The sequence below is a fragment of the Gadus morhua genome, chromosome 12 (genome assembly GCF_902167405.1).
Source record: "Gadus morhua chromosome 12, gadMor3.0, whole genome shotgun sequence".
Classification (NCBI taxonomy): Eukaryota; Metazoa; Chordata; class Actinopteri; order Gadiformes; family Gadidae; genus Gadus; species Gadus morhua.
The window spans coordinates 17,715,335-17,854,296 of record NC_044059.1 but is presented as its reverse complement, the minus strand read 5'-3'; the positions used below and the strand labels follow the sequence as shown (position 1 = coordinate 17,854,296).

Here is a 138,962-nt window from a genome sequence, read left to right as displayed (position 1 = left end):
TCGAACTATGTTAGTAGAAACAATTTATAATTCATAACATAATTCTGAAATATAGGACAAATTGTCTATCAACATTTTTTGGTCAATGACCATTGAAGGTCATTGAAAAGTGTGTATAAGAACATAACAATATGTTATTTTCATCTCCAAATCAAGAACCTGGGTTCTAACCCCTCCAAAATGTTACACTCAAATACAACACTATCCTTTTCACCCCCATGGTTATTGGTATAGATGTTGATGTTGATTATTGATTGATAACCCCAATCGTTGCTACAGGATGGGGCCACCTCTCTATTCCTGGCAGCCCAAGAGGATCATGTGACCGTGGTACGTCAGCTCCTGTCGTCCGGAGCCAAAGTCAACAACCCAAGGGAGGTATGTTCCTAGTTCAACCATACTGCAGTGTAAGTAGCCTACTACATTGGTCCGCGTACATCTCTACCACCTGCACTCCTATACCTTATTCCTGGCCATATTTGGAAATGGGAAACAATGAAAACCAATTGAAAAGCATTCTAAATGTTACCTGAGTGGGAAAATTGAATGCAGAAATAAAATATTGCTTTGAGTCATTGTTTCCAAAGAAAATATAAGGTTTTCCCCACCCTACTAACCAAGAAGGCCACAAGGTGAAAATACTCTACTGGCCCATCACATAAACTATTTCCTATGTTTAATACTGACGTTTCAGATTTTTCATCTGATGTTTTATTTTCATTTTAAGTTCCATATGATATAAGGTGGATCAGGTACAACAGAAGGGTTTCAAAGATCAGGTCTTACTGAGCAGCGCAATAAGAAAAAGATAATGTGACGTCCCCTCTTCTTACCGTTTCCTGGCAGGATGGAACCGGCCCCCTGTGGATGGCAGCCCAGATGGGACACAGCGAGGTGGTGAAGGTCCTGCTGTTGCGCGGTGCAGATCGGGACGCTGACAGAAAGGTACGTCGCTCTCCGGAAGTTGTCTGTTATTCTGAGTTGTTCCCGACAGCAGACCAACTTGCTGCATTGATTTATTTTTAGTGTTTTTGTCAGGAGGCCAAAGTAACACTCCACTTGTTGAGCCCAGCAAGACGATTAGGTTGTCAATATCATCCTATTGTCATATGAGACGAGATCACTTCTGGCACTTTGGTTCATGATATTGTTGCTGAAGCTGAATCCTACAAGATCAATTATGAGACTATTGTGAGAATAATGCCAGGGTTGGCAGAGAAACACATTTGATGGTTAGATACGGTGAAGTAACGGCTACATTTCTGCAGGAGAAAACTAAAAAAATATTAACACAATTTTGTACTTTTTACTTTTTAAGGATGGGTCAACTGCATTATTCAAAGCTGCCTATAAAGGACATAACGATGTTATTCAGGAACTTCTCAAGTTTTCTCCTTCACTTGGTCTTCTCAAGGTAAAAATAAATTACTATTTTTTTACATTAGGTAGATTATATTGTTTTGTGTTTTTAGCCTCAAAACGTATTATATTTTTAAGGAGAGGCCTTTATCTAGATATCTTCTGCTTACAGAATGGTTCGACAGTCCTTCATGCAGCTGTGATTGGTGGAAATCATAAGACCGTCCGGATTCTGCTTGAGGCCAATGCAGACCCCATGCTGCCCAATAAGGTGAGCAGATCAAAGTAGAGGTAATCAATAACTGATCCATAGACACATTATTCCATCTTATTATTATTATTGATTAGTTCATTAATAATAAAATAGGGCTGCAAAAAACGATGCATAGCCAAAATCAGTAACGACAATATAGTGAATGTTTGATCTAATAATAAAATGATCAGTTTATTAAAATGTTCTTTATATTTCTACTTCCCTTCACAGAACAATGAGCTGCCTGCAGATCTTACAAAGAGTGATCGCATCCTTAATACTTTACATCCAAAAACTGTCAGTGGGGAAATTTTATGACGATCTTTGACAACTGTGAATAACCCTTAGAGTCAAGAACCATGTGCAAAAAACATCTACGTATGAAAACAAAGAGGTGCTTTTAATCAAGACATCTAAAGCTGATATAATGGAGACTGATAAGCCTATTAATATGCACCGAAAGTATTTATTTTCGATTTTTGAAGTTGCTTCTCTCTATATGTTGTACTGTTTTTTGTGCTATAGGTGATGAAGCATTAAGACATATTTAGCAGATTTTTATTTGCCCTTTGTAATGAATGCAATAAAGTGTACATTTGTTAAGAGGGTCATTGACATTACCATTGATTATTTCAAGGTGAAGTAGTGACACATCCAGGACAACGCCCAGACATGAGCACGCCCACTGTTGACAATGGATAGACGACGGACAAAATAACAATGTCACGTGTGATTCACGGAAGTTCAGATCAATGCTAATGCGGAAGAGAAAACAACTTATCGGCTTTGTTTTTTTTTATGCCGTCTGCTGTCTAACCAAACTGTCAGAAAGGACCGACAGTGGTACAAATAATAATACGTAGGTGATTTAAAATAATAAACGTCAAGTTAAACTAGTTACCTACATTTTGAACGACGCGGTAACACCCATGGCTGGCTCATCGCTGCAGGTGAGTGAAAACTTAGATGAGTATAGAAGTCAACTTTAGGTTACGTAAGACGAGGGCCACCACCAAACGAACTATTTAATTAATATAAATGGTGATATATGAGAACCAGTCATGGTACTTTGATGATCATGAAACCAATGTTTTATTATTCGGCCATTTTAACACACGTCAATAGTACAATAAACAGAACTTTGGGGTTGTTGATTTTGTCATATCTTTCTTCTCCATTTATTTGCAGAAAGCTATAGATCTTGCATCCAAGGCATCAGAGGAGGACAAAGCCAAAAACTATGAGGAAGCCCTTCGATTGTATGAGCATTCAGTGCAATACTTCCTCCATGTTGTCAAGTGTGAGTAACTAATTTATAATCCGATATAATTGAAGTCTGAATACCGTAACGTCATGTTTATTACCTGTGGAAATGCATCATTATTATATTTTGGTTTTATTTTGTCTTCTCAATTTAGACGATGCGCACGGTGACAAAGCAAAGATTAGCATCAGGAACAAGTGTAAGGAGTATCTTGACCGAGCTGAGCAGCTGAAGGAATACCTTAGTAAGAAAGAGAAGGCTCCCCCATCCAAGCCAGTCAAAGAGTCCCAGTCTGATGACAAAGGGTGAGAGAGCCAAAAGGATTGCTTAATCCATAGCAGGAGCAATAGCCGCTAATGACTATTTATTTAATGATGCAAACGCAACCATTTTCTCAGTGACATTCATAATTTAGATGTATTTTTAACTTGTTGGCTGTAAATAAAAAATTAAGAAGAAACCATCCTAGAAGTTTTTTTTGTTCTCTTAGGAGCGAGAGTGATGGTGGGGGTGACGATCAGGAGAAGAAAAAGTTCCAGAATCAGCTGTCAGGTGACCATTCAACTAAATTAATTAACATATCTAATCTCACATGTGAAATAGTGCAGTCATGCTGTCTTTCATCATTTGGACTAAAAGCATGAAGTACCACTACGTGTGTTTTGAGGCTGTCCTAATCTTCCAGGTGCCATCGTCATGGAGAAGCCGAACATCAAGTGGGATGATGTTGCAGGGCTCGAGGGTGCCAAGGAAGCTCTGAAGGAAGCTGTCATACTGCCCATTAAATTTCCCCATCTCTTCACAGGTACGAAAAAGTAACACAACTGTTACAATACTGAATTAATGTGTAGTGAATTTGATATAGTGGCTATATGCTTCAATATTGATATTTGAAAAATCTTAACTTGCAAACTATGTTTTTTTGTTATCGATTGTAACTTTCAAATACAAAAATGGTACTCTGCACTGAAACCATACAAACAACTTTAATTTTCTTAGGTTATGACCGTATTCGCTGGCTTCCTTTTTTATTTTAATTTCTTGATCTTCTGTCCAGGAAAGAGAACTCCCTGGAGAGGGATCCTATTGTTTGGGCCTCCAGGTACGGGTAAGTCTTACCTAGCCAAGGCTGTGGCCACTGAGGCCAACAACTCCACCTTCTTCTCCATCTCCTCCTCCGACCTGGTGTCAAAGTGGCTGGGAGAGAGTGAAAAGTGAGGGCCAAATTGCCAAACACACAATAAATACAAAACCACAAAAAAAGAACACTAAACTACTCTTTTTTTTGTCTGAAATTCTGTCCTCGTTCTTCCCATTAGGTTGGTGAAGAATCTGTTTTCCTTGGCAAGAGAACACAAGCCATCCATCATTTTCATCGACGAGATCGACTCTCTGTGTGGCTCGAGGAGTGAGAACGAGAGTGAGGCGGCGCGCCGGATCAAGACTGAGTTCCTGGTGCAGATGCAGGGTTAGTAGGAAGGAGCTCTCAGGTGCATGTCAACGTCTGACCTCAAAGTTTGATCTAGTGCGAAACATCGAAACGCTGTTCTCTATGATTGCAGGTGTTGGAAATGATAATGATGGAGTCCTGGTTCTGGGAGCCACTAATATACCGTGGACACTTGACTCTGCCATAAGGAGAAGGTAGGGTCATTACATAATTCAATTCTCATGCTACCTTAAAAAACATATTTTATCCTTAAGGCGAAAAAAAGTAACTCTGAGTGTGTGTTCCAGGTCCAGTGTGATTTAATGTGGGTCATTTGAATTGCGGCATGATTGTAGGTTTGAGAAGCGTATTTACATCCCTCTGCCTGAGGAGCACGCCCGTACCTTCATGTTCAAGCTGCATCTGGGCGCCACCCCAACCAACCTGACTGAAGCAGACTTCGTGCAGCTGGGCCAAAAGACGCAAGGCTACTCCGGGGCCGACGTCAGCATCATCGTCCGGGATGCCCTCATGCAGCCCGTCCGCAAGGTTCAGATGGCAACTCACTTCAAAAAGGTACATTTGCCTTTGAGCCAAAGAATAGCCAACCAGTAGCCTGGGTATACCCATGCTGCCTTGTGCGCAATTTCATTTTGCGCTGCTAGGCAGCCTGGATTCCATGTATCCGATTTTCGCCTGAGATAGGGAACCAATCACAGAACGGGGAGGGATGGCAGGACGATGACGTATAGCGACACACCCATAGTCTTCTTCCTCCTCAAATTTCTGTCGCTCTACATACCTCATCTGGTATAATTTATACGATTGGCTGTGAGCTACGTACAGACTCATATGATAGACATTCGTAGCACCGAAAAAACGGCTCTGGACAATCGTAAACCACGCCTCAAATACGAGAAAATTATTGTTTTTTTTTAACAATCATGCCTTGGTAGCATGCATTTGTTACCGTTATCTCTCAAACTTCTTTCCCACACTCAGGTGCGAGGGTCCTCCTGGAACAACCCAGACACAGTCGTTGAAGATCTTCTGACCCCATGCTCCCCTGGTGATCGTGACGCTATTACCATGACCTGGATGGAAGTTCCTGGAGAGAAACTTCTGGAGCCCGTAGTTTGCATGGTATGAATTGATGCTGCTCTTTGTCTGATTGTCTTGGTTTGATTTGATGGAGATGAAGGGTACGTTGACCAGGAAATGTCAAGTCTCCTTGTCATGTTTATGTTCTCAATAATAATCTCAAATATGTTCTCTATGACTGTTCTCTGATTTTCCCATAACATTAGAACGCATTTTAATTGTTTGTGTGCTTTCCGACGGGTCATATTGTGCATAGGATGACATGCTTCGGTCACTGGCCAGCACCAAACCAACAGTGAACGACCAGGATTTGGAGAAGCTGACCAAGTTTACAGAAGACTTTGGTCAAGAAGGCTAACAACGCTCACACTGGACTCTCGCCAAATCTTTCCTCTGAATATATATTTTTTGTATATCCACTAGAGCTGTCTATCCTCCATGTTTGTGATGCAATTATGTAACTCATCACCATTAGTAACTTTACTTTAATTTACTTTTACATGGGATTCAACCATGTTTTTTTTTTTACTAATGAAGAATGTTTTAATGCCTTTAGATAAACACTCAATTTTGCCTTTGCTTACAAGCATTTAACTCTTCTTCAGTGGCTGGAGAATTATATTGCACAGGGGTGGGGAATACATCAAATCCATGTTTTTACTCTTGTTCAGTTCAGCTTGGGACACATTCATGTTTTTCAGTAATGAAAGGAACATTTGCAGACATGATAGCTTTATAAACTGCGATATATATATATATATATATATATATATATATATATATATATATATATATATATATATATATATATAATGTGTGTGTGTATGTTTGGTGAATATACAAATTGGAATGTTTTAATGTTCTCCCAATTATACCGTTATTAACTGGGCTAAGTGGTGAAAAATTAAATTGCACTCATTAGTTAAAAATATGTTGACTGATTTAGGCATACAATCAAATTAAATAATTCGATTTTTTGTTCTCTCAAACACTCAGGGTTATTTACTATCTTTGTTATATATGTGTATTTTGGGGATTTCTTAATCTATGCATTATTAAGGGTTTGAGTTTTCACTGTTTATATTTATTTAAAAAGGAATGAGTTGCATTGTTACATCTTTCCCTACTTTTTGGATTTTAATGGGAGCGTTTCATCATGAATACAAATAAAGTGACTGTGGGAAACAGTTTTAATATTATTATTATGAATATATTTAATAGTTAAAATACACTTCCTTGCTAAATGAAGGTAAATGCAGGTGATTAAAAGTAGAAAGATGTATGGATATCAATTAAAGGAATGGATGAAAGACCAATTATTAGTTATGTGAACTAAAGCACTAAAGAATTGCAATAGACAGGCCTACTCCTATTGGCTGATGATGCAAAAAGATGCTGCATTGAAAAGTTTGTGCTTGACACAATTTAACAATAGGTGTGGATATAGGCAGTTCATATAGAGAACAGGTATGGCAATCGTTTTACCAAGCCACTTGGGAGTGCAGGAGTATTGAGGCTAAGTGAAGAGTAGCAAAAGTGTAACTATTACCTGATATATTTGCACATACAATTTCTACCAAAACAAATACATTATGTCATACGTCTGAAAATCAGTAAAGAGTGAATCACCAGTGGCCAGCAGAAAATACATGAAGAAATATGGCATGCAGTTAAAGTAGTCCAGAAGAGTGAATTCCCTTTTCACACAGTGAAGTCTAAATTAAATGGTTTGACTTCACAATGATGACATCAGATGATACGATCATGAACTGATGCCTCAAGATGAACATAATTAATAATTCATGCCATTTTCTTATTTTTGCCTCCAGACATATAATACATGTAAAAATAAATCAAAGCTGTATAAATCGGTTTGGTATGCAACAGAAAAACATCAAGTTACTCAAATAAACAGTAACTTTTAAATGGCTTCAACCAATAAACATGGTAAAGAGAACCTGAAACGTAATTTAACCTGAAATGACGTCTTTCCTCAACATTTTTCCTATTCTATGAATCTTTAGAATACATTCAATTTCATTTTAAATAAAGGGACCGAGGATCTGCCACAACAATTATGTTGTTTTTTTAAAGTGCTAATAGTGTTATATGAGAATATATATAAGAAGCCTTTGGTAAAGACACATAAAGGTTATTTCACTGGCACATAACAATCATGCCTAACATTTGAGACTTCAAAGTAGTTTTGAATCTCTATGGGGGAGGAAGCTACGATATCAGAATACATATGCTATTACTGTAGTTTGTGCAAGCAAGCAATGGAAGACACTAGAAGACGGAGAACAGAGAGCCGATTGCCAATCCGGTCGCAGCACCGGCAAGCATGCCCAATGCCACATCGCCGGTGTCGTCGCGCTGGCGCTCCTGAACGATGACATGGTTCACCGCCTGGTGAGATGGGTAGACTCCTGCTGCACACACACACACACACACACACACACACACACACACACACACACACACACACACACACACACACACACACACACACACACACACACACACACACACACACACACACACAGGGGGTTCTGGTTATGGGCCTACGGTTATTTTTTGTCATAACCCGCATTATGATACCACAGCCGTCGAAGCCGTCCGAGCGCCGCCGGCAGTCCAGCAGCTCCGGCGGTGTACTCCTGGAGCTGATCTGCCGCCGAAGCTTTCCGGCTGCTCCGGCGGGTGTACTCCGGGAGCTGAACTGCCGCCGAAGCTGACAGGTCCGGCGGGAGGAGCTCGGCGGCAATCCGGCAGCTCCGGCGCGGGGAGCTCGGCGACAGTCCGGCAGCTCAGCTCCCGGAGTAGAATCCATTTCTCCTCCATGTCGCGGTTCATGGACTTCAGAGAGTCAAGGCCAAAGTTCCTTTCCCCCAATTCTTCTCAACCATGGCTGAGAATCCTGAGATATGCCCCCCTACGAGTCTTTACTTGTTGTGGAAGATCCGTCAGACACAGTCTTTATTATTCATAATATCATCCGAGGCGCACATAACTTTTGGCAGTGATATTAGATATAATATTATATAAATACCCATATGTAATATAATTATTATTATGATTATATATTATATTATATTATATTATATTATATAGATAGATATGGAGTGGCGAAGTCACGCCCCTTCCGGTAGAGCTCATGGGACCTATGAGATCGAAAAATATGAATGGGTGTCAATGGAGAGAAAATAATTATTTTCTGGTCCCAGTCTTTATATGCCCTGGATTACACATATGTTGTTTGTGGATTTAAATGATAATTATTGTGCAATTGTTCGGTCAAAGGCTGTAGAGAAAATACAATGAGAAAGACTACACGTCTCGCATGTGACGTCACGCTCCCTGCGACTGGCGTTGACAAGACCGACTATCTCCCCATCGGCATATGTGAAACTCTCCACATGCCCGAACTTATAATGGTTTTCACCTCTTTCAATGCTTTTATCCTCCCCTTAGAAAAAGGCGGTGAAGTGGAGCAGAGAGATGCCATGTCTGTCCCGGAGTCCCAAGTGCGGGTGGTGACGTATGTCACTCACGTCAAGAGCAGCAAAGAGCTGTAGTTCACCAAGCGGCCTCACACAAAACCTAACATTATCAAACTTCTTTGTGAATTTTTTTAGTTTTCTTTGCATGAAAAATTATCATTTAAATCCTCAAACAACGTGTGTGTAATCCAGGGCATATAAAGACTGGGACCAGAAAATAATTACTTTCTCTCCATTGAAACCCATTCATATTTTTCAATATCATAGTTCCCATGGGCTCTAAAGGAAGAGGCGTGACTTTGCCACTCTATCCCTTCTCCTTCATGCTGTGGTTCAGTTTGACAGCTCATTGGTCAATGGGCAGAAGCTCATTTGCATTAAAGCTACAGACACCAGAAACAGCGCATGCTGAAGTGACTGAAACAGAGGGAATAGCGGTTGGCGAGATTTTTTTTCCTAAAAGCTATATCCAGCAAACAGCTTCAAAAACTTGATTTCTGGAACTCAAACACTATGTTTACTTGTTGGGAAAACGTCATAATATGTGTCCTTTAAAGTGCGTATTGGAAGTTAGATACTGCAGTGAAGTGAAAAATTTGAATACACGATTTTTTAGTTTTAATAAATATAATAAATCTACACTACAAGTGGCATCTTGAGCCGTTTTTGTGATACAATTTTACTTCCGCATCTCAAACGCTCGTTTTCGAGCGTGACGTAGGAATTGGTAGACGGACGTTCTGATCATCATAGACTACATAGGCAACATAACAACAATGGATAACAGTTTCGGACCACTTCCGTACAATTTTGAGCCAGCTAGCCGTAAGGGAGAACAGCAACCACCTAATAGGGGGAGACACCATGGCAATAGGAGGGAGATAGAGTTGTGGTGTCAGGAGAATTATGGTGAACCAGGAGCGGCTGAACATCAACACGGCCACGGAGGAAGAGCTCATGACCCTGCCTGGGCTTCAAGGAGGTGGAGGACCTAGCGCTGGTGAGTGGGATAGGCGCCACCAAACTTGAGATTATTAAAGTGGAGATCTGCGTGTCGAGTAGGACCAGTTCGTCGCAGCACTCCCCGTCCTCCCTGCGGAGAGACCCGAAGCATATGTCCTCCTGCAGCGGCATGAACATCAACACCGCCACCCCGCCGCAGCTCATGAGCATCCGTGGCATCACGGAGAAAATCGCCCGGAACATTGTCGCCTATCGGACCCAACACGGTCCGTTCACGAGCATCGAGGACCTGGTTCGGGTCGATTACATAAACTGCTCCCTACTGGACAAGATCCGATTCCAGGTGTTTGTGGAGCGCTCAAGAACTCCGTCCACCAATACCAACGGCGGGCTGACCTACACGGGTCGGTCCCATCCGAGCCCAACCTCGTTCAGCCTCCGGAGCGACGACCTCGCCCTCCCGCCGGGAGGACCCACGCAGATGGTTTGCACAGCACTAGCTTGCGATCAATCACAAGATCCCATGATGGTTGTGTTGAGAGAGGGAGACGTTCTACACGGACACGCCCACTCGTCTGCAGGCTGTCGGAGGAAGCCCAGATCCGTGCTGGCGGTGTGAGGCAGCTGGGTTATTACAGGTTATCAGCTCAGACTGGGTCCACTCATGACAATGCAAAACAAACACACGCAGAGGCAGCAGAGGAGCCGCGCAAATGAACGTGTATTTGGTGACAGAGGCGGAAAAAAATGTCCTTTCTCTTCACCTGTACAAAATGCCCCCAGGCTCGAAAGCCTGCTCCATCCTTTCTCCGATCGGGGAAACTGTGAAATCGGAGATGGTCGGACAGGAGGTCGGAGTTGGAACAACCCCCACAGATACAAAACCTCATCTCGTCGATTAGAAAAACCCAAAAACAACAGGGGGGGGAAATACAAGGCCGCTCACCGCGGTAACTACTCACAACTACGCATAGAGCTGAGGCAGCAACAGCGACCGCGTCTACCAATTCCTACGTAATATGACGCGTTTGACATATCACATAAAAAAACAACGGTTTTTGAAGCCTTGCTGAAAATAGTCACTTTAAAACTGGATTTTTTGCCGATATACTTTTTTAAAGTGATAAAATCCTGCATTTTAATTTCAAAGGGCAATTTTCAGAGAATGTTATGTATAAATATTTTTAAAAACATTAACCTCCAATACGCACTTTAAGGAAACGGCAAGAAAATATTATTTTATTTTCTTGCATAAACTTTTTTAAGTGAAGATAAAAGAAACAGCCGCTCCCCTGGATAATGATACAACTAACCCTAACCACCATTATTCCAAAAACACTCCCAATAACCATTTTACCTTAATAAAGTTAGTGAGCGGTGATATGAAGTGTATACGAGTGTATGAAGAAACCCAAGGGGTATGTCCTTGTTACTAGTAGGGGTATGTCTGTCCTTGGTACTGGTAGGGGTACGACTGATCCTGGTACTGGTAGTAGGGGTATTACTGATCCTGGTACTGGTAGGGGTATGACTGACCTTAGTACTGGTAGGGGTATGACTGATCCTGGTACTGGTAGGGGTATGACTGATCCTGGTACTGGTAGGGGAATGACTGATCCTGGTACTGGTAGGGGTATGACTGATCCTGGTACTGGTAGGGGTATGACTGATCCTGGTACTGGTAGGGGTATGACTGATCCTGGTACTGGTAGGGGTATGACTGATCCTGGTACTGGTAGGGGTATGACAGATCCTGATACTGGTAGGGGTATGACTGATCCTGGTACTGGTAGGGGTATGACTGATCCTGGTACTGGTAGGGGTATGACTGATCCTGGTACTGGTAGGGGTATGACTGATCCTGGTACTGGTAGGGGTATGACTGATCCTGGTACTGGTAGGGGTATGACTGATCCTGGTACTGGTGGGGTACTGGTAGGGGTATGACTGACCTTGGTACTGGTAGGGGTATGACTGACCTTGGTACTGGTAGGGGTATGACTGATCCTGGTACTGGTAGGGGTATGCCACAGCATAGGGCTGCCCGTCAGCAGAGTACACAATCTGGGTAGCCTGTGGCGGAGGTGTAACATACTCTTCATATGGATTATAAGTCTGGGGAGGGAAAAAAACGAATAAAGAATCTAAATGATAACGTAAATGCACGTAAGACAGTTTCATATCCTCTCCCTTAACGCACTCTATTTACCTGAGGAGGGACAGCAAATTCTGAATAGGGAGGAGGAGCAGAGGCAATGGCCTCCTGAGCAAAGGCCATCTGGGGAGGTGCAAGCACCTACAACAAGAAAATAAACAAAAACACGATGCTATTAAACTCTTAATCAACCCTGTATAAGGGACAGGGGCACCACTAGTATATTTTGACATTTATGTCAAAATATGGAGACCTTGGAGTAGTTCATTCCACCTGTATCCAACTGTACCTGTTACCAACAATGATTACATACTAAGTTACTTATATCGATAACGTTAGGTTTTTTTCAGCTGAAATTTTAATATTCTTCAGTGGCGCTAAGTTTGAGCATATTGTTTTTCATATCTGGCAGAGAGTTGGCCGACTGTTGATTATAATGCTGCATTTTTAGTTCTATACCGATTTTGAAAACGATTGCATGCATCATATGTGTACAGTGTACCGCCAGACCTGTACACCTCTTGCAGGTGAAGACCATCTTTTGGGAAGGGTAGCACTCCGAACAATTCAAGAAAACTCACCGCATTAACTCTAGCATCTTGAAGAGCCATGGTCCATGCTCTAGAGAAGGGGAGAACACGGAAATGGTGCAACATATTCCTAAAAGGGTTTATCTTGATTGTCATAGAGGGTGACTCATAAAGTGACAAAGCAGGGTCAATTAATCAATGAAAATAGTGATATACTATGTAAAGAATGATGTTGCTAAAGAGATTCGTCTTACAGAGCATCGTCTGAGCTATCTGCACAGAGGCTGATGACCCGTCCATCTCGACAAACTATCTGGAGCAAGGAATCACAGCCTTTTCCTTCTGGAGGGTTCAGATCTATAGGCGGCACACACAAACACAGGAAAAACTCCAATGAAAGTGAGTCATCTAAGCAGTCCAAACTGACCACAACAACACAGGTTCAGTTGACATGTACCTTTACAAGCTTTTGAACCACGAATGTTAATGCAGTCGACCCTCATGTGGAGATCATCCTCCATGTCACGCCGTTCTTGGTCATCGTAGAACACGAGTCGTCCATCGGCCCACAAGTCAAACCAATTCCTTTTCCATCGACGCAATATGGTGCCTAGGGTAAGCAAGCCGTTTTCAGAAAATGTCCATTATCTACCATTGACACTAGATTAGACTAGAGACTAGACTATTTTAACATCATGCACTCAAATATCGAAAGTCAACATGTGATTTACATCAGGTTTAATATTAAACCAATTGGACTAGCACTACTTACTCTGACGATGGAGCCTACCACTTTTAACGATCGACATCCTGGAAGTAGAAACTCCAAAGGACCTAAAGGGAAAATAATACATACGATTGTTAACATAGTTGTTTATATTGTTGTAATTACGAAAACAACAATGACTTTATTATAAACTGTAGGCCGACCCATTTCGTTTAGCCTAACTAACGCTATCTACGTCGAAGACATCGGGAGGTCCTTCGTATGCATCATTGGAAATCAAAGTAGCATTCCAGCATTTCTGTATAAGCTAAGAAAACAGCCCACAATTGCATTAAGCGCTCTAGTTTGACGTACTTTCATAAAGTCCTAGGCGGACACAAAACGGGAAAGGATCGCGTGTTTGTTTTGAACGACGGGACCTCAGCTGATCCCGGTTTACGTCACCACTATGTCACGTGACAACGATGGGAAGGGAGCTCGACTTCTACGAGAGCCAGTAAATAATCGACATCAACATCAATTATCACTTTCCTCTCCTGGACCACACTCTGTATTCAAATTCGTGGTAAAAAATGAAAACATCAGTTTTAACAAATGACGTACATGCGCATTTTAAAACGGCGCTATCCGTGCTAGTGGAGCTACGCACTGCGTATTATTAGTGACCCTTCTCCTTCTGGCCCAAATGCTTTCCGCTCTAGAGAGGGTTGTTCACACATCGCCACTCACCAGCTCAAACTAAAAGAGACGTAATCGAATTTTAAACTAAAGGAAGGATCTTCCGGGCGGTCAACCCCGGGGTGCAAAACGCGCGCACCGCTTCTCCCCCCGCCGCCAACCTGCCTGCTCTGCAGCCCGTCGTATCAGCGAAGTGCTGCTCTGAAATGGCGACGGCAATATACTTGGAACATTACCTTGACAGTGAGTATGTCTAAATAATCCCCAATCATCAAAGTCATAACATTTAGACGCCTCGTATAACTGACCGCGTTTTAACTCCACTTGTAAAGCTTTGGTAGGAAGGCTAGCGCCGAGCGCCATGCTACTGTGACTAGCTCCTGTAGTTCCCTCATTAGCTCAGCGTAACATCAATGTTTCAGAATGGCGCGTAAAGCAAAGCTCTCTCCCCACTTTGAGAGGTCTTCATGACAAACACACCGCACCACACGCAAGGGTCAGAGGCCTCAAAGGTGGTCGTGGTCGAGCAACAGTACTTTAGCAGTGCTGTTGTTTTGTATGTTGCTTACTTGAACAAGTTAGGTTTTTCAATGTATTCTGGATCCTAAAGACTAGAATTCCGTAGGTTTCACTGTTTGTATGTTTTTACGATTGTCTTTTCTTTTTGGCAGTGGGCAACAACATGCAACCTTAAGATCATGACTTCTTGGTAGCTGCCTTTAACTTTGGGCTTAGTCTGCTGGTCCACTGTTTACTCATGTTTATTGCATCGTTATCTTCCAGCAACGTGTGTTCTGATATTAACCGCACATGTCGGTGTTTTTTTTAAACCTTTGGAAAAAGCTATTCTTCATGGTTCATCCGTTCATTGGGGTAATACTATACTGCTGTTTTCCAATCTGAAGACTATAATGTCTATTGCAATAAATAAGTAATTACATGCATTGCACTATCAGGGATACGTAACATTACTCCACATAAAGTAGGCCTATCGAGAACAGTGTTGATAGCTGCTGCTTTTAGATTCAGATTCATAGTGTTCCCAGAGTACGTTATTTATTAATTTGTTTGTCAAATTTTCTCGGCTCAAGGTGGAATATGAATGGAGAATATAAATAAGTCTGGGTGTTAATATCTGCAGCTTGGAAAGCTGCTGAACATTGAGTGACATTGACATGGTTTAAACTTGAATGCCCAACTAGGTATTGAGAACTTGCCATGTGAACTTCAGAGAAACTTTACTTTGATGCGGGACCTGGATAACAGGACTGAAGGTAAACGTTTCACCGATAACATTGTAACACTGACTGTAATTACAATCTTATTTGTGCAAATCAACGTTTTGGCTCCGGATCATGATTGTTGTTTTGGCCTTTGTTATAACGGTTGTATTAAGAGACAAATTAACAGCCTTGATAGTTGTGTCTTGTGTCTGGATATTTAGTGTTTTAAATTTTGAAATTTGCACTGTAGAGAAAAAAGGAGAGATTGACAAGTTGGCTGAGGAATACATAGCCAATGTGGTGAACTTGGCTTCAGTGCAGAGAGTGGAACATCTGCAGAAGATCCAGAATGCATACAGCAAGTGCAAAGAGTTTAGTGATGACAAAGTCCAGCTTGCTATGCAGACCTACGAGATGGTCAGTACAATATACAATACATTATGTACACAGTTCTATAAACTAGAATTTTTCAATGGGTTTTACCAATGTTGTTGCGTGACTTCATGAACACGGTAGTGGAAATCACTTTTTTTGGTTTGTTTAATTGATTCAAGGTGGACAAACACATCCGCAGACTTGATGCAGATCTGGCACGGTTCGAGAACGAGCTGAAGGGAAAGCTGGAAGTAAGCGGCTATGAGAGTCCAGAGGCAAGGGGATTGAAAAGTAAGCTTGGAACTTTTAAAACTGTTAACATATCCAGGCAGGGCCAACACAACTGTACTGCTTGATTTATATGTGTCTCTTCCCGCACTCAGAGGCCGACTCCAGGGGGCTAAGAGAGAAGCGTGTGTCCAGGGGAAGAGGGAGGAAGAGCTCTGATGAAGATTCTCCAAGGAAGAAGAAGATAAAAAATAAGTAAGAACTTAAGGAAAAAACTGCTTGACTATACCATCGAACATAATTTATTCACACATGCCTTACATTGTATCCGTTATATCATAGTACATAGTATTCAACTATATTTATCATATAGGTTGTTAACCTGTTGTGTTGTAAGTGCTCTTCCATGTCTGTTCAGATCTACTATCTGTACTAGGGCTCACTTGTATTATGTGAACTCCCTTTTAGAAGCCTCTCTCTTCCTTTACTTTTCTTCTTTCAGCCCTGATTTGAGTGATGGTCTTCTGCCAATGCAGCCATCGGATGTTCTAGACATGCCAGTGGATCCCAATGAGCCAACCTATTGCCTGTGTCATCAAGTGTCGTATGGCGAGATGATCGGCTGTGATAACCCAGATGTAGGTTTCTCATGATTATCTATTGAAATGATCTGAAATGGTGCATTAAGCAAGGTATAGTAATAAAGTCTCCTTATGTTTTATTTGCAGTGTCCAATAGAATGGTTTCACTTTGCTTGTGTTGATCTTGCAACCAAGCCCAAAGGAAAATGGTAAGAACTTTTTGCACAGCGTTTGATTCATGTGGTATTAATATCATGTGATGTTTTAACATCAAAAGGGATTTGTATTAATGGGTTTTTGTGCCTAATTGTTTTTTGTTTTTTTCTTCCTGAAACCTTTAGGTTTTGTCCTAGATGCACACAAGATAGGAAGAAAAAGTGAGATTTCAGATAGGGTACTTTTATAATATTGATGTATATTGAGGATAGATTTAGAAAAAACGTTATATATATATATATATATATATATATATATATATATATATATATATATATATATATATATATCCTTTCCTCATTAAAAAGTTTTTAGTTAAAGCCCAGTCCGGAATTGGGGTATAATTGTGTGTCCGTTTGCTCATTTTCCACAAATGTTTTTTTTTTTTTGTTGTTTTTGGATTAATGAATAAAGCTTTTTCATTTCAGATGTACAATAGATGAAAGGTAAACTTAAATTTCAAATGTCTTTAGAATGTTTTTGATGATTAGATAATTGCTGTTTTATTATGTTTGCCATTAAGTGCCGCCCACCCCTAAATGATCAACTTCAATCCCGGATTGTTGCTTTGACATACTTGAAGTATAAATCTTATTTTTTAAATAAAGGCCTGCTGAAAATATACGTATGACTTGAAACTCAGTATTCTGAACAACAATTCTGGTTGTACTAGGAAAGACCTTATGTCTGAATTTCAAATACCTACCTCTGGGGCATGCATATTACTGCATAACTGACTGATTCAATGTAGTGTAGTGTGTATTATATATTATTTTTCAATTTAAACCAAACAAGAAAAGTAAACCAATCTTTCCTCTATCCAGAATGCTTTGCTGTACAACAACTATGATAAGAAAATCACTTGTGACATTCTTGGATGTATTGTGATATATTAAATTAGTCGGTCAGTGTCTTGCAAACTATAGGAGGTATGAATGCACTTTGAATTGAACTTCCCCATACAGAGGTTTGAAATGCAGGCATGGTTTTAGAATTCATCCCATAACTTTGTACATCACATCCAAATCTACAAGATATTTCTCTTCGTATCCGTTTGTATCATGGGGAAGAAGCATTTTTGGTTTGAGAGGAATTATTTCCAAAGAGATTTATTGTGTTAGCTAGGTTTTGGTCACTAAAATGATAATGAATAGCTTGTCTGTATTCCTACTGTGAGTATCCATTATTTATGTGTCCCCCTGATATGTAAGGAGCCAAAGCATTTTGTATTTTTCTTATACTTCAGTATTTTATATCAAATAAATATTGAATTGCTTATATATGGTCTCATTTGTTACAGGGACAATGTCCGTAATTTAATCATCTGTAAATGCTTCTCAGTCAAAGTACAGTCATCAGCCTTTTCAGGCCAAAACCCTATTTGGGTGATCGGTTTCAAAATCCATCATCCGACTCTGCATCCCAACTGCACTTTTCCTGATCGCTTTGGGAAAATTCCACTTCTATATCATAAACAAAATCAGGATCATCCTTGAGTCTTCGGTTTTGCTCAAATAGTTGATCCATTTGCCCTTTCTTGCGGGCCAGGTCATCGTCATTTAATTTATTAAGATCTTCTTCAGGGTCCACCTGGAATGAGGCAAGGCTGTGCTGCAAACTGTGGCCCTGCATGTGATCTCGTAGTACTGTGTGAAGCCTCTTCAACTGACTCAATGGAACACCTCCCAAGTATTCTTTGTGCCGAAAATGGTTCTTCAGTCTTTCAGCAGCCAAGCAACAGTCTAGGAAGAAACGTCACGTTTAAATGTACTCAATACTTACACTGAGAAAGATTTGATTGGTAATACATTTATTGTCCTAATAATAGATTATTACATCCTTCCGTTTCTAGAATACACATTTGAATGACTTGCCTATCATTAACCATTTAAAGTCCCACCTACTACTTGATTAAATAAATCGAAATTGTGTCATGGCGTCTAATGGCATATTTATTGTTTTACAAATGATAATAGAAGGTGCATGGAATGACCTACCTGAGTATTTAGAGAAGTTCCGCACAGGTATTATTCTTTTGCGCACTTGGTTTGTGTCTTTTTGTTTGTACAGTAAAATAATTGCGGGGGGACTGAACTGAACGCCGCATCGTTTCGCCTCATAGGACATCTTCACAGCTTAACTTTAGTGGCGATGTAATCTTGTTTCCTTGGCTGCCTACTGTTTACCAGTAAGTAATTATTCATAGAAAGTCACACACATTTATGTAATTTTGTTAAGGACGGAACGGAAGTCTAATCTATAATGTAAACATGCATTCGGACCTAAGAGCAAAAGAAACGAAGAGCAAGGTTGAGGGGTATCAACCGAGAAACATTACATCCTAGAAAAGAATGGGCTGAGGGCTAAGGCTGGCCCCGATCACGGCAATACTTTTGAACTACAAGTGGTTCGTGATGATGGTAACATAATTTATTATAACTCGATCAATATGTTTGCTTTTGTACTCAGTTCAACGTGTGCGCTTTTTATTAAAAAATTAAGATAATTTTGGCCCTTATTTTAATCTGGCATCTATACAGAGCCCAACATACAGAAAAGGGTCCTTCATGTTTGTTGATTTCCGTAAACAATTCAAGGAGGATGCCGGACCAGTCTTTTACCAATGGAACGGATCAGGATTGACACAGATTTAGATAGATATCTCCTATTTCACTTTTTGGTTTCCAATGATCATTTTACTCGTCTTTACTTTTAATTATTTATTGACATCTTATTGCTATACACAACAAGGCATGTTATATATTTTTTCTTAAAACCCACCGAAGTATACATGTTGGAAATTATCTTAAATAATTGAAGTTCTAGCAGGGTTATTTTCAAACGTATTCGTTCGAATTCAAAGGTTTCCCCGGGCCGACAAATATCTGATCGTATGTTTGTTTCAGCATGTGATGGGCAGGTTCGTAATGCTTCGTTCAGAGAAGAGGCCGAAGAGTGGGTTATATAATGTATTCATTATAACTAGGGTATCCCGACAAACTATTGAGTTCGAAATGAATATACATATTTCCTATAAATATATATAACATGTATTTAATTCTTAAAACGAGATCGGTTTTAAAAGCACGCGTCATTGTACAATACATTATATAATTTTGTACTTACAATCCCGGTCTACTTTTCAGATGACAAAGATCAAAATATTTGTGGCATTGGAAGGCAGTGGCTTGAGTCAATATTGGTGTCCACTGAGTGCAACGGAAACGGTTTCCATAGGTATGTCTCTCCCTAATGCGGATGAATCAAGCATATTAATTAAATATAATATTGTATTTGGCCTTTTGTGTTCAGGGAGATGGTCACCACTGTCAAGTTCAGCCCTGATGTTCCGAATGTTCTCAACGTTCTGTTGGTTCACAAACTACCGAGAGGAATCTATGTTGATCCATACCAGCTTGCAACACTGAATGACAGTGACAGTCATCTGCAGGTTACAAGCTTTATTATATTTTAACAAACTTCATGAAGATAGTACCATGTAATTCAATATAAACAACAATTATAACTAACACGTAATCCACTTAAGTGTAATTAAAAATGTTTTCTATGTTCTAATATATGTAATGTAGCCAACTAATTTGCAATTGTTTAGATACTACTAGATTCACCCATCAACCTAGAAGCTCCTGCTCACAGAACTGGAGGATTTTCTGCCCTTTTGTATGCCACTCTTGTTGGACAACGTTCAAAATTACTGAAGAAAAGCATCCCCATACATTGCCGCTACCATGAGCCCTCATTTGGCGATCAAAAGGCTGTGATTGTTAACATAGGATCTCCAGACCTGCTGCTCAGAAGTGAAACATGTAAGTGATGAATAACATCATACTCATATGTAGATCTATGCATCATATGTCGAACCAAGGATCTCGAGTGCAGGTTCGAACCGATCTTAAATGTTGAATTTTCCCTGTTGAGTAAGGTTGTTGATATCTTCAAATTTAGGAATGAATGTATAGCAGAAAAACATGTTTAAGACTCAACATATCATGGAGGATTTCGTTCCAGGCGATGCATGAATATATGCATACGATTGACTAATAACTCTTCTTTACTCTCATGGCATGAAAGCAAAATATAGGATACAAAAATATTCAGGGCAATTTCAGTTCGTATGCCTTCAATCTTAACAATTGAGTTCCTTTTAATAAAAAATATTTGACCTCAGTCACATCGTTTCTAACCCTGCTTTGGGTAGGTTTACCAATTCACACCAATGGAATAGTGTTTCATTGGCTTTTCTTTTATAACATTGTTTCAACATTATTTGTTTAGACATTATATGCATTTCATGTTCCACATTCAATTATGTCTCTTTCTCTTTAAGGTAATGATGGCAGCAATTTCAAATCTTATTCTATTGTTGATGCCCCCTGCACAGCTACTAATTCGAGCATATGTTCATGGGTTCAAATCCGTCTTAACAAGGTATCTTTATTCATATTTTGAAAAATTATATTGCATTTTAGATGGAAAAAGTATATATTCTCTGTAGTATTTTAATGACACCTTTTTTTTATAGGAGCAAAGCCATGTGAGCTTGCAGATACCTGTTGGCGATGGATCACTGGTGATACATGTTATCTGTGGCACTCTTCTAGTTACTTTCATTTGCTGTTCGGCGCTTTCTCTAAAGATCTGGAAACACAGAGTTTTAACATAATATTAAAAAAGAGATAATACTTCACCTTCTGTAGATTAAATAAAGACACATTGAAACACATAAATTGTTAATTTTTTTGTTTCGTAATTTCTCCAAACCATTTTTCCATCCAATTATTTGCAATAGGCCTACACTACCAACAATCCTTTAGGCATTTATTCAACATTGAGGTATTTGATTCTTAAGTTTCAAGATGCATAGATTTTTTTCCTTTGCCAAATGGAAAATAATATAACAGTATAATAGTGTAGTATAATAGCAATACAGTGATGTACAGTGAATACAGTGGTCCGTTAGATCAATCATTGGTGGGTCATGCTGGGTCTTCAGAGCCGGTCCGTTTGATCAGTCTGTTGTGGGTTATGCTGGGCTGGGCAGGGCTTGGTCTGCAATTCCGTTTCCCCTTCGCCAAAGCCCAATAATCCTAGGGCCGAAAATACTGAAAAAAGTTGCATTGTAAATAGTAGGAAACACATTTTCTGTGGGTAATTTATTCGCCCCGCTGTCCGCCATCCCCCAAAGTACGCATCGGATATTATGAAGTCCTTCCAGTTTAAATCGAAGAATTAAGAGGTGTAGCGGAGTTTGTAATCAAGTTGAAACTCTGGTGAATTATGTGTTTACGTCTTTTGGTTTGTCATGCTTTAGCTTTATCCTATCATTCTGTGTTTTGGGCAAAATATATTTTGGGGGATTATTCGGAAGGTCATGTATACACTTGATTTGACTAACAGTAAAATATGTTTGTTGTTTGACGAGTTGACTCAGGCCAGCCCGTTAGTTACCAAGCTAATATCGTAGCCTACCATGCTAACATTAGCCTGTAGCACACTTGTTGGCCAAGTACCGATTGCTTACTGGTAACCTAGAAAGTTGGCCGTTGGTTTGAGCGTTCACCGTGTATTACAGTTGATAATGAAGAGTTTAACACGCCTACAAGCGTCTCTGCTCCTAATTTATCAGCCAGAATAAAATACTACATTCAACGGTATACTTAATTATTCTTGACTTAGGTTCTTTCACGGGTGCATGACAACAGAGGACACTTATTACCTTATAAAGCCACTTAGTAAGTTACTTATTGAGGTTATCTAATTTGTATTCTACGTGAAAGTTAAACAAGTCTTACGTCACCCTTTCATTAGTCTAAACATTTGTCGCCGTCGCAAATATAAAATTGTCCCTTTGAACTCTACATTGTTGGAGCAGCTTAGTAGTATCAATACATCTGTTATCGTTGGTAACGCTATTGTAATTTGATGTCCTATTTCTCCTGGAGTTCCCTATATTGACTTTGTTTGACTCGTATCATTTTGTGTAAAACTTTCCGACCTGCACAGCTACCTTTTTCCACACCACCGATGTGATTGACGTCTTGCCTGGTGCTTGGTTGTCATCCTTCTACTACCCCTACCATGTGTGACAACGGTGACCCCGAAGACAAGCCCCCAGCACCTCCAGTCCGAATGAGCAGCACCATTTTCAGCACAGGCTCCAGCAAAGACTCTCTCTCAGGCAATCACAGCGGCAATCACAGCTCCAAACCCCTCCCCTCTGTTCCCGAGGAGAAGAAACCTCGCAACAAGATAATCTCAATCTTTTCAGGTGCTGAGAAAGGTGAGACGTGCAAAGAAGACATGGCCTTCATGTACCAGCATTCCCCTTAGAACAAAGGCCAAACATTTGTTTGAAACTTTCCATGACTTTTACTGCTTCAACAAAATTAGTAAATGCAGAAATGGTAAATTTTCAGGTGGTAGGAAAAAAGATAGAGATAAAGAGCGACCAGAGATCTCTCCGCCTTCAGACTTTGAGCACACCATCCATGTTGGTTTTGATGCCGTCACTGGGGAGTTCACTGTGAGTTTACGCTCTGCTCTACCTCTGTTGGCAATGTTTGTTTGCCGATTTATTGCCATTGTTTGATCCGAAAACCCAACTGATTTGAACCACCCTGTTGTCCTCTACCTAGGGTATGCCAGAGCAATGGGCCCGGCTGCTTCAGACTTCAAACATCACCAAGTCAGAGCAGAAGAAGAACCCACAGGCCGTCCTCGACGTTCTGGTTTTCTTCGACTCGACAGGCAACTGTCGGCAGAAGTATCTCAGCTTCTCATCTTCAGGTGAAATGGTGTCTGAATAAGGACAACTTCTATTCTTCCTGTGGTCAGTTGGTTACCAGTCCAGTGGTTGTTGTCAGCATAGCGTTTGTAGCACAACATACATGGCAAAGACCAAAGAAGAGTGGATGACATGAATAAATGTTGATCTTCCTTTCCTCTCTCCTTAGAAAAAGATGCATTCACCCCAGGGCCTCAATCTGTAAGTTCTATAATTCTATTCACTTAATTATTTAATTTAAAATATTTTTTTTCTTTTATTTTTAAAAACGGACTGGTATTTGATCAAACCATTCCTCTAATTAAGCCAATGAAAAAAGGCTCGGAGCCTTCATCGGCCAACATCAAGAATATCGATGATGAAGACGACGATGAAGCTCCCCCTCCCATCGTTGCACCAAGACCAGAACACACAAAGAGTGTAAGCTAACGTCTTTAAGCAACCACATGAGCATGGTGTTACTATAGCTATACACTTCCATGGAGTTATTCTTTAAATTGAATGGTAGGTTATATGTGAATGTGCTTGGGCCTGACTTCAGAGTGTCTGTGTGTCCTGTAGATGTACACACGCTCTGTTATTGAACCAATTCCTGCTCCAGTCACCTGTCCAGACGGGGACTCTGCCTCAAAGGCTGTGGACAGACAGAGGGAAAAGGGCAAGATGTCGGACGAGGAGATCATGGACAAACTGAGTAAATCTTGCTGCCTTATTCCTGACATGTTACTCCCAAGACACCTTGCCAGCATTGTTGGTTAGTTTCCATGTAACATGTGTGTCTGATTGTGTAATTGCTTACAGGAAGCATAGTCAGCATTGGAGATCCCAAAAAGAAGTACACCAGATATGAGAAGATTGGACAGGGGTAAGTGTAGATGGCTCACTGGGTGGCCCTACTTTAATCCACATTATACTAACTAGAATGACAAGTGCAATTCATGTCCAATTTGCGCGTTTTGCTCATCTTCATACAACTAGGGTGTTGATTGGATTTTCTTTAAGCATCAAATCCTGACTGAGACAACAAACCAAGGTTTTAAGAATTGAACATGTGTGCATGGTACAGACATTTGCATACTACTCTTTATCATTTCCTATTGGTTGAAGCATATTATTTCTCATTAAATCTCTTTTTTTTACCCACAGGGCTTCAGGAACAGTATTCACTGCCATTGATGTTGCTACGGGACAAGAGGTAAAGGACACTTGACTTGTGTGACATATCATCATTTAATGGATAACATTATGGCAAGAAACCCAATCCTAAATATTATCCAGAAGATTGACTAATGCTATATTTCCAATTACTGGTATTGTTTGACAGGTTGCCATCAAGCAAATCAATCTCCAGAAGCAGCCCAAGAAGGAGTTAATCATCAATGAGATATTAGTTATGAAGGAGCTGAAGAACCCCAACATTGTCAACTTTTTAGACAGGTACAAATAAATAAATATATTATATCTCTGGATGGCTCCTTACCTTACCGCTCTGGTTGGCATTTGTTGTCCATAACCGTTGCATTGGTTAAGAAAATACATCAATTCCTAAGACTATATGTTTGTGAGTGCTTCTCAGTTTCCTGATGGGGGAGGAGTTGTTTGTGGTTATGGAGTATCTGGCTGGAGGCTCACTGACGGACGTGGTGACGGAGACCTGTATGGATGAGGCCCAGATCGCTGCCGTTTGCAGAGAGGTAAACGGGGAACACCCAGTACTAATAATGATCTATCTTGAAGCTGTTTGATGCTACTGTTAGTGTTCATCATCCTTAAGGCCTCACTCTCTTCATTCCATCCTAGTGTTTACAAGCGTTGGAGTTCTTACATGCAAACCAGGTCATCCACCGAGACATCAAAAGCGACAATGTGCTCTTGGGGATGGATGGCTCTGTCAAGCTCAGTAAGTCCTGCACTGCTAGCTAACGTGGGAGACACTGAAGATGTGTCTTGTTTGTTACCAATGGGGCCTCAAGAGTCAATGTTTTCCTCCCACAGCCGATTTCGGCTTCTGCGCTCAGATTACTCCTGAGCAGAGTAAGCGCAGCACCATGGTTGGCACGCCGTACTGGATGGCCCCAGAGGTGGTGACCCGGAAGGCCTATGGGCCCAAGGTGGACATCTGGTCCCTGGGTATCATGGCCATAGAGATGGTGGAAGGAGAGCCTCCCTACCTGAATGAAAACCCCCTGCGCGTAAGTCATTTACGCGCATTTAGTTTTCAATCCATGATGGGACAATATTTCTAACCACCGCTCTCCAATTATGTCATTCCTTCAGGCGCTCTACCTTATTGCTACCAACGGCACCCCTGAACTTCAGGACCCGGAGAAGCTCTCACCCGTCTTCAGAGACTTCCTTAACCGTTGCCTGGAAATGGATGTAGAGAAACGATGGGGAGGCACAGAGCTGCTCAAGGTAGAACCCCACCCACCCCTCGCTATCAGTTGTGATTTGATTGTAGAACTGACCTATAAAAAGTTGACTGTTACTTTTTATTTGCATCCCCTCCCCCTCTCTTGGGTCTCTTCCACCTTCTACCCCACCGAACAGCATCCCTTCCTGAAGATCGCCAAGCCTCTCTCCAGCCTCAACCCCCTCATCCTGGCTGCCAAGGAGGCCATGAAGGGCAATCGTTAGTCGGAGCAGAGCAAAAGCCTCCCCGCCTTCCAATGCTGTGTGCACGTCTGTGCCAACCGTTATCGGTGTGTTCTCTCTGTGCCAGACAATAGGCTGGAGTCTGGGGCAGCCGTCTGATTCAGCCCTGAAAAACCTCACTGTGAAGAAGACCAAAAAATACAAAAATGTCAAACAAACACCCAAGCGAATATCCTCCGCTGTCCGAATGAACTATGCTCCGCGCCCCAGCGTGCGAAGACAAGTCAACCAAGTGGTTAGTTACAGTGCCAGGCATAGTTATTTTGTAAAAGAAAAAAAGATGGCTAGTTCTGTTTAGTGTTTTGTTTATGTTGGTAATTAAAAAGGAATTACTGCCTTAAACAAATGCAAGTCGTTCCCTTAATGTATTGTTGTGTATGTCTGTTTCTCACCTGTATTTTTAATATTGTCCTTATTACTTTTTCCATCTCGTCAGTGTCTTCAGTTTATTTTGATACTTGAATTTCATATTTGATCCCCTTCATGGTATTTAATGGGCCCAGACCAGTTATTCCCCACATTAAACATTGTATTATATAGGAAATGCCTCTCTCCCATTACCTTCAATGCTATTTTGTTCAGTGATCATCTTGATCTTTATTTTGTGCCTTATCTGTACCCTCTTGATATTGGAGAGGTGCGCTTTAAAGGAAAATCAAATGTTACATCAACAGGGTCCTCATTTTCTTCTCTTTTTATTGTAAAAAAAGACAACTGTTACGCCACATTGAACTCGTTATGTAATTCTGGGGCAAGGGTAGTGTCCCACCAAAATTGTAACGGGGGCGAAAATTGTACCGCCTACGTTATTTACTAGCTAAATTCAATACAATACAATTATAAAGTAAAAACAAGTGTTATCTGAGTTATGTTATTTCGTCTTTGGCAACATGAGCGAGAATGTTTTTTGAAACCTGCCTGGCAACGGACAATCGCGTCGAACGATGACTTATGTTTCGAACGCGGATTACGTAGGCGGTACAATTTTCGCCCCCGGTACAATTTTGGTGTGACAGCAGCACACTGCCTCTTTTCCATTTGTATATTGTGTAACTTTCAAAGTAGTTGGGGAAACTGTGGCTATATCATGCTGGTTAGCAAATGTAGTAGTTATTGAATATTGACATATTTCTTTTTTTTAGGACAACTAACAACTTAGTGCGCTCAAATAAATGCTGCCATTGATGCCTTTTGTGACTTTGTTGTGAAGGTAATTCGATTTTTACTCTTCATGATTCCAGTTAAGATTTGGGTTCATAATGAAAAATGTATAGCTTTTTCACTACAGACGTTTTTTTAAGTCTTCAATTCTTCAGACCACGATGCACATATTTGTTGAATCCTTATTGGGATATTGGTGTATATGTATTTTAAGGTGTGTTGCCGATTCAAAATATTTTAGTTGGAGTGAACCGTATAACATTTTTAACATTCTTCCGTTTTAATCGACAAAAGACCTTACAGTTGAATGCTATGCATGTTATAGCCTGATGGGGGCGACGTTCAAACCTTTCTTGTTTAAAGAGCGTCGAGGAAGTAACTGACATTACCATACCCGGTGAAAAAATACAACGCATGCTGAATGATTCTGATCCTAAACAGGCAAAATTGTTTGGGTCAATGGCAGGAAACCTGAAAGACAAGGAGGCATACCAAAGACTGAACTATCTACATCAGGTGTGAAACTACTCAGGACGTTGTATTAGTAGTCATAAAACCCATGAAATGCTGTTGTCTAATGCCATACTTACCTTTCATAGGCTGCGTATTGTGTTCTGTCTCAAAACGCCAGCAATGTGGAATTGGCTCGTTTTTACAGCTTTACCCAAAGGACTATCGCAAAACGTCTAGTTTTGAGACAGTGAGCGCGCGCACACACACACACACACACACACACACACACACACACACACACACACACACACACACACACACACACACACACAAACTGCAATGAATAGGCCTATTGGGTGATGTTGATGTGATTAACTTAACTCAATTGCCACGTTCATTTATAATGACAATCAATATTGCAGGGACCCGTCAGTGAAGAGAACACTGTGTAAGAAGTGCTGCTCATTGCTTATCCCTGGTGTGACTGCTACATCAAGACAAAGAAGTATGTGTTTCCTTCATAATCCATAAATCCAAATAAATCTTAATCTACAATATAAATGATGCAGCATTCTAACTATACCACCAAAATAAAAGTTAATGAATGAATCATGTGTGCCGTTTTACCTTTTACTTTGTCTTTCCTAAGGAAATAATAAAGCAACTAGATTTACCGTGATAAGGTGCCTTAGCTGTGGACAAACCAAGACGTTTCTAAATAATCCAGAACATTGTTTGTGGGTTGACCGACCTGAAGCCCAGATGGAGAACCAGGTGCAGCCAGGTGATTGATTGTATCTCTTTCTCTACAACAATTACAGCCCCCTGGGAGTTGGGTGCTGCTGAGCTCTTGGAAAATTCCTCTCCGTTCAGAGTATTTCAAAATGACTGTTTTCAGTTGGTTGGATGTTCTTTACTATTGCATTGCAGATATGGATATACTCGATTTGCATAGGTTATCATTGCAATTGCTTTTAAACGCCTTTTGGCATACAATGACAAGTTGCTAACTTGAGTACAGTTTAATGCAAGGAAAAAAAACTTTATAAAATGAATTTGTCCATTTGACTCCCTATCCTATCCCTATCCACAGATCCTAAACAATCTGCCATACAACTGCCAAAGGTTGATGTGTCCAAGCAGTCCGAGCCCAACCAAGACCTTCCTTCTGAGGCTATAGCATGAAGAACCTTTTTTTTTATTGTACAGTTTGAGTTATGAAAATAAGTTTTATGCCGTTGAACAAGTATTTTAGTGATGTCACTCATATTTTGAGCTTTCCAATGTGTGTATGTTGTTGAAATAAAAGCATTATCATACCATTTCTTTACTTTGAACTAGATCTTTACTCATAGAAACAATACATTTTGTATTGTATCATTACATTTGCTGTTTTCAGACTTGGCCAATAAGAGGGCTTGATCTGAGATAAACAAAAACAATTTAAGTGTGTGTTTCATTTTCACTTTTTATTCATGAATAGATCAACTTGTCCAAGGAGCAAGACTCATTTGATATTTAATGGTTAAAAAAATAAAAGGCAAGCTTCATTCACTTTTTCTTTTTGTCTCCTTCACCTGATGTATTGCCCTTGGGCACTCTGAATCTTGTTTTCTGAGAGTATAATAAATTCTTGGAGAAGATTCTTGGAATGTGACCAATGTACAGAAAAAGAGCCATGCTCATGCCTGTAGAAAAAATAGAACATTGTCTTATGCTGACATTTCTCCATAGGTGACATGCCTAACAAGCTTAAAAACTGCATTTCAGTTTGGTTTGTGTGCATGAGGTTGTGTTGCGCTGTATTTTACCTGTGAGTGGTCCTAGCCAGTAGACTATTGCATATTCCGTCAAGGTGAACCCCGGGCAGTTGAAGGTTAGGCTATAGGCCAGCGAAGGGTTCATGTAGGCGGAGGTATAATCACTGGCTGAAAAAGGATATAGACGTGTTAGGCTACTATTCGATTAATCAATTTATCTGTTTTAGCTGTTTCCCAAAACACAAATTAAACACAAAAACAATTATATATACGTCAACTGCACGAGTCTGTGTTTTAATGAGCCAGTGGTATTTTTGATTACATTGATTTATATCCCTTGCTGCCCCAAAGATTTGATCCCAACAACCGAGCAATGTGATTGATTTTCCATAATATATGTCAGCTTCACAAAATTGTATCTCATTATTTAAGACAAAGCATGCACCTGTATGGGACAGGAAGGTCAGGAGTACTGCAACAAGTGGGATCCGTATCATAGCGGACCGGCGGCGCATGCTCAGGTGCACCAGGTGGAACACGAGCGCACACACACACTCGGTAAAGAACCCATGTAGCACAGACACCCGCAGCGACGTGCTGCACGAGCTCGCCATCAGGTTTTTGATCATGTGCATGTCCGTGAGCTCCAGGCCCCAGTAGTGCAGAGCCGCCAGCAGGGCCACGTGTGCTCCCAGGAACTGCCCCGCCACGGCAAGCAGGGTCGGAATGGGGGTCTCCTCCAGAGTCAGGAATCTCACAAGCGTCAGTGTGGGGTTGCCGGAGGCGTTACCGCACGCCACGCCATGGGTCAACAGCACCACGAACAGTATTGTGACACACACGTCAGGACCAAGACCCCCGGCCCACTGGCCCACCTCCACGATGGTCTGCACCTCCAGCAAGCATGCGGCCAGCACAAACGAGGCCGCCAACTCCAGCAGGAAGTCGAGACGCGGACGCCGCCTCAGAAGTACTCGGCTTGAGATACCGAAGGCCACAATGGCAATAAAGTAGCCAAGGGATGCATTGAGTCCAGACATGTTGAAGGGTAGATTGCTGCTCCTTGACACAATACCTAGGGTAGTGTGTGTGTGTGTGTCCATTTGCCACTGTTTGACAACGTGGCAAATGGAGAGATCACTGGCTTATCAGAGTAATGTCAGCTTTCGGCCCCCTCGTGACCACCTGCCAAAATACACACGGATCCTTTCAAGGTGAGGTCAGCATGGCCTCGCTTTGCATGGATGGGCCCTATAATGGGTGCACTGCAGGCTAGGCCTATGTCATCATAGTCGCCACCATTGATGTAGAATGCATTCTACATCAATGGCTGGCTCCTTGTCCTCTCCCCCCACACCATTTAAGGCATTCAGAGGTAACATCGATTCCTAGGTAACCCACTGTATTCACAGGTAACCTCAATCATAGTAAAACACTGCATTTGCAGGTAAAGCACTGTATTCACAGGTGACATACCTAATTCACATGTAACACACTGTATTCACCTATAACACACTTATTCACAGTTGACCCTACATTCAAGGGTAACAAAATGTATTCACAAGTAACACTCTACATTCAAAGTTGAAACACTTAATGCACAGGTAAGACACTACATTCACAGGTAAAGAACACCACATTAACAAGTTACAGACTGCATGCACTGGTAACACACTGTATTCACATGTAACACACTTAATTCAAAGGTAATCACATGTAATGGACCACATTCACAGGTTACACACTGTATTAAGATGTAACAGACTACATTAACAGGTAACACACTGTATTCACGTTTAACAGACTAGTGTTGCACAGTATGAGGAGGATACTGGAGAGGTATCATACCCTCACACAAAAAACGATACGATTCTCGATTTTTTTTAGTATCGATACTTTTATTAAAATAACGTTGTGTCTGTGCAGCGAGCCGCTCCAGTCATACTCCTTGCACGCAGAGGCTAGTCAGTGGGCGTGCCCCTCAGCTCGTCCTCATCCACAGCAGCAGCAGGCAGTTCACTGAGCGAGAGCCATGGACCTTTAAAAATAGGACAGCGGATTTAATAATGGCGCCCATTCATTCCTATGAAAACTGATCAATGGCCGTTTCTCAATTCCTAGCACGCGTACTACGGACTCGATGACTTGCAAGTACGTACTTGGCAAGTCCGTACTTCAAGCACAGACTTACGAGCACGCGAGTATGTACCTGCAATTGGAACAGCAGCGGACTCGATGACGTCACCACCTCTGCTCGTCCGTTAACTGTGCTACGGCCTCATTTAGGCATATACTACTGAACAATATAAACAAATGATATAAAACAAAATCCCAGCCTCTTTCATTTTCAAATAGTATGTAAATATTCTGAATGAATAAAAATTGAAAAGATATGCGTGTCCTGTCATGTGTATGAGCTATACACACACGACTTTATATATATTTATATATTATCTTATATTATTATTATAATTATATTACATAAATATATATACAAGTTAAGAGTAACTTAAGCTACAGTTGTGCGTCTTCTCCATATTGTCCGCCATCGTACTGCTGCGAGTGCGAAATGCATCCAGGGATTTATAGCGGTTGCAAGTACACACGAGCCACCTCCGATGCATGCTCGGTGAAACGGCGAGATCGAGCACGCATCAAGAACACTTCTGGGTTTTACGACAGTACTCGCTTGATGCGTGCTTCGAATTGGAACAGTGCTCGGGCAACGACTGATGACGTTTCACGAGTCCACGAGCACACGAGCACGCACAAGTACGCAAATTGAGAAACGGCCCATGCATCGCAGGTGGCTCGTGTGTGCCTGCAACCATAGACATCTAAAGGTGCGAACACACCAAGCGCGTACCTCGCGTACCATGTACGCGCGTAACGCAGCTAAAATGTTGATTGACCATTTTGTGTCAAAAATGGTCAGATACGTACGGAAGAGGATTAGGGCCACACATGTAAAAAAAAATTAAGTTCTGACTTTATTCTCAGAATTCTGAGAATAAAGTCAGAATTCTGACTTTAATCTCAGAATTCTGAGAATAAAGTCAGAATTCTGACATTAATCTCAGAATTCTGACATTAATCTCAGAATTCTGAGATAAAAAGTCAGAATTCTGACATTAATCTCAGAATTCCGAGAAAAAAGTCAGAATTCTGACTTTAATCTCAGAATTCTGACTTTTTTCTCAGAATTCTGAGATTAAAGTCAGAATTCTGACATTAATCTCAGAATTCTGAGAAAAAAGTCAGAATTCTGACATTAATCTCAGAATTCTGACTTTAATCTCAGAATTCTGAGAAAAAAGTCAGAATTCTGACTTTAAAGTCAGAACTACGGGTATCTGTAAGGACCAACCTCCGTGGGAGAGACACTTTGCTTTATGCAGTAGGAGGAAACCTATGGAAAGCCAAGAAGGCCACAATCCGGCCCTAGAATGGCGCGGTAAAAGTGCAAAACCGCACGGATTCCGTGCGGTTTGGCAAGAATTCGGTTACGGAATACGGTTTTGAATGACTAATAGCCGCGGCTATTAGTCATTCACTCCAGCTATTAGTTATTCACTCCGGCTATTAGTTATTCACTCTGGATATTAGGTATGCTGAACGAGCCCTCCCTCTTCTTTGCTTGACCACTAAGTTTGAAGGCTGTCTAACCAATCAGTGAAGAGAAATACCAGACTAAAGTAACGCATTGTCGAGACTAGAGCTGCAGTGCCTCCATGTTTCGCCGTAACATAAAGCTGTGTTGTCTTTACTAGTTTCACTACAATGTAATGACCACCACTAGCTAGTGGAAAATACATTTGTGTCTAGTACAGTGATATATTTGTATATGTTAGGCTATATATTGAGATGGCAGTGTGCGAAATACCCGTCAATATTCGGGGATGCCCTCATCCCCAGATAGTTCTCGATATGCCGTAGCCAGCTCGGCCATAACATTACAATATTTCATGGATGCAAGCAAGCCAAGACAATCAATCTATATCTATAGTCTACATGACAACACACACACACACACACACGCACACACGCACACACGTTAAACACACTGGTAAAGCAATAGGAGCCTGCATTGGCTAAAGTTGTTGGGATGCATGTTATTTTATAACAGGGAGGGGCAAAGTTGTGCATTACAATGCAAACACGACAATAATTGGCACCGTTCTTGCGCACTCAGAAGAACATGAACTGAATAAATGCCAGGTATATAGCATATCGGAGACGGGCACACAATCAGTGCATTTGCAAATGAGAGCCTGCAGTATGATCGATCTTGTGACATTATTTAACCATCCATCTACAGCTAATACGATCAGACAGATACCACGTATAAGCCCACAATAAGCCCAACATCACCACGGCAGGCGCGCTCTCTCTCTCGCACATTCACACAATCACTCCAACTTCTCCAACTCCAAGGCAAAGCTGTTTCACTAAAACCACAAACAACCACAACTAACCAGCCTACATATCCACAACAATGCACAACAATCAGTTCTATACATTGCGTCTATCTTCTGTTTGGCACACATGGCTAATTTGCATACTCGCACAGGACTGTCGGCTCCGCTTGTCAAAAAAATAGATTTGTGAATAAATGCTTTCAATTCTGAATACTGGACTTGGTGAGCTTAAATAGGCTACATTTAAGTGACCTTTAGTGAGATGGCCTAAAACGGAATACAAATGAATTATTCTAGGACATAGGCTTTCAGGATCAAATCAACTGTTCGGGATTCATTTTGTTTAGCCAGTGAAAGTGATCAGCTGTATTCCACACACTGTTAAAAATACTTCACTACAAGTAGGCTATAAGGTCACTTAATAGCCTATTTAAGCTAACCAAGTCCAGTATTCAGAATTCAAAGCAGGCTTTCCATAGGTTTCCTCCTACTGCATAAAGCAAAGTGTCTCTCCCACGGAGGTTGGTCCTTACAGATACCCGTAGTTCTGACTTTAAAGTCAGAATTCTGACTTTTTTCTCAGAATTCTGAGATTAAAATCAGAATTCTGAGATTAATGTCAGAATTCTGAGATTAATGTCAGAATTCTGATTTTATTCTCAGAATTCTGAGATTAAAGTCAGAATTCTGACTTTTTTCTCAGAATTCTGAGAATAAATTCAGAACTTAATTTTTTTTTACATGTGTGGCCCTAATCCTCTTCCGTAGATACGCGCGTAGATGAGACCGCCCAAAACTCCCCCCCCCCCCAGCCTGTGGCTGCGCTGGATTTAGGAGTCCGAGGAAGGAAACCCAAACGCCGCCGTGTTTGGGTGGATGATAGAGTTTAGATCGGGTTAGATTAAATAATCTCGGATATAAATAACAATAATCGGGTTAAATAACTTCACATGGTGTGTCTGGTGTGTTTCCAGCATTCGTAGTGTTGATCAGCAGAGAAATAGTCCGCCAAGACGTTGAGGTTGCTTAGCAATCAGAGACTCTGTCCATGCAAGTGAACGGAGCGTTCACTCTTCGTCATAACTATCAAACCAAACATCCTTCACATTCACCAAGCGAACATTATGAAAGTAAAATGCACATTTCTTGCTAGAAATGTTTCCATAAACGCATTTAATGGCGTAACTATGTTACTATTTCCACCCAGAATAAAGAAAAATGTCGGCCGTATGCTTCTGTGCAAGCGACACTACTCTCTGCCGGTGACGTCGGGACAAGCGCCACGCTGATTGGCTATTGCGGCTAAGTATCACGCGTATGAGCGTAAAAAGTTAAATTTTTTGAACTCCTCGCGTACGCGCGTATATGTACGCGCGTATATATACGCGCCTCATACGCCCCTAACGCGAGTAAAATGTTGCTTGGTACGCATGATACGCGTGTACGCACCTCATACGCGCGTAAACCAATGGTTCCCTATGGAAAAATTGCCGATTTTATACGCGTCTATACACGAGGTACGCGGTTGGTGTGTTCGCACCTTTATAGCATAGACGGAGCATTGGCTGCTGGGACGCGAGAAATACGGCCGTCATCTTATGGCAAGCCATCCCCGCCAGAAAACGGTATCATTTAGACGCGTATCACCTTCATTACGCCGTAAAAAACGCCGCAAAATGTAGAAAAACGCCGTATTTTACGCCGTCATGCGCAAAAAAGCGCCGCTTTTTACGCCGCAATTAAGCCTTTCAAGAGCGCGCGTAAAAAGCGCCGTTTTGAACATCAAACCGCGCGTAAAATACGGCGCTTTTGTGCACATCACAACGCGGTAAAATACGGCGTTTCTTTAGTATGCTAATAATCTCCGCCCTTCTTTTCTCTCAGCCAATGCATTTGAAGTGTTTGCGCCCAATCGCTGAAGAAGAGAAGCAGACCAAATCAGTTCAGCCAGCACAGATCTGCTTTGAGGAGTTCTTCTCTCATTTGTTGTTAGTTGTAGCGTCATATAGATATATATTAGTAAATCCAGTCACAACAGTGTGGTCACCGTGGCCGTGGCCCAATCGATAGAGACGCTTGCTCTGTAGGCAAGAGGTTGTTTTAAAAAATAAATAAAAATACATTCGCGTCCTCGGCAGCCAGTCAGTTTCGTTCTCAGTGGGTGCTGGTCTCCGCCAGGGCTGCGCCTTGTCACCAATCCTGTTTGTGATATACATGGACAGGATATCGAGGCGTATTCGTGGTGGGGAGGGGTTGCAGTTCGGTGGTCTGAGGATCTCGTCACTGCTTTTTGCAGAAGATGTGGTCCTCATTGGATCATCATCGGCCTGTGACCTTCAGCACTCACTGGATCGGCTGGCGGCCGAGTGTGAAGCGGCTGGGATGAGGATCAGCACCGCTAAATCTGAGGCCATGACTCTTAGCAGGAAACCGGTGGATTGCTTACTCCGTGTAGGAAATTAGTCCTTGCGTTCAAGTACCTCGGGGTCTTGTTCGCGAGTGAGGGTACTATGGAGCGTGAGATTGGCTGGAGAATCGGAGCAGCGGGGGCAGTATTGCGTTCGTTTTACCGCACCGTTGTTACGAAAAGAGCTGAGCCGCAAGGCAAAGCTCTCGATCTACCGGTCGATCTTCGTTCCTATCCTCACCTATGGTCATGAGGGTTGGGTGATGACCGAAAGGACGAGATCGTGGGTACAAGCGGCCGAGATGAGTTTTCTCAGAAGGGTGGCTGGCGTCTCCATTAGGGATAGGTTGAAAGGTCAGCCATCCGTGAGGAACTCGAATTAGAGCCGCTGCTCCTTTACTTGGAAAGGAGTCAGCTGAGGTGGTTCGGGTATCTGGTAAGGATGCCCACTGGGCGCCTTCCTTGGGAGGTGTTTCAGGCACGTCCAGTGGGAAGGGGGGGACCTCGGGGAAGACCCAGGACTAGGTGGAGAGATTATATCTATATATATAACACTGGCCTGGGAACGCCTCGGGATCCCCCCGTCAGAGCTGGTCAATGTGACTCGGGAAAGCGAAGTCTGGAGCCCCCTGCTTGAGCTGCTCCCCCCGCGACCCGACCCCGGATAAGCGGACGAAGATGAGATGAGATGAATAAAAATACATATAAAGACGTTTCAAACGTTCCATCGAGTCTCTCGCATTCTACAATGGCCAGCTGTATTGTTTCCCATGGGAGCCGGCGACTAGTCTGCGAGTGGACTATCTGAAACTATTTTGAATAGACCACGACAATTACATATTTTTTTGTATTACTAGTCTTGATCTCAATGAATAGAGAGTCTGAAAGACCATCATCGATAATCAAATCCTCACACACTCTAGTGTTTAGCTTGGACCTCACATAAAAACAAACCCCACCTCCAATTTTATCTGATCTATTTTTGTTGATGAGTCTGTATCCCTCAATGCTTAGAGATTCTATGTGTGATCTCTCATTCAGCCATGTCTCACTACAGCCCACCACATCAAATCCATGGTCAGTAATAGTCATGAGGGAAACTAAATCATTGTGATGTTTTTGCAGGCTTCTAGTGTTTAAATGGAGAAGAGAGAAGTTATTATTATTAAGGATGTGTTTCACCTGGTCGGGAGAGTAGCTTTTGCAGTTTAAACTATCCACATAGTCAACACAAGGATGGCTATCATCGCTATTTTTCAAGTATTCAAATCCCATAGACATACATCCAAACCACTGTATATAAAGGTTATGCTATATAAGGGCGTCTTTCTTAACACTCCGCAAGTAGTCCTGTAACTTATCAACCCCAGCGTGTCCGGTTGCTAAGCGACTTCAATGTCTTTGGCAGACTATTTCTCTGCTGATCAACACTATGATGGTAAATGTAAAAAGACGCCGTTAAGATATTATTTCGTTACGGCAAGGAGCCGTGTAATAAGCGGGATAATGTATAGAACGTCGCCGGTCCCTATCGAAAATAATACCCTTCAGGGCGGAGCAAGACACCTCCACTCTGCGTCGTGGTCCGGTTCGCCCTGACGGGCCTATTTTCCCGATAATGACCGGCGTTCTGTACAACATTATACCTTACATATATCATATAAGTCCAGACCAACATAACGGTTGTGCGCGAGAGACATACGGGCGTACGCTTACCACTTTTGTAAATGTATATACAGTACATTCGGATTGCATGATAGGAATAGATCTATTTCGATTAGAAATCTAATCGAAGTGTCCATGTAAACGCGGCTACTGTCTCTATGCCTCAAAAAAAGGTTGCCTAACAAGCTACACCACGTTCGTTTCATATTTTTTCTACACAAGCCGAGGAATGTCGGCAAGCGCAGCCTATCTTCCGGCAAGTCGACCTCTCGTTGTGTCTCACTCTCACTCATGGAACTATTAAAGGTCCCATTGCATTCTACTTTATGGATGCTTTAATATAGATATTAGTGGGCCCCTAACCAAGTATTTGAAGACGTTCTCGAAAATCAGCCAGTTAAAAAATGCGATGAAATATGCTGCATATTTATGCAATTTTATGAAATTGCGGGAACTTGCAAAAATTGCAGGGAATTTGCGGAAAAATGCAACTTTCCAATGACGTTCACGTCGCGTAATTACGTCACTTCATAACGTTCCCATGGCAACAGGGGGAAATGGCTGCTCTTTGTCACGGTCTCTCCCACCAGATCCTAGCTTCCGCTAGTTCACTCTGTGTTAGTCTTGTCTGTCCCTGTTTGTCTCTGTCTCAGTGTTTCATGTGCGGGGGCGTGGCCGCGCAGTTCCAGCTGTTCCAGGCACGCTGATCACCCGCACCCGACAGTCATTTCCAATCAGGACCCAGCATATATACCCCAGCCTTCCAAACATTCTTCGCCAGATCGTCAGTTCTACTTACCCGGTTGAGTATCCTCTTGATTCTTCGAGCTCTGTATTCCCGTTTACTCGTGTTCCAGTCTCCGTTCCTAATCCGTCTGTCCCCCTACCAGTCATCTCCACCACGTCCATTCTCCAACCCTGCTCTGCTGCCGGAGTTCCATCTGCACCGTGTCGTCGGGTGTGGTTGTCGGCTCGGCTGCCTGCTGACTCCTCCAACCCCGGTTCGGGCCTCCCGGCACGTGGACCGCCACCACCTGCACCACCTTTAACCATCCGTGTAGCAATAAACCAGTCAATTGCTATCGTCCTCGTCTGTGGTCATTTGTGCCGTGCGTTTGGGTCCACCCTGTCTTGAGCCGTAACACTCTTGTGTAAAGAAAACGCAACATTTTCAACTATCTGCTAAAATATATGTGACTTTTTTGCAACGAAAACGCAGGGATTATGAAATCATGCAAGCCCGCATATTTTGCGCGGAAATCTGCAATTTATGGGGCCCCTGCATGAATATGCAGACTTTGGCTGATTATGCGTTGAATTATGCGATCGCATAATCACGTTTTTCTGGAGGGACTGGTTTACAGTGGATGTATCGCAATGGCGAGGCGCACACAGCCTTTGGCCGTGTTTTGTAATATTCTAGATCTAGAACACTCCAGGTGCTCCAGCGGGAGTCCTGAAGCTCTATATCTAAATAATATCATATTATACATCGATATCTATATCATATAATTAGTGGTGGGCTGTTATCGGCGTTAACGCAAAACTTTTATCGGGGATAAAAAAAATATCGCCGTTAACACTTCCTTGTTCGGACCCATCACGTGACTGAACTAACCAATCAGAAGCTAGAATTTAGAGGTAAACGTGAGGGAATCAGAGCGGCAGATTCAACAGAATATACTGATTGTGTTAAATATGTAAACATGTAAATATGTAAGTAATAATTGCGTAACATAAATATGTAAATGATTAACTGACTAAAAATTGTAAGTACATTTCTAGCAAATAAACTCCAATATAAATTATATGAATGTAGCAGTAGACACTCAATGAAGTGCGCATAGCAGCCGGTAGGGGGAACGCTACATAAAGGTGGCAGGTCTCCCCGGTGCTCTCTCTCTGCGCTCAATTGCATGCATGACTTCCGGTCCGAAGTGTTGTCTCGCGGCAGGTAAGGTGGTACGTGTTTCAGTTCAAGCTTTTAATGAATGAATACACATCAAACGCGCACTGCCTTATGGGCTTCAGCATAACGTAACATAACACTAGAACGTAACGTAACGTAACACACTCAACATCCATAACATCTTCCTTCCTTTAGATCAGGGGTACTCAAGTAGAAATGATGAGGGGCCACAAACATTTTTTTCAGTGACTCAAGGGGCCGGTCGATATACGTGTGACTGAGGCCGATATATGCTCTGTTTTAGACGTAATGCGTAAGCACGTAAGATACATAACCCCCCCTTGCGCGGTAAAATATCCCCCCTTACGTGCTTAAGTGCGACGGCCAAAATTCCTGACTATGCGACTAAAACACTACGGCCCTACGCAGCTCGCAAAGACTGTGATTGGCCAGCTAACCACATCCTTTCAGGAGTCTCACATTTCCGGTTTTACAGCATAATAGCGCCATTTTTAAAAGGCTGTGACAGAAGCGAATGAAGAATTTTGAAGAAGGAGAAGAAGAAAACACAAGAACGAATTATGATAATTATAAATATAAACAAGCCAGCGATTTCCACTTCCACGCCCACAGATTCGTTCGTTGCTCCCCCTACTGTTCTGGCGGAGAATCCCCTTGCAACACGCGCAATCCTTAAGGAACCTTAAAGGAACCGTAAATCAAAACTTGTCTAAAACAAGTCCCTTGTGTAAATTACGTGCTTACGTCTCTGCGTCTAAAACGACCCTAAATCGGCCTTGACTGCTGCTGAGATGGACTGTCTGCCTCGAGTTTGGGAGGGCTGGAGCGGTCTGTGGGCTGGAGTGCTATCTGTTTATCGTTGCAACCCCCAGCCTCGTATTGAGATCGCGGCGCGCGGTTTCAAAATAAGAGCGCCCAGCACGATTTTTTTTTTTTTTTTTTTTTTTTTTTTAATAATTAAAAAAACTTTTCAAAACAGCTCGAGGGCCATTAATAGACACCCCGCGGGCCACAAAAGGCCCGCGGGCCGCTACTTGAGTATGACTGCTTTAGATCAATGTTCTTAGATTAGATTAACACTTCAAATTCTTCACTACTCAATAATCATTGCAGGCTGTAACAACATTGATATCAACAACTCTGTTATAGTTTCACAGTCGAACATGCATGGCATTGGACTCTTTCCACAATCATTCCCTTTTTTTTTTTTTTTTTTTTTTTAACAGACCAACAGTCTCTCGTGAGGTTTCTTCAAGTGTGTGTGTGTGTATATTGGGAAAGGGCAGCGATCCGCCTACACCCTAATCAAACCCATGTTCTAATGGCACTTGTCAGTGTATGTGTGCTTTGAACCTAAGTTCTCCTAAAGTCACCAGTTCAGTCTCTGAGGTGGGCGTGAGAGGCGGCCACAACGTGTGAAGACCTCCTGGCCCGGGGTGCAGCTGTGCTTCTCCGGTGTACTCAGGGGGTGAGGAGCCGGACTGCTTGTGGGGGGTGCGTCTTCCATCCCGTCTGGTTCGCCCTGGCTTGACCCATGCCCGGTCTCGGCTGAGGCTGACTTCTCAGTCATATGTCCCTGTTCAGGACTGTTCTGCTCCAGCCGTCCCATCGGCCGTACTTCAGCTGAGCGCTCTGCCACTCGAAGATCCACACGGTTGCGCCTGTAAAGTGTGCCGTTGACATCCACTACGAATGAGCGGGTAGCAACTTTCTGGATACATTGGCCCACCGGCCATCTTCCTGTGCGATCACCTGGCAGCGGTTTCATCCTGATCCGGTCTCCCACATTCAGCTCAGGGAGGTCCCTGGCGGATCTGTCGTAGGTTGATTTCACCACCCGCCGTTTCCACCGCAACTTCTCTGTCACTCCGATCACCACGTGTGGCTGCAGTAGGCTGTCTGCAACTGGCAGCGAGGTCTTGAGCCTTCGTGACATTAAGCGTTGGGCGGGGCTGCTGTCCAACCCCTCTGTGGGCGTGTTGCGCCAGTGGAGGATGGCCATCCATGCATCTGTGCCATCTAACTTTGCCCGCTTGCAAAGTGATTTTACAATTTTCACAGCCGCTTCGGCCTTGCCGTTTGACTTTGGGTGACGTGGGGAGGACGTGACATGGGAAAAACCCCAGCTTGTTGCAAACTTCCTGAATTGTTCACACGCAAACTGCGGACCGTTATCAGAGATCACTTTGTCAGGCTGCCCATAACGCGCAAACTGGGCTCTGCAGCGTGTGATAAGCGTGTTGGCTGATAGGTCTGGCAGCTGGTCGATTTCCCAGTAATCTGAGTAGTGGTCTACAAGGATGAGAAATTCCTTGCCTGCATAGGAGTAGATGTCCATGCTCACAGTTTGCCATGGACGTGTAGGTATCTCATGCGACATCATGGATTCCTTCTGCTGATTTCTTGCGTACTCATTGCATGCAGAGCAGTTGGCTACATAGTCCTTGATTTCAGCTCTCATGCCCGGCCAGAAGAGGGTATCCCTGGCCCGCCTATAACAGGCCTCGCCACCTATGTGGCTAGAGTGTATCCGCTTCAGTAGCTCTGCTCTCAGGGCCTTTGGGATAATAATGCACTGTCCCCTGTACAGCACACCATTTTGCACATTCAGCTCATCCCGGAATGGCCAGTAGTCCCGCACCGCCAGTGGAGTGTCCTCCTTGAAGTCAGGCCACCCGTCCAGAATCACCGTCTTCAGCTCTTGGAGTACATCATCTGTTTCTGTGTGTTGTGTTATTTGACGGAATCTGAAAGTAGTGACATTCAGGTGCTGGGCTTGGTCCAGCTGTGTGTACTCCGTCTGGGTGGCAAACACTGCATGTCGCACGTGTGGGGTGTCTGGCCCTTGGTGCGGCAGAGTAGCTCGACTTAAAGTGTCACTGACGTACATTTCTGGCCCAGGCTTGTACACAACATCTAGGTTGTAACACTGCAGCTGCATCAGCATTCCCTGGAGACGTTTCGGTGCACTTAGGAGTGGCTTCTTGAATATTGTGATCAATGGTTTGTGGTCTGTTTCAGCAGTGAGCGTTTCTCTGCCATATAAGTATTGGTGGAATCTTTGGCATGCGAAGACTATGCTCAAGCACTCTTTCTCTATTTGAGCATAGTTTTGCTCCGTTTGAGTCAGGGCTCTAGAGGCAAAAGCCACTGGCTGCCCCCCTTGCAGCAAGCAGCATCCCAGCCCATTCATGCTGGCATCACTCTGGACAGTGACAGGCTTTGTAACGTCATAGTATCTGAGAACGGGTGTATTTGAAACCAGTCGCTTTATTTCTTGCACTGCGTCCTCATGTTTGGCTAGCCAGTGCCATTCTGTGTCCTTGTCCAGGAGCCTGCGGAGTGGCTCACAGACCTCTGAGAGCTTTGGCAGGAATTTTGCAAGGTATGTCACGAAGCCGATGAAGCGTTGGACAGCTTTTGCATCCGTAGGGGTCGGCATCTCCAGCACAGCCCGCGTTTTCTCTGGGTCAATCTTCAGTCCTTCTGAAGACAGAATGTGTCCATGGAAGTGGACTGCTTGAAGTTTGAACTGAAGCTTGCGCTCGCTCAGTCTTAGCTTCACAGCTCTGCATCGCTCCATGAGGGCACGTAGGTTGGTGTCATGATCCCGTTCCGCGTCCACCTCTGTGTCGCCACTCCCAACCACCAGGATGTCATCAGCTATTGGTTCAATGCCAGCCAGGCCTGCTAGCAGTTCGTGTTGTTTGCGTTGGTAGATCTCCGGTGCTACAGAGACACCGAATGGGAGTTTGAGCCACCTCATGCGACCCCACGGTGTCCAGAAGGTCGTCAGGCGGCTGCTTTCATCATCAAGCTTGCACTGTAGAAAAGCATCGCGAGCATCCACCAGTGTGAAAATGCAAGCCTTGGGTAGCTTGTACAACACATCTTCCAGTGTTGGCATGTGATAGTGAGACCTCAGCAATGCTCGGTTAAGGGGTTTGGGGTCAATGCACAGTCGTATTTTTTCTGGTTTTGCGACAGTCACCATATTACTAATCCACGCCGTGGGCTCGCTCACTGGTGTGATGTTGCCTGCTCTGATGTGCCTATCTAATTCTTCCTTGACTTTCTCCCTCAACGCTACCGGAACATTTCGAGGTGCACATTGTACAGGGGGTATATTTGGGTCCAGCTCAAAGTGTATCTCACCTGGGACTGACTCGATTGGGCCATTGAAGATGTCAGTGTAGTTGCTTAGCAGCTGATCTTTAGTGAGGGGCGTGCACTGATCTGCCTCTATCTTATGCAGCTCCTCTGGAATTGTGAATGTCATTAGGCCTAGGCGCTCGCATGTGGCCCCAGAGAGGAGAGGCTCCTGCTGAGTTTCCACTACCTCAAAGACCAGGTCATGCTTTTTCCCTCTAATGACACATTCTGTGTGGAATCTCCCCTGTGACAGCATAGTTTCCCCAGAATATAGTTTTAGCTTAGTTGTGCTCTGTTGTAGCGCTGTCCTAGGTGACAACTTCTCTTTGATCTTTCTGCTCATCACGTTGCAAGTGGCACCTGTATCTAGCTGGCATGCTTGCTTTTTTTTGTTCAAACGCAGGTGCACGAACCATTTGAGCCCTTTAGATTTTATATTGCTGATGCATTCTGTGGCCAGGAACATGTCATCTGTATCTGTGTCCCCTTGCTCAACATCTTCAAGCGCATTTACTTTTTTTGTCTTGCTACTAGCCTGACATACTTTTGAAAAGTGGTTTGAGATGCCACACGATCGGCATGCCTTACCGTAGGCTGGGCACTGCTCTCTGCCCCGCTTGTGGCTGTTTCCACAGTATTTGCAAGCCTGCTGTATATCTCTTCCTCTCCTGTCTTGAGGTCCACGTCTCCCGTATTGCCTGTCTGCGGAGTTTACACTGTCCGTTTGCAATTGTGGGCTCTCCAAGGTTTTCATGCGTGTATCGGTTAGCTCTGCCAGGCGACATATACCGACTGCCGTTGCTAACATCAGATCACGTTCACGCAGCAAGCGCCTCCTGGTGTTTTCGCTTGCGACACCAAGCACGAGCTTGTCCCGAATCATCTCGTCCTTTAGCCCACGGTACTCACACGATGCAGCTCTCTCCCGTAGTCTCGTTATGAAACTGTCAATTGGCTCATCAGTCTCCTGCTTGCAGCATCCAAACTTATATCTCTCATAAATCACATTTTTTTCCGGCTTAAAATATTCTCCGAGAGCATCTAGGATGGCGGTTGGGTCTTTCTTTTGGTCGTCATCCAAAATCACATTGTGCATATAGATATGACGGCACTCGCTACCCATTAGCCGTCTTAGCGCGGCTGCCTGCACTTCTTCTGCCTTTTCATTAAGGCCCGTAGCTAACACAAAGTCCTCGATTTCCGCACGAAAAACTTCCCAGTTCTTCGCCAGATCCCCGGACATCTGCATGCCCTCTGGTGCCGGAATCATATTGCTCGAGTTCGCCATATTATTCTAGTTAACTTTGTCAACTATCCCACTTCTGACGCCATGTTTCAGTTCAAGCTTTTAATGAATGAATACACATCAAACGCGCACTGCCTTATGGGCTTCAGCATAACGTAACATAACACTAGAACGTAACGTAACGTAACACACTCAACATCCATAACAGTACGCTGCTGCTTTGTTTCCGAGATCCTATTGAGGTTGTTGTTGATTCTTGGGTGCATTTGCTTTGCTGCAGAGCGCTTGAGCTGCCGTGCCCCGCTATTAGCGTGCGCTATTCCCGTTGGCCTGCGTTGGTAAGTGTCCTCTTGGTCTGCACAATCTGATTAAATATTAGCGCTAACAATGGTTCGGTTGTAGGTACCGCATGTAGCTGTAGGCTCCTCCCCCTGTTATCGTCAGTGTGCCGCCAATCGAGTCAACAGGTATAGTGTGTTTTAATTCAGCATTGGGCCCATACGGTCATTTTAATAATAAACATTTTTACCAATTTTATACATTCTGTTTTTAGATGAGGGACGGCTACTGAGCAACCTGAACGGCTGAACCCTGCTGCTTTGTCTTGTATTTCGTCTGCGGTTTCAATTACAGCGCCGTCCGCTGTTGTGTTTACAGCTTTGTCTGCTGTCCTTGTTTATAGCGCTGTTTGTTGTCCGTTGCCTACAGCGTTGCAACAGATTTGGCGTTGTGTTACCACGGCCGGAAACCGTTACAGCCATTTTCACTGCCATAAGTGTGCCGCCTTGGCCATTGGGTTTGTTTTGCTTTGAATATAGTTTGTTTATTTGCTTTCTTTTCTGTTTTTGGGCAAAGGATATTTTGTTTGGATTGATTGTTTGCCCCGTTTTGGTTTCGCATTAGTTTTGTTTCATTGTGTTTGATTCTTGTCTGTTTTACTTTGCAGAGGTCTGTGGTGGTGGCGGTGTCCCTTTTCTTCCTGTGTGCTGTGCTTCCCTGGGATTTGTGTTTGTGTGTGTGATTATCACTTACCCGGGTGATTTATATTATTTGGACCCTTCCCTTCGCTAGTCCCCCCATTCACATCAGCCTCCGCCTTAACAGTTTATTGTGTGCTTATTCCATTGGATTAATTAAATAAAATATTTATTGTTAAAACTGTGAACCACGTCTCCTGCCATTAGAGTCAACTTACTTGCGTGTCTTAAATTAAACCTTTGGGTGAAAGTCCTAAGGTGGCGTTGTCTGCAACCTCCTGAACACGGGCTGTGCTTGGTGTGGTCCCTAACGTCACCTCGCCGCCGTGCTCCCCGCCCGCTTTTCGCCTCGCCCTGCCACATTAACTTATTCTACAACTTTCAAATATTTAACTTCTAAACCTCACATTATTATGGATTATTACACGGCGCTTCTCAATGATGTACACTGCTCCATTCACTTGCATGGGCATTCCTAACGTTCAGCTGTCAATTATTGGTGAATTATATTTGATAATTCACCGTTGCCAAGTATAATTGACCGCTGTCAAGGTAAACAAAAGGATTTTTTGCCGTTTGCCACTTTAATCTAGATTAATCTAGATTAATTCCAAAATTAATCTAGATTCAAAAAGATATCTGCCCACCACTACATATTATATATATTATCACGGCCAAAAGCTCTGCGCCTCCAGACGATATTATGAATCTCAAACGACTGCGTCAGGTTCTCCGTTGTCTGTGGTTTTTCCATGTCCACGTCAATCTGAAGTAGACTGAACCACGGCATGGAGGAGAAAGGGATTGTTTTTTTGAGGCCCTCTTCTCGCTGCCGAGGGACCACCGCCTCGGCAGCGGGCAATGGGCAGCGCTTAGGCACCACCGCTTCGTCACCCAAGTCCCTACGGCCCTGCATCGATTACCGAGGTCTGAACGACATCACACTAAAGAACCGTTACCCCCTTCCACTACTCTCCTCTGCCTTCAAGATGCTCCATGGGGCAACGGTGTTCTCCAAGCTCGACCTTAGGAGCGCTTACCATCTGAGTTGAAGACGGCCTTCAACACCCCTACAGGTCATTACGAGTACCTGGTGATGCCCTTCGGTTTGACCAACGCCCCGGGAGTCTTCCAAGCGCTCGTCAATGACCTTCTGCGGGACATGTTAAATACGTTTGTTTTCGTCTATCTGGACGACATCCTGATCTTCTCCTGCAACCTAGAGGAACACGTCACCCACGTCCGGTCGGTTCTCCGCCACCTCCTAGACAACTCCCTGTACGTCAAGGCGGAGAAGTGCGATTTCCATGCACCCTTTGTCTCCTTCCTGGGATACATTATAGCAAGGGACAACCCGCAGATGGATCCTGCCAAGGTCTCTGCTGCCACCTCCTGGGCCCCTCCGTAAACACGCAAGCAGCTGCAGCATTTCTTGGGGTTCGCCAACTTCTACCGGTGCTTCATCAGAGGCTTCAGCTCCAACACGTCCCCCCTCTCGGCCCTCACCTCGCCCAAGGTCCCCTTCCGTTGGTCTAACGAGGCATAAAACTCCCTCGAGACCCTCAAGACCCACTTCACCACCGCCCCCATCCTTCAGTTCCCCGAGCCCGACCAGCAGTTCATTGTTGAGGTGGACACATCCGGTGTGGGAGTATGGGCGATCCTCTCCCAGCGTTCTTCCACCGACCAGAAAATCCACCCCTGCGCCTTTTTCTCTCGCTGTCTAACCCCCTCGGAGAGGGAGCTTCTGGCGGTGAAGCTGACCTTGGAGGAGTGGAGGCACTGGCTAGAAGGAACCAAGGTTCCGTTTTTGGTCTGGACCGATCACCAGAACATAAAGTATATCCGGTCCGCCAAGAGGTTGAACTCCAGAAAGGCCAGCTGGTCACTGTTCTTCGACCGGTTCAACTTCACCTTGTCCTATCGACCCGGTTCTCGTAACCTAAAACCTGAGGCTCTCTCCCGACAGTTCCCCGAGTGTCCCGATGAGACGGTCAAGCCTTCCACCATCATCCGAGCTTCCTGCCTAGTCGCCTCGTCACCTGGGAGATAGAGGAGAGAGTACGAACCGCCACTGTGGACCAGCCAGCTCCGAGTTCCTGTCCCCCTGACCGCCTGTTTGTCCCGGCACACCTCTGTTCCGACGTGCTCAAGTGGGGCCATGCTTCCCGGCTCACCTGCCATCCTGGCATCCAGTGGACCCGGGACTTCCTGCGATGGCCCTTCTAGTGGCCGTCACTGGAAGAGGATGTCCGGGGCTTCGTCAAAGCCTGTCCTGTTTGTAACCAGAATAAGACCTCTCGCCGCCCACCTGCCGGCTTCCTGCACCCCTTGCCCATTCCCCATCGTCCCTGGTCGCTTATCTCTCTGAACTTTGTGACTGGCCTGCCTGCATCCAAGGGCCACACCGACGTCCTTACCCTCGTAGATCGATTTATTACGTTGGCCCATTTCATCCCCCTTACTAAACTCTCCTCAGCCAGGGAGACTGCAGAACTGCTCCTCCACCACGTCTTCCGCCTCCATGGGTGACCTACGGATGTCGTCTCTGACCGGGGGCCCCAATTCACCTCGGTCTTCTGGAGGGAATTCTGCAGCCTAGTCGGGGCTAACGCCAGCCTATCTTCCGGCTTCCACCCGCAGTCCAATGGACAGACCGAGAGGGTCAATCAATCACCCTCCGATGCCTGGTGAACCGCAATCCGGCTTCCTGGTCCGACCAACTGGTATGGGTAGAGTATGCGCATAACACCTGCTCATCCACCAGCCTCTCTCCCTTTCAGTGCGCCTACGGGTATCTGCCACCCCTATTCCCCAACATAGAGAAGGAGTCCTCCTGCCCCTCGGCTCTAGCCCTGATCCATCATTGTCGACGCACCTGGATCCTGGCGCGCACTGCTCTCTCCAAGTCTGCAGATTGCCACGCTGCTGCTGCAAACAAACACTGCATGCCGACCCCTGCCTATCAACTTGGCCAGAAGGTCTGGCTCTCCACCCGTGACCTACCCTTAAAGTGGGGAGTCCCAAGCTGGCCCCCAAGTTCATAGAACCATTTCCCATAACCCACACCATAAACCCAGAGGCGGTACGCCTTCAGCTTCCTCGTTCCATGAGGATCCACCCAACCTTCCATGTCTCCAGGGTCAAACCCGTCCAGGAAAGCCCTCTGGCTCCTTCCGTTCCGCCCCCCTCCGGTCCCATCCTGACCAACCTGCCCCGTCCTCTCGTCCGCCCGCTACGGTTCCATCTGCGGGTGGTTCTTCTGACCTCTCGAGGAGAAGGCAATCGGGTGTCGCGTCGACCTCGTCTACAGAGGACGCAACCTCCGATGCCTCGGAGGAATTCTAACCCTCCTCCGGGCCCCCTCCACCCTCCCTGTTCGATCTAGGACGTCTGGAGCCGTCCCTTGCCGGGGGGGATACTGTCATGGTCCACCCTGATCTCCCCTAATTAACCCAACTACCTTCACCTGTGATCCCTCTATATAAATCCTCTCTCTCCACTCAGTCTCTGCCAGATCATGTCTTGTACTCACAAAGCTTTCCCGCAACTCCTGAACTGTTCTACAACGCTGATCCTGCCTGTTTCCGACCCCTCGCCTGTCTGACCACCCACCTGTTGTCGAGTCCCTGCCGGCCTGTCTGCTTCCCTGTTTCCTGCTCCTTGCCTGCCTGTCTGCCCTCCCGTTGCCGACCACTCGCCTGTGTGACCACCCGCCTGTTGTCGAGTCCCTGCCGGCCTCTCTGCTTTCCTGTTTCCTGCCCCTCGCCTGCCTCACTGCCCTTCCGTTGCCAACCCCTCGCCTGCTGACCCACCGACGATTCCTTGCCCACCTGTGTCTTTACTGTTTGCTCTCTGCCTGCCCGATCCTGTACCGAATTGAATCCTTGAAACTGTCCTCAACTGTCGTCTGTCCATGCACTTTGGTTCTGCCTAACCCCCCGTTACAGCCGTTGTGGAAATACCAGAGACGAGAGTCCGACACTTTATGCGCCATAGCACCAACAGCAGAACGGTTATCCAAATAACAAAGAAGTGTACAACACTTGCATTACAGTCCTAGAGCTTTATAGCTAAATACTATCATATATATCTATATCATATAATACATATTATCACGGCTAAAAGCTGTGTGCGCCTGCGGACGATAATATGAATCACAAATGACTGCGTCTGGTCCGCCGACGTCTCTGGTTCCTCCACTTCCACTTCAATCTGAAGTAGACTGAACCGCACGCTACCCGCTGCCGGCTGCCAGGCGGTGGAGCTTCACGGCGCTGGCGGGCAGCCTGGCTACGGAGGGAGACAACCGCGGGCCACAATCGTTTTCTCCTCCATGTCGCAGTTCATGTACTTCAGGGAGACAAAGCCAAAGTTCCTTTCCCCCAATTCCTTCTAAACCCTGGCTGAGATAACCCCAACTATGGTCTCGTTGTGGAAATACCAGATACATCAAAGAACCGACGTGCTAAATGCGCCATAACACCAACAGCAGAACGGTTTTCCAAATAACAAAGAAATGTACAACACTTGCGTTACAGTGTGTGTAATCACACACACATACACACATGTGGTGCTCAATGGTGCAGGGCAACATCAAGGAGAGATTTGCTTCTGCATCATGGGAGCCAGCCATGCCCTAGTGCATGATGTGCCAGATGCAGAAATATTCTCGTTGTCTAGCATTGTTAGCATTGTAGCATCATAAGAAAGAGGTCTGTCTACACACCTCTCGGCGACTTTAAGTGATAAAAAGTCAACACAGTGCCTAAAAACCATCAACGTCATTCATGTTAGGTAAAAGGAAAAACCTCGGACACGAGAAGTTAAGGGAGGCGTGCACTGAGCCCTCTTGGATTCCGGGCCGAAACATTTGTTTCAACTCCTTTCAGCTGCCCACCCCTCCTTCTCCTGCAAAAAGTAAATGAATAAAACGGCTAATAAAACGCTTGAGGTGCCGTTTTGTAAAGAAAAAACTTACATTTTATTAGCACATGGTATAAAGATAATTAGGAGCCTTTGATTGATATCCAGAAATTGTTTGCGGAAGTATGCACTGTTCCTGGGGGCCTGCTCTCCCCAAGCCCCCAGGAGCATTGCACACTACCGCAATCCACCAGTGCTCAGCGGCTAAGCCTGGTATTGCAGCTGTTTAAACGGGCTGTGGTCGGCCCCTCGATTCAAGGGGCCCAGAAGTAGATATCGCCGTTGTTACATCGATTTCTGCGACCCATCCCAGGGGGCGCTGTTTCACATTTTCTGCAACATGCACTTGTGCATTATAACAAAAACATCAATAAAACATAAGATCTCCCCCCACCGGTTGGTCTTTCTTTTCTTGATACTAACATTGATTCTAAACAGCTTTACACAGTAGCCTATAATAGGAAATGCTCAAAGGTAAATCAGCGTAATTTAACACTGACTGTAGCTTTTTATGGGTAAAGAAGCAACGGTGAAGGACCGTAATAAACGCCCTATCCATTGTATGGGTCTGTAAAATGCTAATCAAATCAATCAAATGTATTTATTTAGCACTTTTAATAAAAAGGTAATTGGTTGGGGGGAGATCTTATGTTTTATGGATGTTTTTTCATACCTGTCTACGCTTCAAACTGTTGCATATTGCAGAAAATATGCAACAGCGCCCCCTGGGGTCACTCTTTTCGGTGGGTCGCAGAATAGGATCGTGTCTCTGCCAAAAATGGCTGGATAACAATTAAAGGCTTATAATTATCTTTATACCATGTGTTATGTTTGTTCCATATGTATGACAAACCGTGCATGTTTAGTTCCTAGCATAGACCGCTGAACCGGCCGGGCCAGGGGGGCCGTGGCCCGGGTAACTTTTTGAAATGATTATTAAAAAAATAAATGAATGTTGGCCTGCAAGTTTTTCAACTCAAAACCTGTCGACAAGATCAAACTTAAACACAACCCATGCTGTAATAATTTAATCAAGCGTATTTCTAAACCAATATTGTTCACGTCACACGTCATGCATGAATGTTGCAAAATGTAGACCTATAACTGCGCAGCCATAGGCGTCGAGTACGCCGGGGACGCGTCCCCACCAGTTTTCGTAAAGACTAATTTTGTCCCCACCAGAAAAAAAAAAAAAAAAAAATGAAAAAAAAAAATATATATATTGTTTTTTAAAAATGAATGTTTAAAGCGCTAGACAGATGCGAACCAATCCACAAAAAATCGATCTGCATACGGCACACAGCCGTCAACAATTTGCAACAATTATAACATTTGGATGAGTAGTTCTAGAATGGGGGAGGGGTGGGTGCAACGGTGGGCGGCTCCTTCTCTGTGTAATCTGAACCTGACTGCTTGCTGCGCACTTCCATGGACAATCTGCTGCGGTTGCAGCCTCATGCATTTGAGGAAAGGAGGTCCGGAGGAGGTAACGTAACGTAGGCCTATCTATATTTATTCATGATGATGACAATCTGTACAAACTCCTTTGTCGTAGTTTGACCGAGGGCAGCGAACGATTTATCTTGATAGTTTCTAAGTTCTATCATGGACGTTGAAGCTATAGCCAACATTAGCTTCACTAAGTTCTGATTGACTTAGTTCCTCTCCCTGATCAAATGTAAACAAATACAGAAGATTGATAACTTAATTGATTTAGCTCTGTCTTATTTATTTATTTTAAAATGCAGTGTTTTCTCCTTTTAGGAACTTGTTTCTGCCAACTCACCTCTTCATTGCCATCTACCAGTTCCTGCCTTTCATTAAGCTCTGATGTTCCTTATAAATAAATAAAAATGTGTTAACTCAATTGATTATGCCCTCTATTTTATGAGATGTATGTGGTGTGCAAACAAAAGTCTTGTAACCTTTATTGTAATGATTTGACCACTATGACGGTATGTTGGTTGTGGTATATGTTATCAATATTGTAATTGGTTTTTGACAAAATATTGGTTTGGAGTGTGCGGTTGCCTGGTACCATGGTTGTTACTTGGTACAAATAATATGGATGATTTACGACCATCTAGTGGGGAGTCTGAAAACTGCTAACGAAACGTCATTGAAGTGAAAATAAAATAAGTCATTCGTACTGTTGTAAATTCAAAATGAATTTAAATAGGAAAGCTAAACGTTGAAGCACATAGGGCAAAACACTCCAGTAGCACTAGGCATGCTAGCCAACAGTGTGTCGCGCTGATAGAGGCTAGCTAGCTAAAAAAAATCTCAACAATTACAATATATTTCTAGAATAAATATTAATTTAGCTGAGCTCATAAGACACTAGCACACTTACTGTGCATGTCAGCTTCAATTGCTTGGCTTTAAAAAAATCTCTGATGTCCTGTCCACTCCTTTTTGACATTTTTCTGTATAATTAGCAAAATTATAGGATCAGAGAATGTCGGGCTCTGGTTGTATCGCTATCTCGTCTTTTTTCAGTTGTGACTAGATGTCCCCTCTGCGGCACCGTAGTTGTGGATTATTTTCGTATGAGGCGCCAGCCTGACTTGGACAATGAATGAGATATTAATACCAATACTCTATGGCTGGTATGCAATGATGAGGCATCAGACAGTCAATTAATTTTAGCCTGAATACATAGGTAAAAAGCACCAGACCGCTAGTACCATGGATGGACAGTGTCAGAGCGAAAACCTGTTGAACTAAATGGATGTGGTTAGGCAGCAGGCACGCAGGCTACACCGCGGGATACATCTGCAGACCACTGGCACGTTAATAAAGTAAGATGCGATATTTAATGCTTAAGATTTGCTGGTACTTTGGCGTGATCTTTTGTGTTTTTTGCCCTCATGTGGTCAGCTGTTTTAACTTGAAATAGTACTACTAGCCATAGCCTCCAAGTAGCCTAACTTAAATTATCCAGTGTTAGCGTTCTTACGGTGTTGGGTATAGACTAGTGGAGATTACGATAGTGGAGTCGGTGGAGTCAGTCTCTTGTTGACTCAAAGTGACTTTTGGTAATTCGCTTTGCTTGAATTATGGAATGATTGTGTGTGTGTGGGGGGGTTTTGGTCAGAATGCCATGTAGATTCAGCTATAATTATTTTTAGCTTTTTCGATCTTGACATTTGTAGTGCTGTGTGTATACGTTTGCCCCTTCTGAACTTAAACACGTAGGTAATAAGCCCCTCTTTGTTTATTTTGGTATAGCTCATGTCACGTCAACATTGAGTGCATCATGGAGCAGAACATTGTGGGTCATCATGTCCAATGCTTTTTGAAAACGCTTTCTTCATAAAACGTGTCAGACATAATTTTTTTGTAAAAATCGTATTAATTAGTAAGCTAGACAGGTATCCCGTCTTCAGAACCTTTCATGACCTGCGCTAAAGAAAAATAAGGTGCATCCCCAGCACTTCTAAAAATGCATTCCAGATTGCGTCTCTGTCCCCACCACATTTCAAACCAAACTGACGCCAATGTGCGCAGCACTGAAAATCGCGCGAAAGAAGTAGAACTAGTGATTGTGGTAGACTGCAGAGATTGTTCGTGGCGTGGATTGGAATATCAAAATGAAAAGGCACAAAACCATTTTTGAATATTTCAAAGGAAAACAAATAAAAAGCGCAGCATCATCTGATGGGACAGCTGTACCCCAACCTTCAACTGGGGACCACCAACCAAGCAACAGAGAGGAATGTTCTTCAACTCCAACTACGCTAACCGAACCAAACCTAGCTGAGGCTAGCCATGGGAACTGCTCAAGTGAGTGCTGCAGGGATCTTACAACGCCTCATCAACCAAGCAATCCCGATGTGCTAAAAAGAACCAAGAGGGTGCAAGGGACAGGTTCTTCACAACGCACCCGATCCTTGCAATACCAGTGGTTCAAGGATTTTGCTTGGCTGACTCTATGTGAGACCAGAGGGAAACTGTTCTGCACGCAATGTCTCTGCTGTGCTAAGAAAAACCTAGCGGTGAGTAAGAAGTAAAGGCCGATATATGCTCTGTTTTAGACGTAACGCGTAAGCACGTAAGATACATAACCCCCCCTTGCGCGATAAAATATCCCCCCTTACGTGCTTAAGTGCGTCGGCCCAAATTCCTGACTATGTGACTAAAACACTACGGCCCTACGCAGCTCGCAAAGACTGTGATTGGCCAGCTAACCACATCCTTTCAGGAGTCTCACATTTCAGGTTTTACAGCATAATAGCGCCATTTTTAAAAGGCCGTGACAGAAGCGAATGAAGAATTTTGAAGAAGGAGAAGAAGAAAACACAAGAACGAATTAGGATAATTATAAACAGTACCGCGGGAAGTAGGGGTGCTGGGGGTGCTGCCGCAACCCCTGTCTGAGGCCCTGTCTTATCACAGAAAACGATTATTTCTAAAAACTCCGGCCAAAGTGGAGATTTCTGAAAACGCCGGTTATGTGTTGTGTCAACGGGGAGAAACGGGATTTTAGGTTCTGAAGCGTCACATTATGCACCAGGAAATGCTTAACGTCATGTGAGCGCCCGCTGTACCGTATTGGTCCGAATATAAACACAAACCCGACCTATGTTTGGAAAAAAGATTTGAAGACCAGATCTTGTTTTTATAAATAAATAAATTGTATTCATTGAAATAATATACGAAGATTAAAAAGCATAGAATAAAACACTGCATTGCCACTAAACAGTAGTGCAAATAGGCCGTACTGATGTGTACACAAAAGACTATTCCTGACACTCCTCTGCCCCGCTGTGTTCGCTCTGGCTGTGGTCGCTCCGCACTGTTTCGGCCCGTGGCAAAGCGGGTCATCGTCGCTGCTGTCCAAGGCATTTTGAGACGCAGCATTTATTTAATGCTCATATGACCTACTGCTGAAAAAAAGTTATATGAAAAAGTGTGAGGGGAGCGGTGGCGCGCTAAACTTGTTCTGTGAGCAGCTGGATGTGAACCATGGTGTGAACACAACGATCGATTTTCGACTGTGCGCGCATGCACTGGTGTAATTGAGCTGCGCTGCTATATATCTTTTTTTTATCAATGTAGAGTCCAGGCTGAGTTTTTTGTTCCAGCACCGTCTCTCTCTCTCTCTCTCTCTCTCTCTCTCTCTCTCTCTCTCTCTCTCTCTCTCTCTCTCTCTCTCTCTCTCTCTCTCTCTCTCTCTCTCTCTCTCTCTCTCTCTCTCTCTCTCTCTCTCTCTCTCTCTCTCTCTCTCTCTCTCTCTCTCTCTCTCTCTCTCTCTCTCTCTCTCTCTCTCTCTCTCTCTCTCTCTCTCTCTCTCTCTCTCTCTCTCTCTCTCTCTCTCTCTCTCTCTCTCTCTCTCTCTCTCTTTAGTACTGGTACAAGCAAGCAGTTTCAGTTGCGTTACCACCGACCACCGAGGTACCTTTCTTGTGCATTTTATTCTGCGCTGTTCTGTGCTGGCTGACGTGACTGATGGCATTGGCTATGGATAATGTCGGACCTAAAATGTTGGTGACCCCCTCTTGCGATTGTGGCCCCCCCTTGTTCAAACACGTTCCGCGGTATATGGTTCCTAGCCATGTTTTATTGCATTAGCAGTCCAACATCTGTACACGCTCAGCTCTCACTGGGCTATTTCCCTCTAACTGCCGCTAAGCCTCATGGGTAACGTAGTCCAATAAACCTTATTAACACATCTCCCTTCCTTTAGAAGTAAAGCATTTTCTTTCTAAACGAATGCATTAAAAATAAGTAACTGCATTACCACATAACAACAAATAAACAGCATTTGTTTAAGTAATACTTAAGATTAACCGTAAGCATCAAACTTTGCTTTCTCAGTGTAAGATATTGAAAACCAAACATGATTACAAACATTTACTTATTTATTTCCAATTTATTTTTATTTTTTTCATATATATTTCCCCCCCATAGTGCATAACTCCATAAGCAGGATTCTATCAGTCTCACAGGGGGTTTACCATCCTGCTGGGTCTGTGTTTCACTGCTGGTGAACTGGGTACGGTTTGACCAGAGTCAGTAGTATTCAGGGAACTCGGACAGTCTCTGTTGCCCGAAGTGTTGTTTGTCTCTTCTGGTGGCTGTGTGACAGTCTCGGAGCAGTTAGTTTGTAGACGGATGTCCACACGATTTCTCCTCAGGGCTGATCCACGATCATCTGTCTGGATTAAGTAAGGACGAGGTCCAACCTCCTGTTGTACAACCCGGCTTCAGGTAAGGCAGCTGTTTTGCACTTTTGTCATGCCTTTTCTTCTGCTTCACTTTCTCCTCCTCTTTGGCCTGCTTTACTTTCACTGCTCCCTTTGGTTTTAGCAGGTTCTCATGCATGGGCAGATTAGTGCGAATGCAACGTCCCATCAACATCTGGGCTGGTGACGGGCCATTTTGCAGTGGCGCGCTCCTGTAGATCAACAAACTTTTGTGAAAGTCCTCATTTCCGTCATGTGCTTTCTTCATTATTCCTTAGATGATCTTAACTGAACTCTCTGCAAGTCCATTTGACCTTGGGTAGTTTGGGCTTGACGTGAGGTGATTAAAACTCCCCTCTTAAGCGAATGCTTCAAATTCGCAGCTTGAAAACTGTGGTCCATTATCTGAAAACAGTTCATTTTGGACTCTGAAATTTGGACTTTGGAAAACTGTCTTCAGAAAAGCAATTACGGCTCTGCTGGTTGTGGACTGTAATGTTGCAACTTCTTGATAGTTAGAAAAGTAGTCCGTACCCACAATATGATTTTTTCCATTGCAATCGAACAAGTCAACTCCAACCTTGTAGTAAGGGTACTTCGGCACTTGGTGTGGCATCAGCGGCTCTGCCTGCTGTTTGGGTCTGTATCTGAGACATACTTCACAAGAAGCCGTATTATGGCCGATGTCTGTGTTCATGCAGCAAACCTGTACTTGCCTGGTGTGTAGGTCATAGTCACGTCGTATTTTTGCAGCCGTATCATCATGCGCTGTATCCTCGACATAGGACAGTCATTGAGTGGCTTTGACATGATTGACACCAGTGGCTTATGGTCTGATTCCAATTCAAAAGCTTGACCATATACATACTGATGGAATCTCTCACATCCGTAGGTGCTGGCTAGTAGCTCCTTCTCGATCTGTGCATATCTAGTTTCAGCTGTCAACGCTTTGGACGCATAGGCGACAGGTTGCCAGTCTTTGTCATGCAACTGTAGCAATACTGCCCCTAGTCCGTACTATGACGCGTCAGCTGTAATCCGTGTGCTCTTCTCCGGGTCATAGAACTTGAGCACAGGCTCGTTGGTGAGTATTCTCTTCAAGTTTTTAAAGCAGTCTTCCTGTTCATATGACCATGTCCATTCATTTTTTTCCTCCAGGAGATGCCTGAGTGGCGCTGACTTTGTTGACAGCTGAGGTATGAACTTTGCAAGGTAAGTTACCATACCTAGAAACCTCCTGACGGAATATTTTGCTTTTCACAGTGAGTTTGTCATACTCATTCACAGATATGAGGTTGACTGAGGCACCCGTGTCCAGTTTGAATGGAATGATAGTCTTGTTAACAGTCAATGGCACTATCCATTCTTCTTCATCTTTAACTTCCTTTATATGGACCGCATCCACAAAGAACTCCTTAGGTTCCTCTTCTACTGCATGTACCTTATTTTTCTTAAAGGCGTCCGCTTTGCAGTATTTTGAGAAGTGGTTCTTTTTCCCGCAGTTATGACACTCTTTGCCATATGCTGAATCTCTGCTTATACCTTTTCCAGTTATCAGCCAGATTTCCTGTTAGCGGCATAGGTGTTGGTGGACTTAGGCTACGTTTACATGATGACCGTCTGAACACAAGACGCAAAAGTGGCGTTGCGTCTTACATTTTTATTCCGCGTTTAGACAAGCGTTTTCGGGAGGAAATGGTGACGCAAAAGTGTGTGGAATTCGATTGGGTATGCATGTCAGACGGCTAGATGGTGCTGTGATACACTATTATACAACACCACCATGTCTGAGCGCATGCGTAGAATCTTCCTTCTGTTATCTGCGCCGGGAAAACCAAAACATAATTACAGATCCTTCTCTGTTCAGTAATAATATCTGTACATTTCGTGTAAAGACTCCTATAAATTTATGAGAGCTGCCAGAGCAGCATGACGGTCCGACGCATGGAAATAATCCAACATGTTTGTTTATTTCCCTGCACTGGGGAATGTATGTGACGTAAACGCGTATGCGACTATGCAGATCTGAGCAAAGTTTTGCGTCTTGGCAGTGTAGATGGAAACACTACGGCGGAGCGTTTTCAAGATTTCCACTCTGAAGGGTGGTTTCAGATTTTTGCGTTTCTAAGCCCAAAAACCGCCGTCGCCGTCTAAACGAAAGGCACTTCCGATAAAATATTTTGTCGTTTTTACCCGCAAGCGTCCTCGTGTAAACGAGGCCTTAGCTTATCCAGGTTTCCTCTCTCCCGTTGCCTTGACGAGCCGACACCTGTTGCTAGCGTTAGGCTCTTCTGCTAATCCTTGCAGCGTGCAGAACTCTCCACTTCGGCAAAAATAAAAATCCTCATCTGACACCATGTTATGTTTGTTCCATATATATGACAAACCGGGCACAGCAGCATGTTTAGTTCCTAGTAGAGATGTCCGATATTATCGGCCCACCGATATTATCGGCCCGATATTAGCATAAAAATGTAATATCTGTCAATATCGGTATCGGATTTTTTTTGCCTTAAAGGGACTCTCACCTTTGTTGCATTTGAGAATTACAGCACATTCAAATCATCCCGCCTTCCTCCAATGCCCCACCCCCTAAGTGTTATTTTTTAGAGTACAAAACTAAGCGTTATTTTTTAGAGTACTGTAACGACCTCGCCGGTGACATAATGATGTCGAGTCATTAGTAGTTGAAGGTAGTTTTAATTAACCAAAACCAGGTCACTGAAACCCGTAACATTGTAACCAACGGCAGAAAACCGACACAAAACAAACCCCGGTTACCCCGGCAACCCCCAACACGGTCTCACTCGCGTGCAGGCCCCCACCCTCCTGTTCTTCCAAGGCCCTCCCCCAGCTGACCTAATGATTAGCCCCCACGCTGATTGACAAGAAGAACATTACAATGCATGCACATAGAACAACTGGCATAGCGGACAACGAAATATAATGTAACACATAACACACAAACTATTTAACTGTCCCAGGGTCGCTACAGTACAAAAGTTCTAGACTCCCATGGGTTATGTTTAGACTCCCATCGGTTATGTTTAGACTCCCAGGGGTCATAATATCTACCAGGGGTCTAGTAAACAAGAAATTTAGCAGGTGGCTCACTGTAATTTTATGGGCTTCGTGTGATACCGTTTTGAGGCCCCATGTTGAAGGACAGTGGTCCCACTGAGTATAAGAAAGGTGTATGAGCATTACAAACAGAGTAGCGGGACAACGTAGCGTCTGAGGCCGAAATGGGTCCCCTAATCGGGCTGAATGGTGCGGTTGGGTGCCAACGGTCTGGAGGTCTTCCTGTAGCTCCAGAGTAGCGGGACAACGTCGCGTCTGAGTCCGAAATGGGTCCCGTAATCGGACTGAGTGGTGCGGTTGGGTGCCAACGGTCTGGAGGTCTTCCTGTAGCTCCAGAGTAGCGGGACAACGTCGCGTCTGAGTCCGAAATGGGTCCCGTAATCGGGCTGAGTGGTGCGGTTGGGTGCCAACGGTCTGGAGGTCTTCCTGTAGCTCCAGAGTAGCGGGACAACGTCGCGTCTGAGTCCGAAATGGGTCCCGTAATCGGACTGAGTGGTGCGGTTGGGTGCCAACGGTCTGGAGGTCTTCCCGGAGCTCCAGAGTAGCGGGACAACTTCGCGTCTGAGTCCGAAACGGGTCCCCTAATCGGACTAAGTGGTGCGGTTGGTTGCCAACGGTCTGGAGGTCCTGAGAATCATCCAGGGGAGCGGGACCACTTGGCTTCTGAGGCCGAATCGGGTCCCCTTGTCGGACTGAATGGTGCAGTTGGTGGCCAACAGTCTGGAGGTCTTCCTGAGGCTCCAGAGGAGGGTAACTCTGTGAGTCTGAGTCCGAGATGAGTCCCCTAATCGGACTGAATGGTGCAGTTTCAGTACACCGTGGACCACTTTGGTCTGCCATCGTCAGTCGCTACGGTCGCTACTCGCTACTGTCTGCCGTGGAATCAAAACAAACCCTCTAGTTGAGGACGCGCCTTGATGACGCGGGCCCGAATGCGCCACAAGAAGCACACGGAAAACCTTATATATCCATGCAGCAAACAGACAGGTCTGTCGGCCAATAAGGTCATTCGGTCCGAAGAATTTTATTGGTTGAAGTTTTCACTAAATATTATGAGAGTAAAATAATTGTTTGTTTTTACTCCTGGTGGGTCTGTCTTGCATATTAGAGTGTTATTACCTTATTAATACCAATTTAACCTTATCCAAAAAAAGTGTAAAAATGCAACAAAGGTAAGAGTCCCTTTAAAACCGATTTTTTTTTTATTTTTTATTTTTTTATTTTTTTTATTTATAGCTCAAATAAATGTTTTCAAAATTGTGCAGTACAGTGCACATTGTAATTGACTCATATTTGTGCATTTATTCAATTAAGGTTATTGAGTTTTAGTTAAAGAAACATACTGCTATGTTGCACATAGTTGTTCAGGTACAATGTTTTATCATTTGTGAAGTCAAGTTTGCCCTATTTGTTGTGGGCATTGTCAAGATTATCTCAGGGAGAGTGTAATCCAAACTGTTGTCTGAGACCATTAAAAAAATAAAAATGGCACTTTTCCCTTAAATTAAGTTGAAGTATTTTTCTTATTTTGCACAGACAATGTTAACATTTGGAAAGCCTTGTTGCATTCAAGAATGCATCAAGTGGGGCATCACAATAACATTAAGCATGTTGTGTTAATTCCACAACAGGAGATATGTAATGTTACCTAAATTAGGTTTGAGGAAAAATAACCCAAATATCGACATCGGTATCGGCTGATATCGGAATCGAAAATTTAGAGTTGGACAATATCGCATATCCGATATCGGCAAAAAAGCCAATATCGGACATCCCTAGTTCCTACTAGCCATGTTTTATTGCATTAGCAGTCCAACAACTGTACACGCTCATAGCTCTCACGTAGGCTATTTCCCTCTAACTGGCGCTAAGCATCATGGGTAACGTAGTCCAATAAACCTTATCAACACACCATGTACTAATAAAATACAAATTTTCTCTTTTAAAAACGCCCCCTCAAGCGTTCTATTAGCCGTTTTCTTTATTTATTTTTTGCAGGAGAAGCAGGGGTGGGCAGCTGAAAGGAGTCTAAGTGAAACAAATGTTGTTTCGGCCCGGCATCCAAGAGGGCTCAGTGCCCTCCGTTAACTTCTCGTGTCCGAGGTTTTCCTTTTACCACCTAGTCGCCGAGGGATGTGCAGACAGACCCCTCGCTTATGATGCTACAATGTTAACGATGCTACACAACGAGAATATTTCTGCATCCGGCACGTTATGCACTAGGGCCGTTTCTCAATTCGCGTACTTGTGCGTGCTCGTGTGCTCATGGACTCGTGAAACGTCATCAGTCGTTGCCCGAGCACTGTTCCAATTCGAAGCATGCATCAAGCGAGTACTGTCGTAAAACCCGGAAGTGTTCTTGATGCGTGCTCGATCTTGCCGTTTCACCGAGCATGCATCGGAGGTGGCTCGTGTGTACTTGCAACCGCCCGCGTCTTGTCAACGCCAGTAGCGGTAGCATTCGATCTATCATCCGTCTATCATATATGTGTCGTTTCTCAATTCCTAGCATGCGTACTACGGACTCGATGACTTGCAAGTACGGACTTGGCAAGTCCGTACTTCAAGCACAGACTTGCGAGCACGCGAGTACGTACCTGCAATTGGAACAGCAGCGGACTCGATGACGTAACCACCTCTGCTCGTCCGTTAACTGTGCTACGGCCTCATTTAGGCATATTCTACTGAACAATATAAACAAATGATGTAAAACAAAATCCTAGCCTCTTTCATTTTCAAATAGTATGTAAATATTCTGAATGAATAAAAATTGAAAAGATATGCGTGTCCTGTCATGTGTATAAGCTATACACACACGACTTTCTATATATATATTTATATATTATCTTATATTATTATTATTATTATATAAATATATATATAAGTTAAGAGTAACTTCAGCTACAGTTGTGCGTCTTCTCCATATTGTCCGCCATCGTACTGCTGCGAGTGCGAAATGCATCCTGGGATTTATAGCGGTTGCAAGCATAGACATCATATATGATAGACGGAGCATCGAATGCTACCGCCTACTGGCGCTGACGAGATGCGGGGCTGCCATCTTGGAGTGGTCATCCGCTCCACTCAGTGTAATCCGTTTGGCTGGAGCAATGAACTGTCAGCGCATTTAATTAATCATACCTCACTGAATACCACTGATTTTCATGCGTTTTTTTGTCATACGTGTAGCTATGATAAAGGCCACATGGTTTGGTGTGTTTTATTATTCAATACCAATTATACCAATAGTACGGTAATGTTAAATCTTACTTGTGAAAAGTAATCCCCCCGATTCCTATTGTGGATGGTCCGCCGATTTGAGCAGGAATACGCTGAACAACAGCCCGGCATCCTGTTTCTGCTGCTGTTGCTGCTCCCGGTTGACCACTCCAAGATGGTATGGCAAGCCATCCCCGCCAGAAAACGGCATAATTTAGACGCGTATCACCTTCATTACGCCGTAAAAAACGCCGTAAGATGTAGAAAAACGCCGTAAAATACGCCGTCATGCGCAAAAAAACGCCGCTTTTTACGCCGCAATTGAGCCTTTCAAGAGCGCGCGTAAAAAGCGCAGTTTTGAACATCAAACCGCGCGTAAAATACGTCGCTTTTGTGCACATCACAACGCCGTAAAATACGGCGTTTCTCTAGTATGCTAATAATCTCCGCCCTTCTTTTCTCTCAGCCAATGCATTTGAAGTGTTTGCGCCCAATCGCTGAACAAGACAAGCAGACCAAATCAGTTCAACACAGATCTCCTCTCATTTGGCGTTAGTTGTAGCGTCATATTAGTAAATTAGTAAATTAGTAAAAGTATATTAGTAAATGCAGTTTCAACGTTGTGATAACCGTGGTGCAATCGATAGAGACGCTTGCTATGTAGGAAAGAGGTTGTCGGATCGAATCCATTTATTGTCAGATTTGTGCTTTTGTCAGATGGTCACGCTTTTATGATCGCAATGCTTTTTAGACCGCAAGCCAGACCTCCTGTGTTATAAGTTCCAAATTCAGTGCCTTTTTAGTCAGCCAGCCAGATCATCTAGGTGTCTTGTTACACGCTTTATAAGTTAATTATATTTAAATTATTACAGCCATGGAGCCTTTATTTTCGCGGAGTTATCGTAACATCCTCTCTTGTTCAATCGATATAAATACAGTGGAAAGGAGTGAGAGGGAGCCATAGAGAGAGACACTGATGAACTGGGAGCCATGCTCTAACAACATTCAGAGGCTTGTAAACAGTCTGAGTCTGACACGGTGCTTAAATGGGCTCTGGAGACGCAGGAATGTTGTTGGATTCAACTATTTGTGCATGGTGGAAGCAAAAAAATATCTCCCCATCAAGGCCAACAGCAGAGTAGCCTACGAAAAGAATAGACTGATATGAATACTTCAAATATTAAAACCCGATTGATTAGGCCTATGCCGACATAATATCAGTCCTAATCCTGAACGCACCGTGCTTACATTTTTCACGGCATTTTCCCCCAGACAGACAGACACTTTATTTACCCCAAACTAACTTTCATAATCCAGCAGGTTACACAATACAAATAACTCTTACACAAATACAGACAGCCTATACAGTAGGCTAATACTGTTAGGGTTGCGGGTGCAGGCAGGCAAGTAGGACCCAGACGCAGACAGTTTCGGGAAAACGGCACTTTATTTATGCCTAAAGGCTAAGGCAAGGAACCAGGGAACTCAGGTGACAACAGGGAACACGCAGGACGAACAACCACAATGATAGCACAAGGAACAAAGGAAAGACAAGGGCTTAAGTAACAAACACAACGAGGAACAGCTGAGACACATTAGGGGAGGGAACAGTAATCAACACAGGAGGGAAACACAGGGAAACACACCAAAACACGACAGACCATGACAGACCCCCCCTTAAGGGTCGACTCCCAGGCGACCCACGACAAGCAAAAAAACGAAGAAAGTCAAACCCAAAAAGGGTGGGTGGAGGGGCGCCAGGAGGGGGGAATAAAAAAAAAAAAAATGGACTGGGGCAGAGCGGAGGGACGTCAGGCCAGAAAACTGCCCCAGGGCATGGCAGGGAGCCTCAGGCGGACGGCCTGGGGGGCAAGCAGAGGCAGAGTGAAGGCGGAACCCTTCAGGAGGCCGGCGGCAAGGACGATGAGGGCTCAGTCCCTCAGGAGGCCTGCAGCGGCAAGGAGACCCCTCTGAAGGCCAGCAGTGGCGAAGGCGTAAACCTTCAGGAGGCCGGCGAAGGCGAGGTAGAGGGCAGGTCCCCTCAGGAGGAAGGCGAGGTGGAGGGCGGGTCCCCTCTGGAGGAAGGAGAGGTAGAGGGCGGATCCCCTCTAGTGGAAGACCAGGTAGAGGGTGGGTCCCCTCTGGTGGAAGGCCAGGAAGAGGGCGGGTCCCCTCTGGTGGAAGGCCAGGAAGAGGGCGGGTCCCCTCAGGAGGAAGGCGAGATGGAGGGCGGGTCCCCTCTGGAGGAAGGAGAGGTAGAGGGCGGGTCCCCTCTGGTGGAAGGCCAGGTAGAGGGCGGGTCCCCTCTGTAGGAAGGCCAGGTAGAGGGCGGACCCCCTCTGTAGGAAGGACAGGTAGAGGGCTGGTCCCCTCTGGAGGTAGGCGAGGTAGAGGGCGGACCCCCTCTGGAAGGCGGGACCCCTCAGGAAGGCCAGGAAGAGGGCGGGTCCCCTCAGGAGGAAGGCGAGGTGGAGGGCGGATCCCCTCTAGTGGAAGACCAGGTAGAGGGTGGGTCCCCTCTGGTGGAAGGTCAGGAAGAGCGCGGGTCCCCTCTGGAGGAAGGCCAGGTAGAGGGCGGGCCCCTCCGGCAGGAGCAGAGGCCGTTCCCTTCTGGAAGGAGCGGAGTGGGCTCAGGAACCGGACAGGGCTCGGGGACCGGAGTCAGTGCGGGTGCTGGAGTGCCAGGAGGAACCGGGTGGTACCCCAAACTCACCACCCCCACTCTGATTGTCCGCAAGGGAGGAGGCTGGTAGCTAGGGACCGGGGGCAGAGGCTGGTAGCGGGGGGCTAACAAAATGGCCGATTCAGATTTTAACTTGTTTAGGCTGAAACTAGAAGAACTCTTGTTTAATTTAAATAGCAACAAAAATACATGCATAATACTTGGAGATTTCAATATTGATATTACAAAAAATGATAGGGTAAAAAATTATTTCATTAACACCCTACACACATATTCCTTCTTTCCTACTATCAACACTTTTACCAGAGTCACACAATATACTAAGACCATCATCGATAACATTATCACCAACATACCAATTACGAGCTTAACATCTGGAGTAATCATCTCCGACATTTCTGACCACTTTCCTGTTCTGGTATCCATTGATCTAATGACCAAACATTTAATTCCAACCCAGAAAACAAAAGTTAAAACCATAAATGAAAGAACAATAAACCAACTTTGCCAAAATCTACAAAACAAAAATTGGGACACTATTTATCACTCCAGTGATCCCGATTCTGCATACAATTCCCTTACCTTACCCTTACCTGCTCGGCCTCCGTGAGCAGCGAAGGACGGACGGAACCCTACACCACGTCGCACAGCAGTGTTTGTGTTTGTTTGTTTTCCAACTCGCCGTTCGAGGGACTAGTTTGGCGCGAGTTGGTACGGACGATTTTAGACTTTACTATTTGTTGTTTGTTGGTTTTATATATACATATAGATATAGCATATTTTATCTTTTGAGTCCATCCTACATGTGTGGGATTCCTATCGTATAGGGGGGGTAGTAGTATGGCGAGCACTGCGTGATACTAGCCCTATTGGTTCAGCGAGCCCCTGGTTTTTCCCTAATCAAGTGTGGTGGTGATGATTATGCATGAATAGGTTGGTCCCCCCTCACGTGTGTTCAGTGTGTGCAGTGTTCAGTGTGTGCTGTGTGCAGCATTTTACAGGTTTGCAGTGTGTCCAGTGAGGGCAGGGTGTGCAGTGTACGGAAGTGGGCTCGACATAGTAGTATGGTAATATCGTAGCACCAGTCTACCCCCTGGCTTAGAGCCATTCCTTCTACCCCTCCCACATACGTGATAGACTCAATCTTACAGAGTGGCATGTGATTGTGCTAATAAAGTATATTTGATTATAATTGATCCATTGACTGCTGTTGTGGTATTTGGGGGATTTCTAGTAGGGGGTTTGCGCGACATCTCTTTTGGCGTTGTCGGCAGGATCCCCCAATTCATCACAACAACATGTCTGTAGACGGTCGTGCTGAGTCCGAAGAGCGTCCAGGAGGTAGCCTAGAGCAGGGGTCTGTTAGACCACGAATGAACACAGTGATGATGCCATGGTTTATGAGCTCCTCTTGGGTCCCTAAGTTCACAGGCGAGGACGACAGTCTTCCATTTAGCAAATGGCATCCTAAAGTAAGGTCCTACCTCAGAGCGCAGGGACTAGACCATAGTCAGACAGTAGACTTTGTGTTAGATGCGCTAGAAGGGAAAGCTCACCGACAAGTCATGTTGCTTCCCCCCGAACGGAGACAGTCAGAGGAAACTATTCTGGCGGAGTTGACTAAAATATATGGAGACACTAGGACATCATCCAGCGTCCGTGCAGATTTCTTTGCCTGTAGACAAGAACAGGGGGAGGGAGTGGAAACTTTCACGTTGTGTCTTTGTGAATGTTTCTCCAGATGGCAGAGGTGCTCCCCCGACACCACCGGCCCTCGAGATGAGGTCCTGAAGGATCACTTTGCTAAGGGCCTAAGGGAGGGCCCACTGAAGATCGAGCTGGAGCGACATGGCCGACGTAACCCCACGGTGACCTTTGAAGCTCTCTGCACAGAGGCTGAGGCAGTGGAGAAGGAGACAACCAGGAGGGAAACGCTGGCTTGCAGGGCCTATGTGGCCCCCACCATCACACCCTCACACCAGGGATCCATCCCTCTATCGGAGTAGGACCAGTTGAAGGACGCTCTCCGCGCTGAGCTGAAACAGGAGATACAAAGCCAGGTGTCTCTCTTGGGCAAGACCATCGCAGATGAGATACGCAGCCAGTTACAGCAGGAACCATCCCTGGCCCCTCGAAGTAACTACCAGCCACCCCGGGGAGGACAACCGACGGGACGAGAGACCCGAACGTTCCAGTGGGACGACCAAGGGCGCTCCCTATGTGCTGAGTGTGGAGCCGCTGGCCACCTTCAACGCTACTGCCCAGAACGACGCTCCAACCGGTCGGGTTTTCCTGCTCCTCGGCCACTGTAGGGCAGGTGACCGAAGAGGGTAGCCCCAGCGAGACCCTAGACAAGCCCTCCTTGGTGGGCCAATGCCCCGAAGTGGAGCTGACGATTCACGGGGTGAAAATTCCCTGCGTTTTGGACACGGGTTCCCAAGTAACCCTGTTTAGTTACTCCTTATTTCAGCGCTGTGTGGCTCCAGATCTGCTACAAGACCCGGACAGAATCCCCTGGCTAACCCTCAAAGCCGCCAACGGACTGCGGATCCCCTACATAGGATATGCAGTCTTAGACTTTGCTGTTGGAGGGATCGAGGTCAAGGACAAAGGGATAGTGATTGTAAAGGACAGCTGTATGGGCACAGAGTATGGCCTTCTAGGGATGAATGTGATCAAAGACTGTTGGGAGAAGCTTTTCCTAAATGGCCATCCTGGGGAAATGGCGTTCAAGTCTACCGTACCCCAAGCCTCGGTCAAGGCGTGGGACAAGGCTTTTGCCAATGGCGAGTAATGGCGAGGCTGACTCAGCAGAGCCCCATCTCCATTCCCCCACGCACCGAGATGATCGTCTGGACCGTTGTTTCCCATGTAGCTGGCTCCCCTGACCACCTCGTTCTGGTGGAAAACCTCCCAGACGATACCGGAGCCGAGGAACGCGGTTGGCGAGTGGCCCGGACCTTGACCTGGGCACGAGGAGGTAAAGTCCCAGTACGTATCTGTAATCCCCAACTGTTCCCTGTGCTTCTCCCCCACCGACATGCGTTGGCAACCGTTACTTCAGTTGACCCCTCAGACGTCCAGGGGCGGAACCCTTTGGTGCTACGAGGCTCGACCCCAGGAGTGGTGGAGGTGGACGTGCGGCCCGTATGCGAGGGCCCAGCGAGAGAGACACCACCGCATGGCGGGGAGAGCACTGAACTTCTTCCAGGGCAGTCGGAACAGTTCTCGGCCTTGCTACGGAAGTGGCCAGGGGTGTTTGCTGCCCACGAGGAGGACTTTGGTTTTACCACGGCCGTGCAACATCGTATCCCTACCGGCACGGCACCCCCCATCCGGGAAAGGTATAGACCTGTTCCACCCACATTGTACCTTGAACTGCGCGGACTGCTGAAGGGTATGTTGGACAGTGGTGTGATTCAAGAGAGTTCGAGTCCCTGGGCCGCCGCAATAGTCCTTGTTAAGAAAAAAGATGGCTCATGGCGCTTCTGTGTAGACTATCGGAGACTTAACGCAGTGACTCATAAAGATTTGTTTCCCCTCCCTAGGATTGAGGAGTCCCTGACGGGCCTCCACCAGGCGGAATGGTACTCAACGCTGGACTTAGCCAGTGGGTACTGGCAGGTCGGGGTGGCACCCCCTGACCAGGAGAAGACTGCATTTGTCACCCCACTGGGCCTGTATGAGTTCTCCCGGATGCCCTTTGGTTTGTGTAACGCCCCCGCTACATTCCAGCGACTGATGCAACGTTGCCTAGGGGACAAGGTACACGACCATCTGCTGATATACCTGGACGATGTCATCATTTACTCCCCTGACTTTGAGACTCACCTGCGACACCTGGAGCAGGTTTTTGAACGCCTCCAAAGCCACGGCCTTAAGCTGCAGCCCAAGAAATGCCAGTTCTTTCAGCGACAGGTCCTCTACCTGGGGCATGTTGCAAGTGGCCGAGGAGTGGCCACCGATCCCGAGAAGACGAGATCTGTCCAAGATTGGCCTGTCCCCACCACTGTCAAACAGGTACGCTCCTTCCTGGGCTTTGTAGGGTATTATAGGAGATTTATCGCTTCCTTCTCAATGGTCGCTGCGTGGCCACCGATCCCGAGAAGACGAGAGCTGTCCAAGATTGGCCTGTCCCCACCACTGTCAAACAGGTACGCTCCTTCCTGGGCTTTGTAGGGTATTATAGGAGATTTATCGCTTCCTTCTCAATGGTCGCCGCCCCACTCCATCGCCTTCTCCAAGGGACCGCCAGCCGCTCCTCGGCACCAGTAACGTGGACCGCAGAGTGTCAAACTGCTTTTGAGTTCTTGAAGCAACGGTTGCTTAGTGCACCCATTCTGGCCTTTGCTAATTTCAATCTACCCTTTAAGCTATACACTGATGCCAGTCTGGACGGCTTGGGTGCAGTCCTAGCCCAGGTGCAGGAAAAGGGCAAGGAACGAGTGATAGCTTATGCGAGCCGAAGTCTGGTTCCGGCCGAACGCAACGACCAGAACTACAGCTCCTTTAAGTTGGAGCTACTCGGTATGAAATGGGCTATAACAGAAAAGTTTAAAGACTACCTTTGGGGCGCAACGTTTACCGTGTTCACTGACAACAACCCGTTAGCACACCTTGACACCGCCCGTCTTGGTGCGACCGAACAGAGATGGGCCGCCCAACTGGCCAACTTCTCTTACGACATCAAGTATCGGCCAGGTGCCTCCAACCAAAATGTAGACCTGTTGTCCAGGCTCCCAGGGGCCATGAGTGCGGTTGTCCTGGTGACGGAGGACAGAGCGGAGGCCACCCCTGCTGAACCCCCGACCCACCTGGGAGACCCAGAAGAAAGGCCCTGGTTGGAGTGGCAACGCCAGGACCCCGACCTCCAACAGATCTGCCTCTGGGTAGAAGGGGGCACTCTACCACTGGGCCTGGACAAGCGTTCCCTCTCTCCCCAGATGTGCCAACTACTGCGTGAGTGGGACCGACTGAAGGTGGACAGGGGTCTCCTGATGAGGCAGGTGCTAGAACCTGATACTGGGGTGGCAGGCCTCCAAATAATCCTCCCGCCTAAGTGCTGTTTTGACCTTTGGATGGAGTACCACCAGGCGGTGGGGCATAGTGGAGTGGAGAAGGTCCTATCCATACTAAGACGACGATTCTTTTGGCCAGGAATGAGTAGGGACGTCCGGGTGTGGACGCAAGAATGCCCTACGTGCCGTAAGTAAGGCCGGCCCTGAGATTCGTGCACCCCTACAGTCAATACAATGTAGCTACCCCTTTGAACTAGTAGGGCTAGATTACCTATCCCTGGGGAGACCGGCTGATGCCTTCCAATACATCCTAGTTATTACTGACTTATTTTCCCGCTACGCTCTGGCCGTACCCACACGGGACCAGACAGCCACGACCACAGTGAAAGCTTTGTGGACAGCCCTAATCCAGCCGTTTGGGTGTCCAGAGCGAATTCTGACCGACCAAGGGGGCGCCTTCGAGTCAGCATTGATGCGTCAACTCTGCGAGTTGTATGGCTGTACAAAAAGTCGCACCACCCCGTATCACCCCCAAGGGAATGGGGCATGTGAGCGGTTCAACCAAACTATTCTGGGATTGCTGAGCTCGCTGGATCCCACGGACCACCCGCGATGGCATCACAAACTTCCGGCCCTGATCCAAGTTTATAATAACTCTGTCCATTCAAGCACCGGGATGACCCCCCACTTTGTTCTTTTTGGACGCCATGCCAGACTACCGATTGACATGATCCATGGAGTGACCCCGCCCCAGCGGCGAGGTGACCTCGAAGAATGGGTTCACCAACACCATAATACCCTGATGGACGCTTATGCCCGGGTGCAGCGATACGTCTCCCGCTGGCAGGCCTGGGACCAGAAACGTTACAATAGGCGGGCTTTGGCTGTTCCTCTGCTACCTGGTGAGCGAGTGCTGGTCAAGAACGGCAAGGTGGCTTCCCACACCTTATGTTGTGCTAGATCAACCCTGGCCAGAACAGCCCGTCTACCTCATTCGCCCCGAAGGGGCAGAAGGGCCCACTCGAATTCTGCATCGGAACAACCTCCGCCCATGCCCAGCAGGAGTGCTGGCCAGCCCGCAGGTACCAGAGGAAGGCCCGCCTGGGGCCAACGTGGGTGCTCCGCCCCAGTTCAATCTTCCCGGTTTCCTAGTGCCCCCGTGTCCCTCCCGTCCAGCCGGCCCTGGTGTCCCGCCAAGAGCAATACACCCTGTGCTGGCCCCCGGTCGCTATACCACCCCTATACCATCCATCTCCATGCCCATAGGTCCCCCAAGGCCTTCTTTAAGCATCCCCACCATGACGCCTCCTCACCCCCCTATTGCCCGACCCTTTGAGTTAGGGACCCAAGATAGGGCCACTGGGGGGGGGACTAGGGTTAGTTAATGATGGGGATGATGTTGATAATGATCCGTTGTTGATTATTGATAGGAATGTTGTGAATTATGATCCGTTGTTGGTTGAGGATGTTGTGTTAAATGATGAGATATCTGCTTCCACTGATTCAGAAGCGGACCAACACACAATGGGGCCTCGTCGCTCACAGCGAAGTAACTTTGGGGTACGACCTACACGCTACACATGATTCACCTGGTCGGGCGACCATGGTTAAAGGGGGGGGGAATGTCGCGGAAGGCGACTAGGGGGAAAAGTGCATGAATGGCAAGGACAGTTGATTCCCCCCAGATACCGAACAATAGACTCTGGCTAGAGCCAATATTCCCTGCCCCTAGGGGCACTGTGGGTTGGGGTATACGTTGTGTTCCCTCTCTTGTACACAGACTAAGACGGACCAGGATATAAAAGGGGCCAAGGCATTAAGTTCGGGGCGCCTCACCCTGAGAACAGGAGTACCGATCACTGGACGCCGGCAGACGCAACGATTATCGCGGACCCACCACTACCGGAGACTACTGCACGACTAGACTTCGCCACACCAAGAAGGACCACTCGGACGTTCTACAGTTCCCGACAACGCCTCTTAGTCCTGTTGGAAAGGGACGTAACATAGCCGTAAGCTTGCCTGAATCGGATTCCGAGAACGTCCACACCACCCTGAAGCATTGTTTTTGTCCTGTCTGTTCCACCTAGAAGTCACCCTCCGTTCCGGGCGATCTTCTAGCCTGCTCGGCCTCCGTGAGCAGCGAAGGACGGACGGAACCCTACACCACGTCGCACAGCAGTGTTTGTGTTTGTTTGTTTTCCAACTCGCCGTTCGAGGGACTAGTTTGGCGCGAGTTGGAACGGACGATTTTAGACTTTACTATTTGTTGTTTGTTGGTTTTATATATATATATATATATATATAGATATAGCATATTTTACCTTTTGAGTCCATCCTACATGTGTGGGATTCCTATCGTATAGGGGGGGTAGTAGTATGGCGAGCACTATGTGATACTAGCCCTATTGGTTCAGCGAGCCCCTGGTTTTTCCCTAATCAAGTGTGGTGGTGATGATTATGCATGAATAGGTTGGTCCCCCCTCACGTGTGTTCAGTGTGTGCAGTGTTCAGTGTGTGCTGTGTGCAGCATTTTACAGGTTTGCAGTGTGTCCAGTGAGGGCAGGGTGTGCAGTGTACGGAAGTGGGCTCGACATAGTAGTATGGTAATATCGTAGCACCATTCTACCCCCTGGCTTAGAGCCATTCCTTCTCCCCCTCCCACATACGTGATAGACTCAATCGTACAGAGTGGCATGTGATTGTGCTAATAAAGTATATTTGTTTATAATTGATCCATTGACTGCTGTTGTGGTATTTGGGGGATTCCTAGTAGGAGGTTTGCGCGACATTTCTACAACGAGACTCGTATTGGGGGTTATCTCAGCCAAGGTTGAGAATGAATTGGGGGGAAGGAACTTTGGCTTTGACTCCCTCAAGAACATGAACCACGACAAGGAGGAGAAAGGGATCTTTGCCGGGCAGCGCTTATGCACCTCCGCCTCCGGCGGTGGTCCCTCAGCGGGGCTCAAGCGGGAGACATTCGCCGCCAACAATCCCTTTCTCCTCCATGTCGTGGTTCATGTTCTTGAGGGAGTCAAAGCCAAAGTTCCTTCCCCCCAATTCATTCTCAACCTTGGCTGAGATAACCCCCAATACGAGTCTCGTTGTAGAAATACCAGAGACGAGAGTCCGACGTGTTATGCGCCAACACACCAACAGCAGAACGGTTATCCAAATAACAAGGAAGTGTACAACACTTGCGTTACAGTCCTGGAGCTCTATATCTAAATAATATCATATAATACATAGATATCTATATCATATAACATATTGTGTGCGCCTCCAGACGATATTATGAATCACAAACGACTTTGTTGGGTTCTGCGACGTCTCTGGTTCTTCCACTTTCACATCAACCTGAAGTCGACTGAACCGCACGCTGCCTGCTGCCCGCTGCCGGGCGATGGTGCCTCGCGGCAACCGGCGGCATGTCGCAGTTCATGTACTTCAGCGAGTCAAACCAAAGTTCCTTTCCCCCAATTCCTTCTCAACCATGGCTCAGATAACCCCCACGACAGTCTCGTTGTGGAAATACAAGACACGTCAAAGAACTGACAAGAAACACTTGCGTTACAGTGTGTGTATTCACATTGATGTGGACGTTGAAGAACCAGGAACGTCGGAGAACCCAACGCGGTCGTTTGAGATTCATAATATCGGCTCACACAGCTTTTGGCCGTGATAATATATATTATATGATATAGATATCTGTGTAGGCTATATGATAATATTTAGATATAGAGCTCCAGGACTCCCGTGTGTTCTAGAATATTTACAGAACACGGCTAAAGGCTGTGTGCGCCTCGCCATTGCGATACATCCACTGTACACAGAGCGCATGGTACCGTGGCTGCAAGCTGCTCAGGGCCACACCCCCACCCTCCTCCTTGACACGCCCACCGAAACAGCGCATTTGGGGGAAGCTCAATGTGCGACTGGCTCGGAGTGGCTGTAACTCTGCACCACGGCTGAATTTCGGGAACGTCTTTGAATACTGTGTTAGTTGCCCACTAATACCTATATTAAAGAATACATAAAATAGCATGTCATGGGACCTTTAAAGTTACAGTCCCTTCAGAAAAAGATTATACGTGCAATATCCTGGTCGAAATTCAATGCTCCAACTGCCTCACTGTTCCACTCATATGGTCTCCTCAAGCTTCCTGAAATCAACACCTATCACAATGCATGCACAATGTACCAGGTGGTAAATAATATGAACACCCGCCTATGTGAGCTTGTACCTATCTCTCGTCCACTGCACACACACTATACCAGGAAAAAACATTTGATCACTGGCAAAGTAAGAAAACTGAAGAGCACTAGCCTGAGTATTGTTTCCAGGGGACCACAGATATGGAATAAGCTTGAAGGTTTCATAAAAATGTCCCAGTCCTTTTTGGCTTTCAAAAAAAATCTAAAACAGAAGCTGTTATCCACCTACATATGACGGTGGAATGTATTGTTACAACCTAGTTGTCAGTGTGTCTGCAAGATGTATGCGTCGTGTTCTCTGTGGAAGTGTGTGCCTGGGATGAGGCTATGGATGTGAGTGTGTGTAGGTGTGGGAGTGGGTGTGTGTGTGTGTGTGTGTGTGTGTGTGTGTGTGTGTGTGTGTGTGTGTGTGTGTGTGTGTGTGTGTGTGTGTGTGTGTGTGTGTGTGTGTGTGTGTGTGTGTGTGTGGGGGGGGTTACAGGTCCCCGCTACAAGCATTTCTTGCTTCTTAGGGATCGCCTTTTCATGCTGCCATCTCTGTTGTTGTTAATGCGTGTTGGATGTATGTATTATGTTTGTGCTCTTGTATTGTCCGGCACCTTAGCATGAATAAACTAAACTAAACTGAATCAGGCAAAAAAATCCACTTTCAATCATTCATAAGTCATAATTTTAGTATCGTGCAACACTATAACAGACTGTATTCACATGTAAAACACTGTATTCCCATGTAACAGAATATATTCAGAGGTAACACACTGTATTCACATGTAACAGACTACATTCACAGGTTACACACTGTATTAACAAGTAACACACTTAATTTGCAGGTAACACACTGTATTCAAATGTAATAGACTACATTCAGAGGTAACACACTGTATTCACCTGTAACACACTGTATTCACATGTAACATAATACATTCACAGGTAACACATTGTATTCACATGTAACAGACTCCATTCAAATGTAGCACACTGCATTCACATGTAACAGACTACATTCAAAAGTAACGCACTGTATCCACATGAAACAGACTGCATTCACAGGTAACACACTGTTTTTACATATAACATTACACATACCACTGTAACATTCTTAATTCACACTTAAAGGTCTCATGCCATGCTACTTTATGGATTATTTTACATAGGTGTTAGTGGGCCCCTAATACAGTACTAAAGACAATCAAGAAATTCAGCCTTGTGCAGATTTACAGCCCACTACGAGCCAGTCCCACAATGAGCTTTCCACAAAAGTGCTGTTTTTAGAGGCGGGTCAAGGTGGGGGGTGGGGGTGTGGCCCTGATCAGCTTGCGGCCACTGTACCATGCGCTAGTGTTTACAGTGGATGTATCACAATTGCTCGGATTCATAATATCATCCGGAGACGCACAGAGCTTTTGTTCTCTAAATATTCTGGAACACTCCGGGTTCTCCGGCGGGTGTCCTGGAGCTCTATATCTTAATAATATTATATAATATATCGATATTTATCGAATATAATTTATATTATTATTTATTATATGCTACACGTGAACCTCCTAAGATGGCGCAAATTGATCTGTTCGCTATCTCGGGATATTGGGCAAAATCCCTAACCCGACTCCGCCAAATGGATTGATTCGCATTTGCTCAGCATATCAATCTGGGGGCTCCCGGAGTGTTCTAGAATATCATATAGAACACGTCCAAAAGCTGTGTGCGCCGGATGATATTATGAATAAATTACTGCGTCTCTGGTAGTTTACTACATCATTGCTTCTTTCGTGATCGTGTGATCTACCGGTCACACGGTAACGTCAAAAATCCATACCGTAGCGCAAATTCACACCGGTGTACTCGCATACAGAAGTTCCTACCACTAGCACTGATCTGTAATGTGCTTGTAGTTTTTTAGAGCGTTTAGAGCTTACACTTCCTGCTTTAAATGACGATAAAATCCTAATTTTACGTCATTTAAAGCAGGAAGTGTTCGAGGTAGATACGGATCTCTCCTGTCTCAGGGGAAAATTAGGGAAAAATATGACTGGGTTTCTAGCGATACAAAAGGTGCGTTCATCGTCCTGGTGATACCGAGACGGCTCACCAGTGATCACAAATAAGTTGTTGGCCCCAGTTGCCGAACGGAAGTAGAATCATAAGAGCGTCATGAGGTGTAGTTCACGAGAACTTTTCGACGTCGCGAAAATGTTTTCCCCATAATTTCCAGCGATGTGAACGCACCAAAATCTCAATACAAATGGGTGAAGTGTCCCTTTAAGCTTATTGAATTAACCATTTTCCCTGGCAGAGTCATCTGTACTTTATGGTAGTGTCTAGCATTAAGTTATTCTTCCCGTTCCCTTTGCCAATTTTGTATGATTACAGATTTAATTATGGAATTGGCTTCACCCTTCCCCATTGGAACATTAATTCCTAGATATTTATTTTCCAGAATATGTTTTTTCGCAATTTTATCAGCCTCTTCATTTACTTTAATGCCCATATGAGCTGGAACCCAACAAAATTGAATAATGATTCCAAGGTTTCTGATTTGTAATAATAAATGTCTAATTTCAATAACCAACTCTTCCCTTGATAAATGACCTGTGTCAAGGCTATGTAAAGCTGCCATGGAATCTGTACATATAACAGTTCTCAATGGCTTAACCTCTTCAATCCACCTAAGAGCTATTATTATCCCAGTCATCTTAATAGAATATACAGATAGAAAATGATTTAACCTATAACCATATATTTTGTTAAATTCTGGAATATATATCCCAGTGCCCATTTTGTGGATCTTTTGATCCATCTGTGTATATTTTAACATATCCATAGAAAGATGTTTTCTGGCCATATGCTGCAAAACTTTGTTCATTTGGATACTCTTTCTTTACTTCCAATAACTCACAGTTAAAGGTTGGGTACGCGATTTGCGAAACGCCAGCAGATTTTGAAAATGCACAACTCAAATGGTCCTACCCCCTCTCCTTCAACGCTGACTCTGACTCCACCCATTCCAAGTACCTGGACGCGCAATCATGCACGAGCGCGAACAGAGATGCGCGAGAGCGAGCCAGGCTAGCGTAGGTTTTCGTTTAACAACATGGCACTAAATTCAGCTGTAAGTTGCACCCAGTACCGCGGGAAGTAGGGGTGCTGGGGGTGCTGCAACACCCCCTGTCCGAGGCCCTGTCTTATCACAGAAAACGATCATTTCTAAAAACTCCGGCCAAAGTGGAGATTTCTGAAAACGCCGGTTATGTGTTGTCGTGTCAACGGGGAGAAACGGGATTTTAGGTTCTGAAGCGTCACATTATGCACCAGGAAATGCTTAACGTCATGTGAGCGCCCGCTGTACCGTATTGGTCCGAATATAAACACAAACCCCATTGTAAGACGACCTATATATGGAAAAAAGATTTGAAGACCAGATCTTGATTTCATGAATAAATAAATGGTATTAATTGAAATAATATACGAAAATAAAAAGGCATAGAATAAAACACTGCATTGCCACTAAACAGTAGTGCAAATAGGCCGTACTGATGTGTACACCAAAGACTTCCTGACACTCCTCTGCCCCGCTGTGTTCGCTCTGGCTGTGGTCGCTCCGAACTGTTTCGGCCCGTGGCAAAGCGAGTCATCCTCGCTGCTGTCCAAGGCATGTTGAGACGCAGCATTTATTTAATGCTCATAAGACCTAGTGCTGAAAAAAGGTTATATGAAAAAGTGTGAGGGTAGCGGTGGTGCGCTAAACTTGTTCTCTGAGCAGCTGGATGTGAACCATGGTGTGAAGGAAGTGAACACAACGATCGATTTTCAACTGTGCGCGCATGCACTGGTGTAATTGAGCTGCGCTGCTATATATCTTTTTTTTTTATCAATGTGACGAGTTGCGAGTATAGTGCAGGCCGGGTTTTTTTTTCCAGCACCCCCTGCTGAGAATACGTTCTCGCGGCTATGGTTGCACCAGATGTTATAAACATTAAACGGTCACATAAATCATTACTATTTTTAGAAAATGTATGTTTGTTTCATATAATTGTATTGGAAGTCCTGGTTTTCACTAGGGTTGCCGCGGTGTGGACATTTTCACACCGAGTAATACACTCGTCTCAACACCGGTATTACCGAGTATAAACGGTATAAAATTTGAAACTAGGTCAACCGCCACACAAGCATCGGTTTTTAGACCCTTATCGTCCTTCAGTTGCCGCCAACGTTCGAAAGCAGCGCCTAGGATTATTTTTGATTTCAGTTTTTCTCTTTCAGCGTTTTTATTATCAATTACTCTCTGAAAAAGAGTTTTCCTTCTCTTTGCTGGTGGTGGTGGTGGTGGGGATGGTGGCGTCTTGTCTGCCATGGAAATTGTCTTCTACTGCTAGGTCCAAATGTGGATTAACTAGTTCCAGTAGCTACCGCAGGATAACAACAAACAGGAGCTTGCTCTGGGTCACGAGCTCTGGGTATCGAGTACTGCACGAAGGGGTCGCGCGCGGGGCGCGGGGGAGGGGGAGTGCAGTACGACCGTTTGATTGACGTACTTACTGTCCAATGCAACGAGGTGGCAATCCAAATGATTGGCTGGAGTTTTTCGAGCCCTGCCCGTTCCACAGATGATTGACTTGTTTAATTTTCATGTCAGTACTTCTAACTCAGTGGCTGTAAGCGGGTTATGATAAGGATTTCAAGTAATTTTGCAAAAATGGCCAAAAAAGCAAATTCCGTACCCAACCTTTAATTTCTGCTGATGGAAGAATCCAGGGGGGAACAGCACTTAATACCAATGAAGGGCTAAATTCAGTTCTTTAATTCCATATTGTTCTGCTATACTGTTGATGCTCAAACCAAACCCTTTTGATTTTGTTTGGAATATTCCCAGCAATCATTCAGAACTGGGATTTCAGGGTTATTAATACTTCCTACCAACCTTACCCAGTAAGTTAGGGACAACTTAGTCTAACTGTAGATTATTCTGCTTCTATTAATAAAGCACTTGTTGGGGTAGTTTTAGTAGCTCCTAAAGCAATTCTTATAGCTTTGAATTGAATCCTCTAAGTTTTCTTAAAGAGGTTTTGCATGCTGAACTATAAACTACACAGCATAGTCTATGGTAGATCTTATTAACGCTCTATATCTATACATCAGAGACTGTCTGTCTGCGCCCCAACATTGACCAGTGATCATCCTCATTAGATTTAGCACCTTTTTTAGATTTTGTTTCAATGTGCACTAAATGATGTTTCCATGTAATTCTTTCATCTAACCACATTCCTAAGTAGTTAAATGTCTTCACTCTTTCAATTGATTGATTGTACTGCAACATCATTTTGCAACTTTCTGTAACCTTCTGGTAAAGAAAATAATCTTTGTTTTAGGTATGTAAAACTTAAACCCCCAATCAATACCCCTTTGTTCTAATACTTGTAGATCTTTTTGAATAGCTGAGGTATATGTTATGTTTCGTCCTGTTTTCCAGATGACAGCATCACCTGCATAGAAAACCCTTCATTCCTTTCTCCTATTTTTTCAAACATTAACCATAATATTGAATAATATGGGACTAGTGGCAGTCCCTTGAGGAATTAAACTTTCAACCATAAACTCCTTATTCATTCCATTAGGCCTACCAACTTTGACTCTTATTGTACGTTGTGACAGAAAGTTTCGTATAATTATACATACTCCCACTGATTCCCATTTCATTAACAGACCCTATATTTCCACATTGTGTCATAAGCTTTTTCAATATCTAAAAACACCCACCATGATCCCCATAACTAGCGTCTTCTCTATTTCATTGCTGAGTTTTACTTACTTTGTCTGTAGTTGATTTGCTTTTCCTGAACCCTTTGTGATATTATTTGGGTGGACATTTATATTCAAGAAAGTCATTTAGTCGCGCCACTACAATTTTTTTCATTCGTTTTCTGGGTTGCTAGCATCCTTTCCTGGCTTAGGAAATGGAATAATAGTTACACTTTTCCAGATTTTTGGTAGTTTACCCTCATTCCATATCTTATTGAATAGTTTAAGAAAAGGTAAAGTTCTAATCATGACATAACATATGTTATCACATCCTGGAGAAGAGTATCCTGTATTACCTAAAACCCTTTTAAATTCTGATAAATTAAATTCAGTATCTAATATTGATATGTTTCCCTCTCTGGAATTCAGAATGTCTTTGTTATCTTTCAGAATCTCTTCCTTTCTTTTCTTAAAACAATCATCCATATGGCCACCTTTATGAATCTCTGCAAATTCGTATCCAAGCAAGTTGGCTTTTTCCACATCTGATTAAAGTGGGAGTTTATATGTACCTATAATTTTGTTTAACCATCGTCCACATGTCATTCAGTGTAGTTTCCCTTCAAATTGTTGAACAGAATTGCCTCCAAGATTCCGTTTTTGCTTACTTGATAACTTTCCTGGCCAAAGCCTTTTTTCTTTGATAGTCCATAAGTTTATCCATTGTAAGTGTTATACGCAACATTTTAAAAGCTCTGTTTCTGTCTTTAAACAGCTTCTGTAAATTTCTCATGATTCCACCATGGGGATTGTATCTTTCTTTAAAATTGCCTATCATCAATTCAGGTATATCATTGATGTAAACGCGTGTTCCGTTCAATACACATTGGATGTATTCGTCGTTAAATATTTGTCAATGCAGTATCATATTTGTAGGTTAAAAGTAATTGCAAGTTATAGGCAAATAATGTGTTTTAATGTACAATAAGTATAAGTCTTGTATTTGTTTATTGCAGCCTGGGCGGAAGTAGCGCGACGTCAGAGAGCCGTAGTACGTAGCTCGCGCTCAGTGATGGACGGGACAGAAGAGGCACGGAGGTAGGGATGAATGTATGTTGGGGATGGCGGACAAATCGGAACTCTTTGTAAAGCTGTTGGCTGCTGGATTTTACGGCATCAGCTCATTTCTCATCGTCGTGGTGAACAAAAGTGTCCTCACTAACTATGGGTAAGAGTGGTTTTGGTGCGCCTCGTGTATTGGTCCTACTTGTAAAGTATCCCGTTAGCTAGCCTAGTTGGATAGCGGGGGCTAGCAGGGCTACTACTAACTTTGAGCTGTTCTGATTAGTTTGAGGATGCGGTGCTGGATCTTAATATGGCGCTTTATTTATAGTAGGCAATAGTGAGAGTAGCAGTGACGTTAACTTACACATATCCCACAGTTCTCTCCGATCGTGCATTTACTTTTTTGACTTTACTCTGTTAAAGCAGTAACCTAATATGTATACAACTGTCGTAACAGGTTCCCATCTTCCATATGTGTCGGGATTGGACAAGTAAGTAGATGCGTTTTATTTGTTCGTCGTTAAAAATGTCATAATTTAACGTGTACCATGACTATGTAGCAAATTGTGTTATATTGTGAAACTGCAGATGTTCGCGACAGTGGTTGTACTATGGGGGGGCAAGGCTTTCAGGGTGATCAGCTTCCCTGACTTCGATGAAAGCACACCCGGCAAGGTGACTCAAATATTACGTAAATTGTCTCTTGTGTAATGTACCAAAACAGTTATGAAAATAATTCCCCCTAATTATTTAACTGACACGATCAATAAGTGCTCAGTTGACATAGTCAGCATCACTCTGCATCTGAATCTTTTATATTCGATCCTTTTTACAGACTTTTCCTCTACCTCTCCTTTACGTGGGAAACCAAATCACTGGACTATTTGGAACTAAAAGGCTAAAGTAAGATATTATTAAGGTTATACCTGAAGGCCACACAAAAATATTCAATATTTTTTAAATGGAATATGTATTTACTCAATTCTAATAAGGTCTTCTCTGTCCCCAGCCTCCCGATGTTCACAGTCCTCCGAAGATTCACTATCTTATTTACAATGATGGCTGAAATATTCCTGCTAAAGTAAGTCTAGCTATGCTGTTTAATAAATACCATTCGGCTGTACTTCTATTCACTTTCTCATCAAATGAGACTCAATGTAATTGAAGTCTATCCCTGTATCATGAGATTCACTTTAATTGGCCCTTCCCCTTGTTGCCATTGCTAGAAAGACATTCTCCAGACCCGTCCAGATGACAGTATTTACAATGATCCTTGGGGCGTTTGTGGCTGCAAGGTGAGGGCTATTAAATTTGTGTTCCAGCCTTTAATCCTACTTTCAAAAATATGTGCTGCAGGGTATTGGGCGACATGATAAATGCCTCTCTCCTATCCCGGTTTAAACGTTTTTAAGACCCCTGTGGCTCAGGAACTTATGCTCAAGGCTAAATTAAATAGTTTTTTGGAGGGGGTAAAACATCCCTTGTATTTTGAGTGTTTTTCTGTGATCCCTGTTGCCTGTAGTACTGACCTGTCGTTTGACCTGGAAGGTTATGCGTTCATTCTCATGAACGATGTGTTGACCGCCATCAACGGGGCCTATGTCAAACAGAAGTTGGATTCCAAGGTATGTGGCACCACAACTTCTTGGTCAATGACACCATTGTATGTCAATGGTTTTCTTTGGCACCGGGCTGCTGTTATTGAATTTATACAATTGGACCTCTGTCATCAGGAATATGCATCCAAATCCTCTGCATATGTTATAATACAATTTTAAGGGGTATATATATTTAGTTAGCAAATATTATTATTAGTATACATCATCTTGTCCCCCTGATATAATTCCTAGTGTTATCCTGTTGCCTCTGTGATCCTTGCTTGACAAATAGCCTTCACTGGGATCAAGTGTCATTTAACATGGGAACCGTGTTGCTCAGATTGCAGCAGGGCAATAGACGAGGTCCACAACATATAGACAATTATGTCAGTAGTGAAACGCCAATAGACACAAAAATAAAGGTGTGTGTGTGTGTGTGTGTGTGTTGGGACTGGGAACCTTGCAGGGGATTTAAGGGGCGCACTCACACTAGGCCATCTGTACCGTGCCCAAGTCCGTTTCACACCTGTACCGTGCTCAAGTCTAGATCGTTTGGCTAGTGTGAGCACGCCAACCGTACTCCATTCCGTGGCCTGAGCACATTTGGGAGAGGTGTGCTCAGGCCACGGTACAGATGCTAATGAGCCGACACACGCACGCCGCACGGCTACGCAACATGAGCTGGATGACTTATAGTCCATGCGACCCTTCTTTCCCATTAAACAATAAACATGACGGCAAGCGGTTCACGTTGGTAGAAGGACGGATTAACATGACCACAGGCCCTCGACACCAACCAGCCATGGACCCCTAACAACACGCAAATACATGCACTGAATTTGGTTGCATATTATAACTCATGCAATCCACAACAACACACATTATAATGCAGAGAAAGAGAGAGTGTAACCTCGCGGCTGCGGGCATGCATAGTGCCAACCGCTCGTCTTAACAGCAGAACATAGAATCTGTCAGGTGAATATCATGACATTAGTTGATATTTAAAAAATGGACGGTAGTTTAAAGTTTAAAAAATGGACGGTATTTGTTGTACCAGGGCAGTATCTTTAGTGTCTTTGTACTTGAGCACAGTACAGGTGTGAAACGGACTTGGGCACGGTACAGATGGGCTAGTGTGAGTGCGCCCTTAGAGCAAGTTGGGAGCAGGAGTGATTGGTTATAAACCTACCGGGCTGATGTTAACTAGAAAAATGTTGGCTGGATTGGAGATGGTGTGGTAATGCAGTAGGCAGACTGCAAACATCTGTAGTCTAGTTTAATAGGAATGTTCTTGACCTGCTTTGAATAAGGGTCTCTGTTCTGTTCTCTAAACCTCATCCCTTTTGGTCCCATTCCCTTTCTGGCACCGCCCTACCTCTCTCTCTCTTACCTCTCTTTCACAGGAGTTGGGAAAATATGGCTTATTATATTATAATGCATTATTTATGATTATTCCCACACTGCTCTTGGCCCACGCGACTGGAGATGTTCAGAGGGTAAGCAATGTATTGTTTGTTTGTGTTTTGTTTTTGGCTAAGAGTCTCTTTCTTCTTTTGTTTACTTGTAGATTAAGCTTTTTTTAAATCGTCCTACCTTCCTACATTGTAATAACGTGTACCCCCATTCAATTGAATACAATCCTAAAGTTGACAAACCTTCTGGTAAAGGGCCTTTGGTAGGTTCTCAATACATTTATAAGTGTATTTTCGTCACTGCAAGCTCTTAGAGCAGCCGTTGGTTGATCAGGGTTGGCAGAGCTGAGGCTTTGCCAAACCCTAGAACGGGAAGGGCCAGGGAGGAAAGAAGGGGAGGGGTGCAGTGAAGATACAAAGCTCCCATTATCCAGCAAAGTAGAGTTCATACACTCTCCTGCAGTTTATGACCTGCTTCAACACCTGTTAATATACCAACTACTGCCTTCTTGATTACTTATTTTAACAGACATTTGGGACATTTGTTGAGACAGCACCATTGGCATAGAATGTAGCGTTTTTAACACTTAATGGGTTTGGAGAATGATCCCAACGGGCCCACCTATGCAAAAGAAATTGTACACGTGTATTGTAAAATCTTTCAGAATCGTTTGCCTATTGCCATTCATTATATTTTTGTTTATTAGCCAACCACCAAACCGTCATTCCGATTAAGCGCTCCCTCTAATAATCCACCTCATACCCTGCAGTTCAGACAAATTGCAAACCACAAACATGTTGGGACTGTTCTTTCTGCTTTGAGCCATGCCTCTCTCTGTTCAACAATTTTCAGATAGAGCATGTGCCATCACATGTTGGCAGGCTCTGTGGTGCTCCGATATCTCAGGGTTATCAAGCATGCGTCACTGCTGAGATATCGGGATCATTGGTTTTTCAAGAGTGTAAATGGGATTTCCTTTTATATAACGCATCTTAAATTGGATGTGTGCTGCATACTGAAATTTTGTAGCATGACCCAAACGATTTATGGAATTGTAGTGTTTTAATGGAGCAAAGAATTTCAATACTAGACATGTAAATTTAAAGACATTATTTTGCATCTGTCCTGATTAGGCTGATGCTTATCTCTATGACTGGGATCTTCTTTGTGCTGAGGTCATCATAAAAGCATGGTTGCCAATCCCATGTACCTTTACCACTTGCTGGCATAGCAGTAACTTCTGTCAATGGATGGCCATCCAGGCGGATCGTTGGTTCTGTATTTTGAGCTGACAGACAATCTCTCCCCAGGCAATGGAATATGACGGTTGGTCAGACAGGCTCTTCCTCACTCAGTTCATCCTCTCCTGCATCATGGGGTGAGTGTGTGTGTGAGATCAAATATGTCAAATCAAAACATGTTTGTGACCCAATGCAACAAAACGTTATGACATTTAAAACACACAAATTAAAATATGTCCCTATTATCCCTATTATATTAATATGTAATGGCAGTAATTTGGACCGGTGTGAGGATTTTCTAATGCATTTCATTCTAATTAGTTGTACCTTTTTGTATCTGTAGGTTTGTTCTGATGTATTCCACTGTGCTTTGTATGCAGTATAACTCTGCTCTGACTACCACAATCGTGGGCTGCATTAAGGTGAGCAGCAGGGGCCATGAGGAGCTTTGAAGCACAATGTTTTGTCATCCGGGGGATCAGGTGGCCCCGGCATGCATGTCTCTTGATGATCCCCTTGTCTGTCTGTCTGTTTAAGAACATACTTGTGACGTACATCGGAATGGTGTTCAGCGGGGACTACATCTTCTCGTGGACCAATTTCATCGGCTTGAATATCAGGTATAGCGTTATCGCTGGATTCGTCTTATTAACGCTGTATTGAAAGTTCTCAATTTGCCTTGCGTTTTTAATTTCCCATGCATGTTAAAACAACTCCAGCAAGCGTACAGCTGGCAAATGTTGTGCACATTGTTTTGTGGTTTTCTAAGCTACATCTCCCAGGAAGGCAGCTGTTGTTCATAGGCGCAACAGGCCATTTTCAACCCATCCAGCAGGTAGCCCATGTCTCGTATCATGGCACGAGGAATTCCTAATGAGCATGCTGGTTCTTGTTAGAGACCCAGCCCGGCTTTTATGACCTGCTCTCTGTGCTCTTTCCCCCTCACCGGACCTCACTCTGACCACCAATTAAGAGGGACTATAAAGGCTGCTATCGATCTGCCTACAATCTCTCAATGTGTGTGTGTTGTGTTCCAGTATTTCGGGGAGCCTTGTGTACTCCTACATCACCTTCACAGAGGAGCAATCCAGTAAGGCCATCGACCTCAGCAAGCTGGAGATCAAGGGCAAGGTTGTAGTTTGACAAGAGACCTTGGATACACACACGGTCAAAGGAGACACATTGTATTCTTCTGGACGGTTCTGTATTTATTGAGTACCTCATTCCTGGTACTTGGAGAAATGGGGTGTCTTGAATAGTGTGGAAAAAAAATGAGGCCTGGCAGTCATTTCTCGGATTGCTTTGTTCTGGCTGCATAGATTACAAAAGGCAACCTGGAACGATGGGAGTTCATGAGCCTAAATTCTAGGGGCCTTTTCCAGCCTGAACCTGGTCCAGTATTCTTGTTTTCTTTTTAAACAGTATTTATTTTGTTTTTATTGTAGTGTTCCGGGCAGTTTTTTTTTTAAGTGGTTGCATAAAGGGACATTCAAACTACATTGCAATGTTTACAATACAATGATGTCAATGGAGCGGACATTCATAGACTCGTTAGACCAACAGAAACTGTTCAAGTTGAACTAAAATAAATATTCCTGAGGAAAGGAGAAATCTGCTGGATAATTTTACTTTAAATGTAGATGTTTATAGGTGTTAGGCCTGTAAGTAGTAAATTATATTTTAATTTAAAGACACAATCCTTCCTTTTCCTTTATAGTATAGTATGGTTAGCTGGTTACTAAGAATGTGATTTAATCTATGCCTTCAAATCGGAACAACAGATCTGGATATCAATGGCTAGATTCTCTTGATTCTAAACTTTATAGACTTTTAAATGTAATTTGAATTGGTAAATGTACTGTTAAATAGACAGTGAGTACTCTACCAAAGGGTGTTTTAGGATTTTAATATCCCATTTAAAAGTTAGGATTGTGACTTTAAATGTTGTTTTTAAATGTCCTTTGGTAGGGATAAGCGCTTTCTAGGTGTTTACAATGGATTGGTGGTTACTGATTCTCTCACAGGCTGTTACTGGTCTCTGTGATGGGAGGACATTGTTTTTTGTCTTTTCATCAGAGCCTTCGTTTTTATTTACTGCACTCTAAAGTGTTTTGGGATTGTTAAAGCTGTATTGCTTTTTTCTAAGAAATATCAGTATGAATTTTCAAGGTATTACTGTTTTTTAAAAGGTCAGTGTGAAAACTGTTAACATTTTACAAATGCCATTTGCGATTCAGGACATAACTGAATGAGTTTTTTTTATTTAGGATATTGTTATTGACACTGTTCTCTTGCATATTAATTATGGACGTGAGGCTTGAAGATGCAAAGCTAAGATACTTTTGACTTCATAAATAAAAATTTCAACCTTAAACTATCTGCAGCTGATTTGACATTTTATTTTAGAACCAAGTTTTGTAATTATCTTTATGTACAACAATTTTCCATAAACACCCAAATTGTGTTATGAATGTCGTTAAAAGGACATGAATGTAATAAATTAATTTCTGATCTTTCTTTAGAACATTTTGTTTGGATTGTTAGGACTTAAAAGATTCATCGCAAGTGGGACTACTAGGTCATTCTGTACATAGGCCATCTGTGCCCGTCATCGAATGAGTAACAGGCTCACGTAAACCAATTGACATGCCCAGTTTATCCAGCCATTGCAACATACTTTTTCAGCCATTCCCACACAATAACACCTATGGCATACAGGTGTTATTGTGGCAAACACCTATGGCATACAGGTGTTAATGTGTGGGAATGGCTGAAAATTAAAATGTGTTCCGATGACAATATACACACACACACGCAAGCTATTTAAAAACCTTTTTTGTTGTGAAAATGTTTATTTTGCATTGTATTGCCAGCATGGCCCATACCACATCTTCAGTCTTAAATTAAAATAAATAAATAGCAATAAGTAAAGAGATTTAGAAATCCTCTGTTGCCTAAAAGTTATTTGGTGTCAGTGTTTTCCGTACAATGAGGTATCCACCTGGGATGAGAAGCCTCAGTCATCTTGCTTTCTCACACTGCATTCCCACCAATTCCCCATTTCCTAAAAACACATGAAAAGTGGTACAACCAATAAGTACAGATATCAAAAGATGTGAACCATCCCATCAAAAAAAGCTGTTCTGGGAGTGCATAAAAATAGGTCCCAGAAATGTAGGGATGCTTATACGTTCCGGTAAAACAATTCACCAACAAAAAGGTACCTTGTAAATTAGCAACCATAATACAAGTATTCTCTTAGTAATTGAAGACCAATCACCAGATCGATTATTGGTTCATATTCACCACCAATAAACAAAACACTTATCATCGAAAGACTGAAGAAAACAAAACTGAGAAACTGCAGTGACAAAAAGCTGCTTTGTTCCACCACATTGTGTCGAGAGATATAGTAGTCAAACACGTGCTTTGAGTGTTTAGGACTCCCCCCCCCACCCCACCCCCGGTTGTTTTTAAGGTGCAGTGCAAGGGGGAATTGGTGCACGAACACAAACAAATAGAATAAGATAGTAAGAAGGTCCTCTTGATTAAGATTTCTTAATAAAGATATTCCTGGTGAAAGGTGAGACACAGGTAGACCTGCAAGCCTTCATTCCTTTTGTAACAACCTGGAGCCCTTTCAAAAGAAGAGCAGCTTCTGTTGGCCTTAGCATGGCTATGGAAAAAAAACAGAAATTAAACCCCCTTGATAGGACGTGAAAATACAAAATATGTTTTTTATCCAACCCCCCTTTTAAAAGAAAGCAGCCTCGTGTCTTGCCCCTTTTACAACGTAACCAGATTCTCCGCCATGTACGATAGACTGCAGAAGTTGCACGCAATGCAGCACAGGTTACACAGGGAGGACAGCAGTCTATACAGCCACAGGCGGCTGCTGAGGTGTCTGTATTTGATGTCCGTCTCGCACAGCTTGGCGTACGCCTCACGGTTGGACGACTGGCCGATGTCCTGGCCCAATCCGCATGATTGCTCGATCAGGTGCATGTCCGCCATGATCTCCGAGGTCATCTGGCCAAACCATTGGGCGTTGACCGCTGCCACCGTCACTGAAACGAACAAGATGAAGATCTGAGGGAAGATGGATTTAATCGTTAATAACCGGAGAGCACAAAGGGGGCAAGAGGATAGTCTTCTAGTTTTAAGGGTGGCTGCTATGCATGCTTTCTCTGGCTGTCGTCTGATGTGGCTGTGGTCTCTGGGCCAGCGGAAAGTTCCTAGTTCAGCAAACATTTGGGTGCACACTGTCTACCTGTGGGCACCCCTGAGCAAGATGCCTAACCCCCAAGCTTCTCATGAGATCATTTAAATCCACAACGATTCACTTGAATATTTGAATAAATAAATCTGCGAAAACGAATTAATGATAAGAAAAAATAACACCCATGTTTTCACATATCGTGCATCATCTTATATACGTCCACACACCTGAAAAGACTCCCTGTCGGTCAGCATGTCGCTGGGGTGATATATGGCGTAGATGGTGAGGTTAAAGAAAGCGCAGCCTGAACCCAGGTGAAGATAGAAGGGGACCAGGCGGCTCTGAATGAACCCATAGGTATGTCTGTTCAGGTGGTTGTCCATCACAAAGCCTGCCAAAACACACACACACACATTAGCAACCCCAGTATTCAAAATAATTTGTACAGGGAGGAAAATCATGTATTCATGCATATGGCTATCCTGTAATCTGGGTTTTAAATACACATGGGGGAACCCATTACGATGTGAGTTGCTTTTCGTCTGGTTTCCCGGCAGTAAACGTGCAGCATTCAACTTGGTGATGGTGGGTGACAGTTTGGGGACTCTGCTGCCTCAGGACCTGGCTGATCCCCACTACAAGTCAGGTATTTCTTTTTATGAATTATTAAGCTAACCTTTTATATTTAGATTTCATTCAAACTGTTAGGAGGGCTTATTGTTGTTGTTTTTGTCTTGAACCAAATAGCTCATTTCCCTTTAACATATATAACCCATGCATGTATCAGATATAAATATCCACAATCAAATCATCAATATCCTGATTGAACCCCTTCCCCCTAGCGAGTAGCATACAAAGTTAACTATTTCAGAGGTTACAAAATGAAAATCTTATTTGTAAAGGTCCAAGAGTCCTGGTATCACCATAAGGAAACCATCAAGGGCGTGTGTAAGTCCAGTCCTCACTTGATATGAACGTGACCCAGATCTGCATGCCCCAGTAGGTGGAGAGCAGCAGGAGCTGAGCAAGCTTCACAGTGTAGGTGGGCTCCCAGTCGGTAGACATCCTTCCTTCTCACTCTACTTAGATCCCGATGACAGTAAAATGTGTGGATGGCTAAAATAAGGAGATACGTAAATATGAAGTTTACAATCAATGTATGCATTCCTATAATGAGTTCGACACAATGATGGCGGCCTTTTAAAAAAATATATATATATATTGTTGCCAACAGACAATTTACTTTAATTGTTCTGTGATTCCCACAAAACAAATTCACTGCAAAGTATTCATCTTAGGGATTTGCTACTTCAAAGGCAAACGAGATCGGTGGAGGGGTCTGTCTGTTCCAAATTGCCCCTACAGGACGACGCTGAAGTTGGCATCCGATTCGCAGCATCCGATTCGGCAATTGCTGGTCCACCTTAAAACGGTCGTGATTGAAAACCACCTAGAATCTTCAAATCGGTCCTGATTGAAAACCACTACACCTAGACCAGGGATGGGCAACTTTCATGATAAAGAGGGCCACATTTTTCATCATAACCATCGGAGGGCCACATGACTGCACACTTCAACTAAACGTGAGCTGAGAGAAGCTACACAATTTTGAATTTGGTAGATATGATTTCCTGTATTCTGGTGCATTTTGGGGATGGCCACTACCTAAAAAATCATCCAGAATCATAACCTATGTACGGTATGTTAATTGAACCAACATACATTCATTTCATGTTTTCCATGCTCAAACAGCCACATGAATGGTCAGTATTTTTATGACCAAAAACTGAAAAACAGTGGCCCAACATTAAGTGCAACAACTCAATGAACTCCAACCCAACAAGCAGTTGTAGTAGTTGTAGTGGCTACTTAAGTGGATATCTTTAATGACTGATATCGCTTCTAAGCAAACTAGACGCATGGGTTTGCCTTTGAATTCTATGAATTCTTCTCATCTTTCTTGACCGAGTTTTCTGTAACTCGATCAATTATTATTATTCTTTTTTTTTTTATTATGTGCGGGCCTGACTGAGTGAGGATGCGGGCCGCACTGAGTGAGGATGCGGGCTCAGGCCTCATGCAGGCTCAAAGCATTCAAATGAGCCTGTATTGCATTTTCACAAATAGGGTAAAGGTTTCACAAATCTGAAACTATGTTTTACATAATGTATAGCCTCACTGTGATAATTTAGTCCAGATTTGAAGAGTCTAGGTGTAGTGGTTTTCAATCAGGATCAGTTCTAATGCGGTCTGGACCCCTAAAAAGCATTCAAATGAGCCTTTATTGCATTTTCACAAATAGGGTAAAGGTTTCACAAATCTGAAACTATGTTTTACATAATGTATAGCCTCACTGTGATAATTTAGTCCAGATTGGAAGAGTCTAGGTGTAGTGGTTTTCAATCAGGACCCGTTCTAATGCAGTCTGGACCCCTAAAAAGCATTAAAATGAGCCTGTATTGCATTTTCCACAAATAGAAAAAGGGTTTCACAAATCTGTAACTATGTTTTATATAATGTATAGCCTTACTATGATAATTTAGTCCAGATTTGAAGAGTCTAGGTGTAGTGGTTTTCAATCAGGACCGATTTAAGGTGGAATAGCTGCCGAATCGATGCTGCGAATCGGATGCCAACTTCAGCGTCGTACCTAACGAGACGAATGTGGTAGGCTTTAGTTCTTCAGCAACGAATATGCACATGTCAAACGTGTAGGTTACAATACAGTAAAGTATATAGGCCTATATAAAATGCTTTTTTCTGCATGCATTTCAGTTCAAAAGAAGTCCACCACGCCTGCTATGTGAAACAAAGCTTCAAACGAAGAAATCGGCGCAACTCCACTATTCGCGTAATGGGAATGCATAAAGGTTGGCTATACAAAACTACAGCGAGGTACCAGCCGACTTCCGCATTGTTCTCAATCTTTTTTTACTCTTGTCTTGACCTACCCACTTTAGACCGGTAAGAACGGGTGTTAAATTGCAGTAGGTTATCCTGTATTTCAATTACATTCTGCTTTGCTAAATATATAGGCCTGCAACTATGGCATTTACCTCAAAGTTGAACTAAAAGTACATAGGCCTACTGTACGACACCCTTCAGCCGTGTTTCCCTCTCAACAGTACGCTGCATAGAAAAAGGGATTTCCAAAGTCATATTCTTAAATCTGACTTGAAGAAAACTTTGTCGGCCTACCTACAACCAACATTGAAACCGAGCAAACCAATGAAGGAAAAGGAAAGAACACACATCAAGAACCTTCTCCTTGTTTAGAGACGCTTTTGTTGAAATTTGAAGGACTGTAGGAGTCTTTATATCCAAAACAAAATGAACAGAAATAGATGCAAAATAGAAAACACGATGCGCACAAATAATCTTCCATCTCACATTGCCTACCGTTTTTTTTTTTTCCAGTTCCAGTTCAAATTCGGAACGTGAAGCAACAGTTCCAGTGGCTTCACTGGTTCCTATGAGTGGTGTCATAGTGGGCGGAGTCAACAGACAGTAACCAGACGGCTGATCGGTTTCCATGCGCGTGCGATGCATGTGCGGTATTGGATTTCGGGTTCGCGACTCGCGTTGGTGTTGCCGTGGTGACAAGTATTTTTTTTAACATTTGTGAGACGGGAGAGGGAAAGGTAAGGCTCTGAAAGGCTTATATCTCCAATAAAGAAGTGTTCACATCTTAATCAGCGGGATAGTCGGACACTGTCCACCCACACAGGTATCCTAAACTGCTAGCAAAGGAATAGCTAAATAATACAATTGCATAAAACTAATCCACACGAGAGAACTGAATTTAAAACAGTCAATGGGAAATCAAAACATAAGAAAACATTGAGGTCTTATATGCTTGGGCTACTACTGAGTGGATATAGGAGAAGTTGAAATGGGTCTAATAGTCCTCCCCAATCGAATAAGCATGCTTAGAAGAGCTTCCATCAAATGCATGGATGCTCTTTTTGCTTATCATGTTCAAGGAGATGACAAGCCTCAGTCCCGTAGCGTATGATGTGCACGGTGGGGACTTCAGTGCACGAGCAGTGGCCCAGCGGGCCAAAAGTCCAGGCTGGAACAGAGAACTGATGATGGCCAAGGAAGCACGGACGCCCCGTTTCCTTTACAGGGAGGCCTGGTCAAACAAACAGTTCCTGGTGGGTCATGAGAAGCTCAGTGATACCTTCTTGATCCTTCTCTCTTTGTTCAGCTGACAGTTTGGACAGATTTACAGTCAACGCTGTCCCAAAGCACCCATCCCCGCCACTTTGCCTTTATCCTACAGAAAACCAAAGTTGGTCCCGGAACGTATGAGAGCACAGACTTCATCAAGGAGCTAGCCAGGAGGCCAGGTAGTGCCCGGGGCGTTTGTGCCAGTCTGGACAGCAGGTTCCGGGAGGTACAGGTAGGACTGCAGTCCAGAAAAGAGGGCGGTACAGTACCCGGTTTAACCTATTCATGTTACTGATTAGAAATGGCACTTCTAAAAGTGTGTAGTCTGCAAATATATAGGAAATATATAGTAATGAAGTCAATGTAAATGTTCATTATTTTCATTCAAAATCGACCGCTGTATTGTGTGTCTAGAGTTGTACCCCAGGTCCCGGGAACTATGGGAAAGGGGGGGTCCCGGGGGCGGCTCTGGAGGCCATGTCTGCACGGTCAGCCGGGGGCGTTCTGATGAAACACAGTTCTGGATGGAAGCGCTGCTCTGAGGAGACCAAAGTAACTATTACTGCATTTGTCATTTAGCAGTCACTTTTATCCCAAGCATCTTACAGTACATGTTGTTTTATATAAAAACATATAATAACTGAGCCGATAGGGGTTATGCACCTTGCTCAAGGAGCAAGGAGTCAGCAGACATTGGGGTTCGAGCCCAGAACCTTTCAACTGGGGGTCAAACCTCCTATACCCACTAGACTATCATGCCCCACAAGTACATGCACTAGATAAGCACACTAGTGGGTATTTCACCATCCGTGTGGTGAAAAGTGTTGTGTGTGTGTGTGTTTGTGTTTGTGTGTTTGTGTTTGTGTGCGCGCGCAGTACTGTGGGCCGAGTCCCTGCACGTACGTGTTGAAGAGCAGTGTTGACATCCTGCTGGGCAAGCGTACCGGCGTTAGAGGACCGTACGATCTGTTCACCGGACAGCGAGACGCACCGGTAGCGGCTGGCTTCTTTGCTGTGCCGGTAAAACAAACACACACATACACACACACACAGAAATATACAACACACACGCACACACACACACACACACACACACACACACACACACACACACACACACACACACACACACACACACACACACACACACACACACACACACTTTAAGGTGTAGAGCAAGAATCGCTAGCCAGTTAAATAGCCAGTTGATAATGTGTGTACATTTTCTAATCAAATCAAACAAATAATAATGATAAACAATAGTATGTACATGATATTTTTGGTGTATCCTGGTTGATGAAGCCGTACAGGGGCCGTATTCACAAAGCATTTTATCTTACCGCTAGGAGTGCTCCTAACTCGCGCTAAAACATTTTACGTAGGAGTTTTTTCTTAAAAGTTATTCACAAAGCCGCTGAGACCTACTCTTACTAAGGATAAATCACAAAGAGTGAACTAAGAGTGACGCGCCGTTGCTATGGATTACGTCAATTCTCGTGCACGAGTTTAGAGGCGGTCAGTTCGGTGATTGGTTGTTCAGACGAGCCCACTGAATCACCGAAAAACAAGGAAATAGCCTAGGCTAGAAATGAATTCCTATTAAGTAGTTATAGTGCAGTTAGCAGAATACACGCATGATGACAATTTTGTGCAGACCACGATAATGACGTTGTAGCCTGCACGTTCAAGAGAGAGATAAAGAAAACAATAAAAATACGTAAAATTTAAAAGAAAATAAATGTTATGAACTACCCAACTGTTGACTGATTTGTGCCAAGGTGTTTACCTAAAATGTGTTTTCAAAGTGATCCCTAAATGCCTGTCCACTCGGTTCCACACGGCCAAATTCATTGTCATGTTGATCGCCATCATCATCATCATCTAGCCTGGCTAATCATCATCATCGTCTGGCTGTGGAATGTTCCTCCGCTTGCAGAGGTTGTGTAGAATGGCACATACAGTGATTACTGTGCTTGCCCTCTCTGGGGTGAGGCGTATTTCGCCGTGGAGGACATGAAACCGACGTTTCATCTGCCCGATCCTCTCTCCACAACATTTCATGCATGTTTGTGTGCTCTAGCGTATATGGAAGAAATCAGTAAACAATAATAAATATGGATTCAACAAATAAAAGGCGTCAAAGAGCGAATACGATGTGTTTTACGCATAGGACTAAGGTTGAATCCCATTACTTGGCTCGCTTCAAAATCTCAGCCCTAACCCTCGCTGTTGCGCGTTCACGCGCCGTGGAGCCATGTCCCAATACCATTTTAAAGGTAGCTTAAGGGGTAGGGGGAGGGCTAACATCCCCTCAAAATTGAGATTTTCGATGGGCACCCTCAAAGCGCTTCAGTTGTGTTGAAAACGGAAAATCAAGAAATATCCTAGACAAGATGGAGGGCGAAAAGATGCGACAGGATTGGAAAAACCCAAATGTAAGTGTTTTCTCTGTAATTAACTAGTAATTATTTTATTAATTATACTCTGCAGCCCGGCCGCGGGCTTCGAAGCCCGGCCGTGGACTCTCGGAAGATCGCGAAAGTCCGCGGCCGACTTTCGCGGAAGATCGCGAGGCCGACTTTCGCGGGCCGCCCGACCCCGGTTCTCGGCCGGCAGCCCGGCCGTCGACCGGGCTCTGCAGCCCGGCCGTCGACCGGGCTCTGCAGACCGGGCTGCATATCATGTCGTATGATATCCAGATCTTCCATGTTCTAGTGACTCCAGGTTAAAAATAAGATTTATACTAATATATTATATTATATTAGTAATATTCTATCAGTAATATTATATATACTAATATATTATATTATATTAGTAATATTACATGGTTAATCAATGTATTTTTTGGCAGTACTATATTGTGTACATAGCTATTATATATTGTACATAACATATGGCCATATCAACCAGTTCTGGCATATAATTTGTTGAGTCCACTGCCACCAGCCCCCCCCCCACCTCTCCCTCATGCTCCTCCGCCCCAGGCACCTCTTCCACCACCCCAGACACCCCTTCCAAGAGGAGAGTGCCAGGGAGCAGGCGATGCATGAGGAGAGCGAGGCAAAGTTGGCGGAATGGTTGAGAAGATGTGATTCTCCACCATTCTCTCAAAAGCTGAGAGAGAGAGTGTGTGTGTGTGTGTGTGTGTGTATTTTTAGGTGTGCGTGTGTGTGTATTTTTAGATGCGTGTGTGTGTATTTTTAAATGTGTGGTTCAGTGTTTCTTATTTAAATAAAGTGTTTCTTCTAAAGTGTTCTTGTTCATAACCGATTATTATCTAAGGGTGCACTCACACTAGGCCATCTGGCCGTGGCCGTGGCCTAACCATGCTCAAATCTGCCAGTGTGAGTGTGGCCAGTCTGGTCAGGCCGGGCCAATTTGGCCACTTGGGAGAGGTGTGCTGCTACGGCACGGGCCGCTACGGTACAGATGCTAATGAGCCGACACGCGCACACGCACGGCTACGCAACCTGAGCTGGATGACGTATAGTCAATGCGACGACCACGGACATAATAAAGGCGACGAGCCTTCTTTCCCATTAAACGGTAAACATCGCGTCAAGCAGTTCAACTGTTGGTGTGTTCTCTGTGTTGTTGTCCATTGTTGTTAAAACTCTGACTGGCGGCAGACTTTATTATGGTCCATGCAGCGGACGCTTGATGATGTGTTACGACGTGATGACGTATGTACAAGAGCCTTCCGTGGCCAGGCCACAGCTGCGACGGCCAACGGCCACGGCCAGATGGCCTAGTGTGAGTGCAGGCCAGAGAACAATGGGGCCATTTGAGCACGGTTAGGTGTGAAAACGGCCACGGCCAGATGGCCTAGTGTGAGTGCACCCTTATACCACCTTTAACATGTAGCTAAGTGACATTCAAAATAAAGGTATATTACGAGGGACAAATAGTATTAATTATTATTCTTTTTTAATACTTTATTTAAACATGCCAATTACAAAATATAAATACCATTTCAGGTTAAACATCTTTACAATGGGTCTTGCTCGTTGCCCGAGACAATGGCAGCCAGTCTGTCTCTTGTAACATTACCAGGGGTCTGGTTATCTGCTATGGGGCACGGGGAGGCCATGATGACGTCACAGGGTAGGGTTGTCCCATTTGGTAGGGGATCGGTTAGGGGTAGCAATGAGGGGTAGCAATGAGGGGTAGCAATGAGGGGTAGCAATGAGGGTTAGGGTTGAGACAGTGAGCAAAGAAACGGGATTGGGCCTAAGCGTAATCTGCGTAATCACTTACATGTTATACTTTAACTGTGCTCCCGGTTGTGGATTGAGGTAGGGTGTCTTCCACGTCTTGCATGGATAGTCACTGTCACCCAGCAAGTGACACCCAACTGGTACATCTCAAAAAGCTGCCTCAGACCGCTCACCATTAAAATGCGCGAATCATGGGTAGCTGAAGATCCAGGCCACTTTGCAACAACATCCAGTAGGCTATGTTAAAATTTGCATCAAAAACAACCTGCGTGTTGATGGAATGCACTTTCTTCCTATTGACGAACACGTCCTCGTCTTTTGATGGCGCAATTATTTTTATGTGCGTCCCGTCAATAGCACCGACCACACCGGGCATACCTGCAATGAAGTTGGCTTTGATCTTGTGTAATTGTTGAATGTCCAAAGGAAAGTTTATGGCACGGCTGACTGATGGTTGCAATAATTTTAAATCGTCGGCATTGCAAAGTTGCATTTCCCCTGTTGCTAAATAACGTAGTGTGGCCAAACATTTTATTTCGGGACTAATCGGATTATTCCTGTTAGGAATAATCCGATTAGTAATCGCATTATTTTTAGGAGTTACTCCTAAATTCGCCAGTTAGGACCTACTTTTAGCCCTAAGATCCTTTGTGAATACGGCCCCTGACGTCCATTTTTGTGTGCATATTATGCTTGTGGTTGTAAACCCATTAACAACTGCCGCGTACCTGTGTGAATTGTTTACTGTGTGTGTGTCTGTGTGTCGGCTGGTCCCTGCAGAAGCATGCAGTGGGGGCCGCCTCCACCGAGCGTGACTTGGAGGGTTTCTGCGATGCGTTGAACCGTCCAGAGAGGAGAAAGCACGGCGTGTTCAGCTCAGTGGCGCGTCACCCGTCTGTGCCCTCGGAGCGGATCTACCACAGCACCCTGGCCCAGTGGCCCCGCGCCACGGTCAGTCACTTAAGACTCACTATTCAGATTTTGTTACATTTTGCTCAGAAATTGCTTTGTGGGGACAGTTGATGATGATGCATGAATTGTTTATCAGACTAACACTCTCATAACACTCTTAATTAACAATAATGATTTCATGTTTATTGTTATTCAATCATTCATTCAGAATAAATGCCGGTTCAATTCAGAACTCAATCCAAAGAAAAATTATCTGACCAACTATTTCCTGTTTTTGTATCTCTCTCCCTTTCTCAGGGATTACCGGGACCTGGGTACTATGAAGTGGGGTATCCGGGACGTCCGCTGAATCACAAACCACCTCCCTTCTTCTCGTCCTCGCCACGACGCTCTAAGCAGCAGGAAAGGCCGCTGACGGGATGCGATGTGGGTAAACATTAGACTGCATATACCTAGTCGATCACTCATCTATTATTAACACGTTCTCATACTTCTTTTTGCATAACAGCATTACATTAATCAGAGCCAGAGTCACATTGGGAGGCCCCAAATCCACACGATAACCTATTTCAAAGTTTTCACAAGATCATATCCAAAATGCCCACCAATATCCAAGTGAAACACGGACACTATCTATTCCCCTTCTATTACGGTCCACTGTTCTGTCCTGTCGGAGATGCGTGGGCAACAGGGTGGGCAAAGTAACACTTTCCAGCGTATCCCAGGGTCCCGAGGCGATCCCAGGCCAGCCAGAAGACCTCTAGATTGGAATTGGTTCTGGTTCCGGTGAACTGCAAAGCTGACTGTGCCTGGTACACCTCTAAAGGGAGGCATTAAGGGGACTCCCTTTCAATGTTTTACTATGCTTATCACTGTCTGAATAAGCACTCTTTAGAAGAACATTAATTTCTGCCAGTCATTGCTGTCTCAAACCATTAGGATCCCATCGTTAAAATGTCAGAATTACTTGTTTACCAAAAGAGACGGACAGTCTGGCTTAGGTATGTGAAGTGGGAGGCGGTGAGCCAATATGTTCTGTAATGGTTGCTGTCTCACCAACAGAGTGGTGTTGGTCCCGGAGGTTACAACTTGGACTTTAAAGAGGGGAAGAGATTTAGAAGCCCCACGTCTGCTTTCAAATCATCCACACCGAGATTCCCCTCTCAGCCCCTCAGGGCCAAACACACGCAGTAAGAAGATGGATTCATCGCTTTATTATACACATCTATGGACATTACACAGTTCAAATGAAATTATGATATGCATGTTTGTTTGTGTTTCAGAGAGAAGCTACGGCCGGGGAATCCTCCTTTAATGTATTGAAGTACATTTAAGGTTTCTTTAATTATTTTATTCCAAAATAATTAAGAATGTCATCCAGGAGAAGGCTATTTATTGTAAAATGTGAATTTATTAAAAGCTTGAATCGAAAGGCAAAGCCAGTTTTGTCATGCCAGTCCAGAGTTAACCTCTCATACAAAATCTATACCAGTTTACAAAATAGTTTCTTTCAGACTTAACATTTCATGATGTCCACATAGAGATATACGCATATCAACAATCATATATCCATATTGAGTTGAAAATGTACATTTAAGAAGTTTAATGGCACTGAGAAGTGACTTGTAAGGTTGGAATGGTAAACACTGCTAAATCCACACTAATAATCCAGTAAGACCACTAAACATGATGGGCACTGCAGCTCTACAGACACAAACAAAGGAATGAAAATAATAATAATGCAAAGGTAGTTATTTGCACACTTCATAGTGTAGGAACAGAGACCAAAAATCATGATCATCAATCATTACATGACATCATTTCATGAATCATTCATGAAAACTTATATCAGAAGTTAACAAAATGAGAAGGGAAGAAAGCATTTTAACTTGTAAAGAGGAAACTAGAAAGCAGCACATTAATCGTAGCTATAATTAATATTAATGTGTGCAGGCACATCAAACAGTATTAGTTCATTAGCTGGTATGTGTATTTTTGAGGCCCACATGCTCCTTGAGAACCATGAAGAAGTGCGAGAAAAATAAATATTCTATTTTGAGAGTGGTATACAACACGTCCTTCACCATTACGCTAACCATTGGTTCTGCCCATTGTTTGGGCGAAAAGCTAATTAATGTACGACAATGTATGACTATGTCCAAACATAAGCAGGTCCAGTTTTAGTGACGAGCCAACTTGCAGATCTTGTTGTACACCTCAGGGAACGCATCATTACAGCCAAGCTGCTCCCTCAACTTGTGGTACAGCGTTCCATCAAACATCTCCCAGAATTCCTCTCTGTCCATGTATACGTCTGCATACAGCATCTGGAACCTACGGGAGAAGCATAGCGTTGTCACAACCGACAAGATTGGCTGAACACACAATTCAAAAACATCACATTCTTTAATTAATGGCTTAGGCAGATATGATACTTGTGACAATTCTAAAATAGCTTGATGCGAGCAAGCTACAAAAGTAAGGAACCAAGTTAGTGGAATAGCTAAAATAGCTGTGATGCTAGCTAGTGTCTAAATAGCAACGTCTCTGAAGTCCTACCCGTGGACGTCTCTGACAAACTTCTCGAGCTGGCGCGTGGACGCCTTGGCCTCAAAGTGTTTGACCCTGGGCTCGCCGTACGCCCCGATGTCCACGTAGAGCTCCTCCTTCTGCTGGGCCTTGGGGTGCACCATGCCTCTGCTGGGCAGCAGCATGAAGGGACACAGCCACAGGGGGTACACCTGGCACAACACAGGATGAGACCACCAGAGGTTAGCTTCATTCTTTTTACACCAAGCTACGATTCCCAATTAAAGCCATCCACCAGACTCCTTCAGAGGGAGAACATGTGGATCACTGCTCCCCCTCCTCCCATATGTACCTGGATGTCTTGGTGGAAGCGAGTGAGGGCCGTCTGGAGGTGTCTCATGGGCACCAGCATGTCCTGGACCACGTGGTGCTGCTCATACAGCCTGCGGATGGTCTCTCCCTGGGTGAGCTTCAGCAGGGAGATCTTGGGAGGAACCATCCAGCCCAAGAGCCAGCGGAAGACAGGGTGGTTGCCAAAGGGAATGATGTCCTGGACACACACACACACACACACACACACACACACACACACACACACACACACACACACACACACACACACACACACACACACACACACACACACACACACACACACACACACACACACACACACACACACACACACACACTAAGGTGGGGAGCAAGAATCCATGCGCTAGCCAGTTCAATTCGATTTTTAACAGCAGATTTTTAACAGAGAAAGGCCTTGAGGGCACAGACGGCGTCATCAAGCCAGGATACAACAACATCATGTCAATATTATTGTCAACTGAACAAAATCTCCCAAATTGTAGCTGCCCTACAACTGTAACCTTTTTCTGACTTCCTTTTTCTATTGTGTCTACACCCAATAAGGAAATCAGATCATGGCCTTTCTCTGTAAATAACTAATGCTTTGTGTACAGAGATGGCCCAAAAGACCAAGAGAGATCCTCCCCTGTCAGACCACCACCATGCATAATACATCCAACTATTTACAGTTATGGAACATAACCGTGTCAAACTCACTGTTGATTAATGTGGTGTGTGTGTGTGCGTGCGTGCGTGCGTGCGTGCGTGCGTGCGCGCGCGCGTGAGAAAAGCATTAGTGACTAATGCAGGGTAATGTTTGTTGGGGAAAGGCTTGGGGAAAAGAGAGTCCCAAGCCGATAAGAGGCACTATCTCACAGGTCTAATGTATGCATATGTCTGTGTCTGTTTACCTGCAACTCCCAGAAGATGCTGCGTGTGTGTCTGTGGTAGTAGTGTCTGAGTGGGATGTACTCCACGCCACTGCGGTCGTCTTTCAGGTAACCTTCCACGTGTTTGAAGAACCAGGGCTTAAAGTACAGACCTATCCGGTTGATCTGATGGAAAAGACAGACAGAAAGACAGATGTTAAAAGTATCCTCGACAGGACACATTTGCCCCTTTTCCACCAGCAACTCGCCTCGACTAAGCCCGCCTTTTTTTGCATTTCAATCACCAAATTGAGATACCTGGTACCAGGTACTTTTTTAGTCTCACCTCCGTCGAGGTTCCAAGCGAGCTGATCTGATACTTTTGTGTGACACCACTGGACGAGCGCAACGTCCGAGCCCGACACCCGACACCCGGTGTTGTGCCGAAAATGGAATCCCCGTCTGATATCGCACCACATCTCTGCGTTATATCTATCATCCCAAGATGAGCAACTTATCACTGAAAGCGATATGTACGATTTTTTCTTCAGACAAAAAGAGGGCTTATGTTTATAGTCCTCTGAAGAACAAGTCCAGCCTCCGGGGCTCCGGTTCCCTCTGTCAAATTTCTATGGGAAATAACATGGGGTTTTATGAATGATCGTAGATAACAAACTCTGTAGGTGGCGAAGAAGTAAAAGCTGTTTCACGTTTTGAACTACACACTTTTTCCATCTGGTTTCGACTGGGTTTGGGATTTTCGGTGCCGTTAAAGAGAGGGGGTGCGATTTCAGATGGGGATTCCATTTTCGGCACAACACCAGCATCTTTAAATACTAGCATCAGCATTCAGTCAACAATCGTGATTTATTATTGAACACGGCAGGATCAGCGCCCAAGAACACGCCATGGACTATGACAGAGGTGGAGATGCTCCTGTTTGTTGCCCTGTCTGTTTATGTTTCGCATGGCAAATTGAGCAGGTACTGTCGGTGGAAAAGAGGCATTTCAGACCATTTTATAAGAAAGAAAAAATAGAAAGTTGGCTCACAATTTGCACATGTGATGGATGTTTTGTAAAATGTATTCAAGGCGCTCACACTGCTGCTCCTGCTAAATAGACAAACCTGTTACTGCTTCCAATAACTACAACTTCCTATGGCCTTTGGGACTGCGGTCAAATCACAATTCACAAACCATCCATTCCCTTTAAAGAAGGGACAGGAAAGATTTCCTCTAGCACGTTGCCTTGGCTAATAGGTACACAGGAGGTGAAATAGTACTACATGACAGTTGATGATCCAGAATGTGAAACAAATGTGTGACAGTATACAGCATGGAGTCAGTTTTAGAGTTTGTCCTTGCTTCTACGGTCCAGCTCCCTCATCAGCCATTGGTCAATCAAGATGTCCGTTCAGCCTTTGGACTCGTGTGAAGACAAATCCGCCTGGTGATTGGCCTGCCCAGACTGTCAGGGACTTTTTCAAGGCTCTCTCGTAAAACAAAGGTCTAACAAGAGAGATTGGTAATCGAGTACGGCTGCAGCTCACCATTATTATTTCATATTCAATTCATTCTTCCATTCTTTTTTCGATAATTCCTAGAGTTTATAAAATGTAATATATAATGGCAAAGGCCAGCCAGCCAAGTTACCAAGTCCAAAGTGTCTTAATCCATGCTTTATCGAGCAAGCAATAAAAACAAAACTATACCCTTTATAATGGTCCATGAACCAAATATTTGAATTGAACTTCAACATTAAGCAGCAAGTGTTTGTTCTTTTTACTTGAAAAATGACTTAGACAATTGATAGATTATCAAAATAAGAGTAGACAAATTTTCCCAAAATTTGCAGCTCTAAAATCGAGGCTACCAAGGAACTATCGGCCCCCCATCCACCCACCTTGTCAGGCTCTGCGTGGTCCGTCATGGTTCCCGTCATGATGACGGCACTATCCAGAGAGTACTGCAGGCCCTCAACAAACGTGTTGCCCTTGTTCTGCGACGCCTCGGTGAAGCACTGGCAAATGTTCTCGAGCCCTCGGACCGGCTCGTAGCACAGCTTCACCCACTGCTTGGCCGGGACGATCTTGATCTCCGCGGCAACCAGGAAGCCCAGCGTACCGCAGGACCAGGGAACAGCGTGGAACAGGTCTGAATTCTCCTCCTGATGGGGAGGGAAAGGTGGATAATAACTTTAATTTACAGTTACTACACATCACTTAAGGGAATTCTTTATAAGAATCTGTAAGTACTTCTTATGAACGACCCATCTGGCCGTAAGTGAACTTAAGCCTTCTAGAGCTAGCGTACTGATAGCAGTGTAATGCAAGCATACTCGCACTGAGAATAAAAACGAACTAAAAACGTACAAATTATTAATAAGCTGAGGCCATTGGGAGTGCACTTAGACGTCACGTCCTGCCTTCTCCAAGGCAAAACCATCTTGGTTCAAATATATTAACAAAATCCGTCCAAAGGCAATACAGAGGTTTAGGTGCGTTTGGGTCATATCGGTCGATGCTGTGAGAATGGCCGTTGATACCTTTGTTTAGTGCCATTTCGTACTAAAAAGACACCTATTTAAATCCCATTTGTCAGGATACCAAGGTGTTCTGAACGTCACCTGTTGATGACCAGAAACTTCAAATCAATGTCAGTCTCAGCCTATGGGGGCTGATGAGACTGGTTCTTCTTACCTCCGTACAGCGAACCAGGCTGCCGTCAGCGAGAACTAGTTCAAATGCAACACAGATGTGCTGAAACAGCCCGTAAATATGAGAGGATGACTCGATGCCAGTACCCATCACCAAACCACCTGAGGGCGGGATGGAAAAAGAGGAGAGAGTTTCAGTTCCTTTTCAACATTTTCTAGCCATTAGAACATAGCCAAAGTCTTTCAATACATACTGTATTCTGTGATAACCGACATCTGCTAACGTTTCCATTATTGAGTCTATGGCTGGGTTGCACCAACATGGATTAACTCTTAAACTGGATTAATTCAAGGTTTAACTGTTAACCGTGTTGCACCAAACTTTAAACCTGGTTTAAACATAGTTTAATATTAATCCTGGTTATATTTAACCCTTTGGTAATCTCAGTTTAAACTCCATTTAAACTGAGATTAAATTTAAATCCGTTGCACCAGCAATTTCAAACCTAGTTTAATCCCGGTTTAACAGTTATATTTAAACCACCTCTGGAGGAGGTTTATGTTAGGTTTATCGCTGTTTTCTTGACAACATGGCTGCATATCTTCGCTGGATGGCGTTAGAGGAAAGAGTTCCTCGCAGGAAAATTAGAGATAGGTTAAAAATAGCGAGTTTTCACAGCGGTATAGATTCACCAAATAATCTGTCATATGCCTCAATGGGAAGGTAGGACCAGCTATCAAGCATCAAAGTCAGAGGACTTTCAGTTTCTGTCGCTGTATTCCTCTCTGCTGCGCCGTCATCGTCGTGGGTTAGGGAGGGGGTGAAATCTGCTGCGGGATCATATCAATGATTTTTTCCGATAGAGGGTCCGTAATCTATGGAAGCCCGTTTCCGCCACGTAAAAGAAAAAAAATGCAGGTCACAACTCATTATTTTGAGATAGTATCTCGTTATTTTGAGATAGTATCTCGTTATTTTGAGATAGTATCTCGTTATTTTGACATAGTATCTCGTTATTTTGAGATAGTATCTCATTATTTTGAGATACTATCTCATTATAATGAGATAACTTCTCAACAGGACCAGACCAGTCATTGTAGCCTAATTGTAGCTTATCCATAGGTGCTACATATAGCCTATTATTACAGTAGATTAGCTGGAGATGATGAACTCGATTATTAAAGATTATTTCAGACGGAGGTATACAAATGCTGAAATTTTGGCTCGATTATCTATGGAGCACAACATTAACATTAGTTAAAGAACTCTAGAAAGAGTGCTTCATAGAAATCAGCCGTACACCACCAGCGTTCAATACGTTGGTTCCCCGTGCTTGGACCTAGAGTGACACAGTCTGGGGAAATGCCGTTTTCACTGCCGTGAATAAAACTTTGCATTGCGGCAATGTGTGTGTTCTCCGTCCCGCGATCCAATCTCACTTTCAATGGGCGACCATGCTGCATCACTGAATCAATGAAATACCCCGCTATAAGACGTAGGTCGCTGTTAGTTGAGTGGGTGTTTAGCCAGATCATCTTTGGCGAGAACCCATCAATGCAACCACTGATGCATATCCCATACGGCTTCAATTTGTCATATCCATCTATGTGCCACACATAATTCGGGCCACGACTGACATAGACTCTACGTCTCAGACGGTGCCGTGCACGGAGATCCACGCCACCACCATCCATTTGACGCAGCAAGAGACGAACGGTCTCTCTGTCCGTGATGATCCCTGCCATCCAACACTTCTGTTGCATCCACCTGTAGCCATGTTGTTGGCCAGAGGACTGTAATTGGCGATGTATGAAATCGGCTACTTCTCCGATGTCCGCCTTATTGCGTCTTCGCCACAGCAGATTCCTATGAAGCACTCTTTCTAGAGTTCTTTAACTAATGTTTATGTTGTGCTCCATAGATAATCGAGCCAAAATTTCAGCATTTGTATACCTCCGTCTGAAATAATCTTTAATAATCGAGTTCATCATCTCCAGCTAATCTACTGTAATAATAGGCTATATGTGGCACCTATGGATAAGCTACAATTAGGCTACAATGACTGGTCTGGTCCTGTTGAGAAGTTATCTCATTATAATGAGATAGTATCTCAAAATAATGAGATACTATCTCAAAATAATGAGATACTATCTCAAAATAACGAGATACTATGTCAAAATAACGAGATACTATGTCAAAATAACGAGATACTATCTCAAAATAATGAGATACTTAACCTGCATTTTTTTTCTTTTACGTGGCGGAAACGGGCTTCCATAGTAATCATTGGTGGTGGTTCTCCGCCAGTTTTAAACATCCCACTCCTCTCATCTGCCGCATCCTTTTTTGCCTTTGCCTTTAAGTTCTTCCAGCAGGCTTTCAGTTGTGACTTGTCCCTCACCTCCTTAATGCCAGTTTAGCCATTGAAGCCTTCCGCTAACATGACCCAGGTCTCCTCCTTTTTTTTTTTTTCCAGCGTAACGCTGTCAGTCCTTTTATCCTCAATTATAATCCCAAAGTCCTCCATCAATTCCGACAGCAACATCTATTCAAATGTTGAAAAGTTCGATCCTCTTTGACGTGCCATCCCTTAATAAATGTAACAAGTGTTCACCGTCACTGTCAAGTGTAAGTGTCAACTGTAACAGTTAAGGTAAATTAACGGTTAACTTTATTCAAAAAGTGAACCGTTGTTTTTGTTCACGATGTAGGCTAGAAAAAAGAAAAACCAGGATATAAAATTGTGGATTATATTGTGCAATTTGTTCACATTTCGCCGGGATCCATCATGGCAGACTGAACACAAACTAATCCTATTTTAATCCTTGTTTAAACTAGGTTAACTAATCCAGAGTTAAAACTAAGATGTGCAACGCATCTCGGATTAATTATAAACCAGTTTAAACCTAGATTTACTAACCCTAGATTAACCCTAAACCAGCATTAATTTAATCCATGTTGGTGCAACCCAGCCTATGTGTTGGGGATGTACCTGCTAGCCCAATTCCTTCCTCGGAAAAAGCTCAAACCATTCAACCGGTGGCAGTGTTTGCCAGCTTACAGGTCATTGCATACGCATGCGTGTGCATGTTTAAATCGTGTCTGTGCGTGTTTAAAGTGCATGTGTGTGTGTTAGAGTGTGGACATCAAAATGAATACAGCATCCTAATGGGAAAACATTAGCCTGGAGATAAGCAGTTTATGGCATCAGGAAAGCTATTATGAAATTCGATCCCAGGGCGCTCCTGGTCCTACAGCCCATTTCCTCTCCATTTCTTTTGTGGAACTAAAACATAAATCGTCTGATGTGATTAGGGAGCCGAGCACGAAGCTGATTGGCAGGGAAGATGTAAATGGCATATAATCCTACGAGGAGCCTTGGAGGGCGCAAATCTGATGTCAAGATGCTTTGACAAATGCATCCACTCCGTCTGAATGTTAAAACAATACTTTTCATTCCTCACTCCCCTCCACACTTACTGGGTGTTTTCCAATAAGTTTTTGAAAAAAATGTTTCCAAAAGGGATGAATATGAAAGAGCAACAAGGAATAACTTTATAATGCTGAAAATTGTGACGCATAATTGTGAGTGATCGGGATGCCAGCGACCGACAGTTAAAGTGTTCTGGGTATGTGGTCTGTGGTCTGTGAATGTGCATGAAATAAGGCATGAACTGCAATAGCAGAGCAACTGAACGATACCGATTTTGTAAGCAGTAAAAGCAATTTCCAACGTTGATGAAAATGCTAGTGTGGACAACTTGATTGACATGAAAATAGTGTTTTTATATTAAGTTCCATAGTGGGGACATGAGTGAGAAAAAGGCACATCATCTTACTGTCTAAATGAGAACAGTGATGGTGTTGTGTACATACCCACGGTGAGGTCGTCTAACTCGGGCACCACAGGCAGTGTCCAGCCAATGGAGTTTAGGAGAGCGGTCACCTGACCCATGTTGGCCAGAGGCTCAACTCGTACCACCTGCCATTAACAGCACAGATCCAGCATTAAACATATTGTTTTTAGGGAGAAAAGCAGCCAACTATTTCAAAAGCTATGAGCAGCACCCAAGTGGAACTTTTAATAATGAATAATTGATAAATGGCAAAAATCTTTTAAAAGATGCTATAGAAAAGAGTTTAGAATATAACCAATGGCTGATTGGTTTTGGGAATCCATCTTGCCGGTCAATCACATTGTCAACACAGTGTTATCCTTTCAATGGCGGAGGAACGTTAGCCTGGTCCTACCAGACTCTCGTACTTCATTTCATTTGCACAGAAAGTCTGAAATTTAAAACTATTGGATCTGCCCAGTGCCACTCTGGATCTCCCATAACACCTAGCACCTTCAATCAATCCTCACAATCATCTTTTTATTTTATTACAATATTTTATTGATTTTTTCACAACAAACAGGAAAGACAGCACAGATATTGTAAAATTAATAAGAGTAAATAAATGACTAAACATTCATGGGTTGTATTCATATACACACAAGTTGTCAAAAGGAGAGAGTAAGATAATAATACATAAAAAGTGAATAGAAAATAATAATAATAATAATAATAATGAGAAAAAAGATGTCTATTGGTGAAAACAAAGCATGGGCGCCCTTTCTGCAGTAGGTCAACAATATCATCAGGAAGATAATCAATGAAGGGTTGCCAAACATTATAAAAGGAATTATCGTTACCCTTTAATGTAGCACTGAGGCGTTCCATAGGAAAAACCTTAAAGGTCTCTCTGTACCACTGTGTGACTGTGGGGGGTTTCCCATCAATCCACTGGAAAATAATGGATTGTATCTCCAGTAGCAGGAGTTTAGCCAGTAAAGTCTGCTGTCCAGTGGATAAAGAGAGTTGCTGTCTGGTAGGCATATTCAGGAGAAACAAGCCTGGTTCAACCTTTGTGGTTTGCCGAAAATAGAGCTAAGCTCCTTGGCAATGTTTTTCCAATACCTGGGTATCAAGGGGCATTGCCAGATACAATGGTCGTACGTTCCTACTTCTTTTTTGCATTTGATGCAAATGGGAGAAATCTGGGGATCAATCTTGTGTAAGAAGTGAGGTGTCCGCTGTAGTCTGTGCAATATTCTGTACTGGCTCTCTCTGAGTCTATTACATGTAAATAACTTCTTAGCAGATTCAAAGTCATCTGACCACATCTCAGCATCAAATTCAAACCCAATATCCTTCTCCCATAATTCCCGATTTCTGTAGGCATTTACACGGTTAACAAAGAAGAGTTTTTCAAAAAAAAAGGAGATTAATTTATTGTTTAAGGCAGTTTAATAAAAATTAAGAAGGAAGCTTTCAATTGGGCTTTTTAATGGTTGATCTTTTGGGAGTGTAAGATCAGATACAAGATAGAAATTGCTTGAGCCAGCCTGAAATTATCCGAGAATGACAGGCCCAGTTGTAATACAGAAAGTTGGGAAATGCTTGACCACCCTTATCTATTGGTAATTGCAAAGTTTTCATCTTTAATCTAGATTTCTTTCCATGCCATAAACTTTAAGTGGAAGCATTTGCATTGGGTATAATAGTCTAGGAAGTACATTAATCTTAATCAAGCTAATTCTACCCATCCATGATAGAGGGAGATCAAAACACCAGTTAATTTTTAACTGTTGTCAGAATTGGTGTTAGATTCAGTTTATACAACTCCTCAATATTTGCTGATATGCTGATTCAATTACAATTACAATTCGGCCATTTAGCAGACGCTTTTATCAAAAGCGACTTAATAAACAGTCGCTATTGTTTGAAGATGAAGCTGCTACACACCGACGGCATAGTCAACCATGCAAGGAGACAGCCAGCTCGTCAGTAGCAGTTAGGGTTAAGTGTCTTGCTCAGAGACACATCAACACTCAGCAAGGAGGAGCTGGGGATCGAACTAGCAACCTTCGGTTACAAGGCAACTGCTCTGCCTCCTGAGCTAAGCCGACCCAGGTAAGTAAAGCAGTTGTCTTCGGTTACAAGACAACTGCTCTACCTCCTGAGCTAAGCCGACCCAGGTAAGTAAAACCTGAAGTTGACCATCTGAAGGGGAAATTGACAAGAGCCGCCCCCAAAATACACCCAGTGGCAAGTCCTCCGACTTGTTAGGGGTCCGAGCAGCGAGGCTGCTTGGTCCCCTATTGTTTCTGTAAAGTTCCTTTTTTTTTTTCTCAAATTCTGTAAAAGTCATACTGCAGCCTATGCCATGAGTCGAAAACTCTTGACATTTTCAGGTATGGTTACCAATAACCCCCACCACCCATAAACCTAAATTTGTGGTACTGCACCCAAAGGTGGAGCTATTGTAAAAAAAAATCAGGAAGTAGGCTTATTTCTCCTCACCAGATTGACCTGGACTCAAAATTATTTTAGAATATTAATCTCTAGAACCAGTTGCATTTATAAAACCCTGAACACTTTTCCCACAATTTCATATTAAAGCTAAACATGATAAAAAGATTCAGAGGCTACAAAAATAATCAAAAATTCACCAAAATCGCCACATAAAATATTTAGACCAAGCCTCACAAAAATCAAACAGAATTTGTTTTATTTAGTTCCATTTGAGAAATATTGGCCAATTAAGTTGGAGCAATTAGCCCATCTTTCTTATAGGACCATTTTGTTATTGTATAACTACCATACAGCTATTATTAGGTGGATACCATCAACAGTGTACATTTTCAGATCTGTACTCTTTTAAGAAAGCCCTTAATTCTCTTGTGAAATGTGTGCTTGGAGTTTTCTTGATGTGTGCTTATCAATCGACATTTTCACCGTGTGAAAGAGGCTTCATGCAGTTCAGGAATGTCAGTGACCCAACGGGATAATGCCGTGTACTGGTGATCCTTAGGTCGAGAGTTGGAATCCTGATTAGAGCATTTTGAACAAGCGGAACATTACATTCTGTCATTGCCACTCATTTAAGGAACACAACATGGAACAGCACCTGTAATACATCAGGCAATCAACATTCCGGCTCATTAGTTTCCTGTCATATTTATATTTCTTCCGTTAGTGTTCTAGACTACAAATGTTTAATTTTCCCAGAATTTCAAAGATTTTTCCAGGTATAAGCTTTGAAGAAACCCCTTAATTCACTTGAGAAATGTGTGCTTTGAGATTTCTGGATGTTGTGTGCTTATCAATAGACAATTTGACCATGTGAATGAGGCTGCAGTTCAGGGGCCGTATTCACAAAGCATTTTATCTTACCGCTAGGAGTGCTCCTAACTCGCGCTAAAACATTTTACGTAGGAGTTTTTTCTTAAAAGTTATTCACAAAGCCGCTGAGACCTACTCTTACTAAGGATAAATCACAAAGAGTGAACTAAGAGTGACGCGCCGTTGCTATGGATTACGTCAATTCTCGTGCACGAGTTTAGAAGCTGTCAGTTCGATGATTGGTTGTTCAGACGAGCCCACTGAATCACCGAAAAACAAGGAAATAGCCTAGGCTAGAAATGAATTCCTATTAAGTAGTTATAGTGCAGTTAGCAGAATACACGCATGATGGCAATTTTGTGCAGACCACGATAATGACGCTGTAGCCTGCACGTTCAAGAGAGAGAGAAAGCAAACAATAAAAATACGTAAAATCTAAAAGAAAATAAATGTTACGAACTACCCAAGTGTTGACTGATTTGTGCCAAGGTGTTTACCTAAAATGTGTTTTCAAAGTGATCCCTAAATGCCTGTCCACTCGGTTCCACACGGCCAAATTCCTTGTAATGTTGATCGCCATCATCATCATCATCATCATCGTCTGGCTGTGTAATGTTCCTCCGCTTGCAGAGGTTGTGTAGAATGGCACATACAGTGATTACTGTGCTTGCCCTCTCTGGGGTGAGGCGTATTTCGCCGTGGAGGTCATGAAACCGACGTTTCATCTGCCCAATTCCTCTCTCCGCAACATTTCGTGTATGTTTGTGTGCTCGCAAAGAGCCAATACGATGTGTTTTACGCATAGGACTAAGCGTAATCTGCGTAATCACTTACATGTTACACTTTAACTCTGCTCCCGGTTGTGGATTGAGGTAGGGTGTCTAGAGCCACGTCTTGCATGTCACTGTCACCCAGCAAGTGACACCCAACTGGCACATCTCAAAAAGCTGCCTCAGACCGCTCACCATTAAAATGCGCGAATCATGGGTAGCTGAAGATCCAGGCCACTTTGCAACAACATCCAGTAGGCTATGTTAAAATTTGCATCAAAAACAACCTGCGTGTTGATGGAATGCACTTTCTTCCTATTGACGAACACGTCCTCGTCTTTTGATGGCGCAATTATTTTTATTTTTTATAAGTTATATATATTTTTTTATAACTTATCATTTTTATAACATTTTATTTCGGGACTAATCGGATTATTCCTGTTAGTCGGGGATGTTATTGCATCGCGCATTAACTCCACAATAAGTTGAATACCCTAACATTTTGTCTCGCAGGCATTTTAAGATTCTTTGTGAATAGGTCTTACTGAGTTAGGAGTCCTCTTGAGGACTTTTAAGCTCTCCTAGACTTAGGTGCTACTTTTAGTCCTAAAATACTTTGTGAATTGCTCTTAGTGAAAAAAGTTAGGAGTCCTAAATTTAAGAGTGACATGCCCATTATTTTTAGGAGTTACTCCTAAATTCGCCAGTTAGGACCTACTTTTAGCCCTAAGATCCTTTGTGAATACGGCCCCAGGTTTATAAGTGGAACATCTTTCCTTAAATATGACAATTATATGTTATATTTATATATTTTCCATTAGTGTGTTCTTGACTTTTAATTTTGCTCGGAGCCCGTTAATCACCGCTTGCGGTTATATTTATAATTAAATTTGTACCCTGGAATCATTCCAAATTGACTGATAATAGAACAGGTGTAGATCCCTCTGGATTGGTAATAAACAGTGTAAGAGCCATTTTCCTGTTTTTCAGTTATGTTGTAATGTCTGTGTTGACCACTGAGTGGTGTTGCCGTATTGCGGGTACAGGTGTAAAGGGGACGTAATTTGGGGTACCTCTGTTGTTTGACCCCGGAAGGGCATACGGTTTTTGACCGCAAGAAATACCAAGTTGTTGTTATGTCACTGAGGATCTATGAATGTATTCCGTGTTCCCATGCAATTGGTGTCATGGTGAGGAAATAAAAGGGTTGTAAACCGGAGACGATCGCACGGATCAATCATTGCTTCACGTACCTGCATAGTACTGGAAACATCAACACAGTGCGTCAACCAGGGCCCCGTTTCCCGAAAGCATCTTTAGCCTAAGTGGATCGCAGAGTGGGTCGTAAGAGCATCGTACAGTTTTCACACCGTTTCCCGAAAGCATCTTTGGTAACGAACGTCTTAAAAACGCTCACGAGTAGCTAACGAGTGCTCCAGGGTACTCGTAGGACGCTAAGAGCCTCGTTAGCCTACTATAGCCTCAGTGGCGTAGCCAGCGGACATTCCTAGTATTGAATGCGTTTTATTATAACACATTGGTAATGGTGTATCACGTGCGTCTGAGCCTAATGTGGGCCATTATGTTCTTAGTTTGAGAGAGACAGTCCAGGAAATGTTTGAGCAGGCAGGGCACTTAAAATGTGTGAGAGAAAGTGGGGGGGATTTGTGCAGACTGACATAGGCTACTCATAAAACGTAGCATAAAATAATAATAATAAAAAATAAAACAATTATAAAAAAAAAGATTATATTTTTTTATAAAAAACAAGCAAAGGAGCAGGCAAAAGGCTGGGATATGGTGGGGGTTGGTCACATTGACGGGAATGTTTAGTGACATGTGGGAGGGTGGAGGGGGTTAAAAAAAAGTCTCAATCACTCTTCGACGTGCATGAAAACCAGCCGCGTTGTTATGAGGGAGGCCGTCCTCACACCGATCTTCCTCGTCGTCATCGTCCTCAATGTCCTCCGGTTCAACCAAGCTACCCCAGTAGCTTAGCTGCAATGTTGTGCAACATAGCTGTCACACATATCACAGCGCATGACTTGGCCGGCGAAAACTGGAACCCTCCGCTGGACTTGTGAAGGCATCTAAAGCGCAACTTCCACCTCCCGATCATGCGCTCAGGATTAGGACTGCTATATATGTCGGCCTAAGCTTAATCAATTGTGTTTTAATATCTTTAGCATTCATATTATTGCAATCTATTCTTTTCGTAGGCTACACTGCGGTTGGCCTTGATGGGGAGATATTTTAACCCTTTTTAACCCCATTTTCCTCCGACATTCCTGCGTCTCCCCCTGCGTCATAGCCCGTTTCAGCACCATGTCAGTGGACAGGTACAATCCTAAGATCGTCTTGAGTGCAGCGAATGCGCGTTCACGTTAAGAGGAGTATCGGCAAACGCTCCAAAGAAATTATCGATGGTTCGAAAGCGCCCTCTTTCGAACCATCTTACGAGCGAAGATCCATCGATATCGGGAAACGGGGCCCAGGTCACCCGGGAGTCAAACCACACGGAGCACACACATTGGATGTCAGGCATGAAAACGGGTCAGGGGTGAAAAAGGTGAGAAGGATATTATCCCTCTAGGGGGGTCCGGGGTATCCTCCCCCCGTAGAATTTTTTTAATATTCTGTTCGAGCCTGCATGAGAGTTCAATGTTGTCATTAGCTGTTACGTCTTTCTGACCAATTGCAGTTCAAGGCCGACCTGGGCTGTACCACTTCGGGAGGGGGCGCTCAGTTACTCCCCTCTAGACAAAATCGAATTGGTTGCGACGTTGACCCGGCGCCCCCCGAAACGTTAACGGGCCACAGGGAATTCTCCCAACTCTCCCGATTACCACTCTGCGTGTGCGTGCGTGCGTGACTGTGAGTGTGTGCAGACGTTATTCAACTGCCTGGTAAACATGTAGGCCTACGGTAATATTCATACTGGTTTAAATAATGCATTTGATAGGCTATTTCCCATCGTTGCTGAGCAAGAGTTTTGTTCGAAAGTTCAGTGATAGAAAACAAATAATAGCCCGGGCTATTGACGTTTTACGGTACCACTGTCATGCACCTACCCGATGTCAAGTAGGCCGGGTTGAATTCACTGCGGGTCTCTCTTATGCCGCTTTTCCACCTCACATGTAGCTCGACTCGACACGACTCGACACGACACGACACGACACGACTCGACTCGACAGCAGCACGGGTCCTTTTCCACCGCAAATAGTACCTCCTGGACGTGGGCGGGGTCGGCTGCGCGAAAGGGCCGTGACGTATTTTTGTACGCGACGCAAACAACACCTACGCAACCCACACATGGACAGAACCCACATAACAACAATGGAGGACATCGATGCGATGGTATTCGTGTTCGTATTATTAGCTGGCATGTTGAAGAAGTTGAAGAAGTGGAATATGTTGGCTGCGGCGCTGCTATGGCTGTTACCAGCATGGTTGCCATGTCGCTCTCGTGACTTCGTCACACTCTCTGGCCAATCAGTGGCCGGCCGTCTGCCGACGTCACCTTTTAGCATCGGTTCAGCTCGCTTGTAACCCAGAATGAGGCGGTACTAGAAAAAGCAGCCACTTCAGGTACCAGATACCATGTTTTCGCGGTGGAAACGCAAAAAATGCGAGCCGAGTCGAGTCGAGTCGTGTCGAGCTGGTACCATGCAGTGGAAAAGCGGCATTATATCCATCTTACCAAAGATATTTTGGTACTGTCCTTCTCAACACTCTCTGATCTCACTAAAAGGCTAGCAGCACAAAACAGCAATATCGACGAGATGCGCTATGCATAGAGAAGAAAGAATACCGACGTTGATTTTGCCACATTTTGCAACAAATTATTCTAAATCTGCCCATACATGGACACGGCAGAATTTTGCGGTTTTCACTCGCTACAATGTTGCATCTGTGGCTGCTGGTAATTCAATCACAAAGAAGTAAACTCTACGGGGCTACTTTCAGCATTATGATGGTTTTTTTTTACGGCACAGCGATCCGGGGCTATTCCCAAAAGATCCGGGGCTATAGCCTCGAATGCCCAGGTCTAACGAGACGCCTGCTCGCGCATTCAAAGTTCTCCGTCGGGATGTCGGATACGCATTGCAATTCTCCGCCCGATCGATCTTATATGTTGACAACAAAATATTTGTAAATAGTTTTGTAAATAAACTTCCAAAGCTTTAAAAATCCTATTTGGTATTTTATTGGTCCTTTGCAAAGTAAACAACGTACAAAGTAAATAAGGTCCAAAGTCAAACCGAGTAGCGTTTCCAGAAAGGACTTTGTTAGAGGACCAATCACAGCCCTTACCGTCTCTGTTGCGTCGACTGATAGTTAAAAAATATTGGATGCGCACGTAAACTACGGAGAGGTTCTCCGACAGGCTCTCCATGTCTATTGCTGCGTTTTAATATCCATCCGTCTCGGAGGTCCGAGGACGTTGCCAAGCGACACGCCACTTGTCTTCGGACTGCGAACTCGCCATCTCGGTTGAACTCAGTGGTGGGCGAGCAAAATTCCGAGACAGAATTCAAGATGGCTGCGCCCATTGTGACTTGAAGTATGAACTGTTTTCATTGTGCTTGGACCACTTTGGTGGTTAAAATTAGGGCTGCAACTAACGATTATTTTAATAATCGATTAATCGATGAATCGGATAGAAAAAAATAAAAATAAAATTGGAATTGCCGCATCTTTATTCAAAAACTGAACATTACTTCAAATTCACAGTACAGACTGAAATGTAAAAACACCAGGTTATTGCTCCAACGTCCCGGAACTATTAAAAGTAATATTAAATAATAAAAAGATTAAAAAAACATAACTCGGATAACACAAAAAAGAAACATACAATGTATGATATACTTTTATATGTATATAAGGGATGTCCATCGTTAACCGGTCAAACCTATTGATACCATTTTCGAGACTCCTTGAAATAGAACTTGTAATATTGCTTTAATTGCTGATAAGATGATGATAGTTCAAGATAGGACATTAAACAGGTCATAATTAATTCTATCTTTACTATCTATTTTATATTACTGGGAAAACAAGTCTTCACCAAAATCTCAATTTTTTTTTTTTTTTTTACTGCTGCATTTGAACGCATCAATCGTATTTCTGAGCCGACCTGAACACATCACATTTGACACTGTTTGTGTAACGGGCATAGAAAATGGCTTGTGGTATAAAACAGTTCCCCCCCACCCATTTTCTGGTTTTAGCTGTTAATTGCAATAGCGGTTAATATTGACCCTATTGTATTATTTTCATGCCACTAGATGGTACTGTGCACTGTTGACATAGTGGGTTGCCATGGAGACGAAGCTCGAGTTAATAAACTGTTGATCGCTTGAGCAAGATTGAAAACGGTTGTTCTCCGCTTCATATTACCCACAGGTATGTCTAATTATATTCCATTGAAATGTGGTTAATCTATCACACGGTCTTATGGGCGGTGCGTTTGTTCATGTTGTGTTTGGGAGCTGTTTTGTGTTTTAAAGTGTGATTTATAGTGTTTTGAATGTAGTTAATAGCGGTTGACGCTGGTGAGCTGGCAGAAGCCGTTGGTGTCGTCAGTTGGTGTGCTATTTATGATGGACAATTATTGATGCATTGGTTTCTTTATTGTATTATTATATTCTACAGTCATGTAGATATGTGATATTTATACTGCCATCTATTTGTATATATATGCTGCTATTTATTTATGATATAGACAATTATTGATGTATTGGTTTCTTTATTGTTTTATTATATTCTACAGTCATGTAGATATGTGATATTTATACTGCCATCTATTTGTATATATATGCTGCTATTTATTTATGATATAGACAATTATTGATGTATTGGTTTCTTTATTGTTTTATTATATTCTACAGTCATGTAGATATGTGATATTTATACTGCCATCTATTTGTATATATATACTGCCATTCATTTATGATATGGACAATTATTAATGTATTGTTTTTTTTATTGTTCTTATTATAATATTTATATATATTATATTCTAAAGTATTTGACTCAGAAAGGAGTTAATAAACTGTTGATCGCTTGAGCAAGATTGAAAACGGTTGTTCTCCGCTTCATATTACCCACAGCCCAAACCAGCCTGTGGGCCTTGTACCTGCCCAGATTCCCCTAGATCTGGTGCCGGTAATATTTGTGACCATTGGTTAGTTGTTTTTTATAAGCTATCTATCTCTATATCCTGCCGATTTTAACATGGATTTAAAAACTGCATTACTATTTTTAACTCACGGGACTTTTTACACCGTCCGGTTGTGTGATTACTACCGCTGCTTTGAATGACTGTTGATGCACGCGGTGCCGACTCTGAGCCCGTCTGCACAACGTCTGCAGCAGCAGCAGCTGACAGAATTTTCGGTTGGACCACTAGACGGATACTGAGTTGAAGGAGTTTTTTTTAACCTAAAGACAGTGAAGGTACAACACTTTTATGTAGGCCTACAGTCCAGTTTTAAGATATGACAAATACAAGCTGTGGTCGCTCACACTGAAGCTCGCTGTGGGCGTGCATGAACCGTGAACCAACCTGTCGGCGGCTGGCTGTAAACAGTGCTGCGCCTATGGGTAACTTATTAATCGCGCGACACAACGACATTTAGTAATCGATTTTTATCGATTTTATCGATTCGTTGTTGCAGCCCTAGTTAAAATGGTAATTTCAATCACTCGTATTACTGCAATACCTTACTGCGTCCGTATCTCTGCCTATGTACACAAATATATTGTATTCGTGTGCAGCACTTTGGTCAACTACTGTTGTTTTAAATGTGCTACATAAATAAACTTGACTTGACTATGGCCTATAGCCTACTTATTTTGGAGCGCCTGGTCCTCTGCCAATGCTACCGCGACAACAGCTTTCCGGGTGGCGTCCATGTTTTCCTCCAACGACCGAGCGAAATAATAAAACGCTTGAAGTGTGGGCGTGGCGTCAGATCCGAGATCCGAGTCGGTTCGCAGAGAATACTCGAACGCAGCATTATTACAGCACTTTACGGAGGACTATAAACTGGCCGGCCTCTGAACCTACCCCCCCCCCCCCCCCCCCCCCCCCCACCCCATAAATATTTTTTCATCGAATCTACACGATTCACGGAGGTCACCTATTTTGGTTTCAAAACGGTGAATTTCGCCGAAAGGTGAGTGATTTTCATGCCTGTCACAGTGAGTGAACGAACTGTCAGCGAGTCAGCGACTAGTGGGTCTGGGAGGAGTCGAGTTTGAGAACGAACAAGACGAACAAGACGAACGAGAGAGAGGAACCAGTTCGGTTTGTTCGTCTTAAAGATTCGTTCATTCGAACTGATTCGTTCGCAACTGAGCCACCTCTAGCCCGAACACTGTACCTTCCACATCCGATATCCATTTTTCCGTCTCGACGATGCGTTTGGATTGGATTTTCCAAACGCTTGTGGATATTTTTTCCAGAGTGCCTGATATCACCGAAAGCTTCTTTTCTATAATGTCACTGAATTGTTTTGTGACCTCGCGAATCAGAGCTGTGGTGTTTGATAGCGTTTCATCGCTTCTCTGTGGAGAGTGGGCCTGGCTAGCAGTCGAATCCACTTGGCTAGCAGCCGTCTTTCGTGATTGAAGTTTTGGTTGTTGAGACATTGTTTGAATCTCAAGTAGCCTTTCTTGTAGCCTTTAGTTTTTGCACTGATCCAGTTATAAATAAACTGAAATGGGCGTATGAAAAAAATAAAATAATTAAGGTTGTGTGGGAGCGGGAGCTCAGCGAAAACACGCCACATAGTCAGCCATCGTCACGTGACCCCCCACAATCATCATTTTAAAATTATGTTCCGTTCTTAGCATGTAGTTTAGAACAAATCAAGAATATATATTATAATAAAGGATTATGATAAAGGTAGATTTTGAATAGTGTTGATATTTACCTTTTTTATAGTTTAACATGTGTTTTTGTGTATTCTGTAGCGAGTTTGAACCCTGAATCCTGGTGCTGTGAAGCAGCCGTGCTGCCAACCGCACACATCTGTGAGGGCTAAAAACTGCACCATGTAGGTATACACTGCACCCGCTTTTAGCCTGCACCCTGGTCCTTACAGATGGTGGGGTCGGGTGACTCAGGGCTTTCTCACCAAAAAGAACCAAGAGCCAGTTCCGGGCTGCTGCTAGGGCCAGTTCCAAACAGGTTCCAGCCTTATCCCAGTTAAGAACCAGTTGGTTTCACACCGGCCAGAGCCAGCCATGGAGCCGGCGTGAGCAACGTCATGACGTCACTGCAGACTTCTCCGCTTTCCCAGCAACCCTCCCGCCCTGCCGGCCCGGAACTGTACAATAAGAGGAAGAACCCTCGCGCCAGTTTCAAACACAACAACAATTTCGTCTTCGATTCAATCCGTGTATGGTTCGTTCTTTGAATATTCCGATTTAAAACAAAATCAGAAAAAACAATTAACAGTTGTTATTCGGTTTTTCTGATTTGGTTTTGAAGCCGAAAAAGGGCAAAAGGAATATTTTTTAAATCAAAACGGGAAAACTGAATAATCCAGTTGCTTGTTTTGTTTGCGTGATATTTAGATAAAACCGCAATGAATGCCGGGAAAAGGGCACGCGGATTTAAAGAAAATACATATAAAGACGTTTCAAACGTTCCATCGAGTCTCTCGCATTCTACAATGGCCAGCTTTATTGTTTTCCGTGGGAGCCGGCGACTTAGTCTGCGAGTGGACGATCTGAAACTAAATCGGAAACTAGATTTCTTCTTCGAAGGTTGTGCTCCACACAGAACCTCCTCACCGTCATAACGGAGCACTTCGGAGCACCAGATTGCTTTAGAGCGGTACTGATCGCGTCGTGTGTCTTTCCAGTGTCAAATAGTTCACGAATAAAATCACCATAAGGTTCAAGTGCGGCCATAACTAAGGCTAAATATAATTAGACAGTCTATTGCTGGTTGGCTCTTTTTTCTTCCCTGCGTTCTGCCTTCTGGTGTAGCCTATATCTATAAATGTATCTATTTTTGTTTTTCTGTTTCGGGTTTAAAAAACCAACACACAAAACACACAAACACAAATAAAATGCAGATTATTTGTTTATTCCTTTTGCCCTTTTTCCGATTCAAAAACAAATCAGAAAAAAACAAAAAGACTTTTAAATCGGAATATTCAAAGAACGAACCATACAAGGATTCAGGTCCATTGTTTACTTCGGTGTTTTAAAAATGCCGGTCTTCGTGGTCTTCCTGTTTATGAAGGTACAGATAACCCTGCCCCCGGCGTAAAAGCGGTTCTAGTTCTAGCCCAGCTCAAAAGTGGGGCTGGAGTTGAACCGGTTTTTAGAGGCCGGAGCCGGTTCTCTGGCGGTGTGAAACCAAAACCCTGGCCCTAGCTCCGAACTAGCCCGGAACGGGTTCCGATTTTGCGGCGGTGTGAAAGGCCCAACAGTGGTGAGCAATGCTGCTCACCAGCATAAAGGATCCTGCGTTTAATACAATGGATACATCATTGTTATCATGAACTGCGATAGTGATAGTAGTTGCCTACCTCAAACCATAATGCTGATTCTGTCTTAGTGTGATGATTGGATGACTGGACGCTTGCATCCTCCCCCCCCCCCACCATCCATCACATCTACACCACCATAGATATTACACATTTTCCAGCAATTGGTTTTTACTTCAAATGTTTGCTTGAAATGTGCATTATGGCACTCATTGCAGTCCTAAGTCACAGTCCCTCAAAAGGTTTCTTCCTTGATAATTAAGGGATCATTTTCCTTGCACTTTAGAGAGCTTAGGGTTAGTGGGTGATGCAACATATGGCGTGTGAAGCCCTTTCAGCCATTAACTTTGATTTAGAGTGATACAAATTAAATGTCTTCACTTTGTAATGTTCACTGATCCCTTTTTCAGTTTGATCCCCCTCAGCCTTGCATCTACCTGTCTCTTGATGTCCACGTCCAGTATGTCCATCATGTTGATCATGATGTTCTTGTTGGTTTTCTTGTACTTGGCAACTCGGAGGGACACGGTCAGCCAGCCTGGTCTCCCCGTGCACATATGGGTCTTGGCCCCCTCTTTCCTCCAATCGCTTATCTGGAGAACGAGCACAACCAAACATGGCATTGCGTTACACAGAGCAGCAGTAAAACAATGTAACACACACAGCTAGATAAGATACCAGTGTTCCAGATAGTACGTTATCTATGGTACGTTCGGCCAACAGCCTCTGATTCTTATGGTTTAACCCTTTACCAAGAAAAACTATACCAGAAATAGTAAAGTTTGACAAAATAGTTTTTTCTGTAAAGGGTTAACAATTAACCTCCTGGTTATATAACTATAAATACAGATGAGACTGGACTCAGACTTCAACTTGTTTATGCATTTGGTTACAGATTTGTTGTTTACAAGGAAAGCCTGAAAGCAAAGGTTTTTAGGAAAAGTTTCTGTGTTGGAGAGAAAGACAGATAATGTAGAAAGGCATAGATACGAATGAAATACAATATAGGAACACACACACACACACACACACACACACACACACACACACACACACACACACACACACACACACACACACACACACACACACACACACACACACACACACACACACACACACACACACACACACAATTATTATTTCAGTCTAGTTGTGCTCACCTGCCGCTGAATGTCTTTGACCCGTTGGTCATGCAGTTTTGGCGCTGAGCACATCTTGAATATTATCCATGCACGCAAATAATAATACACGTCGAATACAACGGAGAGCGGTAGCAGGAATAAACACACAAAAATCCATCTTTGATGAACGATCACGTAATCGAGTCCCTTTACTTTAATCCATAGTAGAAATAACACTACCAGGACCCCTAAATACATGAACGAATCCATCGCTATACCGCCCACGGCCTTCTCACCAGCTATTTTCTTTCGTAATGATCAAACCAAACAAACACCCTAAAACAGCTTCTACTCTTATTCACGAAAAACAACGAGCCACTGCACTGGTGTATGCAGCAGATCTCGGCGAAACATTGAAACCATGGAGCTATTAAGATTGAAACGCTTGCTGCACGATCCAAAAACCTGACACTTCTCTACCTCACTTTACAACGATAAGCATGGCTAGGTGACCAGCTAGGCCCACCCCTTCTGCGCGCTGATTAGTTAACCGTGTGGCTAGAGGGTGACTCGAGTCTTACAGCATGCCTTTCTGGACCAGTCACAGAGCAGCAAGCGTGTCACACCATCAGCCCGTTCCTCGTGGCTCGATACATTTGTTTAGTTCAGTCATGCGTAACTCCAACCAATCATGTAACTATAATACGGTTTTCAGAAAGAAGACGTAACGCATTCTAGTAAATGAGGGGACGGATGGACGGATGAAAGGAATTAATAGGGTAAAATGCAATTGAATAGACCCGAGTAGTTGTTTTATGCATCATAAACAATAAGAATCCAGTTGTTTTATTGCAATTAGCCAATTTCTTTTAATGACATTAGTGTTTACAGATCTGACCTTGACTTTTAGAGAATATCTCACAGATGACAATAACAAAATATCGATATGGAGCTATGCATTGCTATACAGGGGTAGAATCAAAGTTGAACATAATGTCCTATACACACAATGAACAACATAAATATTAGGCCAATTTGTGTGTTCGTGGTAGGGCTGTTGTGAAAAAGTTTCAAACATTTTAAAGTTTTCAAGTCGGCCTAGTTGGCAGATTATTTTTCTCCACGTTTCAAATTTCCCACAACATTGAACGAAAGAGTTTGTATTCTTGAGGGAAATATTGGAGAAGGTTTGTTGTCAAACATATAGGCCTACACTTGAAACATACAAAAAAAGTAAAAAATGTAAACGTAGTGTTATGGTTAAACGATGCTGAACCCAAGAGCAGACGGAGACGAAGTTGAGTTGAAGGAAAAAGGGTTTATTGAACGAGGCGAGGAGGCGGGTATTGGATGAGGTTGCCGGGGAAGGAGCGAAGCAGGCGAACTGGAGTGAGGGATCCGGATAACTGCAGGCAGAGGAAAACAGAGTTGAGTCGTGGACAAAAACTACAAAAGACGAGAGAGCGAGAGCGAGAGCGAGGTAACACAAATACTAGAGCAAGGCGTGTATCATTACCACAGTAGTGCGTAGTACGATCTGGCACCGACAGCAGGGAATCCAAGGGTTTATGAAGGGGAGTTGATTGGAGATGAAGACCAGGTGAGCATGATTGCAGAATAGGTCCAGGTGTGAAGTGAGACAGACAGGAGGAGTGGCAGACCCAGGAGGTGGAAAAAAACACAGCAAACTGCTGTGAACACAACACGTAGAAGGAGTAAAATGGAGTATTGGTAATTTCCCACATGATTGGACTTGTATAGGCCAAACTGCAAAAAAAAAAAAAGTAGCCTATATCTGTCATTCTCTCCATCACCTCACGTCTCTCTCCTCCTGCTCGACTCACGCACACGCGGATAAAGTGGTCCACTTTGAGAGGGTGGGGCGCCAGTAAATGTTCCTAAGTGGGGTCTGTCGCTCCCTCATCCATCTGCAGGGATGATCATCAACCACCCGGACTGCAGAGCTTTTAATACAACTTCCAGTCAATGGTCTTTTCCTTCCGAAGGATAGCGCGGATATCTGTACAGTACAGGCTAATATGTGGACGTAAGGGTTAGAATCTGCATCCTCCTGAGACCGGGAAGCCATGGAAAGGTAGTCTATATGCAATTGCATTGCTTTTCTTTATGATCTTTGGTTTGTTTAACTTGTGCGCGATTTATTCTTTATTTCATTTGATTAAGCATTAGTCAATCACTATTATAACTTTGAATCTTAGTTTAAGGCTTTGTCTTTGTTTTTACAACGCGACGCATCTTTAATGAATGGTCTGCACGCAAGAGGAGCGCACCCTCACGTATGGACTCCATATGTTTGGTGCGCGCATAACGGACCCCACCGGCAACCTTTCAAAGGCTTTCTGCAGCACTAACAACCTCCCTGCCAACACTCGCTGTCTTCAAGCACCATGCCGTCTCTGTATCATGGGGCCATCTTCGTGGGGGTCTTCCTCATAGTGACCGGGGGCTCCACCGCCTTCCTCACCTCGTCCCAGAGCCGTCTGCAGGCCTTCTCCCTCTGCTGCGTGGTGCTAGGGGCCGTCATGCTCATCCTGGGGCTCTTTTGGGCCATGAACACCAAGTCCCCGGTCAACTACAGCCACGGAGAATACAACGGAGAGTGTCCGCACTATCCCTACAACGACTACCCCAACTTTGGGAGCCACGTCCTTTTTGCGCCATCGGGGAGCCGCTTCCCGGAGTCCCAGTCGGTGTTTCTGCCAAGGTACGGTGGTGTTTTCTTCCAATCAATTGATTTCCTCGAACAGTTTGTTCATAGGCCTACGTGGTGTAATTCAGCAGACACAGGAGGCCTTTGCAAACATAAACTTTACTCTATATTCTATACAAAAAGGCGTGATGTCACACGTGATGGGATGCACCAATAGACCGATCGATTATGAAGAGTCGTGCGAGCCCACCCATCATACGATGAACCGAATCTCATTATTTCTTAATATAGACAGCAGAGCACAGCTCGCTTCACTCAAGTCAACATCGTGATCTCTATTATACGAGTGAGACCATATATTATGATGTTCTTGGTTCACACAAGCAAACAAGCAAGCCATACAAACAATACATAATTGTAATATCTTAACTGCCTAACTAATATGCCACCATGCCAATGCATGGTTTTACTACCGAATTTTACAATTTGGGAAATTTAAACCTATGCATTACATTAGCTTGGCCTGTATAGCCAAGGGTGTCTCATATGGGTGTCATCAAGTGACCTGTATAGCCTTATATGGGTGTCATCTAGTGGCCGATATATGATACTGCACCTGGAGACGGTTTGCTAACTGTTCTTTTATGGACAGGCACACAACCCCAGAACGCCATCGGAGTGGCGCCAACTGTGAGGAATTTGACTACCCTCCCATGGATCCCGGATGTTTCAGTCCCTCCACACAACCTCCCCCGTGGCTTGGACCCCCGCCCCCCTATGAAGTGGCCATCAAGGTTACCTGCAGCTCGACGCAACTGCGGCGGGCATATTCTGACACCCACCTGGCATCGGAGCCCCTGTTCGGACGGTCAAGGGAGATCAGCTTTGAGGTGTGACGCCGGCCAATGTTCAGACCTCCTTCCCGTGGCTGCCAGTCCAATAGGCGAAGGTTTTAGGCTGGTGTTCCGAAATGCAGACGACCTGGAATCCAACCTTCATTAGTCAGTGTGATTAGCGACATGGTATGACAGTAACATCAATTGATGCCTGAGGCAGCATGCTTTTTGCTAATGTTGACTGAATATGTTCCAGCATGCGCAACCTATCTCAGAGATTACTTTGCCCAGTTAATAAAACGTCAGCGATCTGATAAAGTGATGTGTCTAACCAGATTTTGGCCTTATGTAAAGTATACTTTATTATACACGCTTATTATTATTGGTATGTAGCAACGATTATTGTATGGTTTAGCCTAACTCTAACCCTATCCCTAACCCTATTTTGAAGCCTGAAGGGATAACTTCCGGATTTTTCAACCTGGACTCTATTTTTTGCAACTTTAATTTTTGGTCTAAGTGACTAATGCAGACATTACATTTTAAATTTGGTCCATTATTGAACGCTTGTGCAAGAGTGGCTGTTTTTGCAACTGACTGAGATTATATTCTATCATTGTGGAAAGGATCCTTCCTGAGAAATACGCTTGATCTGATCTGTTTGTTATTGTGTCTTGTCAAGTCTTGATCAAGACGTTTCACTCTGTAATCGTATTGCAGGAACTGTCCCTATTGTTTCACTGTCATTACAATCTCAACTTTCCTTCATCTATATTTTTGAGAAATCAATAAATTACACTTTCTGTATTCCAACGCAAAAAACTCCTGCACTTGCCTGCACTCCTGTCTCCATCTCCCTCAAGTTCTACTTTTCTCTTCCTGCTTGAACTCAACCCGAGCAATATTTCAGCTGTATTTCTCTGTAGGGATCCTTTCCGCAATGTCAGACACTTATTATAACAACCAACAAGCACTTTAAGAGAATGTACAGGGTCACATAGGGTAGGGTTATATTGCTTCGTGCATCATGACTGCAGTGGCTTAAGAAGTCTTGCTCAACAATGGACCAATTTCAAAAATATTTGTCCATGTTAGGAATTAAAGGTCAATGTTGAAAAATCCAGAAGTTATCATTTAACTGGGTTATTGGGATTGCAACAGCCATGTGGTGTCTGTAGTATTAATTTGGTTTTAAAAAAGGATCACACATTATTTAATAACCCTTATATCCCATGTAGGTGGTTCCTTGTTATTCACATCAGATTGTAAAAATGGCTCCATAACTATATCAATATGATTATTTACTTGCAGGCTTGCCAGTAGTTGGAGGAACTAATACAGGCATAAGGTTCACTGCACCTACTACTAGGGGTGGAACCAGTGTTGCCAGATTGGGCTACTTTTGGTGGACGTTCAGGCAGTGTTGCCAGTTTGGGCGGTTTCCCCCGCTCTATTGGGCTACTTTTAAAGTATGCACCGGCTCGTTATTCTCTTAAACACACACACACACACACACACACACACACACACACACACACACACACACACACACACACACACACACACACACACACACACACACACACACACACACAAGCAGTGCAGGGCAATACATTTGACCTTTCAGATTCTTCAATTAAATTAATTTTACATTTCTGCATTTCTAGCAATGCTTTGCGCTCTTCATTCAGCTGTCACTTTATTTGTGTCCAACCATTTACATTTTCTTAAATGGTGTGCATGTTTACTCCATTTAGACTTTTGAAATTTTGTTCAAATCCCTTTACTTAATTTAAGCCATTTAGCGTTTCTTTATGTCTTAATCTATGTGGCTTTATTAAAAAATATTTTCAACCTTACTTTGTACTACAGCACTCACCGCATTTTCTGCAGGAAATGCATTTTCTAGTTATTTTTATTCTCTCTGTATGAAATGTTTCCGATTCAGATTTAGCCAGATTTCCTGCCAAATCTGGAAACACTGGGTGGAACGGCTCACAAAATTCACGGTTCGATTCATACCATGGTTTTGGGGTCACGGTTTTCGGTTAGCCTACAAAAACTGTTAAATAATCATTCTCCCCAAACAATGTATGAGTGGCGCTGTGCCTTGTAAAGGTGCGGCCACACCAAACGCGTTACCCGCGTACCTCGTGTATAAAATCGTCAATTTTTCCATAGGGAACCATTGGTTTATGCCCGTATGAGACGCGTACACGCGTTACATGCGCTAAAGCAACATTTTACGCGCGTAACGCGCGTATGAGGCGCGTATATTTACGCGCGTACATTTCAAGAGTTCAAAAAATTTAACTTTTTATACTCATACGCATGACGATTAGCCTCGTTGCCCAATCAGCGTTGAGCTTGACCCGACGTCACTGGCAGAGAGTAGTGAGCTTGGACAGAAGCATACGGCCGACATCTTTCTTTATTCTGTGTGGAAATAGTAACATAGTTACGCCATTAAATGCTTTTATGGAAACATTTTTAGCGAGAAATGTGCATTTTACTTTCATAATGTTCGCTCGGTGAATGTGAAGGATGTTTGGTTTGATAGTTATGACGAAGAGGGAACGCTCCGTTCACTTGCATGGACAGAGTCTCTGGTTACTAAGCAACCTCAACGTCTTGGCGGACTATATATCTGCTGATCAACACTACGAATGCTGGAAACACACCAGACACACCATGTGAAGTTATTTAACCCGATTATTGTTATTTATATCCGAGATTATTTAATCTAACCCGATCTAAACTCTATCACCCAAACACGGCGGCGTTTGGGTTTCCTACCTCGGACTCCAGCGCAGCCACGGCCGACAACTTTCTTTATTCTGGGTGGAAATAGTAACATAGTTACGCCATTAAATGCGTTTATGGAAACATTTTTAGCGAGACATGTGCATTTTACTTTCGTAATGTTCGCTCGGTGAATGTGAAGGATGTTTGGTTTGATAGTTATGACGAAGAGGGAACGCTCCGTTCACTTGCATGGACATGGACTCATCTAGGCGCGTTAGGAGCGTAGGCGCGTTAGGAGCGTATGCCCATTTTTGACACAAAATGGTCAAGCAACATTTTAGCTGCGTTACGCGCGTAAAAATTACGCGAGATACGCGTCTGGTGTGGCCGTACCTTAACGTTTTGTAAGGAGCTGTAGCGACGAATAAACGTTATTACTCAAAAGGACTAATTGGTTAAAAACACATGCTTTATTGGAAAAACGCCAAAAAAAACAAAAAAACAGCAATACTATGTTGGTGCTGTGAGGAGGAAGTCAGTGGCTTTCGGATCCACTCTTGCCCCGAGCCTGAATGTAAAGTGGGTCGCACACCAGACGAGCCACACAGCACAGCGTTGGCCAGTGCCGATTTTATCTTACAGCTTGTTCTGTGTTGAATATAATGAGTGGTAATGATAATGAGGCGGCGCCGATGTTCGAGCTCTCTTTGGAAACACGACCCACGTGATTTTCAATGAAGACACCCAAATGATCTTATAACTAGAAAGGTGAATTGAACAATGTGCAATCCAATTGCACTGTAGCGCTAGCCTTATCAAGAGCATGCAAAGAAATGCACTATGGTGGATGACGGAACGTCAGATAAGAAAAGATTATCGTAGGAGCATGATATTTGTTTCGTGAGGAAAGCGTTGTCGAAGCGCTGGTGGGAGAGGAAACGGGGCCACCTCTGCGATAGCAACAAAATAATTTAAAGTATGTGAATCTTATTAAATAAATGTAGATAGATGGTTGGTTCAGGAGATTTGGTGTCACCAAATGAAAAGGTTTGTGAAAAATGTTACGACGCAAAACCAATTTTGAACCGAATGAACCGAACAAAAATATACATGTCCCAAACCATAGCGGTTTGTTCGGTTCACTAATTACGGTTTGGTCATGGTAGCGAACCAAACGGTTTACATTTTTTTTATTGTATCGTTCAATCCCTACCAACTATACATACAACAGGCTTTACCCTCACCCTGAGACCCACACTCAATCAGTGTCCTCTGATATACTGATCTGGTCTAGGTTAAAATAAAATCGATGGGTTGGTCGGAGGGAGGAATCTGGGTTGACGGGAACCCTACTACCCTGACGGACAGAGTGACTTCTGCCTGCAGATCACGAACAAGAACATCCAAAGCTCATTCGTACTTCTTCCGTTTGCACTACAACAACAGAGCATTTGAGTGGTAATAATCAGGCGAAGCACTGTAACCCGATCTTTGTATGCATCTCTCGCTACAGCACTGTTGACCGACTCGTCATCCATTAGCTGCTAATGCCTCTGACCTCCATGCCATTCTAAGTTGTCTTTTTTTTTTGTGTTTTCATCTGGATGCCAATATTCTGGTTTCGAGAAAATCGCTGCTTGTGTAAACCTAACTTGTGAGATATGTTTCTTTAAGTACAATCTTAGTCAGTTATAGGTTTCAAGTTGAAAAGTCCACAAAACCCCACCACCACCACCAACAACAACTAACCCTATGTATGATACAATGACTGGGGCAGAATGATAATATGCAATAGGCAGCAGTGGCACTGGCAGAATCCCTGTGCTGCTGTCCATAGTGGAGGCCACCGGTATTGACTAATGCAAGGTGTGGTTGATAGGAGGGGATTAGGAAGATTCTTCTTATCGGCCAGTGTGAAAGAAGCTGCCCTTGCGGCTCATTAAGCAGCCTCCTCTCCAAGACTCCTAATAAATAAAAAGCATGTCCTCACCCATGTTAAGTTTCTTTAAGCCTGTCTTCACCCATGTAAGGTTTTTATAAGCCTGTCCTCTCCCCATGTTTAAGCCTGACCTCACCCAGGTCGTTTCTTTAAGCCTGTCATCACTGTAGTTTCTGTAGGCATGTCCTCCTCCATGTCGTTTCTTTAAGCCTGTCCTGGCCAATGTAGTTTCTTTAAGCCTGTCCTCACTATAGTTTCTTTAGGCCTTTCCTAACCCATGTCGTATATTTAAGCCTGTCCTTACTCTAGTTTCTTTAAGCCTGTCCTCACTCTATTTTCTTTAAGCCTGTCCTCACTCTAGTTTCTTCAAGCCTGGCCCTACTGCAGTTTCTTTAAGCCTATCCTAACTGTCATTTCTTTAAGCCTTTCCTCGCAAATGTCATTTCTTTAAGTCGGTCCTCAGTCTAGTTTCTTTAATCCTGTCCTCTAGTTTCTTTAAAACTGCCCTCACTGTAGTTTAAGCCTGTCCTCACTCTAGTTTCTTTAAGCCTGTCCTCACTGCAGTTTCTTTAAGCCTGTCCTCACTGTTGTTTTTTAAGCCTGTCCTCACTGTAGTTTCTTTAAGCCAGCTCCACTGTAGTTTCTTTAAGTCTGTCCTCACTGTAGTTTCTTTAAGCCTGTCCTCACTGTTGTTTTTTAAGCCTGTCCTCACTGTTGTTTCATTAATCCTGTTCTCACCCATGACATTTATTTAATCCTGTCTTCACCCATATAGTTTCTTTAAGCCTGTCTTCACCCATGTAGTTTCTTTAAGACCGTCCTCACTGTAGTTTCTTTAAGTAGGTCCTCACCCATGTCGTTTCTTTAAGCCTGTGCTCACCCATATAGTTTCTTAAAGCCTGTCCTCACTATAGTTTCTTCAAACCTGTCCTCAACCATGTAGTTTCTTTAAGCCTGTCCTCACCCATGTAGTTTATTTAATCCTGTCCTCACCCATGTAGTTTCTTTAAGCCTGTCCTCACCCATGTAGTTTCTTTAAGCCTGTCCTCACCCATGTAGTTTATTTAATCCTGGCTTCACTGCAGTTTATTTAAGGTTATCCCCACTGTACTCTCTTTAAGCCTGTCCTCACCCATGAGGATTATTTTTTTTTAATTATTTATTATTATGGTTGCACTTTACAATATTCTTTAGAGCTTGGTCTCAAAATTCACATGAAGGCCACAGAGTTGTTTGTCGTTTTCTGAAATAATGTTGTCGGGGGTCTCTTCCTACCCTTTGTCTTGTTTCTCCTAGTGTTTGTCTGTTGTCATCGGCTAATATCTCGTATCCTACGTCTTTATTTTGAGATCGCAAGGACAGACCAGGGCAGGCCCATAGATGACACCCAAGGACATATCCACCCTCCCTCAGGAGGCAGATCTAACAATAGACAAATCTTAACAAGTTAGTATTTCAATGAGTGGGCTTTCTCAATTCATACTACCAAAGCACACATTACACATTGCTGTAACCTACAAACGTGAAGGATATGAATACAGATAGGGCTGGAGGTGGTTAGTAATGAAGATAAAATAACTACTTTATTAAGAAGGTCAGAAAGTAGAAAGTAAAGCTGATAAAAAAAATGGAATTAGATTTTACATTTTAAAACTAAAAACATGTATGTTCAATAGGAGATTTATTCTGCATAGGTATTGTTGTTGTTAGTTTAAAGCTAGGGAAGCAATTTATTGTAGAAGCCCTTTTTGTCAAATTTGTTAAAATTCTCTTTACTCTCCGAGAGCAATCAATAAATCGAGTGCTCTGACTAAATAATTAAAAATTACGCTATCTCTGGCTGTCTCAGGCCTGTAATCCGTCTATCTGTCTGTCTACCATACCTACCCGTCTACCCGCAAACTCTGCCCGGTCATATTGTGCATGAACAGCGTTTTCCAGGCATCGCCAGACGAACTGCAAGTTATTAGTCTGGAACCTCTCCGTTCATTTTCGATTTCCAAGGGGCGTCGACAACGGGCACAGACTAAATGCCTCTGGACGCAATTGGATAGGCCTACAACCAACCATAGAAACACGAGACAGGTTAAGCAGCACTGAGCGACAACATCTCTTAATCAGACAACATGCTTGCAGCAGACACGATCAGATTCTTTAGTGTTATAAATGCCTCTACAGCACTCCTCTGCACGTCATCGTATATATCCGCCTTATATTAGATCCACAGTTGTGATTGGCCGGTCTATTTTATACCGGGTAAATCTATTTGTACGGGAGGGGAGCCAGACTTTATCTGCAGAGCAGGTGAAACATGAGCTCAAGAGATTCGTCTGGTTACCAGGCTAGTCTTCAACAAGGCTAGGCAGACCTATTGTTAAAGTTAAAGATTTATTTCGGGAGTTATTGGGGCAGTGGCTATGCAGGGAGTCCTGCAAAGCCACTGGAAAGGAGGTTTGGTCTATTCGGTTGGATATCCAATATGTAGCTTACGTTGGTTTGTTTCTCAAATTGTCTACTCTACCTTTAATAATAGACTGTCCAGCAAGGGCAGATGGATGTCAACGGAACTGAGGGATGGAGTTCCGTCAGTCAACAGAAGCTTGTTAAGGCGAACCTCAAACCCTGAAGCCACACCCATACCGTGGATAACATGAGTTACTACATTATAGGTCAGAAATGTTGATCTTTGAAACATAAATGTGTAAAACACAGTCCCTATAAGTGTGCTACAAGAAAGGTGAACATCATGGTGTTGTTGAACTCGGACTAGGTTCCATTTTTTAAAAACAGGCTAATTGCAAAAAACGTCGGAACAAATTCAGAACTTGGTAGCCAACAACATTACAAAAAAGATCGATAGTGATTGTTGCCTTCCGTTTGGATATTCGGAGCCGTTTCATCATTATCTTTTTCATTATTGGTGTAACACGTAAAAAAAACCGCGTAGTAGATAGTTCTCGTTGCATTTCTTAGGGAAAGTATTCCTAAAATTCCCAAAGAGCGAACCTCTCTCGCTTCCTCTATTGGCACGAGCGCGTGCGCACACGAGCACAACCACAGACACGCGCACAGACACGCGCGCACACACACACACACACACACACACACACACACACACACACACACACACACACACACACACACACACACACACACACACACACACACACACACACACACACACACACACACACACACACACACGCAAACAAGCTACAAATCCAGCTAGCGGGGGCGCGGTCTTCTTGCAGTTGTAGACAGTGGTACACGCGCGTTATCGTCAGCAGCGACTCTCCCAGAGCCCTGGTGGGCATCGGTCACTGCTGGAAATATGATGAGACTGGAAGAAGGACGGTTCATTACACATTATCTATTGTGTAACCTGAGAGATGAGAATCCCCGTCGCCTTTCCTGTCTTCTGTAAAGGTAAAGTGAATCGATAAGGACAATCAACAAAATGTTGACACCTAAACAATACTTGCACGTAGTTAGCCATTCTCCCGGAGTGCTCACTCCTGTATCTTCGGAGTTTCGTCTTGCACTGTAGTCGCGTAAAAAGCAAGCTGTTAAACGTTTTTCATCGCATCCAGGTTTGCTTAAATTACCCTTGTTTGACCGGTCTGAAATAATCTCTCCGTGTCCGTTACTCGATTACAGGCTCTCTGTGATGGGGGTCCCTCAATGTAGCAGCGGTTAGGTGGTGGGGGGACACTATAGACATGCCATTTCCCCAGAGCATATTGCTGTGTCTGGGCGTGGTGCTGATGACCGCCGGGGTGGTCATGGCACTCTGCACGGGCGCCGTTCCCCAGGGTATCCCGCTATTTCAACTCGGACTGATTCTGGGGCTCGGGGGTGCGGGGCTGGTGGTCACTGGTCTCTGCGCTGCCATGAAGAACCTGCAGGTGGCGGTGCCAGGACACTTCCTCCTGCACCCCCGCACGGGCACCCGCTTCAGCCCCCATCAGGCGCTTGCAATACAAAGGTAGGCGCACGTGCTTCACACACAGGGTAACTTTATATTCGTAGCGTTTGAGTCACTGATTCACTTTAACACATGACGTGCCTTTCTCTCTCACTCTCTATATCTCAAACACACACACACACACACACACACACACACACACACACACACACACACACACACACACACACACACACACACACACACACACACACACACACACACACACACACTAATTGTTTGAAGCTGAATCTAAATTAACAATCTGTGCTGAATTTGTGACACAGAGAAAAGTAAAGATGTTCTGAAAATTAAAGTTGGTCGCAGGGAAAGCTTGCCTATGATGGCCCATGAATGTATACAAGACTTGCTCTGCTCAATCTCTCCCTTGGTGTCAGAGAAAAGCCAGGTGCACGCTTTCCAGCATTTTTATACTTCCAGTAACAGCAATGAGATGGCTCTCTGGCCAGTGGCCACTCGTCTCGTACGCAGTTAGTGCTAGCTAGCGCTTAACACATTGCAGGCGTGTTTTGTGTTTTGTGTGAGTCAGGGGGAGATTAGAACTCACAAGTACTCACAAACACACTGAGTGCTGCTGGTACTTGAGTTTTATGGACGGAAAGAGGAACAGGAAGCAACCGCTGTTCACAAAATGAGTCGCCCTCAAAAGAACTACCATCACATGGTGGACTTTGTTCTTCTCAGGAGGCTGGACCGCATCCGCAGGGAGATGTCAACGGACTCCGTGGCCGGGCAGGCTGAGCCAGCCGAGCCCTCCCTGCCCTCCACCCCGCCCCCCTGGGATCTGGAGCCCCCGCCCTCCTATGACACGGTGATGAAGTGCCAGGAGCATGCCTCACAGGAGATATGACCTGTGACACTCCCCTATCCCTCCCTCACCCCCTTCCCTCCCTTTCTCCCAGAGGAAGAAGAAAACCACAGGGACAGGAATCCATGAGTCATGAACCCAGTCTGAGACGACGAACCGTCGTCAGCTGCATTTCACCAGCAAAAAATTTTCACTCTTTGTGCCTTCCTGGGAACCACCATCTTGAACACCAAACAAAGACAGAGGCGGGGCCTGCAAGCCAAGGGGACAATCTGGGCTGAACAAAAAATAGGGCTGTGAGGACACGAGACCTAGATGGATGAAACGTGGGAGGGGAATTTAATGTTTACCATTTCCTGTGTTGCTCTAACCTCGCCCCATCCCACTCGGGAGACCAGCCTTATGTAACTTTTTAACCGTTGTTGACCCTAAATGACAGTGCAGTTGGCTGTGAGCCCAGTAAACAGGTACTTTATAGGCCCCACTGGAGGCTGTGCTATGAACACCCCCCCCCCTTACACCCTACCCCCCCCCCCCCCCCCACACACACACACACACTTGCCCTTCTTGAACATCTGCCTTCCATCCCAGCCGTATGGATTGGTCTAGCTGCGTGCACGAGCTTACAAAGCATTTTATTACTGGTTTACTGGTTTAACCCAAAGCAAATTGCCTTTTTGGCAGCAGTGTTGTTGTGCCGAGGTTTGTACTCAGGCTTTTTAATTTCTTTTGAAAAAATGACGGCCAGGGCCGGCCTGTGTGGAGATGTTTCTGTGAGCATGAGTTAACGACCAGTCTTCCACGATCTCTGTGGGTGGTGCGTGTGAAGGAGAAGTAATGGCTTGTTTATGTGAAATAAAATACTGGTGGAGACCT

At 43.9% G+C, this 138,962-nt stretch overlaps 14 protein-coding genes and 2 long non-coding RNA genes across 33 annotated transcripts in view; 9 read left to right on the top strand and 7 right to left on the bottom strand.

The window, feature by feature from the left end:
* Positions 1-2,227, top strand: part of ankrd29 (ankyrin repeat domain 29) — a 5,144-nt gene extending 2,917 nt beyond the window's left edge. For both annotated transcript variants that reach the window (XM_030373134.1, XM_030373135.1), the window contains exons 6-10: positions 280-378; positions 847-945; positions 1,319-1,414; positions 1,532-1,630; positions 1,844-2,227. In XM_030373134.1, coding sequence (XP_030228994.1) covers positions 280-378; positions 847-945; positions 1,319-1,414; positions 1,532-1,630; positions 1,844-1,930 — 480 coding nt within the window. In that variant the 3' untranslated portion in view covers positions 1,931-2,227. The remainder of the gene's footprint in view (positions 1-279; positions 379-846; positions 946-1,318; positions 1,415-1,531; positions 1,631-1,843) is intronic.
* Positions 2,228-2,332: 105 nt separating this feature from the next.
* LOC115556024 (vacuolar protein sorting-associated protein 4B) lies at positions 2,333-5,985 on the top strand. The gene is made up of 11 exons (XM_030373130.1): positions 2,333-2,562; positions 2,801-2,912; positions 3,031-3,181; positions 3,367-3,428; positions 3,562-3,681; positions 3,934-4,090; positions 4,196-4,344; positions 4,439-4,520; positions 4,662-4,881; positions 5,308-5,448; positions 5,663-5,985. Exons 1-11 carry the CDS (start codon positions 2,542-2,544, stop codon positions 5,762-5,764), a joined length of 1,317 nt encoding a protein of 438 aa, XP_030228990.1. The 5' UTR covers positions 2,333-2,541; the 3' UTR covers positions 5,765-5,985.
* Positions 5,986-6,578: 593 nt separating this feature from the next.
* On the bottom strand, positions 6,579-14,476 carry plekhb2 (pleckstrin homology domain containing, family B (evectins) member 2). 9 transcript variants are annotated; one of them, XM_030373140.1, is made up of 8 exons: positions 14,199-14,476; positions 13,330-13,391; positions 13,015-13,167; positions 12,812-12,914; positions 12,609-12,648; positions 12,082-12,168; positions 11,852-11,987; positions 6,579-7,838 (listed from the first exon to the last, which is right to left on the bottom strand). In XM_030373140.1, exons 2-8 carry the CDS (start codon positions 13,364-13,366, stop codon positions 7,696-7,698), a joined length of 699 nt encoding a protein of 232 aa, XP_030229000.1. In that variant the 5' UTR covers positions 13,367-13,391; positions 14,199-14,476; the 3' UTR covers positions 6,579-7,695. The 9 variants fall into 9 exon arrangements, with proteins under 9 accessions (XP_030229000.1, XP_030228999.1, XP_030229001.1 ...); XM_030373139.1 differs by having other exon boundaries at positions 14,271-14,476; XM_030373141.1 differs by having other exon boundaries at positions 14,014-14,244.
* Positions 13,920-17,865, top strand: ing5a (inhibitor of growth family, member 5a). Its single transcript, XM_030373137.1, has 8 exons — positions 13,920-14,205; positions 15,165-15,236; positions 15,436-15,602; positions 15,740-15,851; positions 15,944-16,043; positions 16,291-16,426; positions 16,517-16,578; positions 16,711-17,865. The coding sequence occupies exons 1-8, from the start codon at positions 14,169-14,171 to the stop codon at positions 16,748-16,750; spliced, it is 726 nt and encodes a 241-aa protein (XP_030228997.1). The 5' UTR covers positions 13,920-14,168; the 3' UTR covers positions 16,751-17,865.
* Positions 17,866-17,872: 7 nt separating this feature from the next.
* On the bottom strand, positions 17,873-18,943 carry cep19 (centrosomal protein 19). The gene is made up of 2 exons (XM_030373149.1): positions 18,583-18,943; positions 17,873-18,327 (listed from the first exon to the last, which is right to left on the bottom strand). The coding sequence occupies exons 1-2, from the start codon at positions 18,710-18,712 to the stop codon at positions 17,981-17,983; spliced, it is 477 nt and encodes a 158-aa protein (XP_030229009.1). The 5' UTR covers positions 18,713-18,943; the 3' UTR covers positions 17,873-17,980.
* pigx (phosphatidylinositol glycan anchor biosynthesis, class X) lies at positions 18,906-21,329 on the top strand (the record flags this gene model as incomplete). The annotated part of the gene is made up of 6 exons (XM_030373150.1): positions 18,906-19,005; positions 19,732-19,822; positions 19,898-20,036; positions 20,199-20,412; positions 20,934-21,034; positions 21,129-21,329. Coding segments are annotated over 6 exons (786 nt in total), but the record flags the coding sequence as incomplete, so codon positions are not given.
* A 299-nt stretch (positions 21,330-21,628) lies between these two features.
* Positions 21,629-27,231, top strand: pak2b (p21 protein (Cdc42/Rac)-activated kinase 2b). 4 transcript variants are annotated; one of them, XM_030373126.1, is made up of 15 exons: positions 21,629-21,876; positions 22,610-22,886; positions 23,023-23,129; positions 23,242-23,392; positions 23,560-23,591; positions 23,697-23,810; positions 23,952-24,084; positions 24,192-24,255; positions 24,537-24,585; positions 24,715-24,827; positions 24,967-25,084; positions 25,191-25,290; positions 25,386-25,582; positions 25,668-25,805; positions 25,941-27,231. In XM_030373126.1, the coding sequence occupies exons 2-15, from the start codon at positions 22,685-22,687 to the stop codon at positions 26,025-26,027; spliced, it is 1,605 nt and encodes a 534-aa protein (XP_030228986.1). In that variant the 5' UTR covers positions 21,629-21,876; positions 22,610-22,684; the 3' UTR covers positions 26,028-27,231. The 4 variants fall into 4 exon arrangements, with proteins under 4 accessions (XP_030228986.1, XP_030228987.1, XP_030228988.1 ...); XM_030373127.1 differs by having other exon boundaries at positions 21,650-21,842; XM_030373128.1 differs by having other exon boundaries at positions 21,660-21,750.
* Positions 27,116-28,984, top strand: rpp21 (ribonuclease P subunit p21). 2 transcript variants are annotated; one of them, XM_030373148.1, is made up of 6 exons: positions 27,116-27,255; positions 27,648-27,722; positions 27,806-27,906; positions 28,082-28,164; positions 28,309-28,443; positions 28,753-28,984. In XM_030373148.1, exons 2-6 carry the CDS (start codon positions 27,666-27,668, stop codon positions 28,842-28,844), a joined length of 468 nt encoding a protein of 155 aa, XP_030229008.1. In that variant the 5' UTR covers positions 27,116-27,255; positions 27,648-27,665; the 3' UTR covers positions 28,845-28,984. The 2 variants fall into 2 exon arrangements, with proteins under 2 accessions (XP_030229008.1, XP_030229007.1); XM_030373147.1 differs by lacking the exon at positions 27,116-27,255 and having other exon boundaries at positions 27,509-27,722; positions 28,753-28,983.
* A 125-nt stretch (positions 28,985-29,109) lies between these two features.
* aqp12 (aquaporin 12) lies at positions 29,110-30,545 on the bottom strand. Its single transcript, XM_030373136.1, has 3 exons — positions 29,865-30,545; positions 29,471-29,587; positions 29,110-29,347 (listed from the first exon to the last, which is right to left on the bottom strand). The coding sequence occupies exons 1-3, from the start codon at positions 30,520-30,522 to the stop codon at positions 29,211-29,213; spliced, it is 912 nt and encodes a 303-aa protein (XP_030228996.1). The 5' UTR covers positions 30,523-30,545; the 3' UTR covers positions 29,110-29,210.
* Positions 30,546-30,746: 201 nt separating this feature from the next.
* On the bottom strand, positions 30,747-45,795 carry LOC115556026 (uncharacterized). 2 transcript variants are annotated; one of them, XM_030373132.1, is made up of 3 exons: positions 44,580-45,795; positions 38,709-38,952; positions 30,747-31,457 (listed from the first exon to the last, which is right to left on the bottom strand). In XM_030373132.1, the coding sequence occupies exons 1-3, from the start codon at positions 45,277-45,279 to the stop codon at positions 31,436-31,438; spliced, it is 966 nt and encodes a 321-aa protein (XP_030228992.1). In that variant the 5' UTR covers positions 45,280-45,795; the 3' UTR covers positions 30,747-31,435. The 2 variants fall into 2 exon arrangements, with proteins under 2 accessions (XP_030228992.1, XP_030228993.1); XM_030373133.1 differs by lacking the exon at positions 38,709-38,952.
* Positions 45,796-52,388: 6,593 nt separating this feature from the next.
* LOC115555966 (uncharacterized) lies at positions 52,389-53,007 on the top strand. The gene is made up of 2 exons (XR_003978921.1): positions 52,389-52,626; positions 52,905-53,007. It is a non-coding gene; the product is annotated as an uncharacterized LOC115555966 (long non-coding RNA).
* A 29,322-nt stretch (positions 53,008-82,329) lies between these two features.
* Positions 82,330-89,116, top strand: LOC115555025 (UDP-glucuronic acid/UDP-N-acetylgalactosamine transporter). The gene is made up of 12 exons (XM_030371707.1): positions 82,330-82,511; positions 82,806-82,839; positions 82,937-83,023; positions 83,184-83,251; positions 83,358-83,429; positions 83,575-83,643; positions 83,871-83,973; positions 85,350-85,442; positions 86,670-86,737; positions 86,944-87,022; positions 87,138-87,220; positions 87,638-89,116. Exons 1-12 carry the CDS (start codon positions 82,396-82,398, stop codon positions 87,741-87,743), a joined length of 978 nt encoding a protein of 325 aa, XP_030227567.1. The 5' UTR covers positions 82,330-82,395; the 3' UTR covers positions 87,744-89,116.
* Positions 88,007-94,349, bottom strand: si:ch211-121a2.4 (transmembrane protein 205). Of its 2 annotated transcripts, XM_030371708.1 has the most exons (4): positions 94,219-94,349; positions 91,785-91,935; positions 91,047-91,210; positions 88,007-90,689 (listed from the first exon to the last, which is right to left on the bottom strand). In XM_030371708.1, exons 2-4 carry the CDS (start codon positions 91,882-91,884, stop codon positions 90,387-90,389), a joined length of 567 nt encoding a protein of 188 aa, XP_030227568.1. In that variant the 5' UTR covers positions 91,885-91,935; positions 94,219-94,349; the 3' UTR covers positions 88,007-90,386. The 2 variants fall into 2 exon arrangements, with proteins under 2 accessions (XP_030227568.1, XP_030227569.1); XM_030371709.1 differs by lacking the exon at positions 91,785-91,935 and having other exon boundaries at positions 94,219-94,299.
* Positions 94,325-101,553, top strand: LOC115555024 (lymphocyte expansion molecule). Of its 3 annotated transcripts, XM_030371705.1 has the most exons (9): positions 94,325-94,460; positions 94,803-94,976; positions 95,105-95,224; positions 95,407-95,544; positions 95,869-96,012; positions 99,990-100,160; positions 100,419-100,547; positions 101,184-101,311; positions 101,405-101,553. In XM_030371705.1, exons 2-9 carry the CDS (start codon positions 94,806-94,808, stop codon positions 101,442-101,444), a joined length of 1,041 nt encoding a protein of 346 aa, XP_030227565.1. In that variant the 5' UTR covers positions 94,325-94,460; positions 94,803-94,805; the 3' UTR covers positions 101,445-101,553. The 3 variants fall into 3 exon arrangements, with proteins under 3 accessions (XP_030227565.1, XP_030227564.1, XP_030227566.1); XM_030371704.1 differs by having other exon boundaries at positions 94,459-94,976; XM_030371706.1 differs by lacking the exon at positions 95,869-96,012 and having other exon boundaries at positions 94,459-94,976.
* On the bottom strand, positions 101,316-125,626 carry dhcr24 (24-dehydrocholesterol reductase). Its single transcript, XM_030371703.1, has 9 exons — positions 125,142-125,626; positions 124,416-124,571; positions 110,407-110,512; positions 106,573-106,691; positions 105,777-106,040; positions 103,916-104,059; positions 103,003-103,200; positions 102,681-102,862; positions 101,316-102,455 (listed from the first exon to the last, which is right to left on the bottom strand). The coding sequence occupies exons 1-9, from the start codon at positions 125,370-125,372 to the stop codon at positions 102,302-102,304; spliced, it is 1,554 nt and encodes a 517-aa protein (XP_030227563.1). The 5' UTR covers positions 125,373-125,626; the 3' UTR covers positions 101,316-102,301.
* A 774-nt stretch (positions 125,627-126,400) lies between these two features.
* LOC115555028 (uncharacterized) lies at positions 126,401-126,886 on the bottom strand. Its single transcript, XR_003978812.1, has 2 exons — positions 126,619-126,886; positions 126,401-126,508 (listed from the first exon to the last, which is right to left on the bottom strand). It is a non-coding gene; the product is annotated as an uncharacterized LOC115555028 (long non-coding RNA).
* Between the last annotated feature and the right edge of the window lie 12,076 nt (positions 126,887-138,962).

Bases quoted from the DNA above. Each gene is read 5' to 3' on its own strand.
- LOC115556024 (XM_030373130.1), top strand. From the start codon at position 2,542: ATGGCTGGCTCATCGCTGCAG. The intron at 2,563-2,800 runs GTGAGTGAAAAC...ATTTATTTGCAG, and splicing joins TGGCTGGCTCATCGCTGCAG to AAAGCTATAGATCTTGCATC. The intron at 5,449-5,662 runs GTATGAATTGAT...TATTGTGCATAG, and splicing joins TGGAGCCCGTAGTTTGCATG to GATGACATGCTTCGGTCACT.
- plekhb2 (XM_030373140.1), bottom strand. From the start codon at position 13,366: ATGTCGATCGTTAAAAGTGGTAGGCTCCATCGTCAGA. The intron at 12,649-12,811 runs GTAAGACGAATC...CCCCTTCTCTAG, and splicing joins GATAGCTCAGACGATGCTCT to AGCATGGACCATGGCTCTTC. The intron at 12,169-12,608 runs GTGAGTTTTCTT...TTCTTGTTGTAG, and splicing joins AAGATGCTAGAGTTAATGCG to GTGCTTGCACCTCCCCAGAT.
- ing5a (XM_030373137.1), top strand. From the start codon at position 14,169: ATGGCGACGGCAATATACTTGGAACATTACCTTGACA. The intron at 15,603-15,739 runs GTCAGTACAATA...AATTGATTCAAG, and splicing joins CTATGCAGACCTACGAGATG to GTGGACAAACACATCCGCAG. The intron at 16,579-16,710 runs GTAAGAACTTTT...TGAAACCTTTAG, and splicing joins ACCAAGCCCAAAGGAAAATG to GTTTTGTCCTAGATGCACAC.
- cep19 (XM_030373149.1), bottom strand. From the start codon at position 18,712: ATGTCCTATGAGGCGAAACGATGCGGCGTTCAGTTCAGTCCCCCCGCA. The intron at 18,328-18,582 runs GTAGGTCATTCC...GTTTCTTCCTAG, and splicing joins GAACTTCTCTAAATACTCAG to ACTGTTGCTTGGCTGCTGAA.
- pak2b (XM_030373126.1), top strand. From the start codon at position 22,685: ATGTGTGACAACGGTGACCCCGAAGACAAGCCCCCAGCACCTCCAGTC. The intron at 22,887-23,022 runs GTGAGACGTGCA...GTAAATTTTCAG, and splicing joins CTTTTCAGGTGCTGAGAAAG to GTGGTAGGAAAAAAGATAGA. The intron at 23,592-23,696 runs GTAAGTTCTATA...CCTCTAATTAAG, and splicing joins TCACCCCAGGGCCTCAATCT to CCAATGAAAAAAGGCTCGGA.
- rpp21 (XM_030373147.1), top strand. From the start codon at position 27,621: ATGCTGAATGATTCTGATCCTAAACAGGCAAAATTGTTTGGGTCAATG. The intron at 27,907-28,081 runs GTGAGCGCGCGC...TCAATATTGCAG, and splicing joins AAACGTCTAGTTTTGAGACA to GGACCCGTCAGTGAAGAGAA. The intron at 28,444-28,752 runs GTGATTGATTGT...CCCTATCCACAG, and splicing joins GGAGAACCAGGTGCAGCCAG to ATCCTAAACAATCTGCCATA.
- aqp12 (XM_030373136.1), bottom strand. From the start codon at position 30,522: ATGGACACACACACACACACTACCCTAGGTATTGTGTCAAGGAGCAGC. The intron at 29,588-29,864 runs GTGCATGCTTTG...ATCCTTTTTCAG, and splicing joins GACCTTCCTGTCCCATACAG to CCAGTGATTATACCTCCGCC. The intron at 29,348-29,470 runs GTAAAATACAGC...TTTTTTCTACAG, and splicing joins CTGGCTAGGACCACTCACAG to GCATGAGCATGGCTCTTTTT.
- LOC115556026 (XM_030373132.1), bottom strand. From the start codon at position 45,279: ATGGCGAACTCGAGCAATATGATTCCGGCACCAGAGGGCATGCAGATG. The intron at 38,953-44,579 runs GTAAGGCATGCC...GGATGGTTAAAG, and splicing joins AGAGCAGTGCCCAGCCTACG to GTGGTGCAGGTGGTGGCGGT. The intron at 31,458-38,708 runs GTAAGTAGAACT...CTATTTTTAAAG, and splicing joins TCAAGAGGATACTCAACCGG to GTCCATGGCTCTCGCTCAGT.
- LOC115555025 (XM_030371707.1), top strand. From the start codon at position 82,396: ATGTTGGGGATGGCGGACAAATCGGAACTCTTTGTAAAGCTGTTGGCT. The intron at 83,430-83,574 runs GTAAGTCTAGCT...TGCCATTGCTAG, and splicing joins GCTGAAATATTCCTGCTAAA to AAAGACATTCTCCAGACCCG. The intron at 87,221-87,637 runs GTATAGCGTTAT...GTTGTGTTCCAG, and splicing joins TTCATCGGCTTGAATATCAG to TATTTCGGGGAGCCTTGTGT.
- si:ch211-121a2.4 (XM_030371708.1), bottom strand. From the start codon at position 91,884: ATGTCTACCGACTGGGAGCCCACCTACACTGTGAAGCTTGCTCAGCTC. The intron at 91,211-91,784 runs GTGAGGACTGGA...GTGTTTTGGCAG, and splicing joins CTGGGTCACGTTCATATCAA to GCTTTGTGATGGACAACCAC. The intron at 90,690-91,046 runs GTGTGTGGACGT...ATCTTCCCTCAG, and splicing joins CCGACAGGGAGTCTTTTCAG to ATCTTCATCTTGTTCGTTTC.
- LOC115555024 (XM_030371704.1), top strand. From the start codon at position 94,776: ATGCTCTTTTTGCTTATCATGTTCAAGGAGATGACAAGCCTCAGTCCC. The intron at 94,977-95,104 runs GTGGGTCATGAG...TTTATCCTACAG, and splicing joins GGTCAAACAAACAGTTCCTG to AAAACCAAAGTTGGTCCCGG. The intron at 101,312-101,404 runs GTAAGAAGATGG...TTTGTGTTTCAG, and splicing joins CTCAGGGCCAAACACACGCA to AGAGAAGCTACGGCCGGGGA.
- dhcr24 (XM_030371703.1), bottom strand. From the start codon at position 125,372: ATGGATTCGTTCATGTATTTAGGGGTCCTGGTAGTGTTATTTCTACTA. The intron at 102,863-103,002 runs GTACATATGGGA...GTGTTGTGCCAG, and splicing joins GCTTCCACCAAGACATCCAG to GTGTACCCCCTGTGGCTGTG. The intron at 102,456-102,680 runs GTAGGACTTCAG...CTTCTCCCGTAG, and splicing joins TTTGTCAGAGACGTCCACGG to GTTCCAGATGCTGTATGCAG.